Below are 144,179 nucleotides of genomic sequence, written 5' to 3'. Positions count from 1 at the left end.
GATGTAAAGGCACCCCTAAAACTTTTTAATGATCTAATTTCAAACGATTTCAACGCTTCACCTAATAAAACATTGTTTGAAAAAAATTTCAAATAAAAAAAAATGAAAATTATTATTATTAAACGAATATGATAAAATGAGATGCACGAATATCATAACATTATTTTGCTTTTAATTTTTTACATATACATATTGCATTGTTATTGTTATAACTTCTATTAAAATTGTGCTACTTACCAGAATGCATTTGGCCATAACTCGCTTTAGACACGTGAGGAAAATATAATCGGAATCAATTATACCGATTGGTTGAGTCATATATGAAAATCGATTTTTTTGATCAAATAAGTGATTGACCTTCTTTCAATACTGGTATAATATTACTTTATAATAGTAGACTTCAGTAATGACTCAACCCTGTTACGTATCATCTATTTTCAACCACAAACATTACCCTTTTTTTACGCACTACTTTTAGACATGTGTGACTTCCGTTTTTTTCCTCTTTCTGCGTTTGGAAAAAATCGCCAACAAACCGTGGCATGAGTATAAAGATGCTGAATTGAAAAGTACCGATGCGAATCAAGTCTATATATATATATAATATATTGAACTCGAAGGGAAAAAAATCGTCCGGGACGTTGAACTACACTATATAGCATGAATAATGTACAAGTATCTGAGACAAAGACATTGATTTTGATGAAACCACGCGTGGTTGTTTTTCGATTTAGGATTACGAAATGACCGACCGGAATGCCGTACCATACACGTGATTACTGATTACCGAGTGTTCTTTTCCTCTCTTCCATACTAGTCTTTTATTCTCGGTACATCTCGTGTACGTGACTGCCGTTTATGTACGCAGAACGGGGTTGCTGAAGGTCAATAACACGGGACAAAGATTTCTTATTATTATTACTTGGTGGTATACAATGTGATATGTTCGAGTAACCCACTATATGCTTATGATTTGAGCTGCGGGAGAAAAAAAATTAAGACCCGTAGCCTATCCCAGTTGGGAATATTTAAAGTTCTTTTTATCGGACAATTTTTTTTCTTTATTTAAAACTTTTACAATATGCAATGCTTTACAATAAATAAAATATTGTAGTAATCATTAATAGATAGCTTGAAAACGCGTAGTTGTGGGGGGGGGGGAGGAGAATTACTTTTCGGTAATATCATATGACATGGATTTATATCGATCTAGATTTTATTCATGTGGTATTTTTGAAATCTCATCGCCGTCTTAATCATATTTGGGGCTCACCAGGTAAACTATCAAGAGTATCAGCTACTAGCCCTTTAACTAGTGGATTTGAGTGGATACACACTATATAGGCGATTTAGCAAGTTTTGATTGCAAGCGTCTGTATTATAGTACATAATAACTGTCACAACGGTGACGATAAATATTTTGAGGTCATTGTGTAAGGTTCAATTGGATACAAAGTAGGGTGATTAGTGTGAGGATTTTAGATAGGAATTTTTGGAGCTTTATAATATTTGATGGATTTGCTGAGTTTTATTGCATAGGTCTATAGTGATTAAAGAAGGAGCTATCGAATGTTTTAAATAGTTTATTATTTAAGTGTCAGGAAATTGAATTACTTTATTTCTTTTTGGATGATTTTAAGAACGAATTAGAAATTGAAATCAACTACTCAGTGGTTGGTATATTTTATTATGAATATAAATGAAAAAAGACAGGTTAGTAGGTAACAAGATGACCACTTTAATGTACAATAAGTTTTGAGAACAACTCAAACTAAGTAAGTCACAATAATGGACGTGTCAAATTTAAATTCAATGATAAGCTATTGAATTTACCAATTCGATTCTGAGCAAGGACGATCTGTCAGTTTATATTACTAAATAATATATTTTATGATATATTTATTTATATTACTATTATAATAATTTATTTTATTAGTAATAATGAGGTAGGCTTAATTAATTTTAACCAAATACATTACATTAAACATTTATTATGTTGTAAATATTTAATAATTAGAATAGTATATATTTATATCATTATTATGTAATACTGATTTACCGTTAAACGGTATGAATAGCTTCGTGGTATAATAGAAAATAGTTTAAAACTACTATAAATATTTTGAATATTTTTCATCAATTATAGAAAATAATAATTAAAGTAACAGTGGAATGATCCCAGTTTACAATCAACGCTTTAATTTATAACTAAAAAACTAAAATTGTTTGATGATAAATTGTTAATTTATGCATAAATATACAATTTCGTTAACATTTAAATCTCAGACGCTAAAAAAAATATTTGCGAAATTGCGTTACACTTTTTTTTTTTATAAGTTTTGCAAAAAAAAATTATATGGAATCTTGTATTAATTTTTAAACTTCAGGTAAAGTAATACAAATTTGTGATGCATTTCATAGAATAAAATAATTTTGAAATTGTTGTGATTTAGAATAAATTGTGACTATATGTATTTTAGATAATTTTTAATTGGAATATGAATAACCTTATATTAAATTTTTAAGAGTAACCTTAAAACAAAAATTATACCATATAAATTGAAAAAAATCTATCTTTAGTACAAAATATTTTAGTCTAGATTTATTCATTTTTGTTATAAAATAAAATAAAAATATGGTTTATTTGCGTAAAAATTTCCGTTTTTTCTTAGTTTGTGTTGTAATTTTTTTTATATGGGACATTTTTTACATCCCTCTTATCCACAACCTAAGTATCAACTCGATCTTATTTTCTAAGAAATCTTGTTAAACATTTTAGCGTTTTTACTGCTCCAAAAGACGATGATAGACAGAAAAATAATAATAAAAAAGCACACATCACTGTAAAATCAATACATTCATCACCATTCTGAATCGAAAAATTGTATTAAACGAATTTCTTTATGTTAAAATTTAAAATGGTTCTGAAAAGATTATGTATGGGTATTGGGTTTTTTTGTGGGTGTGATAATATTTGTTGGAATTGCTTGTATATATAAAATATAATTCTAGTATTATTCGTACTTTATATCATAAATAAATAATAATTTTATATATAAATAAGAAGTAGAATAAAGTATTATTGCTTCAAGTATAGAAAAGTTTATATTTTGACAACTCGTTATAGTCAAAATATAAAAACTTTTAAAAGAAATCTTTGTTTGTAACAATAATAATTGAATAAAGTGTTTAAGTATATTCTACAAATAGATAATCTCAAAACGTTAACTAGATTTTTTTGTTGAATATTTTTCATATGAAATTTAACATTTCTTTATTATGTTTTAAACTTTACGTATCCAATGGCATTAAAAACAATTGTATGACACATATTATTATACTATATTGCGTTAGGTAAATTTAATAGTTATTTCAAATATTAAAGTTGACTTAATAAATATATAATTTAATCGTTAATATTATGTGTCATATATCATAATACACTGAAACTTGTTCTGCGCCGAACGCTTGCATGTACATAATAATGTCCTGTACATTTATGTATAACCGACATTGCGCGTGATATGTAAATTTGATGTTTCCCTATAAATACTTATTCTTTGTTCCAATTGTATATTACTTGTTAGTATAAGTGAAATTTGATAATGCGTTTGATAGGCACGTATAGTAGACCACTTTTCCATCGAATATGCCATTAAAACATCATTAAGACATGCGTCTGAAATTCGTCAATTAAAAATCGTGTTTACGTGTAATAAACAAACGGATTCCGATCTGAACTCGAAATTCCAGGCGGTGTTTTCTATCCATATCGAGGTAATCGAAATCCATCAAGCGTGTGTGGGGAGGCGGTACACACGGTCGAACGGCTGGCACACACAAACACACGTGGAAATGGATGTGCGTCGTTCGAGCGGACGTCGTCGTCCCGTGCGGTATTTCGCCGTAAATAAAATTAATGGGTTTCGTTCGAGTTCCGATATCCGCGGACGACGGTTTTTCTATACGTAAAAAAGCGATTGTCGCAGGACCAAAATAAAAAAAAACAAACTACACATACCTCTATAGGTACCTTTAGTATCATTGCAAATATAACGGGAGCACATGAATCACGCGGATATGATAGATATACGATTATATGCGTGCGAATGGACCTAAAAAGACCACGCGGGAACCGTGACGACAAAAAACGATCAGCTGATACTCATAATATTATTATAATAATACTTGGCGTCCTCCGAGAACGCTGAATAATAATTAATTCGTTCTAGTATATCGAGTGTTGAATAAAATGTTGTACTTTCGCGCGCAAAAGAACGACCTCACCTCCTGAAACGATTGGGTCTTCGTCAAATAACGCAATGACGTCTCGGCGGTGGCGGCGAAGAGGAATGCCTTTGCCTCTTAAGTTTTTTTTTATGTACAACTCCGTCGCCGGAAAAGTTTATGTCGTCATCGAAGGCGATTTCGATCGGGGCCCGCACATAACTGAAAATCATTGTGACATCGACACTATGACGGCAGCGTCTCGTTTCTGTACAGTATTATGGTAGTATATGCATATACATGTATGACGATATGCGCAATGCAGACGGCAGCTGCAGCCTGTGCATGAATGGTTTCGTTGTGTTTTTCTTAATAACAACGTACTTTATTTATATATATATATATTTATTTTCATAATTTACCGTCGTCGTAGTCTTAGCGGTTAGTAAAGTGTATATTATGTATATAGTATGGACGTATAGTATAACATTATAATGTTCGGCGTGCATTAGTACCTATATAGTAGTATATCGAAAGCGGTGGACGATTCAAGGTCATTCCACATTCCCCGGAGCCGGAGGACGTATATAATACATAAACGCCCGGGCACCACCATCGCACGTGTAATATGTGCGTGTGTGTGTAATATTATGTATAATATTATCGTTGTAACAACCACGACTGAGTCGCCGACACTCTCCCGACCGAGAGACCGAGTCGTCGTCATCGCCGGTGTGGGATATAATAATATATATTATACCGTCGGTGCAGGACAAGCGCGTGTGCATCGATGGCGTCGTTGCACCGAAAAAACTAGAAAGAGACGACGAGTGAGTTAAAGGGAGAGAGAGATATGCGCAGCCCGTTTTATAATATGCTGCCTACCGGCTATTATTTAAGGTTAACTACGACTCCTACATAATATTATTATTATTTTAATCCACGCGTGCTGGGTCATCCACAAAATATTTTTGTTTGTAGTAAAATCCTACAACGTGTGTTTAAACCGATAGAAGGTCAGTGTACCGTTCTCCAGTGACAGTTTTCGAGAAAAAGCCCGGCAGGATAACTTTACAATAAGGATTGATTTTTCAATACGGTTTTCGTGGACCTTTAACGATAAAAGATCGTAAACATTTTCCCGCTTTTCATATATTATCTTATAATTTATAATAACTAGTATTTAATATGTTACAATATATCCTATGTTTTCAGTGTAACGATTGCCATCTATCGACATCGTACATAGTTACATCAGTAACATTAGTTTTTTTGCTCAAATTTATCTACTATTTACTATATTATTTAATATTTACACAACAATTTTATCAAATGATGCGTTTCGACAAGCACATCGGGTATATTATGTTAAGTATGTTAAGACTATAGTCGTATTATAAGCACAAAATTCGTGATGATATATTTACAAATGTACCATTCGCATTAAACGATTCAAATAGTCGTATAATAATTTTGTTTTTAAATAATAATTATTTTATTGTACATTTGAAAATCCATCCTAAGTTTTCTGTTTGGACGAAGTTTCAGTTGGTGACAGCCAACCCTTTCATCATACTTTTTATATTATCAGTCGTGTAATTCCTTCTTTGTATATTTCACAGACGCAGGCATGCAATACTCTAATCAGCATAATAATAATAATAATAATAATAATAATAATAATAATAATAATAATAATAATAATAATACCACAATATAACTAATCGAATCCACCGGGTGCTCGTGTAATACCGTCGGTATCAAGTGCACACGTGCAACGGTGTGCGTTTACTAATATTCATGTCGAAATTAATAACATGCCGTTATAGCATTGCCGCCGCCAAGTGCCAGAGGAATAGTCTTCCTACTCCCGAGTAAGAAGGTACATAATAAATAATAATAATAATATAGTTGTTTTGTTTCCTCCTTCATGGAACGATAACTATTTAATATTACAGACTATTAAACCGTGTTAAACGAAAACGGTAATAATACATCGAACGCTCCATAGAAAAGGCACTATAATAATATTGTACGATATTATTATTAGGTAACTACCTATCTACGTATTTAAATTACTACGTAATTTAATAAAATAAATCCAAGTGTATTTTTTTAATATTATTCTTCGAATAATTTTAATATTTTCGATTAGTTATGAGTTTATGACGTACAAACACAATTACTTAAAAAATATATTTATTGAAAAGTATAGTTTGAATGTTTTAAAACTCGTCCGTTCAAATTACTCTGCATGTTCTTCATTCTATGCCATCGTTTGATCAGGTATGCAGATTGCAATTACCACATTTTGGGGCTATAATTGGGGGAGTAACCAAATTGGTTCCCGTTTGGCCGAATTGGTTCCCGTTTGCGATAATTTGTGTTCGTTTTGAAAGCGGTAAGTAGAGTCCCGGTTATAAAAAGGTAGTAGTCAATAGGTAAATTGGGTTCCAACTATAAACCATTGGTGCAACTATGTATAAAATATTAAAACTTTAATATTTTGTATTTATAAAATTTACTTTTGAATAATTCTGTTTTGTGGACGAACTATTACAAATACAGTTTGAGACACATAAAGTACAATACATAAAAAGAAAATTACGTTCGGTAAAGAAAAACACTTAAGGGAACAAATGAAGAATAACTCGTATGCTAATAACGGGATAGTCGACTTATTACCTTCAAAGAAATGGTCGAACTGCACTCGGGTAAAAATCAGGTAGTTGTTGAACGGCACTCGTTCAAAAAAAGAGTTAAAATGGAAAAAATGTGGAAACTTGTTACAAGTCGAACGTGTATAGTGAAAACCTGTTAAAAATATTATAAATCTTTTGTTTACGAACACTACGGGCTACCTATTTAATAGCATTAAATATTAGTTCGTTAATGTAATTTAGATAACGCAGACAATTATATTGTCGCCAAAAATTGACAAAAGAATCTAACCTAATTGGATAATAAATAGTTATCAATAAAAATATAAAATTAATACTTATATTTTATACCGTGTACAATTTAGACCTATGTAAACTACAATTAGTACATACTTTTATGTCGTTAAGTAAATATGAACAATTTAAAAATTATTAAAAGTGAATGAGGCCGTGAATTAATTGTGTACCAAAGTTATGCATTTTACAAAGAAAAACGTGTAAATGATGTTGTAGGTACCCATCGTGGTTGTTTTTCAAAACTATATCTAGATGAATTTTCTACAGTTATTTTTCGGTGTGAGTTAATACATAACCATGAAGAACCACTTAATTTACCTCGGAAAATGATTACCCCTTCAAATGCATCAGCATTTTATTAAAATACTTCTTTGAGTCTAAGTGTAGTTCGACCATTATCTTTTTTAAACCCAAGTGCAATTCGACTAAAATAAGTACAATTCGACCATATTAAATTTACCAATCTCCCAAATTTGAATATATATTTTTAGATTCGAAGGCATTCCATTATAATAAGTCCTTAGGCCAGAATATTTTCAACTATTTATTATTAGGACTTTTATGGAGATGATGTGGAAAGAACCGGTCGTCTTAAGATTATTTTATTCGTTTAAAACTTATATTACTGTATATGCCTAAGTAGGTAGTAAGTATTAAATTCTAATAAATTATACAATATTATAGAAATTATTTAAAAAATAATATGTATTATATACATTTATATTATTGTATAGTTAAGTATAATAGTTTAAGCTATTCAGATACTTTTTTGAATACAAAATAATTTTTTTTTTATAAAACTTCCCCTTTTAATGAACGTATAGAAAGTTAATTTACGTTTTATAATTACAAATGTTGATAATTAATACAATAAAAAATTTAGAATTTAATTTTTAGTTATGTTTATGATAATCACATAAATAATTTATTCTATATTTGTCAAATTAACTTCATAATTAGTATTCACAATTAAAATAAAGATTGCCGGAAAATTGTGCGAGTTTAATGAACTACCTTTGTTCTATAAAATAAAAACAAAAATTATCAAAAATCCTTTAGAAAAATAATGATGGCAGTTTTTTAAAAATAAATATATAATAAGAGCTTATATAATATATATAAGCTCAAAAAGCCAAAATAATATCAATATATTATAAGAAAACGTTTGTAGGTATAAGTAGTTTTACTGTTGATTATTTTGGAATTCTGAATAAATAATAAAAGCCATTCGAGAATATAGATAATGGCAAGTCGTTTTGTAGCATTATGACGATTCAAAAAAAAAATAATAATAATAGCGGAGTTCGATGTTTAAAGGTCGATTTATCCTTTTAACTTCCGGAGACGTTAAGTAACCAATGGGTATACGGGGGAAAACTTTGTAAGGTGATATAATCAGGTTATTGGAAACAATTTATCCATTTATAATGATTAAATAAAATAGGTTTCTGTAATTAAAAAACTTTTTAGCAAAGTCTAGTTTGGCAATATTAGGATTTATAGATTTCGATAAATTATTTAATAATCTTACTTTTTCCCGTCGTAAAATCAAATATATATTATCCTATTATAAATTAACAATATTAAATTATATAAGATTTGTAAATTTGATATAAAAGAAAATAAGTTTTTCTAGGAAACATTAACATAATAAATACCTATAGAACAAATAAATAAGAAAAATTACCCAAACTAAATGCTGACGTAGAATTTTATTTCCCAGGAAAGTATATTTAACATTTATAAGTTTCACGAATCATGGTGATTACTGATTAGTAATTAAATTTAGTAAATAAGAATTATTTTACATTTCTTTTTATCATTAGATATATTATCATAGAGTATAGACGGTATAAGTTTTGTTTTAACAATGTTATTCTCTTCACCCCTTCTGTTTTTACTTTTTTCACACATTTACTGATACTTTATGATTTTTATAATATGGCACAACACATAATATATGTGAAATATATTACATGTTATATCAAAGCAATAAAAGTGTTGATTAGTTGGTATCTGCGCAATAATTTAAAACGATTTGTGTATGTTAGTCGATAATGAATAAAGTACTAACCAATTTTGTAAGAAGAAGTGAGTGTTTAAAAAGTTTCTTAGACGAAGTCCATAAATTGAATTTGAGTATATAATATGGTAGTATAATTTATAGATATGAAAATTTTCAGTTATCTTTAAAAAAAACCATTTTAATGACTTAAATTAGTGGTCTATAATTATAAAAAGTTTAACTATTATTATAATAAACATATAATTATATTACATATTTTGATGTTTTTAAGTATATACTAAAATTAAATACAAGCTTATTCAATGATAAATATTTTAATATGTTAAACATCTTATTTTGTAGGGTTATTATGCTATCCGGTTCTTCAAATTTTTAAATTTTATTTTATGGACAAGTCTTCTCCCTGATTATAAATCTTTAGTTCAGTTTTTAAATAATATTAATACGATTAAAAAAAATAATTTGTAAAAATACTTAAATAAATTAAATAATGATGTAGAACAATAACTAAGTAGGTACTATGGTTAGGTACATGGTTAGACCTATGATACTTGTTACATGCGTTTTCGTTTATTTATTTTTACTTATTTCATACAGATTTGACGGAGGTTAAGAATCAGGAGGCGTGCGTGGGAAGGGGAGTAGTTAACCAGTAGCGGCACCCCAGTTATACCTATTTATAACTAAATATATATTCTTAATTAATATAGATACTAATTTTAACATGACTTTAATTTAAATAATAAAACTTATAGGTTTATTTAAAATGAATTAAGTTGAGTTAGGGTAACTAGATAGTATATCATGTGCTGCAGATTTTATTTTATCATTCAAATTTATCTAGTATGCAAATATGTTAGTAAGATTCTTTAAATTATATAAGGTTAGGTAATTATATTATCTTAGAAATGATTATAATTCAAATAATATATCTCATTTATCAAAAATAAATATAAACGTGTTTTTATGTATCGTGTACCGTGTATACTGTATAATATATCATTTGTTTTCTGTCATAATTTTCATGGTATTGTAGAGTTCACAATGTAGACATTTCAATAAATTGATGTAAATATTGTATGCAGTTATTACATATGTAACACTGATTACATAGACATAAAGTTTGACATTAGAACATGAAGGTTAGAAAATAAATCTATAGACAATTTGATATATTATCCATGACTATTTTTATTTGGCAATTCGTTCCAATAATTTGATCAAAATAAGGTTAAAAATATAAAATTACGCTAGACTACTCTGTAGTAAACAGTTAACTTATATATAGTCAAAATAACCAAAAATATAAAAAAAAATATAGTTCAAAGTGAATTCAAACTTCATGGTTAAACAAATCACATCGAAGTAACTTAAGTTAAACATTTTAGTTGCGTAATTCCAGCGTGTTATAAGTTTTAATAAATTATTGTTTTAATATTGATATTTGTAAAAAAAAACAGTAGTTATCATTAGTTGGTAACTTTATATGAATGCTCAATAGGTAATATTGTTTCTAATATTTTTTCAAATTATTGAATTTTTTTTTTTCACAAAATATGCATATTATGGAATTAGTTTTTGATTTATTTATTTATTACTATTGTTCACTTTTATCAATATTGTGATTTTATATCTTATGTATGTTTAAATTCTATACATTAAAATAACGAAAATATTTAAGCTTAAGAAGTAGATTATATTATTATTATTATTGACATTTTTTTTTAAAAGTGGTCAACATAAATTTAATACGACGTTAGGTATTTTAGTATGCGAATATAAATTGATAATAGTTAATATTTTCTAAAATTTAAGTTAAAAAAATATTATACATCAGTTCAGGTTTTATCTTTTACAACTAAATTTAAATAAAATCTACCCATAAATTAAGTAAATGAAAAATCATTTTTACCGGTTTTAATTATTTTTTTTTAATTTAACAAAATGGAGGAAAATAATATAAAATCTCATTATACAGGATATGTTCGAGGATTCGTATGTTTTTCAATCTCCCTAATACTGGTAAATCGACCTTATTGAATGTCGTTTGATATACTTTCAAATGCTTTACCGGATGAAAGGAAGGTATTATCATGTACGCGTATAATAAACTCGAGAGCGTAACGTATACCCAACATGCACCTTATTTTATTTTTTTGTCAACTTTTAGTCAAATAAGATATTGTAATATTATTTTCTATACCTTCTATTTATGCATCTACATTTTCACCACAATATTTTTCTACCTACTTGAACGCCATCGTCCCATGTACAATTCTTCCATTGTTCACCGGGCGTTTTTCATAACATCAGAACGGTTCATTGTACACAATCATTATACCCAGGATAGCGGGGTGAAGGACTATAAATAATAATAGTAAATCCAAAAAACGCATTACCCTCGGCTAGGTAAGGTAAAAAAAAAAAAAAATCATTATTCGTATACGTATAATATGATGTCGGTATAATATATAGCATGGATATCAAGCAGTATATACATTATATACGTGATATAGGTATAATTTGATATTTGGTATTGGTAGATATATTATGTAAAAATACTTGTGCACACGTGTCGATCTCAGTAAAACGTTCACAGTCATAGGTACTTGACAAAATACGAAATAAAAGAAAATCTAGCTAATTGACAATAAATCGAAAATATTACTAACAAAGACTTTTAATTAATTACTGTGTTGAAGGATTCGACAACAGCGAATCCTTACGGGGCCGAATCACCTGCGTGTGTGTAACTTTAAACTACTGTTGTGGCAATAATAATGATGATAATAATGATAATAATAATAAAAAAAAACCACAATATAGGTACACAACTACACAATAGGTAGGTACGTGTTTATTTGCGAAATTCAACTTAAAATTTCCTGTTTGTATTTATAATACAATGTAAAATCATTTCTAAATTACATATCTTACGATTGATAATATGATGCATAAGTTTAATTTTTATATAATGAATATAATACATTCATTTTATAAATTGTTCTACCATCATGAACCTTTATTCGAGTATTGTAAAGCTCAGAAATATTATTGAATCCAATTAATTGTGCATAAATAATAAATTAAAATCAATAGTATTTTATAGTATTTATTTATATTGAAGTTGAGAACAAATCCGTGTATTTTTTGAAATTTTTAAAGTGAATTCGTTTTATTTCTTTTTTAATCTATGTTGTAAATCTTTTGATAATTTCAACGGTTCTATATTAAAAATGGTTTCCTTTTTATTTTTGTAGCTATTTGTCGTGTATAAAGAACCAACAGAACACATATTATGTGCGTTTTATTAGTTTTTTGAAGAATAGACAGAGACTGAGAAAAATAATATGTTGGCGATTCGTTCTCTTAAAAATAAATTGTTGGTTTGATATTATATGTTAATATTTTCATTTCCGTTATACTATGTTATTATATATGATTATATAAATTTGAGTAATAAAACTTAATTAAACATTTGACGGAAAAACTTTGAAGTTGATACTTTAAGCGAAAAAAAAATATTTTGAATAATTCATCAGAAAAGTCATTACAATTTAATTGTTTTATCCAGTTGGTCTCCTTTGAATCTATTGGTATACTCATTAAAAATAAGAATTAATGATTTTAATTTATTAAATATTATTTATTTCTCTATGCATTTTATGTAAATTTGGTTGTGATTCGTTTGTTACATCAACTTGGGATATTTAATATTTATAATATTATAATCGTTTCAACATTTTTTTGGTAGATAATATGTGTGAAATTGTGTATACAATATATCTAATTTGTGATATTTGTAGACATTAAAAGCTTAAGATACTTGTATTTAAATAATTAAGATCCTGTATTAGATAGTTTATAATCATTAAGACTGCAATTTGGAAGTATGTAGAACAGATTATTGTGTAGAGATCGATTAATTAAGTAAGTTGGTTTTATTGAATAATCTTTACTGAATGTTATTTTATCATTTATTAATCTTATGTCTGTGAATAATTATTATAAGGCTATGTATATTATATATTTCTAACTGAACTGCCTTTCAACTTAACGGTTCTTGTTGGTTAACAGATGAGTTTGTTAAAGACAATTTGACTAATGATCAAAGTGTTGGAGAAAATTATTCAAGTGTTTGGTACTCCCCAACTTCCCAATTCTCAGCGAAATTGTCCGAAGTTTTGCTGGTTGAAATTATACGCCCCATAGTGAGGTGTAGAACAGCGAAGTTTGATGACGTGAGGACCTCTAAAATATCAATATTCCTACCAGTTTCCGCATGAACGGTTCTTTACCACCACAGTTGTTGACAGCACCAATGGGCCCTTTCTAGACAGATAAAATAAAATATGTAGTTATTATACCTATCCTATAAAAAAAAATACTTTGATTAATGTCTCCAAGTTGTATACATTTTAATAAAATTAAATGTTTCATCTTCCATGAAATGTGGACGTTTCGTGTGTTATGTTTTCGGATCAATGGCATGGATGTAATTTCAAATGAAAAACAACCCAAAACTTTTTTCCCGCACGAGGTCATTCTAAAAAAACGATAGCTAAATACATTTTTGATGGTATGAAATATTTTACAAATATTTGTACATTTTTAATTGTTATATATAATTTTAGGACATTAGTAAGTTTGCTAAAACAAGTAAAAGTTTTTGGTAACCAAATAGATTTAAATAAAAAACGATTTAAACTTGCAATTTAAAATTCACAAAAAAAAAACTAACAACATTTTTTTTAATAATTAATAATTTAATGTATAGACGGTTAAAAAAAATTAAATTATGTTTTCAATAATATTAATAATACGTTTATTTTATTAAATTAAACATAAGGTATAATTAATAATTATATCCTGTTTAAATATATTTTAAAGTCTTCATACATATAATAACGACGTGGAAATCATTAACAAATAAATCGTATCCTGTATGATAACTAAATATAATAATATAGATTATCAATTATCATAATCTATGTATGAATATAGGGATTAATTTGTTACTTGTTTTGAAGTTCATATTGTTTTCACTTTTCAGTAACAAAACAAACGGGATTATAACGCCATTGTTTCTATTTCATAGTGAAAAATGTTTTACATTGTATTGTGCTTTAATAAAGAACGGAACTAAATGCAATCTTTTAAAATATTGCAGGTTAGGCTCACTTCATGTATGTTTTTAATACATCTTAAATTATATTTTACGAATTGTACTTGTATATATTGTTATTATATAGTGCGTATTACTAGATAATATCTTATTAGGTTTTAAACTGTACAAAGGATTTATTGATTTTAAATGATGCGTGGTTTTATTTTTAATATTGTTTGTTTGAATAATATAAATATTATGTCTTTTAAGTGATTTTAGTTTGAAAACTAATAAAACTAATAATACTTTAATTAAAAATTAAAAAGTAAACATTGCTATTTGCTTCATTCTGACTAGGTTAATTACAATTTAAAAATCATAGCAACTTTTTTTTATGAGTAACACTGTTAAGTTTCAATTTGAAGATTATTAGTAAACTAAGTTATACGTGAATTTTGAAACCCTATCAATCAATTTTTGTGTTCAGTTGATTATAAATCGTAATTAACGGTTACAAAAAAAAAAAAAAAATCGTACAATCAAAATCATTACATTATACTTTATAAACTTGTATGTATAATATTTTTAAATGTTTTGTGAGTTTAACATTTAATACATTTTTTGCAATCCCAAAAATTAAATGTTCAATGTTATGTACTCATTTCTACAATAATATAATCAATTATTATTTATTACTATTTATTATTTTCACGACGATGGTTAATTAGTATTTAAATTATGGTACATCAATATTTGATGTTAAAATGTGTATAACTGTTTACATTTTAAAGATACTGAGGTTTTCTAAATCATTGTTTTTCAAATTTAGTATTAAACATCAGTTTATTTTGAATACTACAGTTTGATGTAAATTTATTCATAAAACAACCAAATACTGTTACCTACTATTTATTGCTGTTATTACTTTTGATTAATTCGTCGCATTTGATACGTTATAGATAGAGTTTTTTATGTGTCGTATTTTGATATTAAACTAGAAAACAAGCTCTAAATCACTTAGTTTGGTAGTTCCGACAGCGTGATTATAAATTTAATTAATTTGACGAATTACTCAAATTGTACTTAGAATTATTATTAATTGATTTAGAAGTTAGTACATTTAACGAATAAAAATGTATACTAACAATAACAAGGGGTACCTATCATAAATGAATGGAATTAATATAAGACATATACATGAATTTACAAGCAAATTATAAAGGTAGTAAATTGTAATACATAAGTTCGATTGACTATTGTATACAAAATATTTAACACTAATAAGAGAAAAAGTAGAGTATGATATTTAATAATAATTTTATATAATATGTATATCTATACTTAGTAAACGTATATAGTATAATATATACGAATATAACGAAGGTTCAGTAGTAAAGTTTTTTTTTTATAACTGATATGAAAACTCTTGGAAACAAGTGTTACAATAATTGCACTAATATCCAAAAGAAGTATTCCGGTTTGAATAGAAAAAAATATTAGTATTTGAAGTGAGTATTATACATATTTGTAGGAGCTTGTTTATTATTATTGATTTTTTATTCTCGACAATATTCCGTTTCATTAAATAATTTTTATTGTTGTATATTTCCACTTTATATTTCTGGAATATAGAAAATTATATTTAGTTATTGTTTGCCCAATTACTTCCGACGTAATTTAAAAAAAGAATGTTCTTAGCATTTAAAATATCGAACAGTTTTTGTAGCGTAAAATTAATATTTCAGTCTGCTGCTTTATGGTTAAGTGTGTAATATTATATACATATTATATATACATGTTTTACAAAAATTGTTATATAAACAACGCGTTAACCTGGTACGTCGATGCCAATTTTTCTCATGCCCCAATTCAGACATACGCCATTATAGAATGATAAGAAAAAATAAGAAAAAAAAGAAAATCGTAATTTTTTTCACAACCAATACATCCATTATGCGGCACCACATGGATCTCGATGCATGTAAACACGTATTCCATTTATGACAGAAGCCCTCCGAAGATCAGGTAAAACGGGTAGGGACTGTTGACCGGAAATTCGTTTAGTGCAATGTCCGGGGCCTTCCCTCGCATAATACCGCATTATGCCCTTCCCATAATAATCAGTTAATAGCCATCGCATGGAAATGTATTATTCATGGGCGTTTTTAATTTTTTATTATAGCCACTGCTTTACCTATATAAATATATATTATAATATGTGCTATTGTTGTCGTAAAACACATTTTTTCGTGCTCTGCATTTAAGATGGTTCGAAAGAGAGTTTAATAAAACCGAAATTTGACTATATATTGATAGTTTATCAAGAATAAAACAAACCGGAGTGTTGTGCAGGTGCGAATTCGACACTCGGTCCGTTTTTTTCAGTTCGATTTTCCGGTCTGTGCACCGCACCCACACGCAATCCGGTGTCAGATACGCTTTGATTATTGAACATTCATTTCTCGCCTTAAACGCTGAATTTTCATTATTCAGACGGCTGCAGGCTATAGCTATAATGTTTAATGCTTCCAATACATAAATATTCGTTTTAGTGCGTGTTAGAAAACGCGCGGTTAGTTAAAACAATAGGTTCAATCATTTTTTATTTTTATTTTTATCATTATTATTATTATTATTGTGTATTTGTTAGGTACCTAATTTATCTTTATAATGTTCTAAATCTATAAAATTTAATTTTTTTTTCAAATATAATTTTTCAATCAAAACATTTTTATACAAAAATTATATGATAATTATCTATAATGAAATGATAAAACAATATAACAATCTGTTTTATTATATTGATTGATAAAACATTTTTAAAAAATGACTTTTGCTGTGTTTGTTTTAGTGACACTCAATTGTACTCTGTCGCAGTTTCGATATAAATGTTTTAATGAGTAAAACATATAATTTATTTAAAATCAAATATTTATGAGTGGGATGCAAAGTTTTAGCATAACTGGAGCTAAATAATATTCAGAATAAAAAATTGAATCGGTTTTATCTCATTATATTTTTAATTATTTGTTCGAAAAATATTTATGATTTTAATTAATATTTTTAATTTTAATTATTAAAATAATGAATAAAAGATCAAATGGATTTCAAAAATTTAAATAACATTAGTTGTATCTTGTATTATTATGTGCATGATGCTATTATAAACAGTGTATAATAATGTTTATATATGTTAAAAAAATTGTTTATGAGATTATATTAGTTATTTATGATAAAACGTTACACTGCAATATGTATATTATAGTGGTGATTTTTCTTGTAGAAATGTTACAATTTCCCGTGTTATTTTAAATGTTCAACGACATTGATTTAATTAATTTTTAAGCATTACTTTTTATACAGTTAATTACATTTCATTATAGTTATTAAAAAACTGACATTTTATATAATAAAGACTGACAAATATTGAATTGTTTGATGCATAAATTTGATGATGACATATTTTATCATTAAACTGAAAAAGATATTTTCGCGTATTAAAATATGTCATCCTTCAATTATTATATAGTTTAATTTAAATATATGTGATAATTTCTTTAGAATTTTTTAGCGAAGCAATTCACAATTAAAAGTAGCTTAATTTAAAAATATTAAAAGTAAATGTATGAATTAAAATTTTTTTTTTATTTATGAAAATATAAATAAGACTTACTAAATATTAGTTATCTATTAAATTAATCAATATGATAACTCATTTAATATAATAAAGTATGCATATAATCGTATATAATGTATTATATGTTATAATTTTTCATTACCTATATACAAATATTTATTTTAATAATATTGCTAATTATAATATTATAATTTATTAGTTATTTAATATTATTTAAGATAAGCATTTAGAAATATTATTGTAAAAATGTTTATGTTTAATGCAAATAATAAAATATACATGATCGAAGAGCAAGAATTGGGTTAAGTAAACTTTGTTTAATGATGTTATTAATTTTTACTAAAAATACTTCAGATTGATCAGTTTGATTATAATGATAAATTGACCGAGTTTTGGCAATATATCAATTTTATTGTTCAAATCCTTTTCAAAATCTAAAATATTTTGAATGGAATTTTATCACATCTTTTGGAAATAAGATTAAATGTTTCACTAAGTCATAATTTTATTTAGTGTTTATGTACGTTTTTGTTGTGAAAAAAAACAACAAAGTGATTGCATTTTAAATTTGATTGTCTAAAAGATAACCTTGTCTCTATTAACAAGATGTCAACTTTTTGAAATTTTATCAGATTTAAAAATAATAAGAGTACAATTACACATGAAAATTACTCTGCAATCATAATACTATATAACATAATAACACTTTTATAAAAAAAATTTGTTATAAGTTATTCGTTTTTCATTATATGTATTTGGTTGGAGGTAATTTATTTTATGAATTCATCATTATACATATTTTTCAAGTATAATCGTATTTTTATAATATAAAAAATCATAACGCTTTATACTTAGTTTTTACGATAAATATTTATAACTACGTTGAGAATACCTCCGTTACATTATGTATTATACAATGGCTATCCGACGTGCAGTCTTGGAAAATAAAAATAAAATACACTTGTAAGTCTCCGTTACACAATGTTATTGTTTGATAATTTTTTATTTTCTAACAATTGGGTATTATTCATATTTCAGACTGAGTTGTTATAACACTGATCTATCAGCTAGATATTATCGTTTTTAAATCATATTTCATGGTGTTTAATTTTGTTATACCAAAATATGTAAAAAATATTTGAACTTCAGAAAGTAAGTTATTGGAATCATGAGAATTTTATAAAATTTATTCTACTAACATTTTATATTTGTTTCACCGACCTTGAGTGCATCCTTAAAAAGGATTAACATAACTATGTATATACGTATAAAATAAACGATCAGTACACGTTACGATTTGATTATTATTATTATTATTATTACCTTATCTCTTGATAGTCGCTGCGGTCGTAGGCAGGTATATAATTTTAGTTTTAATACGACATGTATGTATATAAAGGTAAAAAGTAATTCACATTATGTCCCGTTGTGACTTTAAATTTTCATGATTCAGCATTTACCGGAAGTCAAAAACATTTTTTTTTTTTTTTTTTATAAAATAAAAACAATATTATTTAATAACATTTTTTAATCTATACATTCTTTACTCATTCATATTTTATTGGCATCCAATTTTAAATTCGACTATTATTTCATTCACTATTTACTATTATATAGTATTAAACAATTATACAATTTATGAAGTAGACACTATTATGTATGTGTTGTTTCTGTTATAGTAATGTGAATCTTAAAATATTAGATTTGATTAAGAAAATATAACATATTGTTGAATTTTGGTCATTATCCGTTTTACAGATTCATAATAATAATAATTATAAATCCATTTAGCCACGTTTTGAAATTAGATATTTAGCGTACAATGGTAAATTGTGCTTCTTCTTTACTATTTATGTTCTAAATTTCCAATATCATGGTTACTCTGTCATACAAATATTGTACTCGGAAAAGATTTCAATTAATGTACACATACAATTATATACAAGTTTTGAATTTTGTAAATGCATTGTATATATTGTTTAATTAGAGATTTAAAGATAACTTTAGTTGAACAAGTTTTCAACTTCTTGTTTTTTTGCATCTTTAATACTCAATTATTTTATATAACTCAATATGTAAAATGTCGAATTAGGGTATTATATAATTAATTCACGACATCATGTATCATTGTTCTGAACAATCTTTTGGTAGCATATGTGCGCATACGTCCATGAAAATTGTACACGATTGTAGAACTTTAATAACTAAACTTATAACTTTAACTTTGTTAAAAGTTTTAAGCTTACATGCAATTAATACGTAATAGTTATCACGGTGCAGTTTGAAATGTTAATTTTTCGTAAAATTGTGTTTAAAATATGGATTGGATCAGCTGTAATTATGCACTCGATATGTGAGTCTCTAAAATATCCATCACTATATACGTTATTCTTTGAAAATTAATACTACAACTTATTTTATTTTTTTGAGTGAAGTATCAAAAGAACCACAAAAATATTGTATGTTTTCTAAAAATACTCATTTTTTCTTTAGGGTAAAATCAAAATCATGTGGTTATGTAGGTATTAAAATTCAAATTAAGAAACTAATGACCTTTAATATACTTTAAGTAACAATATTATTGCTATATTACTTCAATATAATGACTAATGAGTAATACATTTTTTGAGCCAATTTTAGTTATAAACCAAATCATTATATAAAAATCAATTATTGGTTGAAAATTATATCAGTAATCAAATTCGCATACAATCGGCCACGTTGTATTTCAGTTTTTCTCGTATCTTCTGAAATTATGACACCGAACTAAAATTTAATAGTAAAAAAACAATCATTGAAAAAAATTTGAAATTATCAAACATTTTGTGAAAAAAAAAATCGAACCATTGTCGAAAGTTCTACTGATACATTTGGAGTACTATGTTGTGAAACGTATTCACAAACTACCAAATAAAACAGTGATGTATAAATAATATAAATAGAAAAAACTTCATGGTTCATTTAATTTCTTTTTTAAATTAATTAGATATTTGTATAGAAATAATGTATAATTGTGGTTTATATTAATGTTTATTTTCTTGATATAATATATATTTTGAGTTATGAACTTAAAAAATATTTACATCATTGTTACACTATTTTTCATTTTGTAAAATAATATATTGTTACTGCATACTATAATAATAGTGTGTTGAAATATTAAAATTAAAAAATAGCCATTTTCTTTTATTGTGAATTAGAACTTGAAAAAAACACTTGTATTCAATTAGCCTGGAAGAATAAATATCATTAATTTTTTTTTGCGAGTTGAAGTCTAAGTAATTGTACAAGATGGGGAATATAAATTTAAACTTATATACGAGAAATTGTTTTTCCGTAACGCATAGAATGAAGGGCTAAAAGCTGCTGAGCAATAATTTATGATTCACGATTTATCCAAAACAAACAATGTTATTTGCAGAAATATAAATAGTCATTAATTTCAACGAGTTTTAAAGTTATTCAACGAGTTATTTTTAATAAATTTAATATTATTAAGCAGGTTATGTTATGTTTTCGTGGAATATTTAAAATAACATCATCTTAAAACACTTGAACATTTAAGTATAAGCATTTTTGCTTTGATAAGTTTAAAAGCTGTTATAGTAAACAGATAACAAATTTGCTTATTTATAAGTTATTCAGAATTTACCTATTTTAAGTGTAAAATATAAAACCTATTTATAACTTAATTTTACATACATTACTGACATGTCATATTTGTATAATATGCGTAAGGGTTTCACTATAAAGTTAATTTTGAAAAAAATTATTTTTTTAAGAAATTTACAATAATTATAATGTTTAGTATTTTTTGGTTTACCTAAAATTAAAATAAAAACTTTTTGATTTTGTGTTTCATAAAAACCTATAGTAGCTATTTTTCAAAGGATTATTAGTGTAAAGATTTTGAAAGGTTGATTATTAATTTCTTTGAAGTATTAAATATTTAAATAGTAAGTTTTAAAGTTTAAATAAGAGATGCGCAGAGAAGAATGTATTATGTAATATAGGTGAGCGGGTATTCACTAAGACAAACATGGCGATGCAACTTTTGTATGTTTGTATATAGGTCGGGATTATTCCTAGGATCTCGATTTTATTCTACAAATACAAAGTTTATTAATGCACAAGTATTAAAGATTACCTCAACAGCAAAATGTTGATTAGTTTGAAATAACTTCCAGTTTTCTCAACTTATAACAGCCTGTGGCTACTTACTTACCTATCATGTACATTTATATAGATTTTTCTTAAAGTTTAAAATTAATTTTACCAGAGTATAATAGTATATTTTTATGTAGGCGAATAGAAACTTTGATGTGTACTTAAAATATTATCTATTGTAATATATATATATAGGTAAACGTACATTAAAAAAAAATTAACTTAAAAATACACTCGACTAAAACAATGCATGTATTGTATACACTGTGGTTAATAATAATTTTAAAGTATATTTTGTTGTTAGAGGACGAAGATAACAATACCGAATAACTGTTGAAAATGCATTCATTGACATTTTAGACTATATAATAAATAGCAAACTATTTTTAAAAATTGTCCTAGACGAAGTAAAAAAAAAGCATTGGCTACAGAATTTGCAGTGCCAAGTATTTTTGGAAAGTATGAATCAGTTCCATACTTGTCTCTATGCAAAAACAAACATATTTGCAGTATTTGCACACAATCAGTCATTACCTATTAGTGTGTGAAACAGGAACGGATCCATGGTAGAAGCTCCACTCGAGCTCTTCTCTTTATTTCCTTAGATTAGTAAAATTATGGCAATATAGTTTTATTTATTTATTTTTGTTTTTATTATATAGTATATACATACCATATCTAAATATATTTTAAAATGTACGAGATAAATCTTTGCGTGTTGTATATTTAAATGAAAGCACCCTTCCCCCCAGATCATCATTCCGAATCTGTCATTGGTACGAAAAGTGTTTTGTTTTTCACAACATTTTTATGTTATTATTACTTATACAGTTGGAACTCATTATAATATCACCACTGGTTGTAACATCGACATAATATAAATTTATTGTTTATACTAACTTCTAACTGATTTTTAACATAAAGATATAAATGAATCAAAATTTAATTAATTAATTTTAATTTTACATGTAGTTGATTTTATGAGTATATTAACGTTTGAAAAAATATTTATGATTGCATGATGCTTATAATTAGATTTATTAAAATTGTATAATTAGGTACCCTTAGGTAAATAAATTCCATTAGTATAAAAAAATTATATTTCTATATTTTACTTTATTAAATAAATTACAGCGATTGTATCTATACTCGTATTTAAAATATTATATTAAATTCAAATACAAATAAATTATATTACACATTTAATTATGAATTTGTCTAATATAGTAATATTAACATACAAGATAAATATTCATAATATATTTTATTAAATAATTTAAATTAATATGTTTATTATTATGATATTACGATTGGGTCGAGGTTGTGTGTTAAAGAAAATCGTCGTCAAATCTTTATGATTTTAATCTTATAAAAAAGCTTTCTTTGGATTTTATTTAACATTAACAATCAATAATTAAAATCTTCAATAAATATATTAAAATTTTTTTTTTTTGAAAAAATGTGGTGTAAAAAAGAAAGAGTATTATATGTTTTTATTTATAATTAAAAATTATTAAGAAAAGATAAAAGTATAAGGTGATAGTAAAGCAGCCATGAATACCCTTCAAGGGAAAGTTTATATCTTCTACTGATGGGACTTCCACTCTTTTGGCAGACTTAATGGAATATAATAATATGATAATATATAACTATACAACAATAGCGTTCCTATAGTAACGAGGTTGGTTCCTTATCCGAGGATCGAATCAAGAAAATCTTGATGCTCTTATAGGCTTTGTACGTTTCATCTGTTTAACCCCTAACTGTACATATCGGTTTTCATTTCACTGTTTCCATGTATAGCTTGTGACTTTCTAAATATATCATTATACTATATTACTACAATAATCCAGATAATTTGATTAGCAGTGGATACAAGATTTCATAGAAATTGTAATATTTTAGTAAAAAGTATTGTTAAATAAAACTGTAAGGACATAATTTAAGTGTTCAGATCGTTGGATCCCTTCTTTAAGTCTGAAAACAAAACGTTTTATTTTAGTCAAATTTGTATTCACTAATCGGTTTTGTCCTAGGCGAAACAACATGAAACGTTTTAGAGCAAAAACGATGAAGTTATCATTAGACTTATTGGGTTAGGTTAATAAATATATTATAATATAATAATATTATATAATCATAGAAAAAAAGGAAAGAAATTATATTTAGCGTGAACATTAGTTAGTATACGATATAAATATAATATAATTCAACGGTTTTCAAGTTTATTTAAGGATTATGGATAAATAGTTATTTTAATTAAATTGTAAACTCGTAATAACATTCGACGTTATGAAGAAATTGTGAGCATTTTGATGGATTTAGTATAGGTACATTATATTGTACTTGGTTGCGAGTACACGTAGTGTGAAATATTTTAATATTTTGAAAGTATTTGCTTTTTTTTTAAATACGCTTTATTATTACATACACTTGTCATTTATTATTTATTTTTTTTTTTAATACTATTAAGTACCTATTTAAAATTTTGGACAAGACGTATTTAAGATATTCGCATGCTATTTACGTACTTGTAGGATTAAAATAATTATTTAATATATAAATTACAAAAGTAAATTTATAAAATAACCTAAATATTTCTTCAGATGTTCGTGTTACATTTATATTAATGAAAATTATTTAAGGTTAAAAAATAAAAAATAAAAAATTAGCAGATATAATATCTTATAATTTGTTTAAATTAATGCATTACTACAATTTATAATTTAAGAACTGAAATAAATGTGTAAAAAAACTTCAAAATAAAATTTATAAATTCAAATAAAAATTCTAACAAAATATTGATGTATCTAGTAACGTGGAAATGGAGTTAATATTCCAGATAAGGCCTTAGTTTCAGGTTCGAAAAAAAATAACGCGAGATGTGTGCCAGTCTGCTATTAATTGTGGTTTCTCAAGAACCCATGTTTGACAATGCTTGGCATAAAGACACACGCTGGTCAACGAAACCAGTAGTTTTACTAAAACAGAATGACGGGAAATTCAACAGAAATTTCAGAGCACCGTCGTAACGGACTTATGCTGAAATGCCAAAAAAAGGAAGAACAGATCCAATTAGAACACACAATAGTCATGCTGGTTTTGAAAAAAAAACCCAAAACCATTTAGCAAAGATGTTTTGTTTGCTTCGTTTTTGTGGCTGCGCTGCTTGACGTGTTAATTAAGTTGACCAAGTCGAAAGTACTCGATACTCAACCGCTACAAATATTATAATTGCAATATAATAATTAAAACAAGTAAATTTTTGTATAATATAGATATTTAAGAAAAAAAAAGGTGGGCAATTGCACACAATAGGTGTCGTAAAGAATTATTGTTAATGGATGAATTGTATTTAAATTCAATGATATAGTAACTAAATATTATCTAGATAGTAAATACTAAAAACTTTTCTTGTTATTATATGAACATAAAATATTTTAAGATCATTTGAAAATATATATTAAGGCATAAATAATAATCGATAAAAAATATTGTTCATAATATTGATATCAATAATAATTTATTAATTAGTGTATTATTCTACATTTGATATTAACATTAGCATAAAACAAAATATCTTAGATAAAGGAGTAAGTCAACTTGATCTTATTGCGTATATCAAAACTATTTCAAAAAAAAAGGTGGGCAAGTGGGTACCACTATACTGTAAATTAGGCGTAAAGTTAGTCACTGTTTATTGAATGTATAAATGTGTTCAATTTGAATTAAATATGTATCATTGTATACGAAAAACGATCCTGAGCGGAGATGGTCTGTTAGCCTATATCACTAAGTATACTTAATGATCAGTTTTTTGATATTGCTATAAAAGTACTTAATTTATTTTACTATTAGAATTATCAGATAATTTAGTAATTATTTAAAATATTTTATCATATGTATAAAATGTTGATATAAACAAATTTTGGTGAAAATTTCAAGCACTTATACGCTTATTTGTTTTTGATTTACACAAAAAAAATAACAAATTCGATTTTGTCGAAAACTGGCTTTTCGTGAAAATTTCCATTTTCCTTAATTTTATTTTTTTTTGACTATTTTGAAAAATAGTATTAATTTTTAATTCTAATCTCTTAAAAGTATAACCTAGATCCAATTCGTTATCAGAAACCACCCTCAAAGTCGAAGATCAAAATATTTTTTAATTAATTATCATGTTTATAAAAAAAAGAAACACATCATTGTAAAATCATTTATCAATACATTAATCGCTCCGCTCATAATCTAATGATTCTATTATATAAAATTAAATAGATTGAAGATAACGGATTGTCTATCGGTTTTTAAATCCTTATTATGACCTATTATTTTAGGCAGGGCTATTAATTCCTCTAATCGGTTCTTCGGCAAGTGATTTGCCTGCTTTAAGCTGTGTAAATAACCTTGGACGGATATAAAATACCACGCAGAGGCTTGAGGCGATAATGCACAATTATGTCAATGGGATGTGATCTTCTGTGGGAGTTAGTGGAGGATAAATAAGTGTTTGGAGGAGCGACGTGCGAGATAAGAGAATATTCGGATTTTGCAGTTTACGAGGATAACGAAAAATAAAATAATAGCGAAAAAAAACTACAAATACAAATCATTGACATTAGCGCCGCCCATATACATGTCAAACACACCATCGCGATGATGTAATATAAAAATATCCGAAACGGAATCTTATAACGTTTTTATTTTTTTTCTTTGTATTCAATACACTGAATATTTGCAGCTTCTACTCTTGGCCGAAGACAGCTGTTCGCGGCGTTTCATCGGAAATCATCGTTATACAGGCGTGAAACGGGTTATATTATAGCGTTAAATATACTTACTAACTGCAGCAAATAGCAGTACATTTGGCCATGTTATTGCCTTTTTCTCTCGTCATCGGCAGTTTATTTCCCGGAATGGAAGAGCATAATTTTCTACCCCAAAAGGTGTGTGGGGCACTGGCGTATTTGAAGCTTGACCAAGTGGAGGAGGATATAAAAAAATGTTTTAATTTAACTCTTTACATGTTAAGGTTCTCCTAACATTAATCAACCTTTTAAATATAATTTTTTAATTTATTTAAAGTTTCATAATTTTACTATTATAGATACGATTATAAATATATATATAGGTTACATAATATATAAAATCAAGGTTCAAAGCTATGGTGACCAGATTAATAATAATAAAACTGGGACTTATAATAAACGTACATATACGAATAAAAACAAAAAGTATTTATTATGATTGTTAGTTATAACTTATGTTAATACATCACATATATATTTAGATTAATTCAAGACATAAACATTTTTAAATTGATTATTAATTGTACATTGAATTTTATTTTACTAGTTTTTACATTTAATTTTGTTCTTAGATTGAATTAAAAAACTTAGAAGCTATAAATTTGTATTATGAACTGGAATAGCAAAAAAAAAAGTTGACAAAGGTTAAGTAATTCAGAATACTGTACATAGTTGTCACAATTCAGTCCATTTTTTTTATAACAAAGGCCGTAATTTTTTTTGTGAAAAATAGAAGCCGATTAAAAAACAAATTAAAGACTATCACCTATAATTATCGACAGTACATTTGAAGAAAACTGGTGATACCAGAAAAGTAATAAAAATGATCAAATTTGAAATTATAGGTAGGTATGTAATACAAATATTATACATGCTAACGAATTAATCTCGCGGGATACATCGAAGTTCCTATGATGATTTTCGAGACACCGGGACGTCGTCTGTATACTCTACCTATGAAACCTAAAAGGGGGAGGCGGGGGTTGATCCAACTTTCGGCCACTGAGGTGGATTGTGGGGTAGGTAACGAATCTTTTCCTTCCGGAAAACGTCTACGAGATTGCGTGCGCGCTGAACGACGACGTGCTCGGATTGCTTTACGTCTTGGCCGTCTTGCTATAATACGGTTGGACAGGATATTAAATTATAGAGAGGAGACGCCGAGACGGCGACCGACGGCCGTCGTGTACCACCGGAGAAGCAGCTGTGCACCGACCCATAAATAGCCTATCGGGCCTCATCAGCGCTAGATTAATTATAGCGGCGGCGGCAGCGTCGGTTACCTCCGGCCCGCGTGTTCACAGCCGGCGGGGAAAACGGCCGCGACCCCGCACCCGCGCACTGTTTTTTTTGTACATCGTCACATAAAGGTTAACGATATTATTGTCGAGTACGTTTCGTCATAATAATATACGATTATATTCAGTGGCGCAATTTCAGTGAAAAGTTGGGAGTGTTTATGCCCATAATTTTAGACAGTTGATCCATATATATGTATGCCATAAATTACGAGGGCGCTAATCACCCCTAAATCTTTCCTCTAAATTGCATCTACGATTTTATTATAATATAATTATAGTGCATCCGAGACTCACGGCATCGATGTATGCGTTCCCTCGACGTCGTGCGATTACGGCCGCTGCATCGGTTTTCGTACTTTTGTATGAACATTTTTGTGCTATCTATAAGCTTCTTTGATCATATTATTATAAACTATACAATATTATTGTAACGCATAAAAGTCAAAATGTTCGTAATTGTTTGCCAATAGAATTCATCTAAAAATCGTTTTTTGTGCGATTTAAGTCTAATCGACCCACATTATATAGTGTACGATGCGACCGAGCTATGAATTACCAAAACGTTAAGATATAAAATAGATTATATATACGAACATTTATACGTTTTTGGTTTTAATAAATTAAATAAAGGTACCTATTTATAAATATATATACATTATACATAAGCTATTAAATCGGAAGTTCTTAAACGGTGGTGTACCCATTCACACACGTTAATTATAAAAAAAAATTCACTGTTTTATTGGGTAACAAAAGATTAACATAGTTAATGAACTATTTTCGAATAACTATTAAATTTTGTCGATTTTTCTTATAAATATATATTTTCTAGTATTGTATGTGAGATCTTTTTTAGTCGAATTCTAGAGGAAATTTTGATGTGATAATGATTTATTGGACTCTTATTAAGTACTTTAAAGTTAAAGAAAATAACATTAACCATAAATTACATAGATCAAGTTGTCCAAAATATCACATATCACGTAATACCAGGTGGTGTGTATCTCGGGGTAGAAAAAATTACTTTCAAATAACGTGCTCTGATTATTATCGTTTTCGAAGCAGCGTGTAACTATATATTGTAATTTGTTGGTGAACAATGCGTATTGCTAAGCACATATATTTTCATATTAAATAATAATCAGGTGCTTTGACAATATCAATACAATACGTTATCAATAACCGTATTCTTGTTAACTTATCGTAATTTTGTTACTTATATTTGAACGGTATAAGGAAATATTTTTTTCTTTGCCGTTACATTGTGTAAGATTACATATTTTGTATACAATTTCGACTTATTGAATAGAGTGCATCATCTGCAAGTAATATAATATTATAATCTGTGACAATATTGACAATATAATAATAATAATAATTATGATACCATTCGAAGTATACAGTATGTTTTGGATGTTATTTGAACAATAATATTGTTTTTATACCTATTCATAATTTAGTTTTCAATGTTATAAATATTTAAATTAAGTGTCTATTGGAAATATAATAATAATATAACTGAATTTTTTAGTTATCGATTATAATATGATATAAGTGTATAATAAATTATTGTACTTTTCATTGTAAATCGTCCTTATATGATTTCTACTAGGTATAATTATTAATTTTTAACATTTCGAGACAGGTAATGGAGTTGAGTGTGTTGATTCATATTATAAATAATTATTATTTATTCTGCACTATAATAATAGGGATATATATTTTCATTTATTTTTAGTTCATAACTGTTATTTATTATTGAGTCGCATATATAATGATAAAACATAAACCACGTATTTTATTTATATTATTAGATAAAAAAATTTATGTCGTTAATCTTTATAAAAAAAGTATCACATAACTTTTAAACTTTATATAGATTTAAAAATATGGTACAATGTGAATAAAAATTACCTTTCATAGTAATATTAAAGCTAAAGTTGTATTTTATTTTAAAATTGTATAGTTATGAATTATAATATGAAATGTATTAAATTCAAAACTATGATTAAATCTAGAAGTAGATAAACCAAAATAATATTTTAAGTAAATAATATTTACATACAATACTTATTTATTGTATTAAATATGATTTTTTATAATTTTGCTATATAGTTATAAAAAAATATTGTCATAACTAATACCTTTCAATGAGTTTTTTCAAACTCTTACGATGTGATTAATACGAGCTACTTAAGTATAACTTAAGTTATCAGTTTTTCATATTGATATTTATGGTATAAATTAATAAATTGAGTTTTAGATCTTAATCTAAGTGAGGTCATTGGTCTAAATTTTGATAAAAAAACAACTGTTAGATGACACTGAGATAATAAAATTGTTCTAAATGTTCTATGCAGTTCTGTCAATCAATTGAAAATTGTACATTGATTGTACTTTAATGAGGTCGTTTTTTATTTTTCCTAGTAGTTTAAATTATTGTGAGAAACGGAGGAAAAAGGTTAATATTACAGTTTTAAAAAAAAATAATCATGACGGCTCGTGTAAGCGAAGTTATTTAAAATCGTTTTTCGAATGTAAAGATTTATCATTGTTGTTATTATTATAATAATAGTCAAGATAAGCGAAGCGAGACGGGTACCTAACACACAGTTATCTTGACCATAGCTATCCGCTTTCAAACTTATTTAAGATACATTTTCTTTTATCATCAGATTTTACCTTTAATAGATTTTAATAATAAACTTTCTATGTTAACAATAAATTCACGTTTATTCATATATTTCCTTAACAAGCAATGAGTAAATTAAATATGTAATGGAGTAAATACGTTTAATATTTTATCTCCATAGTTAAAAAAATTGTATGGTAAATAATTAATCATTTTTAACGTTTAGTATAAAATAGGCGGTAATATTACGCTATTAATGCCTATTGTTATATTAGATTTTATTTTATTTATCGTGTAAGAAAATGAACTATAATAGTTAAAATTACAATAACACTTAAAATTAGAAAATAGTATACAAGTATTTACTAATAAATACAAATTGAAATTCATTTATGCATTAAAAATAGACAATAGCGCCTACATAGAGCTATACATAGTATTACGCACTACACTTATATTATTTCCTATAGTTTTCATTTAACAGAAAGCATTTTTTGTACACTTTGTAATTTTACCTCTATCTGAGTTGGATCACACTTAAATATATAAATGAAATAAAATCAATATAAACATTATGTAAATTATGTTATACTGCTTTGTATTTAGAGTGTTTTACTTAAACTATAAGAAATTGTGATTTTCGATGGATAAAATATTTATAAATGTAGCACTAGTGTAGTTTAATATAGTTTACGTTCCATTAGTTCGTTTCTACAATAAAACAATATAGGTTATGACTTATGACCTATTGTATTGTAATATGAATACTTAACTGTCAAATAATAACTAAATAAGAAAACAAAGAACTAGTTTTGTTATTTTTGTATTATTTATTATAAAATATTAACCTAACTAACCCCGGGAGATAATCCAACAGTCTACAGACTTTTTTTTTAAATTTTAAATTTCTACACTTTTGTTAATTTATGAATAATGTTTTATTTTTAATTATTCTTTTTCAAAAAACTATTGGCTAAGTATCGTATTTATATATTCTAGATAGTAGATAAAAATCATTTGTAAACAAAATATTATTTAGCACAATGATTTTTATTACCTATTTTAATATTTGGAGTTATTAGTATAACGATTTAAATAATTGATTTTCCGTAAGTAACTACTGTAATTTATTAGTTCATTAAAAAATACGTTGGTATTTATCGTTTACCAATGAATGAGTTACGGATTATTCATAATAACCTGTTTAAAACTTGTTGATAAGTCAAATGTTAAGTATCAATAATAAAAATGATGATATTTTTATTTTATGTAATGCTATTAGCCTATTGTTTAATTTTTTAATAATTAATATAACATTTATTCCAATTCTAAATGTTATAGTTAATTATTATTATTACAATTTATACAATATATATTTTATACTATTATTTATTTATTACATATTATTATATTAAACTAGTTATTTTTCTTGGTTATAGTTACTGTTAAATGTTAAATGATAATCATCAAATATTTTTTAATTCAGTAGGAGTATAATGTATTCTCTTAACAAGTAATTAATTTTAGTTTAAACATTTAATTTTTTATATGTGTTACGAAACTATGTGTTTCTAATTTTCAATTAAATACAGAAATTTATAAATTTATAATTTTTTTAATCATAATAAATTTGTATTTGTATATGTTACAGTTCATTGGATCTCTGGATGTTCCCAGGCCAGTGAACCGGGTCGAAATAGTGGCAGCCATGAGGCGGATTAGAGTAAGTGTTTTCTAGATGTTTCTTTCTAAAGACTTAGCCACTTTCAGGAATTCACAATTTTCATTAAAGTATGCCTATCAGATATTGTATTTTATGTTGAAACTCTTTATTTGTTTTCTATAGTATAAGTCAATTCCATTTTATTTTATATTTTTACCATTGATTTGTCATTAAAGTCCATTAATATAATAATTGATTGATTGACCTAATTTAATATATTATTTTGTATTTATAGTATGAGTTTAAAGCTAAGGGAATAAAGAAGAAAAAAGTATCCATAGAAGTTTCCGTCGAAGGGGTCCGTATTACTTTAAGAAAGAAAAAAAAGGTGAGTGAAATGTTTTTTTTTCTATTATTCATTTTTTATTTATAATATGAATTATTCAGAAGTATTTTAAATTGTGTGTATATTTAAAACACCACTTTTCCTGTTCATAAATTTTTACTTGATAATTATTTAAAAACAATCGAATAACATTTTAATTTTCGTTTAGTTGTCTGTTATTGAATCAGAAGATGCATAATTTTGATTTAAAGTGTTGAAAAATGTCAATGAACAATATTTTTTTAGAACGAATTACAATTATAATTTGTCATATAACCGAGTGTTTCAAATTTATTTTTATGAAATACGTTGTGTTTACTGATTAATTCGTTTATAAATTGAATTACTACATTAGTAAAGAAATGTAGAATTAATGTAAATTATGGTGTATTATGTTGAAAAATACTTATTACTATTACTATGATTTTTTGAACTATAAATAATTCAACTTAAAAAGAGAATAATTTTACATTATATTATTTAATATGATTTGTAGAAAATTATTATTTTTTTGGATGTACCAGCATCTTTATTATTACATATATTTATTTCAACTAAAACGTTTTAACCTTTTAACTTCAAAGTGTTTTATACATTTTTTTAAGAACTTGTCACTTTTATACTATGTATGGTATTGTGTAAAACTTGATAGTATATTTTGTAATATATTGTTTTTGGTTACGATTTAAATTTATTTTATATAATTCCTTTTGTACCTACTATTAAAGTTAATTTATAATTTAAAAATATCATGGTAAAATTTATGTTTTTTCAAATTAATTAAATTAATTAGTGAACTGCAATAATTATGATAGTTAATATTTTATACTTTACGTATAGGTATATAATAAAATTTAACTTCACATATAAATATTCAGATTATATAATAATATTTTACTAATATTACAGCTTTAAACGTAACGCAGTAGATAACACTGCAGATATTTGCTTTTATTCTTTAGATTTAGGGGTTGATATTGTTAGTAGAAAGCAAGTAATTTAAATTGTTTTATGCCGTCAATTAAATTATAAACTAAATCAATTAATATTCAAACACGTTCGAATAAAGTCCTGAATATTAATTATTATTGAGTTAATAACAAAAACTCAAATTAAATGGTCCATAATTGATTTAATTTAATTATGCTATACACATTTAAAACATTTTGTTTGTATTAAAATGTTTAGAAGAAAATACAAATAGATGAGAATAAAATAAGATGTTTTTGAAAATCTTGCAATTATTATATTATCATATAAATTATATTTATTTTTTTTTTGTTTTATAAAATTCCAATAGTCAAATAATATTTTTGTGGTGTTGTTATAGAAAAAACAATGGACGGACGAGAATAACCTGCTTCTAATGCAACATCCTATTTATAGGTAAGCTGTTAAGTCTGTCATACATCAAAGTACGCGGTGGGTTTAAAAGTCTCAGATGAAAACTGTTTGTTCGCTTTTAAACAGCTAATTTAAATTTATTTAAAAAATTTTTTTTTACCAAACTGTGTATATTTATTAGTGATTTTGTTCAATTGTGTTTATATAAATTTGTTGTTTTGAATTTTAGAATATTTTACGTTTCTCACGATTCTCAAGACATGAAAATATTCAGTTACATAGCTAGAGATGGTTCCACCAACGTGTTCAAGTGTAATGTGTTCAAGGCAAATAAAAAGGTACGTACCTACTATTGATTTTTATACAGAACAAATTTAAATAAATATCAGACCAAAAATATTCGTATAAACAAGATTGAATGACGTTAATATGGATCTGTTTTTCGCGAGAGTTGTAATGAAAATGAATAACGAAAGAAAATATGATATATGATATGCATCATATCATATATTCATATCATTATGCAGTTTATTCCGAAAACCATCCATTTCATCCGTCCTCGTACTACGAAAATCCGATGAAGTCTACTTAGTGCACGTGTTAAAGTATGCTATTTTTTCGTGACGTTTTTCTATTATTCGTAGGCGTGGATATTATCTTCAAGTAAAAATGTGACAGTTTTTGTGATGCGCAATCGCAATGTGATAAAATATGGGAAAAAATAATTTGACGTTAGTACGTTTTTGATTTTTATACATAATATTCGAGAAAACAACTTTTCTCTGCTGTTATGTAATCGAAGTATTTCAGAATTTATTAATACACGTGGTAGAATTAAAATTTATTTTCGTTAAAATATTTTGAAAATACATTTTTTTAAATTAATTATTATGATGCAGCGTTATCATTACGCGTACTTATACTATACGTTGCCAAATGTTGTGTATTTTACGTGAATGATTGACGATCAAAGAGATTTATAGTATTAATCCTTTCATAATTACTATTGAACTATGGCATAATCGTTAATTTTTGTTTACATACTCTTATACACGCACAACACTTGTGTATAATATGAATAAATATAATATACTTATAACGTATCTACCACTTGTGTCTTCGTGATTGACGACAAAATTCGTCGTCTCTTAACAATAGATAAGTTCGTGGGTTAGCAAACAATCAAGAGTTCAATTACACTACTGTAAAAAAAAGTAACATAAAGTTTAAATTAATATTTTGCTGGTTTGAGGTTTTTTAATTATTGTCATTTGTAATAGAAAAATATTATAAATAGACAGTTAAAATTTTCATTTTGAATCAAAAATAGAACTATAGTATTAAGATTTAATATATTCGTTTTTTATTATATTGTCATATTGAGTACAGTTTATGCATAGATCTTAAACATAAAAAACTTTATATCCAGATTTTCTTTAGTATATTTATAATATTTAAACATTGTTCATGCATTTTATTAAATTAAAAATCAAAAATATTTAAAAAGAGTTCCATCTCTTAATAAAAATAAAATCTATTTTCACAATTTTTTTTAGAGCGAAGGGTTCAAGTTTAAATTTGTAACACAAGGACATAAACTGTTAAAAAATGTTCAAAATCAAAACACAGATGGTTAAAAATAGTTTGGTAATATATGTATTTTTCCCTAAGGAAATAAAACCTTCATGACATTTGCTGATTGATGCATCGTTGTGCACTTTTCCCCTTTGTCATACTAACTACACCACGTGTGTCAAAAATCACTTAACAGTGTAAGCGTTTTTTTGATAAATTGACTAAAAATCAAAACTTGTTGTTTTGGTTATATTGTAAAGATGATACAGTTGAATAGGTACAATAAGAATTTTTTTAACTATACTTATAATATAAAGTTTTTATTTTGAAAAATAACGTCAAAAATATTATTTTGTAATATTTATTTGACATAAATATGTTTTTGATATCCAAATCAAATTTTATAAGTAATTTAATATTAAGTACTATTAACACTTATTGTTATAAAGATGGGACAATTTATTTTTCAAATCATAATTAATGTAAAAATACAAAATTTTGTAAATTAGTAAAGTTATGAATCGAAATAGATGATACATATTATTAACATTTATAAATAAATATATATATATAAATACAACTTGACGTACCTATATCTTGTGTTATTGTAATAAATTATTCATCTTATAGTTTCTTGTCTAGTCTCGTCTTTGAGACCAAACGAACCCACGTAAATTATGAATAGACTAAAAACCTTTCTTAAATTATCTTAAGCAAAATCGTTGGAAAGTAAATAACTATGCAATGTAAAATCTTCTCATATATCAATGTAAAAATCATCTAAATAATATAATTGTATTATAAATGAAATATGTTTAATTATGGGTACATACTATAAACTAGTAATATTTATTTATTTTAATATTTATGAATGTATTTAATTTCTAAAATTCTGATTTCAATTTATCCGTCAATAATATTTCATTGAAAATAGAATCCATATAAAATAATATAGGTGCCATAGAGCAAACATAAATCAAACTAATTAGTGGAAAAAAGTCTTATAATATGAAAATTGATATTTTTTGTCAAATAATATGAATTATAATAATTTTATAATATTATGTGTTTTTATTATATAAATATAATATAATATTAAATCAAGGTATAAATAAAAACAATAATAGGACAGTGGACAAAAATGTATTATTTAATATAATTTTTCACCGTTATCTTTAGTTCTGTTCAGATATAATTGTTGATCTACAGTAGTAATATAATACGCTATATAAAGTTTCGAGGACAATAAATTGAGCTATTCATCATATACTCATATTAATATTAAACAGTAGGTATATGTACTATATACGTTCAAACTACGCGGGCGTAGTGTGGGGTGACCATATTTATATTTAAAAAAGCGGGACAAACAATTTTGGCTCAATTCTAAAAAAACTCCAAAATATAATAATTTATATTTTTAATAATATTTTAGAGATAATGTTTGTCTATTTTATACGGTAAAGATCATTCTTGTTATGGGTGTTCATAATATTACACTGTGCAATATGATACATGTTTCACGATAATCGCTGACGTCTGTTTGTTGTCATTCCACGCTCGTTACACAAAAACTCTTACTTATAAGTTAAATATTTTAACTTTAGTTTTAATAACAACTGAATACAAAACAGTGAATTCTTATATAGGTGGTTTATTTTGCACTCATATCTATAAGTATTATAATATAGATTAAAACGGGACAAAAAGCTTACTGTTCGAAGTTTGTCGGAATAAAAGGACATTATGCTTAAAAATCATTTTTATGGTCACTTCAGGGTAGTGAACAGAGAGTGAAGTAAATTCATAAATTTTGATAAATTTGGTATATTGCCTCATTATTTCTTCGTGTTTTACGTGCAAAATACCTTTTAGTTGAAAATTGCTAGAAACGATACATAAAATAAAAAATTTTCCTCAGTGCATCAATGCTTGTAATTGTTTTCAGTGGAATATAATTAAATCAATGTTATCTGTCGCGACTTCACACTCCGTATAATAACTAATTTATTTATTAATAGTATACACACATATATATATATATTTATAAACACTCACACACTTCACTACTCCAGTCTTGTAAAGTATACTTGACAAATTATTTGTACTTAATTTTGGGACATCTTGTTTGATGTAGTCAAATTTTTCTTCTTATATTTTATACAAACAAAACGAATTAATTATAAACTTATTAAAAAATAACATATTGTGAGACAGCTTGATATTCTCTATGTTATATACTAAAAACAAATATGTAGAATTATTATAGATATTATTTTGGTACTTGTTGGTTATGAGTATGAATATAATCTGTGATAATATTAAACTAGCTTATATCAGCTCGTTTAAATTGATGTTTTGTGTAATATTTAATTTCTAGAATGTAATTATATTGATCTGAAGTACTATTGGTACTACTCAAAGAATCACTTCATAGGTAAAATTCAGTTAGTTTCATTTATATTTATGTAAAGTCAAATAATAACACAAATAAGAGTGATACATTATAATATTAAAAACTGTCTATTAATTTAAATGACTTTTTTTGTAGATCATATAAATAAATCTATTTATTAAATCAATTATAGGCACTGGTATGTAGGCATTGCAAGTATATTGATAAAAATAAGTTATACTAGTATGTTATATCATTTGTACTTGTAACAGTTGTAACGTTCCTCTTTCTCTAGGTATACAGAATACAAACTCTCATAAAAATAATAAGTATGGGAAAGTTGGCATTTATAGTACCTAGATAATGTAGTAGGGGGAGAAGAATTATATTCGTGATTCATGGGCCGGTTTGATTCGTATTTCCCGAGCGAAAAAGTTCACAAATTCGGCCCTATACATACACAAACACACATTATGTTGCTCGTCTTTAGTCAACATAATATAAAATATTCGTAATATTTAACATGTGATCAGTGTCGGATTAAATTCTCGTAATTGTATTCTTACAAATGTACAATGTACATATATCTGTTAGCGATAATGTATGTAATATGTTATTTTATTAAATAATAACTAGTTATTCTATACAATTCCTAAATATGCTCATTAATCTATAAATTCACGGTTTTACTAGTTAGTATATAGAATATCAGTTTTCGCTAATGTATCAAATTTATAGTCATCGTAAGATAGATAACCGGGACTTGAGTAGATAACATCAGTGACGTCCCAGATGAAGATATTTGTCTTCGAAAGTTATCCGAATCCCAATCATTAGGTAATGGTCAAGGTTATTCAAATGCACATATCAACAAAAGTGCACCACCAAATGGCACATCTAAATGCCATTCAAAAAGTTCGTGTACTAATAAAAAATTGCAATTCGTAAAAATAATAACAATTTAATAATTCTAATAAATTTGAGTTGTACAAATCAGATTTGGCTTTTTCAAAATAAATATTTATATTTTATAAATAGATTCAAAAATAATTTTAAATATATTAATTAAACCGTTATTGTTAGTTTATAAAATACCTAGTTAGTATATGTAGAATAACTAGTTGAAGTATGTATTTATGGATTCATTCACTACATTAACTGAAAATACCCGTAATTATTTATTTTATAGGACTACAGGATTTTATACATTAACGCTAACATATCCACGTTGATTGTATAATATGCATTGATCATTGATTATAGGTGTATCATTTTTGAGCTTATTAATAATGAAATCATTTCATTTAGGTACCACCTTATGACTAATACGTTCTTTTAAATCGAGTCACGATTAATATATAGGGTTACACTGAGTCCATGTAATTAAGTCTTGAGATGTAAGTTATTTTTTTTAATTGTTATTTTTTTCACAACTATTCCTCAGTATTGGTTATAATTTATTTCCTCATAAAATTAGTAAACCTAGGACATCGACCCGAGTCGTCTAAAAACAACCTCAACCTTGAGCCCCCGGTGCATCGGTATCCGCCACCCCCTCCCCCACATCATCGCACTTTCGCTAAATCCGAAACCGCGCGTGATCCGTTTATGGGAAAATGTGCTTATAATTTTATAATATTATTATTGTAGTAATGTGGACATTGATAAATAGGCACGCCGGACAGGGGACGTAATTAGGCACAGTGCCAGGGATCTGACGCGCGGGACTGCTGTTCGCGCGGGGGCGAGGGATGGTGGGGAGGAGTCCGTCTGGGGCCCCCGATGTCGTCAGATAGCGTCGGGACGCGACGGCCGACCAACGTACACGTTCGCACGCGTAATAAGACGCACACGCGCGCCGTGTCACGCACCACCCTATAACAGTATACGCGGGCACGAGCGTGCGCGCGCTCGCCATCGGACGGACGCCGCGGCGAGAAATAATAAAAAAAAAAAGTTATAACGTTATAATCATTCGCACGATTAAGTTTTTTTCTCGTCGTCCTCGCCGCGCGCGCACCGCGACAACACCTACCGTAACCGTATTAAACGTGTGGCGCGGAAAAAATCTCGCCCGTTGCGTGTCGTACATGGTTATCATGAGGAAGACCGCAAACGCGCCGTCGCCGCCGAAACCGGAACACCCGCGGCAAGCGCCCAGGAAGAAACTGTCGTTTCGGGAACCCGAAGTGGTGCCCCGGGGCAAGCCTCGGGTGGTGCTGAACAAGGCAGACGAATTCGAACTGGACGAAGAACTGCAGGTAACGATGACGGTGTCGATTATACGACGACCTCTCGTCCGATTCCTTTACTATACCGTCGTTACAATTATTGGTTTCGTTACATTCTGGTTTTTTTTTTTTGGTGGGGTTTTTGTTTTTCTCGTCGTTTTTAGAAAATGCGTTATACGCCGTGCTTGTGCGTGTTTCAGAGCCAAGCGATGCGAGTGGTGCGGACGGTGGGCCAAGCGTTCGAAGTGTGCCACAGAGTCAACCCGTCCGAAGACGGCGGCGACAGGGACGACGAGGACGGGTCGACGTCGTTCAGACGTCGCGACGACGACGATGACGACGACGACGACTGCGACGACGACGACGACGACGATCGCCGAGGAGACGATTCGGGCGACGAAGACGACGAGGCGGACGACGGTTCCGTGTCGAAACGAGGTAAGAAGCGATCATTGCAAATAATAATATTATACGTCTTAGTCGCGTACCTATTACGATATAAAAATAAAAATAAATAATAAAATAACGTAAAAGCACAAATCGTTACGAGACGGTGGAAAAACAGTACGGAGACGGGTTTGTCGGCGTTTTGCAAGAAAACTGTCATTGTCACCACGTTAAATTTAGACGTCCGGATCTCCGCTTCTGGGACCACATCCAAAAATGTTTTACCGGGTCTGTTTCTGCTTTTTTTTCCACTCCGTCCGTTCGTTATTCGTTTTTAAACGAACGGCTTTACAACGCGCGCGCACACACAAAAGCGCGACTAGAACCGTTTTTAACGATATTGTTCAAAATAATAATGATAATTGTAAATCGAGCGACTTATCCGCACCTAGCCGCGAGCACGTATATACAATGTACGCGTATATACCGAATGTATGCGTGTTGCTGTGCGCCGCGAACACGTCTTGGCAATGCGTATTGGTTACCCTTTAACATATTTTTAACGTGACCTATGCGCTTGAAATACGTTAATTTATCGCCTAAACAATTCCAGCATAGGTTCTCTTTATCAAACATCTTTGTTTCGTTCCCTCCTTTCCCCTCCCGCGTATTTATTCTACGCCGTCTGTGCTGCGGTGCGTACATATTTTATTTATATACACAATGATCGGAACACCCGATTTTTAAACTATGTACGATACTCGTATACATGTATAATATACAGTTTTGAATATTATTATGGATTCCGCTCGAATGGGTTAAAAAAATGTCTATAAATACTACATTCTTCTGTTTATTTCTGATCACAATATTCATTAAAGCAGATGGTAGCTATTAATGGTACTACCTATACCTTTTTCCGGTTGATAAACGATAATATATTAGTAAATTATAATATACGTACAAGAGCGCATGTAATCGTATTAAGAAGTAAAAGTTATGTGCGTAGAACGATTCTGTTTTAGTATATACCTACGTTTTTTTTTTTTTTACGAGTACTTTATATAAGTGAGTATAATAAAATTATACTGATGACTTGAGTAGTTTTATGCTTTTGATTTTTGTCTGAGTTATAATTTATCAAACATGAATTATTTACATCATAAACATAGACATAATATATTTGTATTTAGCTTAACGAGTTCATAACGTTTAATGTTTAACAACTAGACAATTCATAAATATCGCAGAATGATATCAAACGACAGTGGGTATATGGAGAAATTAACGGTTTTACAAGAGATTACATAATATAGTTGGGAATAGACTAATTCGCCTTCATGCATGAGTACTTTTCTAATCAAATTTTTAAGACTAAATCGTCCTTATCCATTTCGAATAATTCGCTGACAAGTTTAAAGTTCGAATTGTAACACCATTTTGCAAATTATTAATAAAGCAATGTTGATAGGTATAATAATAATAATTTAAATATGTATAATTTTAGAAGGGCTACTAATGAGTAGTATCCTCTTATATTAGTTTTCTTTTATTTTTTTAACATTATTATATAATTCAATATGATTATTAGTTATAATTATTATACTACTATACAGTGGCGTATTTTAGACAATTGTTTGTAGTATAATAGCATTTCCAACATCCAACTATGTTACTAATGGTACTACGAAATAGTTTTTTATAAGGCGTTTATTGGATTACCTCTCCAATAAACCCGTTGAAAAATAAATTTTATATAATTATTATACACTGACTTATACAATTAAAAAATGAATATTAAAGGAAAATCTGAATGATATTAATGAATAGTTGTTTTAATTACAAACAATTTATTCTGGCGAATAGTTTAGAAATATAAAAATAATTTTAATTTTTAAATAGACAAAAATTCGTTTCGGTATCCTTCCTAAAAATCATAAAATAAATAATAGATGTACTACTTTAAATATAGTACAATAAAGAAAATTTTACTAAATTAATATCCAAAACTTAAATTTGAAATAACAAAAATAATATTGTTTAATGATTTTTATTTGTTTTAAGTTGGGGCATCCATATATGCTTAAAAATACCCTACTAGCTCTAAGTAGACAATACAATATAGTTAAGTATATACTGTAAATATTTATTTTAACTAAGTAATAAAATAAAATAAATACTAACTAATTAATTAAAAATTGCTAATGTTATCAATCGTTCTTCTATCAACAAAATACAGTGAAACCTTTTCTGATGGAAAATTCCTAATAGTGATAACTTCTTGATAACAGACGGATTTTTCGCAAATAGGGACATTTTTACTACTTTTCAATGGGGAAACCTCCTAATAGCGGACCCTCCGAGTAGTGGAAATGTATATAAATCTTAATTTAAAAATAATGACAAAACGGTATCAGTAAAATGTGCTCACAGTAGATATAATGATAATAAACTGGTTGCTGATGCGCACGATACCCGTATAATAAAACACAAATCATTCATTAATGAAACTAAACTGGCTCGAGGAAATAGAAACTTCGAAATTTTAGATTATAAGTACGGGATCCATTAGCTACTGTACTGAACATTTTATAGGTTATATTTCGTTAGTAGAGGTAGTTACTAGTTCTATTTTTTCTTATAATGTAACCTTGGTAAATTAACTTATTCACAATATTGTACAGTCAGTAAAATCATAAACAGATCAAGCTGACTTATTTTTTCTCACGAAATTGAATATGTGTCAGGTTGTGTATGTATCAGGTACATTTTTTGATTTTAATGACCATCAATATTAAATCTAGATAATTTGTAATTAAATTAAAAAATAAAATTATGTATAATTTAATTTAACTTAATGCGTATGTTCTCATCTTACACTTTAATTATTTATGAATTTCAAATATTTATTCCATCTAAATAGCAAACACCTCCAAACTGTGAATGCAATTTTTCGATCACCGAGAGTGTCTGGTATTCGAGGGTTTCACTGTAGTCATACGTATTTTCTTTTTTTTCTTATTGTATCCATCTATACAGATGGTAATTATCATTATAAAGAAAACATAATTAAAAACGAATGTAGATAAAATATTATATATCTCTATTATATTCCTCCTGCCTCTGGAATTTAATTAATTATCAAATGTGTAAGTCTTCATAAATTACAATTTAATTTTAAGATGTGCAAGCCATTAAATTGTATAATATATTTTAAATCTCATATTTCATCACTCTTAATCTTTATAGACGAGTTTCTGTCGGATGAATTGCTTTTATTTTAACATTAGGGTAGTATGATAAGTGATAACTGTAATATATATAATATAATGGGAGTTGTAACAAAATATATTTTATGATATAGTTTAATGGTATAATATTTAATGTTATTAACACAATTCAACCAACTACAAAGTATATCATTGAAAATTCTCAAGTAACATTATATTTGTACTAATGCTATTTTATGAATTCAGTAATATAAATTGTAATTTATTTCTTAATTTTTAGAAAAAACTTCATTTACAAGGAATAATAATTAGAGATACTGTGTGTGATATGTTATCGATCGTGAAGTAGAATAAATTATTAATATAAAATTGTCTTGTTTGTATAGTTTCAAATATTTGGACAAACAGGCAACGCAATTATATTATTAAAATTGAATAACATTATAGAATTATACAATAAAATATATTTTAGAATATTCTTGGAAACAATTCCTTTTTACATATTGGCTGTGTTTGTATACAAATATTTGGAGTATAAGTAGAATGATGTTTAAGTATAATACTGAAAATATTTTTATTTTCTCTCAACAGACGGTTTGTCGGTACTTGGTTTGTATTGAAACTATTTATAAATAAAAGTATTACGAGAAAAATCAATTTGAAAGTTCTTACGTCACGACGTTTATCGAGAAATTTTATCTTTTTGCATTTTTTCGTAGAAAACTAATGTCATTTCTTGAAAAATCAAAATATACGCGTCATTCTTATGGTTTTAACGAGCAAATATTTCTTTAACAATTTCAGGTTCAAATTAAACATACGACTTGATGCCAAGAATCGTTTTTGATAACAATTATTTCAATAATTACTCGACAATGTTGTTTAGAAATTATTACCGTAGGCTATTGCAACGAGAAGGAAAGAATAGCCATTATCGTTAACTCGTGGACCGTTGACTCGTAATCATGACGAGGATGAGACATTAATAATCTCGCGTATAGTAGGTACTGGGCCGCAATGGAACACAGCAATCGACCGCGATAGAATGACCGACTATTTTTGAGTGTAAATCGGTGAAATGTCGATCGCCACTGAGCTCCGAATTTGGAAAAAAAAATACCAAAAATACGGTGCGCGTTATCAATGTATATGTACTATATAGCCTTCACTTGGAATTGGATGTATTTTGGCTTAGCACCAGCCGACCTGCCGGACTTTAACACACACGCAAATCCTTCATAAAAGTTGACGTCTGTCACCGGCCGACGAGGTATAAAAGAATCACATTCTCGTGACGGTTGCCAAACGCGCGTGTTTCCTCGGCGGGCCTTCACTTTTCCGCGCCGCTATATTCGGTGGTCTCGGGCCACGACCCGATGGCACACGGACGATTTGTCGTCGACGTTTTTCTTCTCTCGCCCCGCTCAACGATAATAATATTAAAATGATAATGATAAATCGTGCGATCGCGGTACACTCGGCCTCGGCGGCGGTGGCGGGTTCGCGCGGCTACACCAACGACCGCGTATAAAATAATAGTAATAATAATAAGTGCCGCCGCAAAACCGGCCTGGGTATCACGGGCGATCCGACGACGACTATGCCACACAATGGTGACTTTTGTGCACGACGGATCCGTCTAATTTATTACAACGTGCCGACCGGTGGCTCTTTGTTCCCCGGTCGGCGAAAACAATCGGCTCAGGTAAAACACGAGTATGGTACAACAGAGGCCGTTATTGTACATTTTATTATTATTATCTATATAAAATACGCAACAATGATGATAATTATTATAAACGTAACGTGGTCTGCGGCGTGTGGAGGATTTTTCACACACACTTTTCATGTACGCGGTGGCGGTCCGGATGAAATGATATATTCCTATTATTATTATTGTGCGCATTCACTAACTATACGCTTACCAGGTCATATATTTTCCTTGATACAATCATATTATGTTAAAGTAACTCAAAAACAGAATTTTACCTACTGGTCGTCCGAATTTCGATTTAAAAACCTCAATAATTTCAATATAATTAAGTAGTAAGTACATGTATGAGAATAGAATTTGAAGCCTTTGACGTGAGATAAAGAATAAGTTTGGCTGTATATACAGTGTGTGCGATCGTGGTTTATAAAACTATTGTTGTATGTGGCTTTTGTGCGCGATTTAGCGGGAAAAGAGCACAGCACAATATTATATAATACAACCTCAATATTATGAAACATATACAATATGTCTATTGATGAATAATAACGTAATTTATTAGATGACGTTAATGAGTTAATAAGTCAAAATCATTTTTTTAAATCGAGACAAAAATGTTTAATTTCTATATTGGTTGTTATTCGAAAAAAAAATACAACAATTAAATATAACAAATATTACACATTACACTTTTACTACAAAGCAGCCTAATCATCGAAAACTGGTCGAATAGACTTTTTCCTTTTTAATCGTATAATTTTGTCCCAAATCCACCATTTATATTCAACGCTCTATATATTGTATAATATTATACAATCACATAGCATCGTATAATCGAGTTTTTTGGCGTGCTACGTCCAAGACGCTATTGATAACACGAGTTACTTTCTGATATTGAATACATTTCAACTTGAACGACATGATGAAGTGTGAATAAGCACTCAGTTTATGATCCCTCAAACCCACCTCCACAAGCCTCAATCGCTGCCGTTTTGTAACTACGTTTATGTTGTCGTGCAGCGGCAGCAGCGTAGTAGTGTTCATTCCGGTCTGGAACCGGTAGAGATACCGAGTCATATAATTATATGATTTTATCATGAGTTTTGTGCGCATCAAATCAGTCGTAGATGATCGTCCATACGCGAAAACACCGTTAAGAGAAAGGAGGTATCGTCGACTAACAACCGCGTCGTCTGGGGAAATTAAAAATTAGAAAAATAACTAGTTGACGCACCCGGCCAGATTGACGATGACTTGTGCAGTCGTTATGTCACGTAAAACGATATATATAGACGTATAATATAATATATACTATATAGTTCACTCTTTCCACCCTTTCTAGATGTACGCGTACATCTCATTGGCAAGGACTTGAAATAATAATCTTGGGTCGTTCGTTTTTTACTTTTGCGCCTGTGACGTTCACAACATTTTATAATATATTACTTGTACCGATATCAATATTAAATGTATAATAATATAATTATAATAGATAATAATGTCGTCTATATAGTTTTATACTTAGAAATACTTAAACAATAGTTCAGAATAAACACTAGTGAGCGGCTATTCATTTACAGCGTATAACAATAATATTTATCAATAAATCACAATAATATTTTTTTCGTATGTTTTTAATTATTATTAAGTATCACATAATATTATTCTATTTTTGATCTTATTATAGTAGATTATTTATTAATTAAAATTTTCGTTAAAAACGCGGATTCAATAATCAAATCAATATAAGTTTTTAGAAAAAATAGAGGTCTGTGTTTGTGTGTTTGTGTAAGGGAAGAGGATGGATTAATACCTCCCATCAGTTTATATCTTTTCTAACTGTGCATTATGGCGTACGGCATTAGACGGTTTACTATAATCAAGACTTACGTGTAGATTTGTTTTCGAATTGATCTTACAGTAACATATTGAAACAACTACTTTTACTAAGCGGATCGAGTAACGAAGTCGATAAGCTCAACTACAACGTTGATAAGTTGTTATCGTAAAGTTGTTTACGTCGTCAAAAACGCACACGCACTCTCAAAACTAGATTGAATCGCATACCTACCTATATTAATTGTATCAACACTCGAGTAAACACGCGCTATCAGAAAAAGTTTCCCTCCCTTCCTCACTCCAAACCCATAATTTATTGTCGCGATAATACTCTTTTACAATGTTACATAATGTTGTGTTCATTGTCATAACTATCGATAAGCCGTTATTTGAACAATGATATATTTCTAATTTGTCATTTCGAGCCAACCGTGAACCGGAAAAGACGGGAAGAAACAAACCTCTGTCGCGCCGGTTAACGAGCGGATAACAGCGAAATGGTAGCGCGCACACTGCAGTGATGTAAAAAATTTCAGTACACAAACGTATACAACATTATACTTTTTAGTTTTTACTATTCTTTATTTTTCTTTAGCCCCGTGCCAGTTGTATGGGATCTGATTTTTTCCTTTCCCCTCTCCATCCGAATGGCACGTGGGCAGCAAACTGTTCTATTCTAGTCCCTGACTATTTGACGTCAAACTAATTGGCTCTTTGCCCCGCACATATGACTCGACGTCACCGTTGTGACATAAAACCTACTTCAGTTGTGCAATGTTTTAAATTTACGCCGTGCAGACCGAATGTACAGCTTATACAACTATACCTCGTTGGACCAGCCGTGGGATATACTGGGTTATTATTATTAAAATCATTTTTTCTTTTTGGAACAAATTTTACTGCCATTGTGAAAAAATATATTATTATTATATTGGCACTTGGCAATATTATATTTTAATTTTTATAACTAGTTACTATTTTATAAGATTGTTTGGTTGTTTCCAGTCATTGAGGCTTAAATTGATAAATAATTATTAACTTTTGAACACATAATTTTATAATATTCAAAATAGAAGTAAAATATATACAAATAAATTTACTGGATATAGTAATAAGTCTTAATATTATGGAAATAATATTAACCTATATGAATAGTTTTATGTAAACTGAATTTTATTGTTAGGAATTTGTATTATATGTATAATTATATCATACTGTATTTATAATTTTAGACACATTCGAAAACCAAGGTAGACTGGAAACATCTGTCGGAAACGATTCTGTTTCATCATTGGACGGAGCTAGAAGGGACGGAGGCCCCAATGACACACAACGTCCTTTACGACTAGATATCATTCCACCGCCATCGGCTTCGTCAGTCAACCACAGACGTTCCTCGCCAATGGTATTCTATAGATATTAATTTTGTACATGATTCGGTTATCAATTTATCTTTTTTTTTATTCCGCACAGAACGGCAGTGAAGTATTTAGCTCCCCAATGACTGAATCATCAAAAGGCGACGGTGTCCCGTTGTCCTCTTTGAGCGTACAACATGAAATGCAATTATTACGCCAGCAACTAGACCAGCAAACGCATCAGACACAAGCTGCAGTGGCTCAAGTGCACATGCTCAGGGACCAGTTGGCGGCCGAAACCACCGCCAGGATGGAAGCTCAGGTAAATTACATCAGTCACTATATAAAAATGGACCTGCTACCATACAACATAATAAAATCAAATGATTTGATACCATATATAGTTGTTAAATGCACGGTTGATATTTTGGCACTTGTTTCAAACGATCGCAATAAATTTCGCAAAATTTCTCAATTTCTGATCACATGCCAAATTCAAAACACATTCTGCTTTATATTATAAACAACAATACTGCATTTGACGATATAAACTAATATTATTGTAATGCTAAGTAAAACTCATTAGGGAAAAAATAATGTGTCGTCTTTTCAGTGATGGTACTTTGAATGTTTATATTATTTAATAGCTGATCTTGATTGTTATTTCCTTAATGGTAATAATCATATTTTATTATCTACTTGGTACACTTTTTCAAGGTTCACGTGGAGATCAAATACTATTTATAAAACCACTAGGTAAATGTCGTGTGTGTAGTGTGTGTATATATATAATATTCAAATATTAATCTCATACCGCGTGTATAGTGTATAGTGTATACTGTATAGTCTGTAGTTTTGAGAAAATTCATTAATTTGTAGTTCCGTACGGCGGTCTCGTCTTGGCTATAATAATAATAATGCATTATTAGCGTGAACCAACTGTGCTATAATTAACGCGACTAGACGTCGGCCAACGTGGTCGACCGTACGTAGTTTCAACGATGATACAACTACTACTACTTAATCATTATTTTTTTTTATCGTGAAATCGCCGACCAGTGGGAGAACTTTACTTTGCTTTCCCGCTGGGCCGTCATCTTTTATTAACATAAATTTCATAAATTTACGATTTTTTACCATTCACCAAATTTACAATACTACAAGTTTACCCTTAGGTAGCCTTAATGTGTTTGTGCATAAAAGCGTATTGTTTTGCTTCTTTCTATTCCTCCTAGCTATTTAGCTATTTTACACAACTGCAACTCCACGCATTTATTTTCCAATCGGCTGCTTCCAAAGAAAGACATATGTTCTGCACCTTCTATCGCCATTCCGTATTACACACGATCTGAATTCGCCACCCACGCAAATCTGTGGATATAAACTCACCCATGCCCCATCATATAGTAGTAAGTTTGTTTGGTTGACCCAGAAATGCACGTCAGGTATTAGTCGCTTTGTTCACTCATCGTTGATGATTTTTCTATGTCCCGTTTCCACTGCCATCAGACCCAATCGCTGTTGTTTACGATTTGTTTAGCGTTTTCAGCTCTGTGCAGCCACCATTACTATTAAACTACTACTAATAATAAAAATAAAACACATTCTATAACTTGATTTGCGTTTTTTTGCAGGCGAGAACACACCAACTTTTGGTGCACAACAAGGAACTGCTGGATCATATCGCCTCGTTGGTGTCATTGCTGCACGACCAGGAAAGGATCAGAAGTGAAATGCAACATCATTCGCTTCCCCCGGTAAGTGTGCCTACGCGATTTTGATTATAATATGTTTGACCGTGTTCCCGCCATGGTTAACCAATATACCTAGCCGTGTTATCGGCGCTATTATAATTATTCATTTTTGCAGTTGGAAGCTACTAACATGTTTGGACGCGCGTGCGTATGATTTGTGTGGGTGTGTATAACGTAACATAACGCGTGCAGTCACGCGGCGCGTCTTTCGACTAACAGTATATTAATATTATTATAGAGAATCGTGTTTTAGTTTACCTACCTTATATGATATAATACGCTCCAACTCTTTGTAACGCGTTGCAGATGTTTTATTGTTTGTTGTTTGTTGCTGTTGCTGTTGTTTTTTGACACGGTTCAATGTTTTTTTTCTAACGCAGCTGATTGATCACACCATTTGATGTACTTAACCGTTTTCCGATAAATTGACATATATAATAAATATCTGCCCAGGATATCCTGGACGTCCGGTACGTTGAGTTTTGTATTTTAACGCATTCTATTAATATATTTTATAATAATAATTTAGTGTTTTGTTATTGTTTTTGTTGTTGTAAATTAAGTAGATTATAATATATTATTATTAAATTATTGTTATTATTATTATTATTATTATTTATATTATTAGTTTTACACAGACGTCCGTCACAAGTCGTAATTTTTGTTTTTGTTGTTTGGTGCGTACCCACAGCATCCCATGATGTGCGACTTGCCGACGCCATCGTCCGCACCGGCGTCTTACCTGCCGGAATTGCCGCCGCCATCGCCTCGGCACAGGGCCCCGGCGTACCACATGCCTATGAACTTCGACTTCAACTTCAGTCAGCCCGCGCCGACGGTCGACCAACAGTTTCAAGCGCAGCTGTTGCAGCGGCTCCAGTCGCTGACCGGCACGATAGCGGCGAACAATGCGTCCGCCGCGGGCCCGTACCAACAACAGCGACCCGCGGCGTACCAGCCACACCTGTACGCGCCGTCCGCGCACCAGCAACAGCCGTCCACGTCGCCAACGCACATCAACTGCAGGCCGTTGTCGCAGTCGTCATACTCGGCGTCACCAGTGGCCGGCCGGTCCACGTCTGGCGTCGACTGTTGCGGCACCACGAACGACGGCATCATCAAGCCACTGTCGGACGACCGGCAGGTGACTGTGGTGGTGGTCGACGACCGTACCGCCAGCGAACCGTCACCGCCGTCGCCGCACCACCCCGAACCGCCGGAACCGTCAACGGTGCTATCGCCGCCGCCGCCCGGCAAGCAGCAAAAATCGTTGCTAAAAGTGTCGTCGTCGTCGTCGTCGTCGCCGGGCAGTGGTGCCAGCCGAGCGGCCGCTAAAAAGACCGCGTCCGTGGTGGGCAACGGCCCGATAACGAGGTCGACCAGCGAAAAGGTGCCCAACAAAAGCAATCTGATGAGCCAAGTTCACAGGACCACCTGGGCCCGGCACACCACGAAATAGATCGGTCCGGGAAATCCGCGCACGTTGTAACTGTGTTTTTTTCACCGGCCGAGTGCAATATTATATATATATATATAATGTGTGTATGCATATTCACGTCTACTCTTACGCGTACAAAAATGCAATAAACCACATTGAGTTTAGGTCAGATATTATCGTTTATCACGTAAGCAGTTGGTTATGTATATATGTATACACCCGTTGATTTTTTTTTATAGCAAACCACTCATAATTTCAAAAACAATTAACGTTTATGAAAATATTTTTTTTACACAACTGTGAGTAATAAAAAGACTAAAATGTTATGAAAAATGATTTTTTTACTAGTTTTTATGGTTATAATTTAATTTTATATTCCTAAGCAAAATATTATCCGGAGTATTTCGGTGTAAAAATCAAATTTTTGACGAATAATAATTTATGGGTTATTATAAGTATTTAGACAAGCGGAGTAATGGAACAACATTTTAATCTCTAGATATAAAAATACAGCGAGTAATATTCTGCTTTAGAATATGAAATTAAAAATGTATGTTATCATACAAGAAGTAAAAACTTAAAAAAAATGACATTGATAAAAAATGGTAAAAATATAATTTTTTTTTGAAAATTTTTGTTTTTGAAACAATGAATGATCAATAATCAAAAAAAATCACTCTGTATGTGTGTATATATATATTTATATGCGTATGTATATGTTAAATGTTTACATAATATGTGTATGTGAACGGGATGTCGGCAACGTCGATTTTCACGGGACTGTATAATAATATATTAATATTATTATTATTATTATTACGGTCATAAGACTTCAAACGTGACATTATAGTAATTATTATAATATTTATTCGGTCGCGAAAACGTTTTGTAACGTCGTCGTCGACGATATTATATTATTATTACTCCGACGAAACCGATATTGCGTTTTTGTTATGTATCATAATATATTATTATTACTATTTCCCGCTATGCCAATTCGTGACTGTTGAATTTTTATAATATAACATAAAATAAAAAAATATTTTGATACAAAAATGAATTATCAATTGTTTGTTTTAGTTTTGTTATGTTGAAATTATATTATTTGATTTTACTATACCTACTATATTATAATATTATACTATTTTCGGGACGTCTGGGTTCTGATCACTGTCTATTTTCATATATTTTTTTATGCCGTTTACGAATGCCCATCGACAGAGTCGAGTCGATCAATATTTAATGGCATAGCATTATAATATTATACTATTAAAAACGTATGGCATATTTACTTACTTCTTATATATAGTACGAAATCGAAAATGTCTGGAATATGGTAAACCAAGATTAGTACCTAGTTATAATGTATGAGATATTTTACGAAATACACTTCAACAAATGGTTTGTTCATCAGTTGACGGTATTCGAGGCTTTATAATAATATTATTGGTATAATATAACGTGTCGTCAATGTTTGTACGAACTACTATCAAATAAAGTCATAATATGTACTCTACGACAGACTGACTATTTTATTAATGTTTTAATCTTATTGGAATTGTATTGTTGTTATTACCTATGTTAAGCCATGTATATGATTATGAATATGAAATGAAGAGTACATTATTTTTTAAATAAATTTAATATTTGTATTGTTGTATTTTTTTTATTCAAATCCACAAAATATGATGTATTCATATTATATTCCTATTTTTTTTTTTTAATTTGAATTGTACTTTATACAAACATTTTTGAATGAAAACACATAGGTAAGTACAATATAGGTATTTGTTTGACTGCGGACAGCTTTCCAGTTACCTTTTTAATTTTTTGATGTTTATTTAGCTTGAGGTAAGCTCATAAATATAAATAGAGTTATGTGTGTGTGAGAGTGTTTTATTATAGAAAAAAAATAAATTCCGAATTTCTAAACTTAGCATTTTCGGTTTTTAAAAAAGCTAAAATTGCATTTTAATTAAATGCCGCTCATCCCATAAATGTGTATAAACACATATAATTGTATTTTCCCATTATCGTTATCTCATTAAAATAGGCATATCGTAAAATATTGATTTTGAAGCCGTTCATTGAAATTTTATGGTTTCTATACGTTCTTGTCGAGTGAAATCAAATGACTCGGCTATTTCGAAGTATTCTTATTCCTGTTTTTATTTTACGCATATACATATCTAGTATAATGTATAATATTCCTCCTACTGCAGAGACGCAGAGTGTGCATTTTTTATTTAATAAATACCTTGCATTGCGTAGAATTATAAAACGATTTTTGTATAACATGTGAATATAGCCCACAAGTATAGGTCCCCTAATACACAAATCATACGTATCGCGCTTTCAATTGAAACTGCAGGGTTGTTTCCTTATATAATCGTATACTTTAACATATAGTTTTTAGTGAAATATATTTATTTATTTGGTTTATTTTTGTTTTTCCCCTACAGCTGAGTCCAGGTTCCAAGTTGTCTCGATGGTTTGAGTTGCAACCCGACTCAGATGCGTTACCGTTGTTCAGACCCGAGAGTGGGTTTGTGGACTACCCGTTGGATGACTATCAATCCACTGACAGCCTTTTACAAAAAAACAAGCCCAAAAGAAGGTCCAACCTCAGCTTAAAGCTCCGGAGGGTTACCACATTTTGACAGTTGAGCTCTCGATTTGATTTAGATGTTTAACGATCGTTCATCTAAATAGCGAGACAGCAAATTATCGTACAACGGCGCTGAAGTGCAGACCATCTATGTTCAGAATCTGTAACCTGTAGATGTCAAATTAGTGTTCAAAACAAGGCGATTTCCTTGATTCTTTTTTATGTAAATTTAACATTCTTTTCTCAAAAGAAAACCGTTCATGACATTCACTAGTCTTACTTAATTTTTCGATAAAAGGTTTTTTAATTCCTATCATTCCACTAAGGAATATTAAATTTCAAACGATAATTTTAAAAATCTATCAAAGATTACTACTATATTATAATATTATGTAGTTGACTACTTGTGGTTATCTGAGCTAATCGTATACAAATATGACGATTAATACTATATATTTTTTTTACCCTATTTAACGTATTATTATTATTTTTTTATCTTTTATGTTTTATATTGTTTTTACTCTTAATTATTTAATTTTTAACATTATATTATTCTATTATAATCAAGACGCGATCGAACAATTAATATTAATTAATAAACGTTAATTAATATGTAGTTGGAATTAGTGTCGCGGAGAGTAGGTTGCTTTACTGTTGTTTTCACATTAATGGAAAACAAACATTTGTAGAGCACCAAGCTTTAAAGTTAAAATCGAACGTCATGTTGATATACTCATGTATAAAAAAAATAAGTGTATTATAATTGTGTTAAATTAAATAACGAATAAATGACAAAAGTTATTATATTTGAAAACGTTGATTATGTTTCGTTATTATTATTTATTGATGTGTAAATGAAGATTTTTCGGTTATGTTTATACTTTTGTGAAAAATTCATTTTTTTCCTCGATATTACTTATTAGTTTTAATCTAAATGATGATGTAATTATTATCATTCTGTTTTTTCTCTGTGTGCTAGAATTATTTTAATGCCATTATCTTGTTTATACATTTAAAATTTAAGTATATGCGTACAAATACAAAAAAAAAAAAATTATTATTATTATAATTAACTACTATCAAATAATCATTAGGTCAAGGATTCCATTTACTTTATCTATACTCTTGTACTCTGAGTTTATAAAGGAATTTCAACCACTTTTGCCATAACTAACGTCCCTATATTATGATATACATGTATACGCCCAAAAATACCTACCTAATTTACTATCACTGAACCTCTTATCAAATACGGCAAACGCATTTTTCAACCAATTTCCATTAAAGTTTTCCTATTAAAAATAATATTTTGCTAATGTACCATGTAAATCATTAAACATTTTCCAAAGCAATTGGACTAAGTTGAGACGGATAATAACATAAGTGTTTACCGTCGGGTATCCACTGCTGTTATAAAGTATAAGAAAATGTAAGCTTTATTTTTACGAAAGTAAAATAACAACATACGGGACATTTTTTATTTGTTCAGATGAATAACATTTCGGTTTTCTTTGTTCAGACAAAACAATTCGTAGCAATCCTTCAGTATACAGTACATATATATGTGTTCATGTTACGCTCCAAAGCACAGTATCAATATTTTCAGAAAAGTTATTTTTCCTCCGTGCAACTTATCGACAGTTGTCTTGCAAATGTTTACGTTCTCAAGCTATTTTTTTTATTGGCTGCGAAGACATTTAGGAAAGATATACTACGAACACACGAGAAATAAAAACACTCAATGTAAATTTAAATCTATCTGAAAATACTAGTGATAGCTTAAGATTTTTTATTTTATGAAAAATGTACTTGTTTTTACTATAAACATCAGTTTATTATTATGTTTAAACATACATTACATACTGACTTATGTTATCTGTGTAAAATAAAATAAACGTATATTATAATAATCATCTGTTTAATACTGTTAACATTTATCTCTATTATAATTTTCTTCTTGTTAATTGTTTCATAATCGGATTTAAGAATTTTCGCGAAAAAGAAAAAAACATAAGTATATTATAATTTGGCTTCTAAGTATTAAGTGATGTATGTAATTTAACATTTTATTATACATGATTTGAGTCAAGGAAATTCAGTAACAACATTTTCATCAAATGTATTTTTGAAGCCAATTTGTGTTTTAAATCGATAGAAGAAGTCAATTGATCATTTTTAGCCCAGATTTTATTGTTGCCGTGTTTTTATTGTGAATATACTCCAACTTAAAATTTAAAATTACTAAAAGACCTTTTAGCTTCTCCTACAGTCATTGTCACTTATTGATATAATACAACACAATCTAATATATTATACTCATTTTCAAAAAATATTTCCAAATTTTCTTGAATAAATTGAGTTTAATATAGTTTAAGAAATTATGTTACAAATTACAATACCTTTTCAAACACAAATTATAAAATATAGTTTTTTTATATAGTTTTTAAATGTTCTGATTCATCTACCTACAATCATAATATATGTTTAGATAAATCTTATTTGTATTTATTTTTATATATATGTTTAATTGTAATTTTGTTTTTAGTTTTAGTTTTTCATTGGTCGTTGATACAAATTTTTAAATATTTTTGACAGTTCGAAAACGATAGTTATACCGTACTAGGAATCGCTTCACACAGTAAGTATACACTTTCATTAGTTATAAAATTCGAATCTTTAAGAACACTAACCTACCTAATTGGTTATATTATATTGATAGTGTTGACACTATTTTCTACTGTTGAATTTTAAAAACTAAGCTGTTATCCCAACCACATTTTTGTGAGTCTAAAATAATTTGTTCCGATTTTGGCTACTTACTTAATCAAACAGGTATACATTTTGATAAAAAAAAAAACCATAAATTCTATGCTAGGTTTTTTTCTTATATTTATTTTTTGAAGCACTACTATGAAAATATCAAGGAAAACAAGGAGGTAATGACAATGAGTTTGTTTCAAGTTCTCAATAGCAAACGTTTTAAAGAAATTGTAATTTTTGAGAAGAAAAGCAGAATTGTCTACAAAATGCACTAAATATATTTATTACTGGTGAATATTATTTATTTATTTATTTATTTATTTATGAACGGGCTAGGAGTCCAATAGTACAAACAACACAATTTATAGTAATGAATATGGATAATATAAAATAATAACTAAAGTGACCAAACGGCAAACAATACAATTGATAAAATAAACAAATGGCAATTATATAAAAAATAATAATGAAAAAAAAAAAAATAAAAGGTAAAAATAGCAATAAGAGATTGCAGTACTATACTAAAAAAACGTTTTAAGAGAAGCCTACTCATTACAAATGCACATAATAATAATATTTTAAATTGAAATTATAAATTTTGTCTTTTGATAAAGACTACTTGTACGTCTATCTATCAGGATTAACCTAACCTAACCTTAAAATCATAGGGTAAGTATAATAAGGGCGATTGTAAACTCCACTAGAATACTGGTTAGATAAAAAGGTAATGATAAGATTTAATGTAAACTATTTTCTTAAATAGTCACTCAAAAGATACAAATATTACCCGTATTTATTATAGTTAAACAAAGGATTTTTTTTATTGAAATACGATAAAAGATCAAATGAATATAAAATATTGTTAGTAAAAACAAAAATTATAATATTTTTGAAATTAAACAGTTTTTGTTATGTAAAATATTTGGGTATGTACAGAGATTTATTCTCCCTGCTCTCCTATCACGTATCTATAAAATCATTGTTTCTGTTTAAAACAATATTTGGTTTTGCTTATATAATATATATGAATTATGGAAATTGTGGTTAGTTTACGTCGTCGTTTTTTTTATACACTTTGTAGCATCGTATGGCATGGAATGTAGATATTCTGAGTCTAATTTGCATTAGAAATTGCTTTACTGTGATAGTGTACATTTATATTGTTTTTTACGACATAAATTAATTGACGTTACGAATTTTGATAAATATTAAAATACAACTTTACTATTTTGTATATAAATTACAACGCAACAAATTTAATATTTATTTTGTTTTGTCAAAACAATGGAAATTTAAGTCTATAATTTTAATTACATTTTGTACATACGAGGATGATTATTATTTATTTATCATCCACATAAACGGTTTAAAATGTTAATATTGATTATAATTTCCCGTTTTAACCTACCTATTAAAACCAAACTCTGACGTAATCCGTAGGGACATTATACTCTTTAAATAAGACGGTTCTCTCATAAAAGGACTACAATTACAAACCATTAATTGTCATCAACAAACAGACTCTGTCAAATATCGGTATTCCATGCTAGTCGAGGGCGTGGGTTATTTTTTCGTAAGTTAATATTGTCTTAACGTTTGCCCGTGTATACAAACAATAGAATCGTACAACCAATATTGGAAAAACAAAGTACACCTAATAAATGTGGTAAATACTCAGAGTTATAAAACCACGATGCGTCATAAAATCATTTACTCGTAAAATTCGTAATAAAATAGTGACGTTTAAAAAGTGATATATATAAATTTTATCATACGGTATAATAATATTATATTGTATGAATGAATACGGTACAACGGGGAAAGATATTATACAGATAAAGCCATATAATTTTTCGCATTAAACCAATAATGTAATGAACATGATAATGTTATGACATCGGTAGATACTCATATTGCATATATATATAAAGGCGGAATCGTTATGGTCTGTGCGAATTATTGAGGTGTGAACGAAAGCGTTTTACACGCGAACATCATGTTTTCTTCAGTAGTAGTCACAATCGTTCGTTTATTTATACAGCGTGATTCATTCAAGCATGCTCATCCCTTTTGTCTTCTCTTAGATAATGCTGAAATTATTCAAAATCTTAATTTTGGACTTTTAAAATATATTTATATTTTCAATTCCTTGAGATTTTTTCTACTGTAAATTATTTAGCGGACATTTTTATGTATTAAAATCAAAATTCAGAGAAATAGTTTTCGAGTTATTTAACACAGTCAATTAGACTTACCCCATTAACGGATAATGAGGAATACTATTTTTAGGTTTTACCGATAAATTCGTATAATATTATTAATGATACGATGGATAAGAATTATTATCGACAGAAATAATGTCATTTAAAATAATTGGAAATAAAATATCTATTTATAACATAATTATTTTAGTAAGATTATAATATCTGATTTATTTTTTCAGTGCCCTATGTTACTTTACGCTGTGCGGTAGGTACGTGAAATTCAAAGTTACTAGAGGACCAATTTTTTTACTTTAAAATCTAGCTGACCATAGAGCATAGAACTATAGAAGGCAAAGGTCAATACAATTTAAAACTTCTGTATTTATACTATTATATTATTTATATTTATATCTAATTGTTAATTTGTTAATTTAAAAATGTAGCACAAGCCAGATAAAAAAGTTACGCGGATCGCCAGTCACCCAGCCCCGCTGTATGACACAGTAAAACTCGGCCTTTCACACATCATAATAGAAAATACTACTACAACTATCGCAGTACTTTTTGTTTTCGGTTGGTTCCAAATTTAGAGCAACTTGTTTGAATTTTGAATTAGATAGTTACATCAAATTTTTCAAAATAAATTATCAACTAAATAATTTACAGTAAAAAGGGAGTAGAGAGATTCTCATTTAAAAAACAGAGATTTGTATCGTCACAGGATACTCCTAAATAGTAGTATATATTGTATTATTCTCGCACGGGTTTGAAAACATGGTCTTAAAATAGCTTATATTTAAAAATTTGAATAAATTAATTTTGTATCAAATGAAAAATGGGGGTAAACATGTTTGGTGAATCACACTGTATATAATATACCCAAACATACACATTATGCGCTTATATAAACACACACACAAACGTTTTATCGTAATTAAACATCGGGGGCAGTTCCGACACCCTGGGTGAAATATTCCAGTTTTTTGTCCAACCCCGTGCGGTTGACGTATTATTTCTATGTAGTTATTTTATTTTTTTTTAATAATTTTAATTAACTTAAGTACCCCATATAAACAGAGCGGGGTTAATGTGTTTGCGCGACGGTGACGATAATCTATACATATAGCTGTTAAATATCATAACCAGGTGGCTTAATCAAAATCGTGTAACAAGCACACTCGCGGAGAGACTCGTACACGTCCCGCACGTCGTTACACATATTATAAAAACCATCATCATAACGTAATACTGTCATACAAAAATACATCGTTATGGACTTTCACCAAGTACCGGAGAAACAGACGCGTAGACGCAGCCGGACCGTCAGCTGGGACCATTCGGTCAGAGCGGACGGAGAGCCGTTGACTTGCAAGACGACAACGGACAGGGGTGTTCTATCACCGCAGGTACGTCATTTTTGTCGGAAGTGACATACGACAAATTTCGAACTATCACTATAATATTTACAGTAATATATTGTTATAGTAATATAATAGACTGCTGCGTACGTAAATATCAATATCGTTTTAAGTTACAGTATCTTACAACATATTGTGTCCGTTTTATACGTATTTTAGGTGGGTGATCAATGGTTAGTGTCTACGATGTCTATACGATATAATATAATATTTTGTGGGGCATAGGTTATAGATAGAGTAAAATATGTTGATTATTTAAGTCCAGATTATTATTTCGATAAGACAAATTTCATAAAATTTATTTTAAAGTTTCTACATTAAATTGCTTTGAAAATGCACGAGGATGCAATATTACATATATCAATACATATATTATTATATTATATGCCATTAATGTGGCACCCTACATATTATAAAATATTAAACTACTAGGTAATTAAAATATTTTGTTTAAAGTGAAAAATATCTTAAGGTGATTCACTCGTATTTATAAAGGTTAAATCTATTGTAATGTTAATAATAATATGTATGATGAAATAAATAAACACAATTTAAAGTAATTATTATACAGAAGGAACATTATACTTTTCATGAATAACTTGTTCATTTTTAATCCAATTATTAGTTTTTTTATTTTGTTAAGGTTAAGTTAGATTTTAGAAAAAATCGTTAATGCTAAGCAATTAATAATTTTATTAATATTCTTTATTTAAACCATTTGCAGAGTGATTTTAATTAGGAAAAAGGTTTTATAGAATTCATTTTCAATAAAAAGGCTTGAATTAACTGGAAATTAATTATTATTGTTTATTTAAACGACTAGTAATCATGATCGTACGACCTTTAATGCTATAAAAAACCAACTAAAAAAAGTTTTTTTAAAAGTTGAGTTTCGAATATTCAATGTGCCAAATTTGGTTAGTTCGGTACACTGAGAAAAACCAAAAGTAGAAAACGATTATTTTAAATTCTGAGCGATGAACGATGGACGTATTAATTTTACAGTGATCACACATCGATATGTGTTAATTTTTTTGTAAAAGTATGATAGGATATCGATAAAATGCTTAAATTTTCAACTTTGAGGATAGTTTTGGATAGAAAATTGGATTTAGTTTTTAGTTTAAATAGGACAATATTAAAAATTCACAGTTATTTTTTTTTATTATCTGGAAAACAAACAAAAAATTTTTATACACTAAAATAGATTTTGGCTTAATTAATTTGTTTATTTTGTTTTAATTCAAAAACAATTAACCATAGAAATTTATCATTTTTACCAAGTATTTTATTATAATTTTATCCTTATAATACATAGTATAATTTTAAAATATGCTTTTCAATCAATTAATTAGTTGACATTTTCTTTTTTTTAGTTTTTTTTTATAAATTTCAATAACAAATTGAATACAAAGTCCATAATAAGTAGTTTATTTCACGATTAAAAAATATCAAAGATTTATAGTCACAATATATTTTTATAAGTATTTAAATTTAGAACTTTGACAACATTACGAATATTTTATAGTTATAGAAATACATAAAAAAAAGTGTGTGTGTGTATACTTAGATTTTAAAATTGAATACAAGGTTCTTTATAAGTTTTTTAAACTACATGAAAAATAATTCTACCGGAAAATCAAATTGATTTTTTATGAGCATTATAAGTTAAATTTTTTACAACATTGGGGATATTCAACCGTATAATATTCTATTTTTTTATTCTTTTTAATCTTTTTTTCTATTGTTGTCTACAAATAACTGTAGATACTTGAAATTTTCTTGAATTGATTATATTATCGTTTTCATTATATGATAAAATTTTCAAAAATGTTTAACTAATTTATAGCCAATGCCAAATTTTTAATTTTTTAGGTTTTTAATGCCGATAAAAAATTATTCGCTGCGTCAAAAATATTGAAAATTTAATGTAAAATTCCATAAAGTTGTTCTTATATCTGTATAAAAATTTTAAGATATAAAGGTGCAAATTTTTAATATGGATTTGAAGTTAGAACTTAGAATTTTGACGAAATTATTCATTTAAATAATAAATAACGGTATTAATTATTTTGCTTAAAAACATTATTTGTGAAAACTTAAAACTTTTACGCATATTAAATTATTATGGATTTTACTATACGCAATGACATTTTTGATTTATTTTAAGATTATTTATATTAATTATATATAATGAATCTATTTTTAATGTTTTACGGTATTTACAGAAAGATAAGATTAAATTTCGAATTCAAGTTTAACACACCCATAATAGTGACCTCCTCTCTACCTAATATACAGCAGAGCATAACCGCTTACTACTTACATACCTTTTTTTTAAACATTATTTTTTTTTTTAAAGTGATAAATACATAGTAATAATAATAATATGCTAAATGGCACATTTTTTTATTCATTTATAAAAACTTCTCAGACCATCGTGCTCGGTAGTCTTAACTCGTGCCTATCAATCAAGCAGTATATAAACGCATTAGCGACACATTACACGCATTTTATATTATTATTATTATAAAATAACATTTTTTTTTATAAATAATTAAGAAAAATATTCATTATGGTGTAATAAATGAAGAAAAAATAGTTTATAAGTGACTATCTTCGGAAATACAATTATCTCAGTAAGAGTCTGCATTCTGTATTGTTCTTTAACAATAAAATTGTATTATTTAAAAAGTAATTATAGGAATATAAAATGATAATTAAAATAAGTATTGGTTAATTCAAAAACCATACGAAAATATTGCGTATTACCATTGATAATAAATACTAGTATTTATAATCAATGGTATTACGTATTTGATAGTTTATGCTGTGTGCCTGTGTGTTGTCAGTTTAATTTATCTGTAATGTATAAGTATTGCGTAGAAAATTTGTTTTTCTTTTTCCGTATAGATATTTCTCATATTATTATGCATTTATTAATGATTTACAAAAATTATACTTTATTTATTTATTATATTTTACAATAAAAATTGGTATTACTGGAACTATTATACTAAGATTAAAGTGAAAACAAATTAAAAATAATTTGATTGAAAGAATATGTTTGAATACAATACAGTTTTGATATTATTCTGAAAATATTGCAATCTTCGAAGAAATAAGAGGTAAGTGATTGGATATATTGTTTTTGTTGGTTTTCCCATTTAAAATTGTATGCCGACGATAATAATACGTAATAAAATTGATACTGAGTATAGTTATAGCAAAACGGACTTTAAAAAAAGCTATAAATTCGACAAATAATAATTGACTGTTCTAAATAGTTTTTAAAAAATAGGTTAACATGTACATTAAAGGTAACAAAATGCACTAAATAAAGTAGATTACTCACAATGACTTATTAGTAAAATAATAAACTCACGGTCTTTTAGACAGTGATGCGACTCATGGCGGGTTAAAATATGTGGTTCCATTTATATATATTTTGATAAGTGTCTCCGACACGAATTTAGACTTGAAGGAGTAGTGAATATATTATATTATTTATTAGACTACGTTACGCACGTATATGTAAATTAATTAATGAAAAAAATACACCCACAAACACGCGTATATATAGATATCGATCATCATCGTTGTAATAACACGAGACGGTGGCCCGGCGGAGCAGTGATGCCGCCGCTGACCGGTGCCGGCACGATCGACGTCCGGTGACCGGAGTCGTGTTTGAACTTTCCGATGGCTCGGCGCACCATTTCTCCGATGCCGCCGGACGATCTGCTAATTTTCATACACACTGGTCGCTGAGATGTCACCGCCGCCCCGGCCACGTTCGCCGCGTGTCGGCGTCCTTCGTCCGAGTCGTTAGCGACATTTTGCTCCGACAACGGTCCGGCGAACGGTCGTTTCGTCGCCACCGCCGACCGTACGAGCGATTCGAACTGGTTGACAGCCGTCAGAACGTCGCCATAGTCGTTGGACCCGTCGTGATGGCCGGCCGGTAACACGGGAGTCGCGCGCGTTCCGTCGACGACGGCGATGAGCGCGGCGAACGCGAACGCCGCCGAAAGTCGCATCACGTGGCTCGCGTGTGCGTCGCGCGGATCGCACAGGTGTTGCCGTCCGTGCGCATTGCACATCGCGAACAGACACAACAAACGATCGTGACGGTATATAATTATTGTACGTCGCTGTACCGATGGCGTTGTCACGTATCTCTCTGTAAATACGCCTCTGCGGCGACGATGTCTGACGTGTCGAGAATTGAATATTGGAAAATAACAGTTGCTAGGCGATAGAAATCGAATACGAACGTCGTCCGAGAAATGTTTGTTAGTTACGTTATGTAGGTAGTGTGTGGTTTTTTTCAAAAACCGTTTACAGCGACTGAAACGCTAAATATAATATATACTCCGAGACGTTTTTCCGTCTTTGAGGCTGTTGTCTGCTGTAGATCGACAGACCACAGACGTACATAATAATATATATCAGTCGTATCGTAGTCACTTGACAATAAAACGATGTTAAGACTTACATCCATGGCTGTGTGCAATATTATTAAAAATAATAGTCGAGTGGGATATTTAAAATGAAAGCTATTAAATAGACCATAACACACGCACTACCCGTATCTATACGGCTATACGCATGTAATTGGAAATAACAGTATGTAAATACACGGTATTAGTAATCAATCGCTTCCCCCTTAATTAAGGGTATTAGAGTATTACGAATTATACATTAATGATTAAGCAGACATGATTTGGTTGGCCCGAATCGGTCAGGTGTTGGTCAGAAGCCGCTGTCACTTGCAGTTGAACCCCCGACAAGACTATGATAATATATGAACCATCTACACACGACCTGATATTTCATCCGATTTTCTGACTATCCTAGACCTAGGCATTTAACATTTGTTTAAATATCTTTTCCGAAATAGTTTATTTAAGAAAATGAAACACGTTTTTTCCATGAATATATAACTCCGTAAAAACTCCAATATTCTCGTGATCTTAAAAACCTAATTATTAATTTAACTATACGTAACGACACATTCAAAAAAATATTATGTAGATTCACTTTAAGATATTACTTTATAGCCTATTTATACCACAAAAACCTTTTCACATTGTTTTTTTGATTAGATATTGACTCAAAAGTCAAAAGTTAATTACAACTCAGTGTTTATTGTAGATTTTCTAAAAATTTAAGAAGTACAACAAGTACAAGATCAATTTTATAAATTCGTGAATAATAAAAAAATTGATACAGACAATAATATTTAAGATACTGTCTTAACATCCTTAAAAAAAATTGAAGAAAAATAAGTGATTTATTATTTTCTACAAAGTTTTCAATCATTTGATTGATGCCTTTAACTTTATTAAAAAGTTTAAGTTTTGTACAAGACTTCAACATTTCTTACATATCTCTTTTTTGAAATCTGGTAGAATACAATGATATATTGTAAACCGAATTTTAAATGAAGTAAATTACCACAGAAACCAGATCGATTTCAACTTATATTTAATCAATTTAAAAGTATATAATAATATCATTATAATTAATTACATTAGTCTAACCTAAATACCCACGTTTATTTATTTAGTTTTTCGACTTGATTATATTCCATATTTACTTATACAAAATGTTTAATTTGTAATCATTATTATGTGTTATATTTCATTTTATTTACTTAAGGGATTATAACATGTCTATAAATAAATATGACATGGTATAAATACATATAATTAAATATTAATATTATAATAAATTTTATGTTTTTGGCAAAAATTAAATTAACTTACCGCAAAACTAATAGTAAATAAATATATATATGCAATATAAAAAAACTCATCATAATAAAATTTACTTAGTGATATAGGCTAACAAATATATGATTGTAATAGATTTCTATTACATTTTTTAATTTAAATTAAAGTTTTTTCGTTTTTAATACATTATAGTATACTTAATACCTACATACATAAAATATAGGCTATGTTAAGTAGTTTAGTGAATTTTATAATATATATATTATGTATATGGTTGGAAGGTTATAGTTTTCGATTTAGTGATGCGTTCTGGAATTTATGATGGGTCTGATGGGATTTGACATATAAAAGCTACTACTATTAAGGAAGCGCAAAACCTCCATCTGGTCCATCCGGATCTCCACACATTAATACACACTGTCTGAACGACAATACTGACTTGCACATTATATATTATTATTATATTATACACACCGGTTGTCATATTATAGTAAAATGTCCATTTAACGGGTATTCACTAACAAGAACTCTACTATGGAGTCGTTTTAGTTAGGTATATCCGTTATGTCGAGGATTTTAGTAATTTAAATGTTTCAGTAATAATATTGTTTGATAAAAATATATATTAATTAAAAAAAATCAAGTACTTTAAAATCATTAAACATTTCTCATAACTTTATGAAATTTAAATTAATAATACATGACGTGTTAACATTAACAATAATTTGCTCAATAGAAATAATATGCAAGTTTCCATTAACCGTAAAAACAAATATTTAGAGTCAAAATAAATAAATAAAACATAATAAAATATGTAAAACAATCATTTATTGAATAATAAATAAGACAGCATTGTAATAATACAAACTATAGAAACTGAATAACAAAATAAAATACAAGTACAAATACGTGCATGAAAAGTTATTATTCATGTAAGTAATATGATTATACTTTGTGCAGGTGTCGCCCTTTGGCGTTTTTTTATTTCGTTACTACATTCGATTTTGATTTATCATATAATTTTTCTCAAATGTCGATTTATATTTGTGATCAAGTTATTATTGACATATATGTACCCAGTTACAATTTTCTTGTACATTTTCTTCTTACTCACTTGCCAATTTCACGTCACGTCTTATATTGACAGGGATTGATAATTTTTTATAGACATTTTTATTATTTTCACGTTTTCTCTTTTAACTTGTCATATTGTGTCATAAATATTTTGTGTATTTCTATTATTATTATATGTTTATTTTAGTTAATATAATGTATATGGCTTTGAAAATTTAACAGACTAATATTTATATTATTTTTTTAGTAAAATATTTAAAATCGAGTAAAACAATGGTCTTCTGACTATACACGGTTTATACAGCCAAAACTGTATATTTTTTTATATGATACCTGTGTCGTATCCTTATGTCACATCTTAAATATTTATTTCAAGTTCCAAACTTCACCATCCACTATGGTTAAAGTTTTTTTATGTACATACCTCCAGGAAATAACTTTAATGAGATGAAAAACATGCTAAGCTCTACAGATAATTATTTTATAATATTCAATAAATACCTTGCCTCATCAGTTGAAAATTTTATTACTAACTTGTTAAAATTAAATATTTGTTATAAATAATATTATATTAATATATTATTGTATAAGATTAGGAGCATTCCTCGTCAAACTATTATAATATTATTGCGAGCATGTATGCTATTAAAATGCCTATACAATACGCCCGCTTAGTGTTATGGTTTGTTTTTAGCTAATCGTTTTATTTTTTATGGTTTATGTATAAAAAGTAATTATTTATTAAGAATCTAAATTCTAGATTAAGAATCTTAGATTTGATATTATTACTTTCGTAATAAAAATACAAATGCTGTCGCATTACCTATATTTAATGATACTATCTAAGCATGTTTTGTATAAAATAGTAAACAACTTATAATTTTTTGTAACTATTACCATTGTTTTCAATAAATGTAAGGATTGTTACTTATTTGATATTTCTCATCTTATAGTTCTAATATAGTACATCATTTTACTACGAGATTGCAACACAATATTTCTATTTGTTGCTTTTTAATGTTTATAATAAATGTTACAAATTGTATTTAACCAAATCCTATTTCTATAATGGTATAATTTATTCATATATAATTTACTTATAAACATGCAATTTATATTTATTGAAAGTATTCATATTAATATTATTGCACCATTTATTAATAAATACATTATATATTAATATTATTTTACATGTATATATGAATGTACGTATTATAAAAATACATGAAATTCTATATGTATTTGTAATAATATAATTTAATATGCAACAGCTAAATTTTGAAAGGTATTTCATTTTAAATTTAAATTTCATTTAATTAAAATTGATTTTAGAACTACAATAAAAGATTTGAATATTTAACTAAAAATATTTTACAACATTGATCATTAATAAGTAATATTTATCAGGTTATGTTATATTGATTTTAAAGTAATGGTAGGTATTTAAAACTAAACTATTGTTGGTTTATAATAAATTGTTATATCTTTATTCTTTATGTAGTACTTTTATTTAATTGTATAACCTTGACAAGACTAAACATAATTCTATTTTTATATTATTTTCAAAGTTAGATGGCGCTACTATATACATTTAGGTATTTATAAGCTTATAGGTACGTATATATAAGCAATATGTTACAATATTACAATATGTTAAAGCAATTAGAAAACTAAATAATTTTTGTGAATATTAAAACAATAGTTTTAGCAACATAAAATTAAGTACACTATTTACATAAATCATCTATTTAATACGTTGTTTATACAGTGAGAGTTTAATTAAAAAGAAACCATTCTATACTATTATATAAGCATACAAAATATACTTGTGTATTTTAACTTCGTCTTAAAATTTTTTTTTCTATTTATGAAATAGTAGGATGGTACATATCATATACCTAATATGTATAATATAAATTTAAGTCATCAATAACAACATTTTTATTAAAAAAAAATATACTATTTTACTATTTTTATATTATCTTTATTTTTATTTTTTTAATTTTTTAATGGAAATATGCATTTTTAATATTTAATACAAAAACAGAAAATTTGAATAATAATTCAATACACAAAAATTACATTTTGTCAAGTAGATTATGAATTGTAAATATTTATTTTTAAATAGTTTTTGAAAAAGTATTTTAAATGTAAATGAGTGGGGTCGAGTGGCACAAATAAGGTACTTTGCAAAATGTTGGACCAATTATATTACACACATCTATACTATAAATGTTTTTAACTTTAGAGCTTATTAACTATTTATCCAAAATTTGATTTTTTGTATCAAAATATTAGGGGTAATAATCTGCTTTGGAGATGAAATTAAAATGTATATTATCGTACAAAAAAGCCAAAAAATAAACTTATAAAAACGTTAGAATAAATTGTTAAATAATGAGTGCCTTATGTTAAATAAATCACCACATGTAATTGTTATGATTTTTGTATTTTACAGTTTACAATATTTTAGTAAAAAATATGCTAACTGTACTTCAATTTTCTAAAATATTGGGTAGAGGTTTAGAGTATATTATGAATATATTTTTTATTTTGAAGGTGAGGTTCATGAATTATAATGCTATTATATATATACTTCACATTTTGATTAAATGTATTTGTTTTTAATAAATAAAATAGTAACAATACTTGTATGTAGGATTTTTATAAATAAACAATAATATTGTGTTTATGTTATAGGTGGTAGCTTTATTATACCTATAGTATTATATGTATTACTTTTTTACACTATAATCAATGTTTTAATTAAAATTATTTTTCTTATTTATTTAAGTTTAATTATTCATGAAGTATAACGCAATCGAAATATAGTTACTGTAACGCTATCTAACATCATACTTGTTTTTACGAATATTACGATAGCCCAGAATTTAGTTTATGGTTTTATAATAAAATAATTGCGTTCTTAGCATTTTATTGAGAGGTATATTATTTAAATGGATTAATAAACAATGCCGATTTAAAAATATTTTACATCTAAATTCTGTAGAATTTGTTTTATTTACGTTGATGAAATTGTGATGACTTTACGTATCTATAGTCATACGTAATATATTTTATCATTGTACAAGTTTGATTCTGGATTCACATAATAGATCACGCAATACTATACATAGTACGTATAATAATATATTTTATTATATTTAAAGAGTAGGTATACAGTTACCATTTAATACTAATATGCACGACGTCATCAAATGTATGTAATAATATAATAATAGGAGCATGTTAATTTTTGTTATTTTTGTTAGAAAATAAAATAAATGATAAACTATTATATGAAAAGCAATGTTTACCAAAACTAAGAAATAGTAAAGATTTTGTAAAAAAAAAAGTTATACTTATATAACTTCATATTTTATTTTAATAGTTCAAAATAATCTTATTTTATTATTCATACGTATATACATCATATAATTTATAAGATAAACAAATTGCATGTTTAAGAATAGTATTTTAATTTTAACTGACTGTTAGAGTTCGATGAACAATATTTGGTATACAAAAAAAATGGTTTTTTGAAGAAAATAAAAATACTTTTTGCAGCTTATAATCATCATATCGATAGTTTCTTAATTTTATATTAAATTGTAAAATATTATTCTACTTTATTTACAAGAAATTTACAAAAAAAAAAATAATAATAACTTTAAGATAATATAAAAGCCAAATTTTAAAGCTTTTTACACGTTACATATGCATATTATATAATTTAATTAAATGTTTTGATGAATTTTGACATTTTAAAAACATTTTGTATTTTAATTTGAATTTAGAGTAAAAATACAAATATAATAATATATATAATTTATAAATATGTATTCAAATGTAGGTATTCTGGTAGTCCCCAGAAATATATTATTGTGACTTTGAATTTTTTAAATTTTATTATATTTAAAATTTGAATAACTATATTAATATTTAATAATTATTATTTTTCATGAAATAAATTATTTTGAAAATAGTATTTTATTTATAAATATAAAGTTTTAAACAAATTTATAATTTATTTTTACTCATACTTTTAATTATTATAATATTCATTTTTAGTTTTAATATTGTTAATTTGACAGTTAACGCGATCATTAATTAATATTTGCATCTAAAGTTTATCGATTTCATTAGTTGACCTTATGCTAAAAATACTTTAAAACTAATAAAGTAAAGAAATAAAAATAATCAAGTAAAGAAATACACGGTTCAAAATATAGTACTGCGTCGTGTCGCCGTGATCTATATATAAATAAATTTGAAAAATTGATGGCGGTGATGGAAACGATTATAATTATGTCGATTAAGAGATTTAAATTTTCTGGTGAAATTCATTTTTTTATTACGGTTATAAACGATATGACTTGAGGAACGGTGCCTTGAGAAATTCTTAGCTCAAAAACGGTGCCGTGAGCCAAAAAAGTTTGGGTACCGCTGTGACATAGAACATATTGTAATAAAAGGTTGTTTATATTACTATGTCAGTTTACACCCACTTATAAAAAGAATAATAATTGGGATTTTTTTGGATTATATAAACCGGACAATATTGTAAAGAAAACAATTTTGAATGAAAACGCACATGCATATTTGGTTTCCCATAAAAACTGTAGAATATGGAATGCAAGTTCAAAATTACCTGAATATTGTATTACAAGATCGCTTCAATACAAACTTTTGAAGTTCATTCGATCATACGAGTATATGATCATACAGAAAGATTGAAATTTACAAAAATATTTTGCAATGTAAAAAAACATTGGGTAATTTTATTTTTACCGATAAAAAAATAGCATTGTATTATTTTGCAAATACTTCTTGTTACTAAAGACCAGTTAGTCATTACATGGGTAATAAATAATGATAAAACGTACATATTACGTTATTGACTATCGACGCAGTGAAGAACTCTGTACCTGTAGTTACTACGTCCAACCTGTAATAACATATTATTGTCAATTGTCATACCTGTCTAATTTAGTTAATAAACGGGAATATTCCAATAGTTTTGATAAAGAATGTAATAAGTACCTAGTATTTTTCGTTTGTTAAGACCGCGGTATAGGTGAAAGCAGTGACTACGCGTATAGAGTGATAATGAATGTCAAAGACGGTAGAGATAGTGCCACATTTTTTTGAAATTATTTATAAATATAATGTCTAATGGTTGGTTGCACATAAAACATCCAATATTTATTTTATTGATTCGATAATTTACTGGCTCCATAAGGCTTATCGGTTTTTTAAAATATTTTATCGATGCGGGTAAATAATAAAAATCATTGCACAAATCATTTTTTATATATTATTATATTATATTATATATTTATTATATTTGTGAATATAAAATTATATGCAAATTTAAATTTAATTCAAAAATAATAAAAAACAAAGATCTCATTATTATGTTGATAAACTTTCATTAATTTTATTTTATTGAACCGATAAAACTTATTGGACCAAAATCGGGACTATAAATTAATGAATCAATAGTGATCAACGGTCGATAACTTATTGATTCAATAAGGTATTACGGCTTTGTGCAACGTATTTTAATTTTTATCGATTCAATAACTCAATTTATTGAACCAATTTAGTTTTGAAAATTACCCTGAATAATTAATAAAATCTTAATTCGTGGTATCACTGGTAACCACTAGTAGTTAAATTTACAACCGTGGTCTATGCTTATTTAGTTTTGAATATTTTCATTTTGTATTTCTTTAGTGATATTAATTTATAAAATAACAATCATAATCCTGCGATATAGAGTAATAGCTACATGATATGTCATTATGTTATGTGATTATATTACAAAAATAAGTCCTCGAATATCGCGTCTCAAATTACACACTCTAATAAATTGAAGCTTATATTTCAAATATTTTCTATAATACAGTAGTGAGATTTACGATAAAAATAACTGAGTGCGTTTCATTTATAGAGAACACTGCATTTAATTAGTGACTACAAGTGGTAAATTAGGTAACCATATTATAAATTATTATACAATTCGATACCGCCTTAATTGGAAATATGTCTATAACGCTGAATTATTAATTAAATATATGTATTAGAATACTAAATTTATGTAAATGATAAATATTATGTTAAACACTTCAAAACAAAATGTGGAGTAAAATTGTATTTGTAATACAAATTTGTAATAAATAACTAATAATTCAAAATCCAATTTTATTACTACCCGTATGGGCAGTTTGGTATTATTATAATATTTTTATTATTATTATTATTTAATATATTTACTATGTTATATTATTTAGAGTGTATATTTTTGGAGATTTAGATTATTATTCATTGTAATTGTGCTCCATAAAATTCAATACAAGGTTGTCGTTAATTAATTTATCATTTTAGTACAAGTGTCACACGTTACTAATAACTAGTTTATCTAACTGTGTATATATGTGGGGGAAAATCGATCAATAATTTTTACTCATAAAAGGTTATGTGAGTTATTATAAGTACAACATGTACACTAAAAAAAAAAAAACAAAATCGTCAACATGAAAAATATTGATAATACAAGTTTGATTAAAAAAAAGAACAAAATAAAAAAAAACAAATCATAGTAGGGTTAAAAAATTTGCATATAAAGCTTAAAATTGTGATCGATAATTTTGTTATATAAAATTTAATTAAAAATTCAGAGAACTCGTTTAACTGTAAAGTAGATTTCAAATGTAGGCACCTCGTAATTAATAAATCATTCTAGAAAGTAAAAACAATTTTAACAATTTTGAGCTGATTCTGTGTCAGATTCTATCACCAAGAAAATTTAAAAATATATTTGTATTCATATGAGTAATTAATTTTTTTATTAGTAATACGAATGATTGAACTAATTTTTGCCAAAACTATCCCAAATATTACATATTATTATTATTGTTTATATGTCAATAATCGATAGTGAAGTACCATAGAATAGTGCTAATAGGTTCATGAAATAAATAGCTTAAAATTAGTTTAAATACCTTGAATATTTCATTTTTCATAAAAAGCAAAAACTATAACTAATGAAAAATGTTGTGTATTTGTGATAAATATTTTATAAATTACAGAAATCTTATTAAAATTGTTAAAGAAATAATCATTTAAATAGCCATATTTATCAAAACTTTGATCTTAAAAATATTGAGTATAAATAAATATTATTTGTATATTTGATATTTAAAATTGGTTTAATTCTAATCTTGTTGACTAATTGTGAGGAACATTTTATTATATTTTAAATCCCAGCAATTATACATTTAAAATATAAATATAAATAGTTGAAAAAGCCAAATATTTTCAAAATTATATCATACATAGAAAACGCAGATAAAAAATTTAGATTTTAGTTTCAATTATTACATGTTTTGTTCGCTGTTTAACATAGTTAATATATATAGGTACTGAAATTGTGAATATTTAAAATAATCGATCTTTTTAGTTTATTAGTTAGTAATATTTGATTTTATTCTTTTTATTCGACAAAAATATAATGCCAGAATGCATACATCGATTGTTATATTATGATAAGACATCAAATAAAATATAGAGTTGATTATATACGGCGTTTTGTATATGTACTATTATATAGGTAATATAATACACTATTAATGAAATAAACCTAACCTAACTTGTAAATATAATATATTAATATTGTATTCTCACGATTCTAATAGTATGAAGTACAATTCATGGGTTCTAACACTTTACATGTTTCGTACACATTAGTATTTCATTGAGTTTTATATCACTTTGAATAATACAAAATATAATTTTAACGTATAGTAAAGCAATAAACGCAATTATTTAAATTATTATCGATACGATAAGATGAAATGCCATCATTCAGTTAGGGGAACAGAGGGTAAAACCGACTGAAAAAATGAAAACCTTCATAATTATTCGGATTTTAAGATATACTTAATCTATTTGTACAGTTGTATCAAGTAACTTCTTGTTTACAATATTTAGTTGTAATACACTGAATATCGATTTTATTTATTTTTTAATAAGCCATTAACATTTTTTATCATTTTATCGATTTTGCCCTGATAGCGGTATCATTTTCTAATTTACTTCATATATTTCAACAGCTCTCGAATAACTAACATTATTATGAAGAACATCTTGAACAGCACTTCTTAAATTATCCACACACCAATTTTGCCGAGTAGTTTTTCTAATATAATTTCGAACCATTATTAAAAGTTATATTAATTAAAGTATTAGGTAATTAAAATACGAAAGTAATATTTTCAAGCTGTATTTATTTATAATTAATTAAATAGGTTCATCTATAAGACTATAACCAAACATAAACTAAATTGATATTAATAAGTAGAAATAAAGTAATACTAATAAACAATCGATTTTGCCCCATCGGTTTTTTCCCAAAGCGTTTTATTTATAAAATTGTTGTTTACTGATACAATCTTGTAGATAAAAATAGATTATTGAGTGCAAAACAATCTTTACAAGTTGTAGATTCATACTAAATGTGTACGATACTTGTAGTACAGCTGTATCATAGTTAAATCTTAAATTCAAAATATATAAATATAGTAATAATTACCTTCAAAATGATCATCTTTTAAATAATAATTAAAATAACAACGTTGCTGTAGATGTTAACAGTGATACCAACATTTTTCAGGATAAGGAATAATATAAATTTAAAACTGATAATTTTCATCCATACAATAATGCGTAATAAGCTATATCGGTTTTACCCCAGTATTCGTTTTGCCCCGTGTTCCCCTACTTTTCTTGGTGAAAAACTCAAGTTATATGTATATAATCTCTTCAGTCGATAAGTAACTTTTAATGCACTACAAACGATCAATACCAAATTATTATTATTACAATTTACAGTACTCAAAAAAATTAATTTAATTTATTTTTTTAAGGATAAAAATGTCGAGTGTATATTGTACTATATATTGTAGTTTGTTGCATAATGAAATAATGTATGAATAGATTGTGGTAGCAATCTGTTCATACCAGAATAATGTCAATTTTGTAAATATATGTACGTTTAGGTCATTGTGTCAAGTTTTGTTTGTGACATATCAAGAATAAATAACAATTAATCTTAATCATACTGATTTAGACGAAGAGCAAATTGGACATTTTCAGTAGGTATGATAATATTTTATAAAACTGTTGGTTGAATTAGAAATCGTTTTTTTTCGTTATTACTTGTCTTATGATTGATTTTTATTTAATTCTATCAATACGATTGCGTATCCATTATATTTTACGGTCTATTAAACAAAATCATTACCACATCCCAAAAATAATCGTTATTATTAATATTAGATATAGATACCTATATAGCTCCCAAGCCTATAATATATCTTAGTTGTCAAATACCTATAATTACTTTATTTCATTTGTATTTTTAACAATATTATATTAGCTATACCAAATTATAATAAATTTGATAATTTTTACTTTAATAATTGAATCTCAATTAAAAAAATTAAAAATGTCTTGAATATTGAACAAAAAGATATTTATAAATAGCCAATTGTGTTATACTCTAAATTTAATATAAATTATAATATTAATAACAATAATGTATAAGTCAGAAAAATTTATTTTTATGAAAATCCGTTGTTATTTTTACAAAACAATCCACTTTCATGTTTATATTACAATATACCACGTAATTTATAGGTATATGTTTTATGCAGAGTCATGTTGTACCTACGTCCTAAATTATTAAACTAAAAATGAAAGAATAAAATATATTAAATTACATATTGAAATTCATTTTTTTTAAACATTTATTACGATTTTAATGCATGCATTGTTGATTTCTAATTTTTTTTTACGCTATATAGTACCTATAATTTGTATATTTTAATAATATTGGATTAAATTAAATTTTAATACCAATATCAAAGGAAGTAGTGTTCCACACACAACATGTTTCGTCTACCACTATGACATTAATTTGCTCATATGACACACCCATGACCTACAATACTGCATATTATTATGTTTTAAAATTATGTTATAGTATTATACTTGGTTCCTCTTAATTGGAAGTTATAGCTCCACGTGACCACGTGCCATGTATGTATTGTCATGTTATTTACTGAAGCGTTTAACACTATCTATATTGTCATCATGATATATATTGTTAATCAAAAAATTTATGTATAATAATGAATATGATATAAATTATAAATTTTAATAATATATAATATGTTACAAAATAGCTGAAATAAAAATGATTTTGTTTTTTTTACAACTTGAACTTTAATGGATTATGTTTTTTAGACTACATCAAGCTCATACATGTTTATTATATACAATGGTTTAAATATCATATGGAGTTTAAAGTATTTGGACCGTCTTTATCTTCAGACCAGTATTATATTATATTATGAGTAGAGCGATAGATGTACGTATTGGTATCCAATGAGGTATTTATGGTTTTTGATGTACGTTACATCTAGTTTCAGAACTTCAATTTATAATAACAACAGATGTTTCTGGAAAAAACTATTATTTAGTTAATAATTTAAGAGTATTAAAATTAAAAAATTTACAATAATTTTAAAAACAATCTAGAAAATATAATAAAAAATGATTGAAAAACATAAATATTTACACAACGACGTTACGACTAAATTAATATATTATTTTTTTAAATTTTTTGTTTTGTTTAAATTCAATCTTAGATATTAGAGTATTGACTATTTAATATATTTTTGTAACAAAAATGTATTCATATTAATATACTCTATACTCATAAGCGTGTACAGATCTTCTAAGCAGGGGAGGCAAGACTCCAAGCCCCTCCTCCCGATTTTGATGTGAAGCAATTATAATTTAAATAAATTCTCACACAAAATCAAGTATATGGTTTTATTAAACCATGGTATTGTTCTATTGGGTTAAGAGTTAGGTTAAACATAAAATTACCAAAAGATTTTTCAATAATTCATTTTTAACACGTTATAATAATAATATCTTTAACGATCAAGAAGACATAATAAAAAATAATTGGGAATATATAATGAAATCAATTAATAAATAAGAATATGTAATTTGAACAACTTTTAAAATAGGTAATATATTTTATTAAAGTTCAATATACGTCGTTTAGCGTTAGGGTATAATGTTTTAAAAATATCTATTACTTCTTCATAAATTTAAAATGTGTATTTTGTTTTGTTTTAATATTGTTTAATATTTAATATTTTCAAATAGCATAGGTACCAGTATACCAATATTGAATATTTGAACATATTATTATTTAAATATTATCATAAATTGGTAGGTATTATTGTATAATATAAGATCCTGGGGAAGCGGAAAATCCCGCAGGGGAGGCAGCTTCCTCCTCTGCCTCCCCTGTGCGCAGGCGCTTATGTCTATACTATGTAATTTTGACAAAAATCTATTCAACCTACCAAATTGAGAAAATTATAATAATAATATGAATGTAACACAGTATAAACTATCCATAGAAATCTGATAATTATTATTTTTAATATATAATGATTTTAAATTGAATTCAAATTAAATCTATACGTTACACTATATTACAGTGACTTATTATTCATAAGTGAAATAAAATGATGAATCATAACCATGAGTTTACAAAATTGGTAGCATGCTCGTATAGATTATATATTTATTCACGTTTAAACTTAAAATCTGTTCCAATAACTTACTATTTGCAATGGTGTAAGGGAAGGTCGGTGAAAGGGTAATGTTATTTTAAACACTATTTACTTACCATACATTTAGCAAAATAAATACCTAAAAACCACATATTATTATAAATCATACATGCAATACCTATATTATTATTAAAAAAATATATATATTTAGGTTATAACCTTACAAATATAAATTATAAGTCACATTTCCACACTTAAGATATACAAAACTATTTATAACTGGTAAACTGAAATACAAATATTAATGGCTAATTCAATAAAATACGTGTATTGTGTAACACTTGTACGTATTAATTAATTAATTAATTTTTTATTTGCCTAAATTATAGTTGTGTACACTTGGAAAAAAAGTTCACAGACAGCTTATTATCCTACCTCGCGTGCACGATATAAATAACCTACTCAAAGATGAGGTACACTCAAAACGCTCTATATAATGAAGAATAAGTTCTCGGTTGTTTTGAATCACTTATGATTCCTACACTAGTTAAATTATGTTTTTTATTGTTATTAATTTTTAATTACATTTATAAGAAAAATTACTGGTTTCGTAGTATAATCTAAAGCCACGATATTGATTATGGGCTATTGAAAAAAGGCAAAACTGTTGCTTTCACCCTATCACTCGATTTGTAAAGGATCGCGTGAGAAGTCGGCTGTACAAATTAATGTATGTCGTCGTTGTCACTATTCCCATAATATAGCCCTTTGTTGTTATTATCGTGGGTGTGGCATGACCATCGTACTATACGAGTATGACTACTTTTTTATTTCTACTGTGATTGTAGTCGACGCTAGACTTATCCCTATAATGTCTAGATCTATCTGTTAACAAAGTTTTATGGAATTCAAAAAAGAAGAAAAAAAGGACATGCCATAAAACGTAAGTATACTTGCAAATTTAGTTATGCTGTTGCACAATGTTATGATAATATAAGGATACCTATTCAAATGGAGTATTATGATCAGAATAATTTGGGATAAAGTTTTTAAATAGATGTACGGGCTTTGCCTTAAACTTTATAATTGTATATTTGTTTTTGTTATTGTTAAAATCAGTTAGTGTGGTGTTACGATGGTAATATATCACTGAGGATTAATATTAACGGGAAGAGAAGACGTTTTCTGTATTGGACCCATATTATTAATAATAGTAACTGAACACGTATATTGGTTGGTACTGCCATCATATTTGAACAATAATTTTAACGTAATAATATGTCATACCCTATATTAAAAGTCCCATAAAATAAAGAAGCAACATAAAATAAATCATAACTGTAATACCCATTTGAAAAATTCACATTATATATTTTTAAGTTTAGTTTTTCTTAATAGCTATTAATTTTACATGTCTATGTTTTTTTTAAATATTTATATTTTGTTATATTATGATAATATTATATGCAATAAATATTTTATGGTTGATTTGTAATAAGTTTAATTTGAATTAAAAATATTAATTTTCACAGTTTCGGCATTAAATTGTTGACCAACAATAATTTTAAATTATTGAAATCAAAAATAATATGAACTTGAAATTACTTTAATATTGCATTTTAATTTTCGTATACGACATTTATTTTTTTGTGAATCGTAGACTGTAGTTAATCTTTTGGCAGCGCGATTGTTAGTTATTAGAATACGATTTACCTACGGGAATTATATGGCATAATATTACATATGAAATATAAAAAAGACGTTTAGTATATTACTTATTAATTCATTATATTCATATAATTTTTACATATTATAAAATGCTCAAAATTTCTTCATAGCCCCCTATTATATTAGCCCCCTATTATATTCAAACATTTTATCTTTGTATCTATAATGTTAATAAATTATAAACTATAATACTTTTTCGAATTTATATATCGTTTTATATTCAACATTTTTGAGAAAATCTTGCCCTTAACAATTTACAGTAAAAAGAAAAGGGTCCTCATTTTAAAAATAAAGTAGTTTGTATCGCCACAGGACTTTACCCGCAGTGATATAGACATTGAGAATTCAAACAGGACGACCCAAAAATATAATATATTTTAAGAACATCGGCCGACGTTTACGACGGATTTCTTTTCGTTCAGTCGACAATCAGATATTATATTGATAGCCATATAATATAGCCAGACGGGCACGTCCTCTGTTCGGTGTTAATTTTTTCAGTCGACCAGCAGTGTGTACACATAATATTTTACGCACATATAATACAGCATGTACATATTCCGGAAATCCGTAATGCTATACCGACACAGCATTCACATCCGCGGTGTTGTTCGAACGTCACGGAGTCGATTGTCGTTTTTATATACGCACACGTGCAAAATGATAAATTACTACACCGCGTCCTTACTACGGCTCACGGAATTCCATCAGGACGAGCCGCTGATTGTGTTGGCGAAATCTAAAAACGACACAAATTCCAGGTGGCGGTGGTTGCGTAATAATAATAATTTTACTGTTGCGCCATGTAACGTTTAATTAACCCTGGCGGGAGGCATAGTGGGGGATGATGGACGGTAAGGGTTCTCCAGGTCGAAGGTGACAGGGTTCGTCGGGATGGTGTCACGGGGAGGTGGTGTTTAATCTGCTTAATGGTGGCACAACAACCGTCAATTATTATACTGTGTCGGCGAGACGTTGCACGCGATTTCGCCCGAAACGAACTCGCGCGGTATCCCTTGGCCGAACGACGTTTCACGCACGTCGTTTTGTATATTATTACATAACTTATAAGCATTGTACATTTAATAATAATAATAATAATAATTATTATTATTATATGTATATTGTACAAGTTATAAACACATACATACACACACACTTATACATACTGTGTGACAGTAAATATTATAATACCATGTCATCATTTAAACATTTTGAGATTTAGTTCGCTTTGAAGTAATATGAACTATGCACGACTACATATATATTATGACTGTAATGATTGAAAATTACAGGGGATAACGTCACCGGGTCCACGTGATTCGTCGACAGCAGAATTGTTTTTTGACGACGACATGAGTATTAGCAGAGGACATTCGGTAGAAAAGGTTCGGTTTTCAGCCAGCCGGGCGCATTCGGACGGTACGTAGCATTAGTACTCGTATATAACGATTTATACAAATGTTACGGGCAATGTGAATTATTGGGCAACCATACATTGGGAAATTTTACCCGTTCGGTGTACTGTGACCCATATAAATTCTGAAGTAGGATGTAGACTGTATAATTAAAAATATAAATAAATGAACAAAACCCTTTAATCAAATATTTATCTTTGTCCGCAATTTGTATTACATTTTTAAAAGTACATAATATTATTTTAACTATAATGCTATGATTAAATAAAACAATTTAATAATTAAATAAATATTAAATATGAACATAGTAAAACATTTTCACCAGTATATCTGTAGTAAGACAATGCGATTATTAAGACTAACATAATAATAAAGACTCAGAATCTATAACAACTAGGTTATTGGCTGTTTATAATTTATATTGTATAGCTAATGAGGTAAGTAAAATATATTATTAATAATAATACATCAAAACATAAGATTATTTCATGTAACGTGCAATAATTAGGTAGAGTGTAATAAATATGTTTTTCATTAAAAAATGTAATATCCAGAATTTTAAAACATGTACTTAATTTAAAATTACACAATGAACGAACTTATTTGGGTGTTATAGTTACTTGAACGATAATGACGCACATAAATTAGAGTATACATTACCTGGTCAATATTAGGATAACGAAAATAGTACACACTACTCCAACGAAAGTAGTACATTGCCCGTAATTGATGTAAACTTCAGTTAATATCGTCTTAATATTTTAAGCACCATGTTCAATTTGATAAATATTATTGATATAGACTTTGTAGTATTATTAATTAATCAGCTATTTAAGACGTATTGTTAAAATTGTATTGAAATGTAATATTGTAGACATACACTTTGTATTAATAATAATATATATTTTCATTAATTGGCTTTTCTTTAGAAAACGATGAGGATTATTCAGCTAGTGTAAATGCGATACTCCATAAGCGGCTTAGTGTTAGGAAAGGCAAACACCTAAAGCAACGAAGATCGTCTTCTCCCGTGTCTTCGATGCTACCCGATGACGCTAGTTTAATATCGGATCGAAGAAGATCGTCGGCTTTTACAACCAGCTCTGGAGAGTGAGTTGCATAGCGTTAATATAAACTACAAAAATATAACGAATGATTATAAGATTATAAATTATAATTCATTAAATCAAATTCGTAAGATAAATCTTTAAATTCATAGATTGAATCATTAAATGAATTGTCCTAGGTATTCTCATAATAATTAAATGTTAGGACTGACTCAATTAATAAAACTGAGTGACTTTGTTTCTAGTAATATAAAAGTTTCTTCCGGGGTTCCTCAAGGGAGCCATTTGTTTCCACTTATATTTTTATTTTTTAATATTCATTAATAATAATGACTCTGCAAAGTGTTTTAAATCGTGTAAATATGGAACTTTCTTGAAAATTGTTGCTCATTTTGATACAGAAAACGATACTATTTCTCTATAACAGCAGCTAAATAGATTTCTCTGAGTGGAGTGTTTAAGAAGGTCTATCTAATAATGTCTCTAAAATGCGTATTTCATTTCATTAATTCAGGAGTTGATAAAGGAGATCAATTAGTTCGAATTAAAACATAGGTGGCACTTTATTGAAATAAGTAACTACTACTCATAATCATCATGTCTGTAGATATTTCTTTTGATGCTCATATTGAAGTAACCTATAACAAATGATTACGTGTAACGAGCTTATTAAACAAAATTGCAAAAAATGTAATAAGCCAATTTGATTAAACGTGTTCTATAGTTCCTTAGTTAGATCTATTTTAAAATTTGACACAATTATTTGAAATCCCAAAAAACAAGGTTCAATCGCTAAATTATAAAAAACTAAAAGAATGTTTCTTGAATAAGTCTTGTATTTGTTGAACCACATCTCTTTAGTAATAACTATTATCCGAATAGTCTGATTTATCGGCTTATCGCTATTTTATAATCGAGTAATAAAATTAAGGATTTTGAGTTTTTATTTATCAATTATATTTAATTTTAAAACCACTAATGTATGAATTATGTACCTTTTTATAGCTTTATTATTTAATTTGTTACTATATGTATGTCGTATGTGTATTAATTGTATACCCTTAATCTTACTCTTTAGGGTGTAATTTTTTATATAAAAAAAAAATTTTATAATTTAAATAATTTTTATAAGTTTTAATTAATTTATAAATCAAATTTAATGCATTTGAAATACAATGTCTATGATTATTTGGCTGTTATAATATTGAGAAATAAGAGTAGAAGTAAAAACAATCTAAAAAAAACATTAACGCTTAATACTGATAACTGCAATATAATATATTAATTACCTACCTGTATTATCTGAGAGCAGATGATCGTTATTTGATAAAATATTTAATTTCCTCAGCAAGATAAAACTGTTTAAACAATTTAATGTTTGTATTTTCTATGACATAAAAAATTAAGATATATCTATTGACGTGTAAAAAATACGATAACAACTTTTGTTTGAATTTTGTGTTAAATATATTCAACAGAAAATTAAAATGAGATTTGATAGTTTAGCGTTTTATATATTGTGGATATTGTAAAGAAATCAGAGAAGAAACTTTTTGCAGTACTTGGAATGTTTTACTTATTTATCATTTTCACGAGACGAAAATATAAAATCTGTTAAAATATTTACCTCAGTTATATGTTTCAATCAAAATTCTTGAAAATCAGAGTTAGTATTCTTTGTATGGGTTTGAAAAAGTCATCGGGTCCTTATTTAGCCAACTATCAAAATATATTTACTGCAGTATTTCTTTATTAATCATAATTAGACAGTCAAAATACGGTTTAAATGATGATATATTTTAAATTTAAAACTATGTATACTATTACTCAATATAATTAGTTTAATAAGTTAATTTTAAAATATAGTGTCTCAAATTATTTTTAAGTATTTTAAGTATTTATTAAAAGTCAAAAATAATTATTAAATGATTTATCAACTAAATATTTCTGATTTACAAAATGTATAATACCTAAGTGCATTTTACGATGACAAATATTTTTATCTAGAATCTTGACATTTATATTTTAATTATTTTTATAAATGTATAGAAATATTTGTATATAGCAGTAGTTAAAACTATAAAAATGCGTATTGTGGGAATATTAATAACAGTGAATAAATTACTTTTGAAAAATTACCTAGATAATTTTGCTCTAACGGATAACATAATTATTTTATGACATATTTAATAAATCTTTACTATTGTAAAAATTAACATATTTAATTTATATGTTTTTGAGAATAAAACATGGAAAATAACTCACGACCTTACTTATGATAATACACAGTTTCGCGGAGAAGAAAATTTAATTGGGAACTACAGGAACAGTTTGGATTGGCACCAATCATATAGCTTTATAACTTTATAAGTGGTTAGCGAATAAAATCTATTTATGTTTTGTTTACATAATTTTGTATCTCATTAATTAAATTGGATAGAGAACTGCGTTTTTCATTTTTACAAATTATATAATTTCTACTTTAACACCTAGTTATATTGTCACTAGTAATTTTAGTCAAATAAATAAAAGCCCACTAAACCTCAGTAAATTATAAAATAATAAAGTAAACTATTATTAATATTTTGAAAAAAAATAAATATTATTTATGTATTAGATATTCTTTCTAATTTCATATATAACGTCTTTTGACAAGTACAGTTTGCATAGTTACCTTCAATGTTACTTTTCAGATTCAATTGTCGTTACGTTTTGGTTTATCAGGCCCCGGGGAATACTCTATCCCCTTTCGTATTTTAACTTTTTTATAATGTCAGAATCAGTTATAAGTAATACAATTTAATGTTATTTTTATACTTTCTAAGACTGTATGTTACATTATAAGTGTGTAGATATTATATAACATATGTTCTGAACATTTTAATATAATTGAATTATAAATATAATTAATATATAAATAGTATATATGTAAATGAATTAATATATATCGTATAACATATACTCGTATAATATTGTATTACATTTTTAAATAAATTTAAACTTTTTTTATCACGTACTTCTAAAAATAAAATAATAATTTATAATAGTTTATACATACTTTATGTCTATTAATATTTCAAAGAGAAAAATCTTCTTAGTTTTTTTTTAAAGTATATCCTACATATTATTTTAGTGTTATCTATTATTCTATTTAAATATAATGTATAAAATTAATAATAATAATAATTAAAAAAATATGTTAAATTTAAGTTATGATATTTTTGACATAATATATATATAAATAAGTATATTAAAGATTCAAACTATTCGTATATCTTAAAAATGATATATTATTTATTCACAATGCAGTATATTATATATTATAATGCAATGTATATTATTCTATTCCTAAATATATTGTGTATTGTACAATAATTATACAATTATTAAATAACCATCTTATTTTTACAGTACAGCGATAAACATCGAAGAGGCTGGTATCTCTCAAGAGCAGATATTTGAAAACATCCGTTTACACAAAGAGGTATTAGGCAGTGTCCGTCAACAACCGTGGTCCATACGGAGGAAGATGAAATTGGTTCAGCAAGCCAAAGAGTATGTAAAGAAACATGAAGGTCAGCTACAAGAACGTTTGGCAATGAGTAAAAGCACGAGAGATATCATGGCGCGGTTTCACATAGTCTTAGTCAAAGTAATACGATAAGATAACGAGATTAATTTTAATGCTTCGGTGTTAATATAATACGATAACGGTTCGCTGTGAAAATATAGCAATGGCAACACAGTAAACGGGAGATGGCCAATTTTATAAGTCAAATAATTCCATGGGAACTAACGATCAAAGAAATTGAATCTCAATTCGGCACGGTAGTCGCTTCGTACTTCACGTTCCTCCGCTGGTTGTTCTGGGTGAACTTTGTCATATCCGTGTTGTTGGCAGCCTTTGTCGTCATGCCTGAAGTACTCGTAACAGTTTTTAACAACCATATTATGAACATCAAACCCGACAATTTGTACCTGAAATTAAAAAGTCTACCAGTTAATAAAAAACCTTTATGGTTTTACAGATTTTGACGACCAATAAGGCGGACACCGGAGAGCGCAAGACACTGTTGCCCGAGGAGCAGGCCACTTCTATGGAATTAATGACTTTGTTAAATTTTGAGGGAGTCCTACAGCATTCACCTATGTTTTATGGCTACTATTCAAATCGACAAAGTTCGGACACCGGATACCGGCTACCCACGGCCTACTTTATCACGGGACTCGTTGTTTACATCTACAGTTTCGTTGCTACGCTCAGAAAGTATATATATATATATATATATGTATATATAAATGTACTACCCGGAAATCCGATCTACCATAATAGTTGTTTTAATGTGCACTTGTATGTTTGTTGTATCAATTGTTGTATAGAATGGCCGCAAACTCTCGTCTGAGCAAACTGTCCGAAAAAGACGATGAGTGCATTTTTACGTGGAAACTGTTCACTGGGTGGGATTACATGATCGGAAACGAAGAAACCGCTCACAATCGTATATCGTCCATTATACTTGGTTTTAAAGAAGCGTTGCTTGAAGAAGCTGAAAGAATGAAAGACAAACAAAAGTAATAAAATGTCCACTAGAAAATCTCTTTTTAACACATACGTAATCAAATGGTTTGAAATAAATTAAAATTACGATTTAAGGGAAGGGAGATTATATTTAATTTTTAAAGTGATTAAAGTTTTCGACCTCTTTATTAGTTGTACTTACGCTTTTCGATACCTAGTGTAATATAGAAATATTATTTTATTATGCTCACCTGTTTTGTAGTTGGAAAGTGGTGGCTCTGAGAATATTTGCAAATCTGAATATGGTATGGATGCTGGGAAGTTCGGTTTATGCCGTCATTCTTGTAGTAGCCAGATCCACAGAACCAGAGGCTGAAGCTACAATGTGGAGAAAATACGAAATCACAGTTGTCATGACGCTCATTGGCACGTTCTTTCCGATCGCGTTTGAAGTGTTGGGCGTGTTGGAGAGTTACCATCCGAGGACAACTCTCCGTGTACAATTAGCTAGGTAAGTGTATCAAAACCGAATTCTTTTCATATACCTCTGCACATACGTAATTTACATTTCATAAAAACTCTAGTTTTTGATAAAAGATAGAATATACTTGCTTGTATATTTGATAAGCATACCGCCATTAGCCTTTTTCCGATGTATCCGGAAGTCATAAATTATTTTTTTTTTTAATTTAAATTAAACCTTAAATATGTAGCTTTATTTATTATTATTTGAAGATTAAACTACTTTTATTTTAGCTGTAGGTTAAAATATCTCATTATACATTTTAAGCACAGTATTGATGTTACTGTAATAAAATGGTTTCTATACATTATTTTTAATTAAAAAACTTTTTAATAACCATATTTTTAAGCTATTTAAATCATAATATAGTATTAGATTTTATTAATTGCATCGATGAATTTGTTAGTCACAAAATGTATGCAAAGCTTTGACTTTGTATATTTAAATCAATCGTTAATATTTAAGTTATTTCATAATTGATATTGATCTTTTGAAATATTTAATTTTCAGTTTATATTTTTATAATTTGGAAATAAATTATTTTTGTTAAAAGTGAAATAGAATATTATATTTTGTTTATATCATACACACAAAAGGCTTAGATTGTTTCTTTTTTTAAATTGTCTAAATATTAAATTTTTATGATTAATTAATAAAAAATAATAAAAATTATAGACTCTTAGGTTCACTGTAAAACAAGATTTGAGTATGTCGAAATGAAAAAAAAATTCTTTAAATGCGCTGGAATTTCTCTTCAAATAATATTTTATTAAATTATGTATTGTGGTTCCGTTTGTACGTGACTTCTTGTGTTAACGAAAAAGTGGCGTGATTCAATACAGAAAAATCAATTGAAAGTAAGTTACTCCAAAGTACCCGAACATTATTCAATATTTTCGCAACGAAAGTACATAAAAAAAAAAATAAAAAAATATCTACTACAAGGTTAAGGAAATATTATATGCGTCACTGCTCACACAAATACAAGTATAGAATTTGTTACACGTTTTATACGGATGATTAGAGATTTATAAATTTGTTTGAACCTGTTTATTAGTTATTTTTTTTTACTATAGTATAATATAGGTACTCATTCGATATTGTAGATTATATCATAATATATTTTTGAAGCACTCCACAAAAACATAAAATTATCATATAAAACTTCAAATTTGAATGCGTTACTAATTATTACTATTTATAATTATTATGTATTAGTCATTTTTGTTTTTATAGTTTTTAAAAAAAATACACACTTAAAGTTCAAAAAATGTTATTAAATTATAATCAACATAAGTTATGTTGACTAAAAATAAACAAAAAAATCAATAAAATATGTAAAACTAACTACGTTCAGAATCAAATACAAATATTACAGTTCAGGAAATTGAAAAATAATAACTCAGATACTCAAACATAGTATTGTTTACGTATAGTTAACTATATAAACACATAATAATATTTTACATATACTGTAAATAAAAACCGCTGAAGTTGTCACACTATAATATGTTAGATTTTAATTGTACCTCAGTACCTCTTTATAGAGTAGGTCATTATTTGTTATTATAGTTTAAATGTATAAAATTTAAATTCAACGAAAAATCATTGCGTGCAAAAAATAATTCTGAGCGAAAACGGTGTGTTAATCTTTACTTTTAAGGATATTTTATAAAAAAGTTTTTATTATTATACATTTATACTATGAGTAATTTTTTTTTTATTAATATTATGGTAGGTTGAACTAATTTTTTCCAAAAATACCACGTGTGGTATTATTATTGTTAATAACTTATAAGCCAATACTAATGTATTATGTGGTGTGAAATGTGAATAGCTTAAAATGAATCTAAATATTTTTTAAATTGTATTGTGTATAGTAAAGTTAAGTTTAACTGTATAGGTAATACGTTTAGTTGATATACAGTATTGTTAATTTTTGGGATTTATAAGAGCTCGTAAAAAATTAATTTGACTTTAAGTAAAATTTGATCGTGAATTTAAATTTAAATTGTATGGCTTACACCAGGGGTCCCCAATTAATATTTTTGAAGGGCCACATTAAGGATCTGAAATTTTTTCACGGGCCATCAAAATTCTAAGTACATATTTACATTATTTAAAAACCAATAATATTTAATAAAAATAATAATTTACAATAATAACACATATAATGTTGTCGTAATAATGTGTTATTTATTATTTGTCTGTGGGCCAGATAAAATGTGTTCGGGGGCCGTATGCGGCCCGCGGACCGCCATTTGGTGACCCATGGCTTACACCATTAATGGTACCATATTATGTAATACGAGTATAATAATTTCATGCATTTTTACATACTCATTAAAATATTATGTACATACTAGTTATTAGTCAAATTGTTTTAAATAAATAACAAAGAATAACTATTATTTAAGAATAGAATTATACACTATATAACTTAAAAATAACACGTTATAGAAATATATAGTATGTATTATAGTATATATTATTGTTGTTGTTAGTATAATAATAACAGTTATTGCATCTACTCGTACACTTAAATGTTCTTGTTTTGTATTCAGAATGAAAATGAAAATGTGAAAATGGTTTTAAATGCTGATTGATTTTCGATTTCTCACGGCGGTGATCATATAATATATTTATTATTCGGCTTATATTTATATCTATAATTATTAATAATGTGTGTAGTTTCATAAGAAATACTTGCTTGATAATAAGTCGATTTCGTGGAAACAGTTTTTGTTTCAAAATATAATTTAAAATCGGATTACATTAAAAATAGTTAAACATTATATTTGAATTTATTATACTGGTCATCATTGTGTATCGATTATTGTGTTTTTATGTCGGTATGAAGTTAATTTTGGTAAATACTAAGCATGTAATATAATACATTGCGTATAAAATATAGATATTCTAGACATTATATAGTTTTTTTGTTATGTATTCAATAAAACTACGAAATTTATAATAATATACACCTTAAAGGTTAAATTTTAATTTAAAAAAGTTTTTTTTTATAAACGAATTCATTCATCAATGGTATTTAATTCACATTTCATCATTCTAAATTTAGAATAGATTACAATTAAATGGAATTAATTTTATAATATTATCATCAATTAAATTTAAAACGATAAACATTATATCATTTATTTAGATTTAGTATTCAATAATTTTGTTCAAACACTATACATTTTATATAGTTGAAAAAAATTTAAATTAAAAGAATCATATTATTATACGTCATGGTTATTTAAATAATTTTAAAATTATGTTAAACATTTAAAAAAGTTTTTAGTTGAGATTAAATATAATACTATTTTAAACATGAAAAGAAAATCTTTAATCAGATAATTATATTTAACCAAATAAAGAGCGAAAGTTGAAAGATTTTTGAATATTTTTAGTACTAAAACAGATCATATTATATGCACGCACGATCTTGTAATTTCATGCGTAATAACAGTACCTATATAGTTTATTGTATGGATACGTGTATATGGATATGTACATTGTGTACAGTGTACACCTATTAGAAATGTAAATTTTGATAATTACACTGGAGCCATTTCAACGACTAACCTAGTTAACGAGTGTTAAATGTTTTTTGTATCTTTTTGTTATTCACACTAATCATATGATATTTGTTAAAAGTATTTTCATATGACGATTTATTTTCAAGTTAAAAGATGCCCTATTTTATTTTCTAAAAATATCATAGTTAATACAATTTTAAAATTAAAATGTATACAATAATTTTCCTTTGTTTAAAATTTTCATTTACAAATGAATTATCTCTGTAGTCTGTTGAACGTTCTAATAATCATTCAAATAATTTGATAGGATATGACAGATGAACTATTCAGTAAACTATAATACAAATATGAGATTATCCTAATACTTGAATTTAAATTACTATGTAGAAATTACAGTAAGTTCTTTATATTATTATTGGTATAATTAGTATGATTATTTTATTTTTTATTTAATCTTTGAAAATGTTCATGTGGGGGGGGGGGGGGTTCATTAACGCTGTAAAAATGTATATAACTATATTTTGTCCTTATGGTAACCAATATTGGTTAGGTTTTTTCTTTATTTTTAAATGTCTATGCATTTAAGAATTTATTTGTGGTTAAATTAATATTTAGAATCGTTCAATATTGATTACCAATCGTAGCTTTTTAATAATAATGATAATTTAGTATGATCAACTTGTTTTAAGATGTTTGCCTTTTGGATTTGTTGGGTTGTTTCTATTCAAAAATATGTTGCTTATATTAATAACTATTGAAAAACGCTTAAAGAAAAAAACAAACAAACACATTTTAATTTTAATTGTGATGCATTTGGAGGTGGCATATAATTTATATATTGTGGTGTATATTCACGGGCTATACTCAATAGGTAACTATTTTTACTTAATAAATATTAAACTAAAATAATTAATTAAATCATTCTCATTTGTTTAAATATACGTTTTGCTGTTTGAGATGATATAGTTATAATTATAATTTTATATTAAAGATGAATAATTTCGATTTATTATTATTATTTTTTTTTTTTAGTTGATTAAATTTGCAAATTCATAATTTTAAGTTATCAAAAGTCGATTACACGTAGTATGCGGAAATCAGAGTGTTAGTATTGAGTATTGTACGTATATATTATTTCAAAGATTGTCGGCTGGCGGCTGTAAATGTCAGTCGCTTAGTATTTTTATAAGAAGGCGCATTTTCGCAGAAATGCGTATTGACTTAAATACAAACTAATGTTTTGTGAAATCGGAATTTATTTATGGTTAATTTAAATGTAAATACTTACATTTGAAAAGTTTTTTTATTTTAACTAAAATTAAAAATTAATTTTTGCAACAATTTGTTAACTTATAATAAATTGATGAAATTGAAAGTCATAACAAAGAAAAAAACAGAAACAGTCTGTCATCCTAAATTAAAAATGTCTAATTTTTACCATTTCTATACCTATCAATCAATAATCAATTTGTAATAATAATGTGCCATCAGAAAATTTAAATTCGTTACTTAAGTGACTTAATTAAAGTACATAAATACTTAAATATGATATATAGACTGGAGGAACACTTAACTAAATTGTATTATTATTACACTGGAGTCTAGAATACTGTATTAACAATATTATTTATTATTTATTTAATTTATTATTTTATGTTTGTTTAACCTAAACGGTGTATCATAAGTTTTAATTCAATTTTACATTAATAATAATGTTAAACCCATAATAAAAATAAATATTTTTGGCACTTTTTAACTGACAATGGATGGTGAATAGTATTATGTATTATAAAATGATATTAAAATTTTTGTTTCGTCCGAATAAACCCAAATTGATATTAATGTACATTTTTTGTTACAATAATATGTTCTCGATCGATATACCTAATTCTTATAACTTAATTCATTATGCCAAACACAAATAATTGTAAGACTTGTATTAATATAATTTGTTAGCTTTGATTTTCTTGAAATAAAGTTTAATAAATAAACTGAATGAGACCTAGACATAATGTGTGCATATAATGAGCATTATAATATGTGTACTAAGTGAACTACTAGTTTGGAGTGGCAAATAATCGTTCGATTCAGAATTTATGTTCTTATAAACTGATGATTCGTTTATTGTATGTTTTAGGATTATGGCGCTGAACTTGTTAAATCTTTACACGCTGACGTTTGCGTTGTTTGTGAAAATCAATGACATGGTAAGTATATGTGTATTAATCCCTTTAATGTGTTAATTATTCGTAGTGACGTGAATTTATACGTATTATGTATATTATGTATTATATAGTCACTATTGAATACCATTTGCATACGTCTAATTATGTGAATAGTATAGGGTTAATATATTCAAATTGTTATTATATTTTGTCTCTGTGAAATCGTCTATAGGCATAAAAAAAATAAATAAAAAACTGGGCTCGCACTAGTAAAAATTTACGTTGTGTGCCATTTCGAAATAAATTTTTTGTAGTGTTGAAAATGTGTGCGTTCGTGGACGTGATCGCTGTATTACAGTATATTCAAACATTTTTGGCGTATTCGCATATCTAATCCGTCGGCTATAGATTTCCGTATCATAAAATACGTAGATTTTTGGCGTAAATATTTGTGGCGAAAAATTTGACGTACATATTTTTACTAACGTTTACGTTTTTACCAAAGAAAATAAAATTTTTTATTTAGTGAATTTTCCCTTACCTTCAAAGAAATATTCGGCATTAAAGGTCGACCTTTATTGTAACGTATTTCCCATGAAATTTAATTACGAATAAAATAGTACGATGTAATAGTTTTCATTAAAATTATGCTTAAGGTCTACCATATGCAATTAAAATGTTAATAACTTCGTTGTTATATTGTATGATATATTTGTCGTATGTATTTTTTTATATTTAAAATATCTTGCTATCTAATATTAAGTACATAAATATTAAATATTTTAGATTTCGGGCGCAAGGATACCTATGTGTTTTATTTACATATCTGTGTACACGATAAATTAAAGTTTGTCACTTGGAGGGTGGTTTTGACTTTTGGATAGTATATTAGATCCAGTTTGTACTTTAAAGATGTCTAAATTAAAAACTTCAAGTCTTTCTTTTTTATATTTGAGAAAATAAAAGATAAATTAAGGAAAAACTGGAATTTTACACGAATCTAATTTTGATAAAATTGTTTTTTATTTTTTTAGTGTAACTGGAAAGAGAATAACCGTAGTTACTTGGAAATTTCACTAAATATTTATATTATTGTTTTTTTGTTTATAATCAAATTTTCAAATCATTCAAGCTATTTATAGATATGAGAAATTTCCGAATTTTTAATTTTTTTTTCTATAAATGTTGATTAAAAATATTATTTGCTGGGTAGAAATGCTTAAAAATGAAATACAGTTTGTTAATTTCTCATCTAAAAAATACCAAAAATCTAAAGTTATAATTTTTTTTCCAAGCGTTTAATATTAAATTAAATGTAGACATTTTAGCTTAAAGTTGGATGTAATTATTTATTTAAACAATAAATAGCAATGTTAATTATTTTGTTGTAATTTAAAATCCGTGAGAAGTTCTCACGAGAACTTAAAACTTCTGTATAAAATATTATTATGAAATTTAATGTATGAGATAAATTTTCTGATTTATTCAATTTATTATAAGTTATTAATGTTATTATCTATCTATACTATGAACCTATTTTTACTCTTTTATGGTATTTACAGAAATATTATGTAATTGAATTTTAAGTTATCAGAGTTGATATATCTTTCTTCTATATATATAAAAATGGAGCCAAAAATGTATAACAATTCATCAATAATTGAGAACGGCTGGGTCGATTTGGCTAAAATTTTATTTTAATTGTTCGTAATTGCCAGGAGAAGGTTATTACAAAAATAAATTTTGGAAAAACCCTTTTTTTAAATTTTTTTTTAAACCTTTTTATTGATGATTGATTTTTTGAGTTCTGGAATGTTTTTTCGAATTAAAAAAGTATTTATTATAATACTAGAAGTAAAATAAATTACTTTAATAGTTATATCGAAAAAACTATCACTTATAGTGATAGAGGCTGACAGACCGTCTCCGCTTAAAATCATTTTTCGTAAACAATATTATATTATTGAATTCAAATTTAACACCCAAGCAGTGACCCCCACTGACACGTAATGTACAGTGTAATGTTATACCCATTTGCTAACCTTCTTTTTTTAACTCGCGAGAAATTTCATTGTTCCAATTTTTGATAACGGGTGATGTCACGACGTCACCTTATACTCATCTACCTTTGATTTGACAATAAATGTTCACAAAATGGATTTTTACGGTATATGGGGCAAGTCAGAAATATCAAAATCTATTTTAAATTTAGTTATAAAATGACTACATGCAATATAATGTTGCGAAAACTTTAAGAAAAAAAATAATTTTTATGGGTACTAGTCCTAAAACTTGGATGCTAGCCTTTTACGTGATTTAAATTATAAGTCAAGAATCTCGAATATTTGGTATCTTTTGGTTATAAAATATAACAGAAACTTGAGAGATTTTCAGTTCCAACGTAATGTTGCAAAAATTATACTGTTAGTTTTTCTAATTAAAAGAAATATTGTGTATCATCATATTGATTTTTATTACTACTCTTTGTTCACAAACAGGAAGTTATAACAAATTAAGATTTTAAATAAATGAATAATGAATATGATTTATGATTATATAATATATTATATTGATGATAATCACTTCTATTTTATTGACATTACTCTAAATATTTATCATATTTTGTTGTTTGCTATAGTCCTCTGTTATACAATGTAATATTAAATAATTTAGTTTATCTTATAAGCATATTAATATTAATATTAATATTTTTATTGTTAATAATAAAGTGTTACTCATTAAAAAAAAATATGGGACCAAATCAAATTAAGGGCTATTTTAAGAAATTCAATTAAGGTAATTTCTAAACATAACATAATTATGTTATTAAATTTCAATATGGTATAAATACATATTTTTAAGTAATAATTAAATATTAATAATATAATAAATGTAATATTTCGGTAAAAATTATTTCAACCTACCGTAATACTAAAAGTAAAATAAATTACTTAAATACATCATAAAATATATTTAGTAATAAGGCTGATACTCAAATAGACCATCTTCGCTGACAACCGTTTTCGTATACAGTTATATATCATTGAATTTAAACTTAACACATTCATAATAGTGACCCACTCGACATCTAATGTACAACAGAGCGTTATCCACTTGGTCTTGTACTCGTGTTCCGTTTCGCCGCTGTGTTATTTCACGCCAAATTTATCCCATTTTGCCGCCGACTCATTTCGTAGCATAATTCTCAAATTATTTTTTTTATTAAAATATGGTTATGAATTTTGTGATAAATAGACACACTGAAAAATGTATCATTAGAAACGATCTTAATACTATACTATTTAAATTCTGATAATTGAGGATAACATGATACTTCCCCAATATGAAAAATAAGTTAAAAACAATTTACAGCAAATACACTAAGTTCGAACAAAAAATTTGCTGTTTTGAAGAAAAAGTGATAAGCGACCCTTCACATGAAATGGATTGATTATTTGGACAACGTTTAGTTAATTAATTAAACACAATGAATTTTAACTAGTTCAAAAATATTTTTATTTTATATGATTATTTTTATTACGCAATTATCGATTTTTTTATTTAGGATTATAAAAGGTACCTAATAATGGCGTATGTAATTGTACATAAATAAATAATACATTAATATAATTAATTAGTATGTAATTTGTAACTTATAAGTTATATATTAAATTATTCGAAAACTAAATTCAGTGAAATAGAATGACGAAAAAATAAATTCGGTGAAATGGTACCGCGGCGAAATGGTAGCGGTGACTATCCACTTGCCTTCCTTTATATTTTTCTTGAACTTTTGAATTGTAAATTAATTAATGAATTTATTTATTTAAGATAAATGCCATAAATGCTTGAGTACAGTTGTATTACAGATATATGAAATTAATAAATTTAAAATAACATGTCTTAATTTATAAATCTCATGTATAATAAATACTAAATAATGAATACATAAACTTGAAATTAAATAATACATTGAAAAACTGGTATATTGGATGAAATTTATTAATACATAATAGAAAAATTCTAAATCAGACTCATATCCTTACTTCAAAATTCTCTTAAAAGGGTTATTCTGGTTATAATTGGTTTGATGGGTTATGATATGATTTGATATATTAGGTATAGATTCATGAATGCAACTACTTATAATAAAAATACTTTAAAATAATAATTATAAATAATAGAATATTGGAATTTGGCTAAGGTATAAGAGTAGTGAGATTGTATTCCTAGCAACACTTATGGTTTATTGCGTATCTATATTTTATTTTATAATGTACACATATATAGGTACATGCTCGTACAACTTTTTCACTCACGAAAATTTATACTTTACGTCTTTTATGGTTGAGATAGTAATGTATTTTTTTAAAGAGAATTATTCATAGAATATATTTGAGATAATAACACAGTTTTATAAAGTGCATGTGTCAAACAACAAAGTACTTTTTAGTGTACACCATGATTAAATTGAATAATTCCTTTAACATATTAAACCCGCTAAGGTGTTGTAATACATATACGCATAACAGAATAATATAACAAATATATAAAAAGATTATCTATAGTAGAGTGAACATATTTATAAATAAAAATAATAGGATGAAGAATTTTGACTTAGCTTAAAAACAAAAATTTTAAAATTAATAATGATTTTTATATTTATGGAGATAACGTTTGACTAGGTATATAATAATATATATAATACATCAATAATTGAGGATGTCTCATGCTTATTTTTGACTACTGTTCGTTGTTACTCCATGTTCATTATTTAAAAAAATTTTATTTATAAATTATTATTATAGGTATTTACATTGGTTTTAATAACTATTAACTCAATACAAAATAATAAAAATATTGTTTTATTTTTTATACAGGTGAAATTTTATGCACATATCTATAAGTATAATATAAATATAGAGATAACGGGATTAAAATGGGACTATGTACTAAAAATGAAACAAAAAGTGTCCCGTTCGGAGATTGTCTGGACAAAGGGACACAACGCTCAAATAAGGGAAATTCCGTTTGTATAGTTCCCCTACTCTATAGAAACAAGTTGAATACAGAAATATCTTAGAATTCTCGAAATATTAATGTTTGTACTTAGGTACCTAATTGTATAATTTAAAATTCAAACCAACCCATTTTCAGGAAATTCAAATGGTTTAATAATATGTAATCAGATGTCAATATCCTGATAAGTATTATTAATTAGGTTATAATACCCAACAGGATTAAATTATTTCAAATTCTGTATAATATTTCTGTTTGGAAAATAATATATTATGAAATAATTATTTTATATTTTAGTTAAAAATATTTAACGCGATACAGTAATTAATAATTATCATATTATAAATTTATTTTATTACAAATTTTTGTAATATTTATACTTAAGCCATAAAAAACGAAAAAAAAATTGATGAAAATTATGATAAATGATAATTAAAAATATACAATATAAGGATCAGGTAGATACTAATAATAATTACTATTTTTAAATTATAATACTAAAAAGTAAAAACTTTTTTTGAAAAATAAAATAATAAATCATTAAATATGTCTTTTTGTGAAGTATTAATTTTAAATTTACATATGTAGCGATAGGCTTATAATTAATACTTACATTTCTACATTTATTTAAAAGAAGATCGATTGTTCTAAGTATTTAAAGAAGCTTATCACTTGAAAAAGTTGTTAAGACAAAAGTAATTTATTATAATATTAGGCACGCGTACTAAAAATATCAAGATTTAGATGGAATTACAAATACAACATATTTCGCATAGAGGGATGGTAACCTAAATATTTAATAGGTCTACTATAAGAGCATACTACAAAACAATAATAAACTCATATTTGCAGTATAATATCTAAAAGAAAAAATTGTATTTTATTCGTTTTTGGTGTATATTACTTGTATAATGTTAAAGTTATATAATTGCCATTATTATTTTCTTTCTTTTCTTTTTTTTTAAGTCTAAAAATCAAAAATTTCACTTCAAAATATTGGAACATTAAGTTTTATTAATTTTAGACTAATATACACATTTCACAACGTAATACACCAAATAAATTCCTAAATTACTTGAAATATCTACCTTTTATATTTTTTTATGCGAGGATATACTTAAATAATTATATATAAATATATTATATATTATATAAGTCAAACTTAATACTTAAATACTTTTTTTATAATAGTTATCTATACAAATTCAAATTTAACGAAATAAACTACAAAGAAAAATCCAGATAAAAAAAATAAATTGAAATAAATAAGAATTAACCAAGTATTTGAAAGTTATTTAGTGTAGGTTAAGTTTTAGATTTTTGAAATAATAATAGTTGTATTAGTAAAAACCTAATGTGTGAACAAATCATCAGCTTATAGAATCTTATAATAAAATAAATTTATTTTTGGATCTATTTTTACAAATTTTGATGTTAAGACCCACATAAATATTACAATTGAAATTTGTTTATAAAAATTATTTTTACAAAAATCAATAACTTAATTTGCTCTTAATTGGACAATTTTCATCCAAGTTAATTTTTTTTTTGATGAGATAAAAAAGCTATACCGAAAATTAAATTGTACAAATAATTTTTTTAATTTTAAAATTTGTTTTTAATTCGAATTTTTCTAATACAATTATTGTAAAAAAAATAGTATATTTAATTATATAAGTTATTCACAGAGGTACTAATAGCTACTTTCGGTTCATACGATATGAGAAACTTGAAATAAACTGAATAAATTTATAATATTATATGTATTGTGCTATATTTGTACTGATTCTTGTTTAAATTTTAAGACGATCAATCCTTATTTCGACTATATTTTTACCGATGTTTACGTGTTGCAGACCAAGGAGCTGTTGACGTTGAAATCCAATGTATCCAATATCACAGCCAATGCGGCTACCAGGGCTACCGCAGCTACCGCGGCCACAATAGCCACTGCGGCCACCATGGCAACCACGACTTCTATGTTGAAGACGACTTCGACTACTTCAGTATTGGTAGCATTAGCATTCATGAATTCTACTATGTCGAACATGACAAAACTTCAATTGCCAGTCACCCATACTATCGATACACAACCGAATTGCTATCGACAGCAGATAGAATGTCCGTTCTCGTGGCCGGGTGTCCAATACGTTACAGCTGATATACATTCACCGAAAATGAAGGATTACATTTCCTCATCGATTGCGCCACTGGAATTCAGTACGACTGGAGCCGACTTTTCATCGGTAGTAGGTTTAGTTTCTGGCGCGGACTTCGGTCAAACTACAGGTGTTTTCGGTGCGAATCGGAATGGTGGCACCGGATGGACTGAAAGTACTGCTGAAACGACTTTCAAGACCATCGACGATCTACGAATAACCGCCGAAGTCATATACGACGACACGTTATCATCGTCTGAAGATAACGCCACCACTTCCGAGTTCGACGTCAGCTCTACACATAGTTATGATGAGACGACAGAGAAATCGACTGTAGGTTTGGTTACAGCTGAGTCGATGTCGGATAATTCAACCGTGGATACGGTCGATGATTGGTCAACAACTACATATCCGATGAACGTTTCATTAGACTTAAGTTCGATCGCCTCTCAATCGATATCGAGTTCGACACAGAGTGCAATCAGTGAAACGATACCGGGTGAGTACGTGGAGTCAACGTCGAGTGTCATTCCCGAATCGACGGCAAGTCTGGACGCAGAAATATTGATGTTGAACACGACGATTGATCAATCGATAATCACTATGGATAACGACGATGAGCAATATAGTACGATTGTTTCCGACGATCTTCAATTGTTGAGGACCGACGAGATAATTGCGTCATCTGAAAAGAGAAGAATCGTAAAACGGATGTCGGAAGTAATTTTCAATGGGACTCATTGCTTTCAAGTAGTTTGTTCGTCTCCATCACCAGTTACAAATGTAACAGAGGTGCCAAACAGTTCTCAAGGATTTAGCGAGGAATCGAGTAAATACCAAAGCGTATACTCGTATATGTGTACTGTTTATATACTAGATAGCTCAACGTATATGTAGTTGTGGTCGATGTTAATTTGGGCACTGGAATTCTCTAGAGACTATTACATTTCTGCTGAGGACAGTAATTTAATCAAATATCTAACATATAGTTACACGTTGGTGTATATTAATATATATATATATATAGGACGCAATATGCATTATATAATGGTTTTAAATAAACCATATGAGTTCGAAATGATGATTTGTATCCACAAAAGATATAATAGTCACTATAGTGAAATAAATTAAACAATTAATACGAGTTTTACCATTAAAAAAAGTTAATTGTAGATAAATTAATAATTGTCTAAAAATTAAACTTATTACCTTATTATGATGCCTATGTATAGAATTGAACAATTTAAAGCGCCTTTCTCTATATATATTTATGTTAAATCTTATCTTAAATGTTTTTAAGCTGTTTTTTGAGATGTAATATTTTTAGAGGTAGCTATGAATTTAGATGTCAAGAGATAGTATGAAAAGGTGGAGCCTTTTCTAAAAAATTGATAATGATTACATTATTTCGTCGTATTATATTTATTATTTTTATTTGCAACTTATGATAGTATATTTTAATCATAATATACGCCATCATTTTAAATTTAGGATTTATACTAATATTGATTTAACGTTATTAATTAAATATTATTAGGTATTATATTATGCATTATTTTTTTTTCTTTTAGGGATTTATTAGATAATATTAGAGGGATTTATTTTTAGTGTTTAATTGTACTTTCATCGTAAATGAGTTAACAACATGTAATAGTTTAATTGTAATTAAAAATATATAAAATTAACGCGCAATGGGTTTTTGTACAGCCGAAGAGTACGTGGCAACGACGGAACATGAAGATGCGCCTAGAGAAGACTTATCTCTTCGTGCAACTTGTTTGAACCTCCAAATCAGACGACGATTGCGGAAGTTATGTTGGGAGACAATGTTTGGACAAGAATTGGTAAAACTTACAGTCATGGATTTGGTGAGCATACGTATAATATTATCATATCATAAATTGACGTTTGTTAATCTCTTGGAAAATAATTTTAGTATGCCTGGTTGGTAGTTTTTAAATTAGTTGACGAAATATGTGTGATTTTAGATTATTAGATATTTAAACAGAATATATTTTTTAATTTCGTCGATGATCTGATGATGAGTTTATTGTATTAGGACTTAGTAATAATAAGTTTGTTTTCTACCTACATACGAATTGTGCATGAAATCACGAATGGAACAAGTTTAAAAAATTAATAATTATAAAATGTAATTATTTATTTAACAATAATCATAAAACATTAAATTTTAAATTATTTTAAATCTTAAAAAAAATTAAATAAGTTTATAACTTCAGATTTAATTTCAATTAAATAATATATCGTAATAACCTTGAAATATTGTACAATGCATATATTATAATATTTTAATTGAAAGCTTGCAAATATTCATAGGCTAGTGGTAAGTACATATAATTAAACAAAATGTTACTTTTATTTTCAATAATACATTCTTAGTTTACACTATCTATATCTTATGATGATTGAAAGTTGATTATATTGTCTTAATAACTGCGATAAAAGAAAAAAATACATAATACAAATATAGTTAAATACATTAAAAAAAAATCACCTTAGATTCTGTAAGATTGGTCTGTTAATTCAAGTTTAAGAAAAATTAGTTTTTACGGGAAACATCTTTCACGGAAATTAGATTTGACTTTTTGCATTTCAAATTAGTTTTTATTTGTTTCGCCTGTCTTGTCACAAGCATATTGTGGTTTACGTTTATTTCTTAAGTTATTTTCTTGTTATAGGTACAGTTGGTTGCACAATTCCATTAATATTTTATTTATACACAGTTTTTGTTTCTAATGTTTCTATTCTTAATTTTTTTACGTTTTTTAAGCCAATAGTCAAGAGTTTGTGTTGACCTTAATTTTTTTGACGTTTTATAATAAATTAATATTTTTTAAATCTCAGTATTATAGGTTTATACTCATTTTAATTATCTAATCTTAACAAAAATAATTAACTAAAAAAACTCTGATATCATAATTATTAATAATTATTATTTATCAAAATTACTTAATTTAAATGTAAAAGTAATAAAGCGTATTATTAATATTTATTATTCGTGCTAAGATAGCCTCATTTATTAATCCCTTTTTGTTTAAAATGTGATAAATCACCATTCTAGTACTTTTTTAGTAATTAAATTTCTTTTGATCTGAGATATTTTGAGCTGTCACCATATTATGTTACATACGAATGTAATCTATAATAACAATAATAATATTACATTACAAATTTCGATTTATATTAAACAATTTTACTGGATGGGGTGTATTTATCATAGTTTATAGACTTACAGTAGTCGCGTTTATTTGATTTCGGAATGTGAATAAAGACTAATGTCCGTCAATGTGTTTACGCTGAGTAAATACATATGACTATTTACAAGTTATTATAGTCTATGTACCTAGATATTTCATCGTGTTGTAATTTATTTTACGTTGCATGTTGTGTTATGCCACGAAGAACAATAACAATTTATTTTTAACAATATATTACACGGTAGTAAAACTTTTAGTACTCAATAATCGTCTATTGATGTTGAATTGGCGATCGTTTTTTATATATATTTGTTGTTTTTTATTTCGACGAAGTGAAAAAAATTAATGCAATTATATAGTAAAATTATTAATAAAGATAAAAATAAAATAATGATCCAATTTATTATTAACAAAATAAATGAAAACAGAAGGTTGTATACATTTTTTATATACCTATATCGATACCTATTATTTATAAAATGTAGTATCTGTTATAAAACATAAGTATTAATAATAATAATAACGAGACAGCTGTAGAACACAAATTTAGATTTATAATAGTGAATTTTAATAAGATTAACTATTAACTTTACTGTCATTAAAGAAGCCATTAACAATATGATCTTCATAATATTAATTGCTCTGAAAGTTATTTGAATAATTATTGTAGTTGAAGTTATAATAATGTTTGGTATGGATATGGGACACTTAACGTATAGTTTATTTAACTACAACTAAATCGTAAAATTGGATATCTATAAAGTTTAAACGAAGTATTAAATAGCTATATTTACGTCAAATCGATATGACGATATTGTGTACTTGTATTCAGAACTGCTATTTGATAATACATATTAAAAGGATGATTTTCAAAATATAAAAGTACCTAGTAAGTGAAGTGTATTGTATTTTAAAAATATAATATATATATTATATATTATATTATATAATAGTTTGGATATGTCATATTATGTGCTATTCGTATACTTTCAAAAAAATTTTTCTAAGTTAAATAAAATTATTATGTATAATTTTTATTAGAAAAATAAAATATGCCAGTATAAATCTAATTTTATAAAATTGAAATGATTCTGATTTAAAATATAAAAAAATTCCTAAATATATAGAATAATTTAATTCTTAAAATTTTGTGTTTCTATAAAATAAGCAACAGGAAACCACTTTTACTAAATTTAATTATTTTAATTCCAATTTTCAAGTATGAATGTTTCATTGCTATTTTATTTATAAGTTGAGTGTACAACTAAAAATTGTTAATACTAAGTATGTTGTACGAATAATCCTAAAATAACTTAAGATTAATAATAACATAATATTATGTGAAATTATAAAAAATATTATGATTATGTACTGATTAAAATAAATTGGATAAATAACATTGAGAAACGAAGAGATACCATATCACAGAAGAATTAATAGATTTTTTAAACTTAAAATCACGGGTAAATTTACGAGGTCGGTTAAAATAAAGTTTCAGATAAGCTATACGCTTACCGCTCATATAACACGTGACCTGGGTGGGACAAAACGACACCAGATAGTGAAATGACGAAACCTTAACGTTTGGACATATATCCGCAGGATTTATAGTTTCTAAACAAAATATCGTGCATTCCAATGGTTTATATTTTTGAAACGAGTGAAATACATACTGAGATAAAAATAATAATAATACTAAATTCCGCTACCGAGTGATATATCATATTATAAATAATGTAGGTACATATTATCATATATAATATATTAGATAAACTGATTATAATAATTGTATATATTATGTGTGCGTAATTTAAATCTTTAATGTGTATCATTTTTCGAGTTTACGTGCAATATAATAAACATTTTTTTTTTCTTTATATAAAAACCACATTTATTATTGTAATAATTGTATTAATTTATCGTTAAGTACATATAAAAATTACAAATATACGCTTATTAAATAAAAACAGATTATTGTATACTTTCATTGAATACATTGAATACCACATAATCACCATAATCAACTGAGCTTTTTGTTATACTCAATACACAATAGAATCCATATAGGTCACAAGTTGAGTGATAAGATAGATCATAAATGGAAAATAAAATATAACTTGGCCGCCTATTATTATGTCACTGGACATATAACAAGCGACTGTCCCTAATCCATGCTTTCAAAGAAACAATAAAATAAACCTACGATATCATAGACAAAGTAAGATTAATTAGATCAAAGAAATAGTTTTAAAACTTTGAAATTAACAACCAAGCTTTACTTAAACACTCCACTACTCGAGTTACCACTTATTAAGCTGTTGACCATTGACCATTATTTCAATTGTGTTACAATAATACGTTGTTACATTTAAATTGTATACGCGGATACTGATTGCGTTTACGATTATAATGATATCGTACTCAGTGCCGGTCAAACGGGGATTGAGGGAGATAGATCCTCCCATGACTTTTTTTCTTTAATATTTATAAAAATTAAATTTAAGTATATTGTACTATAATGTTAATGTATTAAATTTTGTTTTATTTTTTTCTCGAAACAACGCCTATGAGCGCATATTATTATTATCTAAATTCTAGACTCACTCTAGGAACGAGGCTGTTATTATTACTAATATTTAGTTGCTTATATAAAATTACAGGAATTACCACGCTTGATGTTCGTGTATATTCAGTAATAATTAAAACATTAACAACAATATTAACAACTCCTCACTTGTTATGTAAATAAAGTACTAATTTACCTTAATTTAAAAAAAAATGATGCATAAGTGCATAACCAAAAATTATATTTTAATGATTAAGTAGTGTATATTAATATATCAGCCACATCCCCCTAGACAAAATCATTTGACCGCCACTGATTGTATTCCATTTTAATCTAAAAATGTATGATCACCAGTTTAATTTTAAATATATTTTTATTTTCACGTGGTTTTATTTAACAAACTATACATACTTAATTAAAATTAAAATGTATTTCAAAATTCAGGGGTTGGAGGAACTATACCGGGATAGTGTTATAACTTTATAAGTTAAAATATTTTCTTTATTACAAATTACATTTTTTCGAAACCTTACGGGGAATTCGACAAATGATTTCTAGGTTTTTAGTATACACTACCTCTATTCAATATTTATTCCAAAAGGTTTTACACGATGGGCCTTTCTATTACCTAAAAAAGTGTCACCAAAGAATAAAACACATCAGATTTTGATCCAAATAGATTTCTAGTTCCACTCAGAATCTTAAATGTTCAATGTGTATTTTCTCCGTATCAGTCGATTTTCAATAAGACAACTTTTATTGGGTTGACTTGGGCACAAATTCAGTATAAATATTTAACATGCACATGCTTTGGGTCGGTATCAAACATATATGTTTCTTTTTTATTTAAACATCGGTTGAAGGTAGTAGAGTATTTCAATTTTAATAAACACGAATTGCATAAGCATGATAAAAACCATATACGTAAAGTGTTACGTCACAAAACCAATTGTCACACGAAAACCTATAAAAAAAAGTAGCAATTGAAAACCTTTTTAATAATTTATCTTAATAAAAACATTGTTATATTGAAAGAAATCTATTTTCATCAACAGTTGTTCAAGGATAGATGGAAATTCCGTGGACTATTAAATAGTTAATAATATATAATTTATATACACTACATATAATGTCATGTAAATTAACTTTTATAGATCTAACTTTTAAAAATGATGATATTTTAGTGTAAACAGACCTGAAATTATGAACATCTGAATAAATAGAGTATTTAATTGAATTCGTCCACCATAAATCAAATAAACGCTCACCGAAGTTTCGACATTCATTCTCTTTAATTGTTTTCTTGTTGGTCGTTCATTGACTTAGGTATATTGACATACTGTTGATTTCGATTCGACATATTCCAAATACATGAATGCATTTTTATACATATACGTTTTCTTCAGTTCAACGATATATTATAGTTTTCAGAGACATTTTATAAGTGTATACACTAGGTATATAATAAATAATAAATATATTTATTTGCGTACAATCATAATTTTATATTAATTTTGTGTCATTTTATAGAGAAATATAACCATTACGGAATGGCTGGTTGTATAAATATATATAAATACTCTTATGCTCGCAATATTTTTTTAAATTTTTTTTCATGTACGTCGTTTATAAAGGTTATATTCGATGAGAACATTTTTTTTTATATAACGTACGAGTGTCCATACACGTGTCAAGTATGTGCGTGTGTAAAAAGCAAAAAACAAAAGCGTGTTCGTTATGCATTATATCAATATATAATATGTATAAAGGATGAAACATAACAAAAAGTATGAACGTATACGAATTTATATAAATATTATTTATTACGTGATAAAAAGTGACGCGGGTATACATAATTATTATTGTGCTTATAAAAAAATAATCCGTTCTGATATCCGATGTGATAAACTAATTTTATTTCTCAAAAGTATTTAATGTGAAAACTTAAATTCTCTGTACACATTATTATAGTAATGTAGAAAGATTATTAAAAATTCAATAATTTTATATTTAATAACTCAGGTTTTATTTGAGTTTAATCATAGCTATAACTATAACCAAATATATTTTATACACTTAAAAAACAACTTTTTTTAATATATTTGAATAATTTTGTTTAAATATTTGTATTTAACAAGTATATCCTCAAGTGTCAAATTATAATCTAAAATCCACGATGTTGATGTAGAAAATAATGCGCATATTTTTATTTCACTGTGGGTCGAGCAACCTGGAAAGGATTATTTGAGCACCCGGGTCAAAAGAAAGTAATAAAAGTAATAATTTGACTATATCCGACTTTTATTTACAACACCATGATGTGAATCTTAAAATAACTATAGGTATAATAATATTTATTCAGCTCAAATTGATACCTTTGCTTTTTTTGGTTTGGATTACTAACACCAGTCATCATAGTTAATGGTTTTAATTTAATATTTTTGGTTTATTTTCTATTTATCAATATTAATTTATATAATATATTTAGGTAACGATTTCAATATTGAACATAGAATATAGATTTTAATTTTAATCACATAATCACATGCCAGTTTTTTAACTGTTTTAGTTTGTGTTTAAACTGGTTCAAGTCCTGTAGGAGTGATTTAAACCAACAAATGCCAAGGATTTTAAAATAGCTGTTTGCAATTGTTTGTGTAAGGTGTCGACAATCATTTCAACGATATTCGTGGACTTTGCACGTGCAGTGTTTGTGCGGTACATGAACCGGTGCTGGTGCTGGAACTTAGAGAAGAGGTTCCCACAATACGGTGATTTCAAGATCGCCGAGAACATATTGCATCTGGTCAACAACCAGGGAATGGTGTGGATGGGCATGTTCTTTTCTCCCGGGTTGCCCATCATAAACGTGGTAAAATTGATGATCATGATGTACGTGCGGTCGTGGGCGGTGCTCACGTGCAACGTACCTCACGACGTCGTGTTTCGGGCCAGCCGGAGCAACAATTTCTACCTGGGACTGCTACTCACCATGTTGTTTTTGTGCGTGTTACCGGTCGGTTACGCCATCGTGTGGATTGAACCATCGTGGCACTGTGGACCATTCTCGCAGTACAAAAAAATATATCACATCTTCACTAACTCCATCAAGAAAACTGTACCTAACCCACTAGTGCATCGGATACTTGACTATATAGCATCACCCGCCATCGTAATACCATTGCTGTTGCTCCTCATCCTCATAATTTATTACTTGGCATCGCTCACATCATCACTCCGAGAAGCCAATAACGACTTGAAAGTAAGTGAACGTTCTCGGCCTGTGTCCTATATGGTGGTCTTGAATTTAAGCTAAAATAATATTTCAAAAACAATATTATAAAAACACTAATATGTTATATCACAAAAATAACTGTAATGTAATGTGGCGTAAACAGGAATATTAAAATTAAAACTTTTAACAACAAAGTGATCAAGTTAAGTTATTAAGTAAAGTAATTAGTCTTAAAATTGATATTGGAGTATTCAATATTGTGCCAAAAGTCCAAAACATAAAATGATATTATTTTCCATACTATTTTTCAACCAAGTTCGAAAAAATATTATGCAGCTCAAAAATGTTTTTAGCAATAATGTAGGTCAATTACGGATCCAGAAGTGATTTATTATTATTTTTAGAGGATGGGCCTATTTTTTTCAATTTGTAAAGCTACTAACATTTTAAATGTAATATTGTGGAAATGCTATGTTTTCCCACAAAATAAATTCCATTTAAAGTTTAATTGATCAATATCCATAATTTTAACAATACCACATTATACATACTAATATTGATTGTATTGGTAATTATTATTATTTATTAATTACTGCTACTTTCAAAAACTCTTGAATTTTTAATAAAATATATATTTATTTTATAAACTTTCCATAAAAAATACTACATATTATTTTGTTTTGAAACTCGGTCCAAGTGGATAATTTCTCCCTCATATTATATATTATATTTACGTATGCATAGTATATTTATTTACAATAAATTTTAAATAACGTTATTATAATTTATAATTAACATTAAACTGCAGAAATTATAATGTTTAAATGACGAATTATTCTTACATAGGGGCATAGGGCTACAAGGTTATATACGATAGGTACCTAACAATATTATATGCATCTTACCTGTATGTGGGTGCCACACGATATACCCTGCTTTTACCTATCTAATTCCGTACATTTTCATAATACAAATAAATAAATGGTAGATGGTATTTTGCGCCAATTTTATTACCTGTAATTTGCGCCACGAATAGGTATATTTAAGTACGTATGTATAATTTGCGCCTAAATATAAAAATATAACATGTATTTTGTGCCACATATACAAATTAATTTTGGTATTTTGCGCCACGACAGAAAACCAAATGGAATATTTAATTTGCGCCACACTTCAACTTTAATTGCAGTTGGAATTTACCAGCAGATAATTTATAATTATAATATGACTGATTTTTATATGTTTTATTACTAAACGAAAATTTACTTATTTTAATATACATGGAATTTGTTTTACTTATATACATTTTTATTATAATATTAGTGGCGCTAATTACAATTTTAATAAGGTGTACAATGGCGCAAATTACAATTTTACTAGGTACACGATGGCCCAGATTACATAATACCTTTTTATTTAGTTTTATTTGGCACAAATTACAAACTTAAAAAGTCGCGCAAATTACCAAAATAAATTTTTAGGCGTAGCGTAAATGGCTTATATATATATATTTTATTTTATTTTTTGGCGCAAATTACATACGCCCAAATAAATTAATACAAAAAGTATGCCAATAATAATACACTAATACATAAAAGACTCGTCCCGTTAGAATACGTACTCGTGGATAACGATGCGAAAATAGTTTGATTGATAATTGAATGATACGATGAACTAGGAAAAAAACTGTCGATGACTATGTTTTTCTAGAATTTTTTCAGATTTTTCTAAGTTTTCAAGTCATTTGTGCTAGATAACACTTAACACACATGTGCAATTTATGTTAATTCTATATAATCAATGATAGAATCATTGAAAATTGGAAAAAATATCGAACGAAAAGAAAACGATTAACGGCTATCGTTTAAATTTCATTAAAACTGACCTACAACGAAAAATATTACGTTCGTGAGTATATATTATCACATAACAATATGAACCGTGGTTGACGAATTGAAGCGCTCCCGTCTTCGATGTGGCCGACTTTATATTGTGACCACCGTTCATATTCTTTTACCTGATTTTAAAGTAGGTAACAGTGATACTTTTCATTGAATAGTCTTATTGGGAATTTGTAGCTATCAACTGTGTTTTCCGTGTTTTCCACATTATCAGATTCTCAACAATTCTCGATAAACACCGTTTTTGAGTGAGTAATTTTAAGAGTACTGTGCAGTGAGACAGTATTAGCAAAACTAGTCTTGCGAGTAAACATATGTTTTATTTGTGAGCTTCGTAACTTTGAGTTCAACCAAACGTACAATCCGTTATTCGAAAATAACAAGGACGGTGCATAAAGTAGAAGCACATTATCATCTAGGTATTTATTTATTTATTACAGGTCGTTCTGGGTGGGATGTATCTATGACTGCTATTGATAAAATTGGTTGTATTTACATAGAAATAGATATCTTAAAGTTCTGAATAAGATAACCTTTTTAACAAATAGGTCATTAAATATCGTAAAAAATATATTAAATATATACGTATTTAATTTTCTAAACTTCAATGTTTAAATTTATTAAAAAAATTCAAAATGGAATTATTTGAATAAATGTATAATTAATGTGTAAAAAATGGTTTTCTACTCTGTAGTATTTGTTTTAAACACAAAGAACAGCGACGTAAGAGAAATACTGACATGGGAAGGCATCTATTTGGGTGGTTCTATTCTATTATATAATTTAAGTAAAATTCATTTAAAAATTGACATTTCTCGAAAATAATAAGTAAAAACAGCACTTTGGATCAAAATTTTCGATATGCTATTATATGCTAGAATGATATTTGGATGGAAAATTAAGTTTTTATTGAAACTTAATAGTTTTGAATATCCATGTAAGAATTATTTTAATATGCAATCAAGATTCAAAAGAATGTTATCACTTGTGTTTTGAAGCACAAAATTAATTCTAAGCTAATTGCTTAGACTTGATTAGACATGTATAATAATAAGTTTGTCTTGCGGAAAGTTTACTGTATTATTGTACGACACAGTTGTTATTAATTAAAACAGAAATCTATACAGACGATCAAAATGTATTGTTAAATTTATACAATTGTATACACACAACTACTGTGCATTTAAACGACCGTGAATAATAAAGGATACAGAATGAAAAAAATAAATCGATTTTATCCTTACTATTCTCAAATCACACCATGATAGTAATATATAGTATGAATAGGATTAAAGTGGGAACATTTTGAATGAATAAACATTACAAACTTAATAAAAATGAATGGTTATTACAATATAAATTTGATCATTTAAACTATATTATTCTAAATAATGAATATAAATATTTAGGTAATAGGTATAACTGAATCATTGACGTTAAAACTTAAACCATCCGAAATTTACATTTCTATTTTGCTCTAATTTAATATGTGTTTAAATGATGCTCAAATGTTAAAATTTAAAATCATTTAGTGATAATATTACTTTATAACATATTGAATTTATTATCGTTCGTATTCGTATTCCAATTTTTTACTAAAATTGGCCTTTTTGTTTATCATCAATATAACAATAATATAATAAGTTTCTATTTTATACCACAATGAAGTTTAGATTTTTTACTTTGATAACACCATATAAAACATAATAACATAGTATAGAGAATGCATTGGTTATCTTTATATTATTTTATCAAAAAAAAAAATTGCATCTAAAATACTAAAGCTGTAATTTTAGTACAGTTTAAATCGATTTTATTAGGTGGGTAAAAGTAATAATGTATAAGTCAAAAAACATAAGTTAATCAAAAGCCAAAAGGTTAGGTAATACCAATTCTTAACAATACATATTATATTATACATTACTATGTAAGACGCAAGAACGTTATGACTTTTCGAATACAAAGAATTATTCATTTTAACAATGTTGCAATAATTATAAGACAGATATAAATGAATACAATTAATATATATATAAACTCTAACTAAAAATTTCCATGGCGAAAACATTTGTATTGTTTTTGTGTAAAGAATAAATTTAAATTTAAAATGAAAAACAAAACTGTTCCAAGTAATGAAAAACAAGATAAATTGTATAACGTAAATATATAATATAGAAAGCAAATAGATTAATTTATTTTTGATTAAAAACATTTTTATAAAATTTAAAAATGTTATCTGCTTATATTTATTAAATCTATTATATATTTATAAACAATAATAAAATGTATAGGAAAAAATTTTAAAAAGGGGGATAGTAGGTAGGTAATTAATCTGCTATACAGTATACATTATCATAATGTGTACTACGTCGTCATTGATGAGAAAAGTCACTGTAATAATATATGTTTTAAATTAGATAAATAATTGTATACAAATAACAATTCTGAGTGAATATTGGTCAATCAGTCTTTATCACTAAATATTGGTACCTATAAAATGATTTAATTTTATTTAAAGTAATACAGCAGGGTAAATTAATTTTTGCTGAAAAGATTGTATTTGAAAATGTCATTGTGTATAAAATTTAACGATACACGTCAAAAGTTTTAAATAATCGTGAATTATATTTTTAAATTACAAAAAAATATACTGAAATCGTTATTCTATGTTTGAAAATGTAATGAAGTTTTAATTTGAATTTAAAATATCTATAAAAGAAAAATTGTAAATATTTTTTCTAAAATTGTTTGGTTATAGTTTGAACTAATTATTAAAAACCTTTTATTAATTTTTCAATCTTTTAATAAAAAAAATTGATATATTTTATATTAGTATTTAATATAATACATACATTTTTTTAAGAATTTTTTTATTGTAATAAAGTTTTACCAAAATCTAAAAACTGAAATTTCTTATGATATAAATTGTAAGTATATAAATATTACTATTATATTTTCAGAAAGGTTGATTTTGGCAGAAAACGGAAACGCCCCGTTTTCCAGTCATTATTCATTACCGGTATAACGTACGACAAACCGTTTTCGCTTACATATTTTATGACCTCTTGTAATTACCTATATTCTTGATAAAGAAATCTAAATATTATCTTGTAATATACTAATATAGGTGAGATTGATTTGAAATTTAAGTCATCGCTTTTAACGAATATTCTAAATGTAAATTGCTTATCAATACATTTGGAAAACAACACATAGTAAAGCTCTATAAATAATAATAATAAAATTAAAAATAAATTTAAACAAGGCTTCTACTATCTAAATGAACAAACAAAGTCACATAATTCCATAAATTCCCTATCAGTATTTTAAATTATATCATCATACATAAATATTACCTTCATTTTTGGAATAAAAAATATTATGTATAATATAATTAAACATTTAAATCACAGTTAATAATAATCAAAAACATATAAGGTAATTTATTATACATATTAATTTAATTAAAAAATATATCATAAAATACAATACCAATTTATACAATGTATATTATTATAATCATCAAAATGAATTATTATAAATGGCTATTCTCGTTAGCCTTAGTTGCAACTTTATTGCAAGTATAACTGTAAGACTAACATTTAAACGTCAAACATGTTACAGGAACGCTCGGAATCTTATTTAAGCACCAAAATAAGCGAATCTGTGAAATCGTATATTATGTTACCACCCAACACGTAGCTAGGATTTATTATTTTTTTTAGGAGGGGGGTGATTAATTTTGATTTTGATTTGTTTACATGATTGATATACAAAACTTTTTAATTTTTAAAAATTTCGGTAGGTGGGGGGTCTAAGCCCCGTGAACCCCTGGATACGTACCTGGCTTACCATCACCCATAATGATAATAATAGTAATTATTATAATTATTGTTTCTATGATTTTTGCAGACGCAACTAAGACGTGAGCGAACCGAAGAACGACGAAAAATGTTTCAGTTAGTAAACAGGAAGAAACACGGTAGTGGCGTTGATGACGATGACGAAGATGATTACACGTGCATGGATACGACGTTGGCCAAGTGGAGACATATAATGCCAGACAGCAAAACGCAGACAGACGTTCCGAGCTCCGTGTTTGAAATAGCCGAGAAAAAGCTCACAGGTTAGATCACAGAAAATAAAATTAAATAATACTTACATCTAGGAAATATAATATAGGGATGCTAATTTTATAAGCTATACCAAGTTGGCCATTTTTATTAATCAAACTGTTTAAAAAATATATTTTAAAACATTTCTTTTTACTGTTCCAGTGTCACTATAGTTATATTTACTTATCTAGACATAATATATGGCAGTTTACCAATGCTCTTTTTAACATTTTTGTTGGGTTCTCTTTATTTTTACTTAAACTGATTACATAATAAATAATTAAAAAACAAATATTACAAAAATTACTTAATTTGGAATACGACGAGTTTTGAAAAAATCAACTTTTTCCGGTTTTCGAGTATAACTTCCAATTTAAGAAAGGGAGTGATAATTTTTTTAAAGATTTTCAAATGCAATGAGCATGGTATTAAACTGTATTTGCTCGATATCTACATAGGTATAAAAAATGTGAACAAAGATCAAAGTACGGTAATAACTTATCATAATAATACTTACACTATCTATTCTGGTATCAATCAAACTAAATGGTTTTCAAGAACAATATAATAACTGTTATTATAAAAATTATTATAATTATACAAATATGTAAATGTATTACTTACATGGATACATAAGGGTTATGATCATTGATATTGCGCACTTTTGTTACTATAAATATGATTTATACATAATAATAAAATGGGTTGAATATAAATTTGACCGTTCCGGTCGTCACGATAGCGTATGCTGTGGTCATATTACAACGAATACTGATTGTAAACATTTATCACAATTTCAAGTCATAAGCAAAGGCAGCGGTTCTAGTTTAATGTTGGTATCTAATATATATGTATAGAATACACTATAATATATACACGATGTATTGGCGTTCAGTGATAAAAATTAAAAACACGCTTTGTTAAGTGACGTTTTCGTTTATAGAATTTAACATTGAGATTAAATATAGACCCCGGGGATCACCTGTGGACAAAATTTATCTGGTTCGCTGAAAAGAAATTAATTTTTTTTTACATAGGTTTTCGTTAATTTAATTTAATTTTTTGATTTTGCCTTGCTTTATTTGATATGAACATTATGTTTTTATGGTTCCAGAAAACTTACATAATTCCTAAAATAGCTCACTAAAAAAATCAATTGATAATTATGTATGTAGACTGTATATTATATAGTGCCATAATGGTATATAATCGTAGTTAAAGGCGTATAAAGTATACATCTGTGTAGCTAGCCACTACACATAATGTATAAACACATCACACGTAACAACAATTACAATACATACAACAGACGCGTAGACGCGTGTAAGCAGCTATAGTAGTAGTATAGTAGTAGTCTACTAATACGTACAGATCAGCGATAAACATAAAATGATAATCGACGGTTCCTCCGCCCATCCAATGTTTGCAATGGACGTAAATAAAACCATTATTCCAATCCGGGTGCATTTAATAATTCAAAAGAGTGAATAAATAACGCATTCGCTTGCAAGCGGGATTTAGTGAACTGCGCATACCGGGATAACTACTTAATGGAGACGGTGTGTCTGTGAGTATTGCATGATGGTTGTTAATGACAAACTCTCGCGTTCGAATGGACATGGCCGCCGATAGTATAATAATAGTTTATTGATCACAATAAGGAAATTTCCTGAGAATGTAATTTTATTTATCATTAAATATTATAGATACGGGTTCAAAAACTAAAAATTGAATGAAATATATTATCAGTTCTAGTTGTAATACATAGTAAGGCATCTACATCAACTCGTAATAAATTCTGATACCTATTTTCTATTTGCCGACTAAATAATAATTCTATTATACTAAATTATTATTTTTTATATAATCGCAATGACTATAATTTTGGTTGGACCTTCTAAATAATTTAGAACTATTTTGTATTTTTATATCATAATAATTAATAACACGATTATTAATATTTAGTAAATAATTAATAAATAAAAGTTTAAACTTTTAGTTTGATTTTATTGCTATTACGCGGTCAAGTGCAAATTTTAATAAAAACCACTTGTGTATGTAGACATTTATTAAATTCAGTTTCAGAAATGTTATCGAATAGCTATTATCAAGCTTAGAATCTATGGTCTAAGTTTTTCCGGTAAAACTATTAAACCTGCAAACTCCTTTATTGTTTATTATTATTAGGTTAGATATTATTTGCATATAAAGTACTAATTATTAATATATTAAATCTTAATGATATATATATATATTTATATAAAATATACCTATAATATATATTAATTAAAATATTTTTTTTTCAAAACGATGAATTGTATTATTTAATGATTAAACCATAATAGCAGTAGGTATCTAATTTAAATATTTAAACATTTGATCATTAGCGTTTTTCATTATTCGTATTATATAAAACATGCACTCTCCCATAAACTATCGCACTGATGATTTTTATGTACCAAAACTAAATCTAAATTGTAATAATTAAAGTAATCCTTAAAGTATTTTTAAAATAATGTAATAGTTCTATATATTAGTATACTACTGAAACATTCACAAAAATATTTAGCATAAACATTCTAACATTATAAAAATATTTCTAACTAGTACAGGTCGAATGGTTTATTGTGTTTTATAGAAAATACGTTTTTCCGTTTATTTGCATTAGATGTGTCATGAGTTAATAAATATTTAATTACAGCCTTTCTTTCAGGAAATTTTTATTGAAGAGTGAAGACTAAAATTTTCATATCGAAATTGTCCATAATAATTTTATTCTTTTCAAACTAAGGGTGGTTTAGGTGTTGTTGAATGATAAAAAACGTAAACATAATAATATTATCCTGATTATTGTTAGTGTACATGTTATACTACAACTACGTGTACAAGTGGTTTTGATATCATTACTTTGAAATTTTTGTAGTCATTTTTGAAGATTTATAGAATAATTATTTTCAACTTATTATAATTCAGACAGCGAGGTGCTGGACAGAGTCCGTGAGAAACTCGTGCACATAGAAGCGGAGGATCAGCAGCCTGAAAACAAACACCATCCAAGTCGAGATGATCAACAGCAACAACAGCAGACGCAACCGCCGCACATAAAGCTCCAACGCAATCTTCACCACCATCAGCCACCTTTACTGCAACACCACCATCACCATCATCACCATCACCAGCAGCATCTCTATCACCACCTACGCCGGCCGTCGAAAAGCGAAGAGCCGCGGGATACAGCGGCAACGCTGCGTAAGTGGAAAAAGTCCAAAGTGGTACGGCATCTGTCATCAGAGTCGGAGTCGTCGGATCAGTCGGAAGCGGTACCAGAAACCCGTGAACCGGTTCAACCTCAGATCACCACTGCCGCCTCACACGGTTCTGGGTTACATCACAGGACCACAGCCACCGAACTTCTGGTCAGCGGTGCCGTCGTTGAAGAAGGCGGTTCTACGACCGCCGTAGATCAACCCGTTAAGCAGAAGGCCAGGCTTAAGTTGGCGCAGATATTGTACAAGGAAGCGCGGAGGAGAAGACAGAAATACGTAGAGGAACTACAAAACCAACAGGAATAAATTTAATACAATATAGATTCACATTGTAAGTAATTTGGGAGTCACTTTTGTTCGTTTCGACCTTTTTTTTTTATACAAAATTAATTTATCGTTTTGTTTTTGGATCACATGTATTATTGCTTGAGCATACGCGTTTTTATTAAAAGTATATTTATTTCTTTTTGACTAATATAAAAACCTATAGGCTATATTGCTATAATAAAGTAAATTTGCTTAAAATACTATAAAAATATATTAAAAAACAGTATAATATTATACATTTAAATAAAATTATTTTTATTGTAATGATAATATAACTCTGTACCAGTGTCAAAGTCATGAGTTTTCTGAGTTTACATATCTATCATCATAATATTTATATATAATATAAAATAACGTTGTAAAGTATTAATAAAGTATCAATATAATACAAATACAATAAAAAAAAAAAAGATTAACCAATAATTGTAAAATTACGTACATAATATTTAATTTAATTTTTATTTACATTAAAAATATGTCATGTTTTTTTATTTATTTTTCTGTATTATTTTTATTAAACCAACTCATAACTTCGGTACCCATATAAAGTTGGTATTATCGCTTAATATTTATTTTTAAAATAGGTACAAACATTATTTTATTAAAATAAAATAAAACACTGTTATTATACACTGTTTCGATATTATATAGTCTTTTTAATAAACTTACTATATTACAGATTTTATAGAACAAATATTTTGTTAATGAAAAAGTGGTTAATATTTCATTTGGAGTAAATTGGTACTGCCTCATTGTATAACATAATTTACCGGTCTTAAAAAAAAACTATAATACGCTGTTCAGTTAACAACCAACTCTACTTATTTTGGAAATTTGATCTGATAATATTCATATTCAATAAAAAGGTATATATATATAAATATAGATTAACTGATTATTTTTCATCGTTTTATATTTTATAGATTATGACGATTGACGATTATTAATAATAAACAAAACAAAATTACAAATGAATGAAAATTTAAAATTTTACATAAAAATTTAAAATAATGTATTAATTTAAATGTAAAACACATTTTTATTAATATTATTTTTCTAATAGATATTATGAGAACGGCTTTTTACATTTCAAAATTTGTAACACGATATTTGTGTGCAAAATATTTAAGGTAGACATTTTTTAAATGTGTGCAAACTTTTTATGACTTTTAAAAATATATGCCCAATTTACAAGAAAAATATTATATGAAATGTATGTAAAATTGTAAATGGTTAAGCTCTTAATTTAATCATTGCTATGTTAAACAATATAATGAAAATGAGAGTTGAAAAATGAGGTTCATGGAAATGTGGTATATTTTAAGGAATGCATTTTTATTTTTGCTAAATTGTTACGTATCGTTTTATTTATTGAATTTTTTTTATATTCTTGTCTTACATTAATTAGAAAAAAATCGATTAATCAAGCTTTCCAAATTTATGCAATTAATCCAACCATGGATATCAAAAGTTCAAAAAATTAATATCAAAATGCCTAAATATACGTCTAATGTATGATTTTAGGTCATTAACATCCATTCTTGTACTTTATAACCTATAATAAGTGTGATGTAAATAAAGTTTGAATCAGCATAGGTAAACATTTAAGTAACTATGTACCTACTCAGTTTAAATTTGACTGTTATTTTTCTAATATAAGATGCTGATGATTATTTTAGCAATAGTTAACACATATACCTATTGTCTATTGGTATATCTTTGTTATAATAATATATTTTGGAATACGACTATTGAAATATTAATTTGATATTTGACATATTCATTTGTATTTAATTTTGGGGATTGAAATTAAAACTTATACTTTTACTTATTTTAATACATGAAATAATTTTTTCAAATAGATAAACGTAAAATACGGTAAACGATAACCGTTTTGACATATAAATGACTGAAATGGTTTTTTATATACTTAACAATCTCCGCACGATCTGTAATTTCATTAATATTTTGTTATACGGTTTCAGAGAGTATTCTTTTTAGAAGCGACAACATCTGGATTCAAAATTCAGCTTGTAACCTAAAAAAAGTCTTATTCATTTATATTATATATTATGTCAATATACAATACATATCTATTATATTATTGTATTATAAATTTATATTAAAAGAATCAGTGTTAATGTCGAATGATTAGTTTCTTAGTTCGCCATTTTTTATAAATTTTATAGTATAGTTCAAAATGATATATAATTAAATATATGCACATCAGTGATAAAACACGATTTTTGTAATCGTGTAGTTTGTTGGTTTCATATTTTATTATTTTTTTTTAGTCATAATCGTTTAACTGTGAACAATTTTTTTTTTTTTAATACATTATTCATCGTTACTCTGATTTAACTCTTTCTTTTTCTCGAGTCACTCCACTCATTTGTAATATATATTATTATAATATATTATATATGTGTGTGTATGCATTTTATAACTGTTGTAGCTGAGTATCTCTATTCAATATTCAATATTTATATATATGTATTGTATTTAAAAGAGGTGCAACGTGGATGGTCTCCAAAGTCCAGCTGCACTCTAAGATATAAATATAACACAATGATATACCAAATTTGTTCTTTGAATGTTTTATTTTGTGGTACCGATATACTATATAGTTGAAGACTTAGAGTAACATGTTTTTTTAAGTTTAATAATAATAAATCACATATTATATTATCATAATTATCTTATTCTATAAGTAGATAATTTTTTTTTAATTTTTTCATCGTATATTAAAATCAATTTTATAAATAATGTTAAGTAGTACTCATGTAAATTACAAAATATAATATGTATTGTGCTCAGAATAAGAATTTTTTTTATTTTTATTAGCCATTAGCACAAAACTATACGGTTCGACAATTAATGTACATAAACAAGATAAGAAGAATAAGAATTGTATTATGACTATAGTTGGACATAATATATTAAGTTTAGACTCCAATCTCGTCAATAATTTAAAAATCCTTAAATCTAATTTGATTTCTTTAAAATTATCATTTCTGTCACACACTTGCATCTTGAGTTCAAAATATTTTTACAAAACGTTTCAAGAAGATTTTGTAACGAAATATAACCGCGATAACCTTTTTTTCAACTCACAGGGAATTTCATTGTTCCAAATTTTAAATACTGGGTCGAGGTGTGACGTCATCTTATTCCCTTATTCCTTATTCCCCGCTACCTTTCAAAATTATTTATTTGTTAAGAAATGTATACAACATTTATTTTTACGATATTTGGGGTAAGTTAGGTATTTCAAAGTCTTTTAAATTTAGTTACAAAATGACCACAAACTACTTTCTTAATTAATTTTTGTTCACAATCGCGTTTTTATATATAACAATAAATTATATAAAATGTATAGGTCAGTCCATTTTTTTCTACCTGAAATAGTACAAACTGACCACCGTATATTCAATGCTGTTACTACCTAAAATAGTACAAACTATTTACGGCTTTCATTTTTACAATGTACCACTATAACATTCTTAATCTTAATATTTCGATTCAAACGCTGTTTGTTCACCATAGCACATATTCTTTTGTCAACCACCAGTCCGATGTGTACGTCACAAACTATCTGTTTTATCTATTGGGGTAGATAGACTTGTCGAAATGTTAATAAATAGTCTTTACACTGTGACAATACCATCAATTTGCAAAAAAAAAAATAAACAACAACACTGGATTCATTTACCCTTGTTATTCGTGCGCCACTCTCAATTGAGAGATGCCATATGGGATTTACCTGACCATATAGTCCAGCCCGCTGGTACCGAGCATATTTTGATGCCATACATCCCTCCGAATTGTCGTAATGTGTGTTGCGTCGCGCAGCAAGGCATTCCTCAATATTACATTGAATTTTAGTATAGTAATTTTAGTATAGAAGTAGTATAGCTAGGGGTTGTTTTGTTATATGAAAAAATATTTCTGTCTATATTGGTGTGTTATAGATTTATATGTCAACTTATAGGGAAAAATAAATCACTTCATAAAACTGGTATATTATTATTTATTACTAATATTATAAAATAATAAATATGTATTAGTATTTTATTCATCATGGATTACCTGAACGTTTGCACGAATCCATTAATATTGTACAAATGTATGTTGCAATATATATATATAAGTATTTTAAAGAGATTACTGATTACTGAATAGTGATCGAAACCAATTTTGCTTATAATTGGTGTAATTACTAATTTTAATTTATAAGCATGTACGTATAGATATACAATTTAAGCCATGTGATTTAAAAAATTAACATTTGTTTATCTTTCATTTTTATTATACCTATCAATTTAATTATCTAAAATACAATAAAAAATTTTTACCAATGGCTTTGGATAAAAATATTACTTGAATAAAAGTCTTTTATAATTGTCTTATTTTTTATGTTCATTGTAATCGTATTCTTTGACTTCCTTAACTTCATAAATATAATTTTTATCATATTCTAGAAATTATAGAATATTAATTTAAATAATTTATTCTATATTTTGATCAATTTTTAATTGAAAGGCATGCATGTAAAACTGTATAATTTTTCATACATTTATTTTATTGAAATTATTTCAGTTGTTTCTGATTAATAAATATAGTGTAATGAAAAATGTGGATTAAAACCGTACGTGAGGCTAACCTAAAATACAATATAAACTTTAAAATTTAAGTCAATTACTTAGGTATCTAATTATTATTGTATGGAAGATATAAACGCAATCGAAAGTAGTATATATTTTAGAAAAAAATATTATCTTTTTACATATTTTATATTTTATTATAAAGAATAAATAAACTCTTTGTGTTATAAAGTGAAAAAACCTTTGTATATTATAAAAAAAGGTCTTTTAGAATCACTTTTCGGGTAAACAGGAATTTATGTGGTGACAAGAGGATCGGTCGTCGGCAGGGTTGCCGTAAACTAGTATCCGCTGTATCGATGGTACATGGCGGTGGTCGTTTCGAATCCAGATAATATTTTATTCAAAAAATTTTTGGTACAGAGCCGGACTATCACATCAAAACTATAGGTGAATCAATAGCATTATTTTTCTATTAGATATTTAAAATTTAGAAAGTAATGGGGTAAATAATGAGCAATTATAGGTAGTTAATTTACCTGATATGATAATGTAATTATTAAAGAAATAAATGTATAGTACATAATATGATACTTTTATAAGTACCAGCCTTTTAAATATATATATATGCTCATAAGGCCATAACTATATAATAATAATTATTATAAATGAAAATAATAAATGTCAACTAGAACAGCATTCGTCTAACTAAAAATTAACAAATGTACTTCGGTATTATAATATTATAATATTATATAATATTTAGTATACTAATGTATAAACTATTACAGAATATAATAAGTAAATAGTAATCACTAACCAAACTATTATATCAAGTCAAACATATTACTTTAATCTGTTTTCACTGCGAAAAGTTATTGAATTATTCTTTTTGAATCTTGTACTATCGTTGAAATTATAACATGATCAGATATTCAACTAATTAAACGACATGGTCACCACTTGAAGAAACATTATTTGTCATATATTTGTATACAGTGGCGTAGCAAGGGTATGGCGAACTGTGCCTACGCCTGCAGGGGAGTAAATTGTGAAGGAGCGCAAATTTGTGATTCAAAATTGGTACTTAATTTTATTCTACCTACAAAACGACTGTAAGACTTATATCAAGACTACGAATAAGATGTCAACAATTGGGGTGCTTTTCAAAAAACACACGACTTTCGAAATCCGAAATAAAAGATTTTCGCAAGTGTAGCTGTTAGTATACCATACTATCAAGATGCATAGGTAAAGGTAAGATTATGGAAGCTCACAATAAAAAATAATAATAATAATAATTAGTGTACGCCGCGAATGCATGATTAACAAATTTATAACCCATATTTTATTTGATTTGGAATCTATGTTACCTGCTTATAATTACAGTAGATTCTTATTATGCCAAACGTCGTTATTTCGAACTACACTGTAGTCCCCTTGAAACTACCATTACACTTAATAGCGTTTTGCTATTAATAACTCGAAATAAAATTAATCGTAGTTCGTTATCTCGATTACACAAATAATATTTTTATTACGGTAAGAACAAAAAATTAAGCAGTGCATTCAGGATAGTGATTGTGATTTCATACGTTTGTAGTCATTCATATACCATATAATTAAATGGAAAATAAACATAAACTAAATGTCCTTACAATTAATTTTTACATTCTTACAAAAACAAAAGTAATATTAAACAAACTTTAATGACATATTTTAAAAGAAAAATTTATTTACTCATTTATTGTAGTTTATTGATATATATGTATATATATTATTAGTACTGAAAGTATTAAAATTATGCAGCATTTTAAGCATTCAAATTTTTTACCAATTTTTTCAAATTTTTTCAAGCATTTTCATAAAATTTAATATTTCGAAATTTTCGATATCTTGATCTTTTTCCTGTACCCCTTGAGATTCGACATAACGAGAATCTAGTGTACTATAGTGCATCATGTGACAATCTTTGAGTTTAAAAATTATTTTCAAAGCGTCTTCTCGCCGTGAAAGATAAATGTATTGTATACAAATATTTTTCAATTTGTTAATTCAGCTAAATTAAACAAAACAAAATAAACCACAAGCAAAAAACAAATTCTACATTACAAACATAAAAAAATCACTAATCAATATAATATTCTACAATAATTTAAGAAGTTGTGAAAATTATATTATTTATATATTATAAACATTTTTATGTTTATCATAATCAGCCATGTTTTGCGTACGTTGATTAATAGAACATACCTAACATCATTTATACGTAACATCACACAAGTACATATAGTGTATTTGAAGGATTTAACAATTTTATACTACAATTAAATTTTAGTATGGAAATGTCATATCTTCCAGTTACATAACATCTTACATATTTTATATTTATATATAATATTACGTTAGTCTACCATCATAATATTATTCGCACACGATATAAGTTCACAGGTCGGCCCCAGTCCAATTATCGAGTTCCATGGAGTTTGACGTGAGTTTAAGTTATTCAACTCACGGTGTCGAAGGATGTGCATATTGTATTGGAAATAAAGTAATGTGGCTGATTCACATATCTAGGAAACGGATAATGGATATCTTCTATGAGTTCTATGTATATAACGATTAATGTAATAATGTTGTTATCTTTCTAAGACGGCGAAACTGACACTAAACGGTCAAACGCTTCCTTCACTGCTACAAATGTATATAATATACAATATAACCATTATAATTCAACTGGACTTGACCACAATGTATGCTTGCTTACTTTATGTACCTATTCATCAATAATTATACTACACGTATGATATGTATATGATATATATATATATATATATTATCTTATTAAATTCGTGTTTTTTTTTTATGTAATAAATATTAAATGCAATATTATAAATTGTAATATTGTAATTAAATTACTATAGTAGGGCCAGTAGGGGCAGCAATATAAATATATCGTAAAATATTTAGTAATATAAGCTGATAGACAGTAATTTATTTAGCATCATTATTCGTATGCAATAATTTATTATTAAATTCTAATTTAACAAATATATAAATTAAAGTGAAAAACTCAAAGACAAGGTAGATAATAGATATATATTAAAAACTTACAACTTTACAGCAGAAATCTATATAAATAAAATAATAATTACTGCATACACACAAAAAAATGTTTCAAAAAATATCTTAAAATAATAGTTTAATCAATTTTCTGGTCAATGAAAAAGAATAAAAATTGTTTATAAATGAATCAGTAAAGATATTATAATGTTCACAATATATACGTATAACAATATAACAATATAACAAAGTATAGTAAGTTATCCATTCTTTATTGTACTTTAATTTGAAAATAATTTATCCAGATACAGAGACTATTGTAGATAATTACTTAGTAATATATTATACTTATCCAAAAAAAAAAAAAATATTGCAAAATAAAATATAATGGTTATTATTATATTTAAATAATCTAATTTATTTGCAGAAATAATTTTCAATTTAAAATGAAATTGCTATTGTAAAAACAATATTTATGTAAAATACTACTAGATACCTTTTAAATTTAGTACCTATTACTAATAAATAACAACAACCAACAAGTTAGGTTATAGCAATATTTGAAAGCTTTAAAACCCCTGATTAGTTAATAAAAATATTATACAAATGTATTAATAAAGTAAATTTAGTTGTATTTTTATTAGTTTTAAAATAAAATATGTTAGATTAAATAAGGTATTTAAATAAATGGGGTGTCTTTGAGGGATATCAAACTCAAAGATTTTATGGTGTAAAGGTTTTAAACTGAATAACGTATTATAATGGCTTTATGGGTTAAACATACAGGTATAATGACATTTAAAAAATACAAAAATATAGTATGAATGTTATTATTATTTTAATAATTTTAATTATGACATTTAACTATATAAAGCAATAAAATTTTGTAATTTGATTCTTAACATTTTTTTAAAAATTTAATATCAAATTTAAACTTTTTGGTTGAAAATTTCAATAATTTTTCTTGTACGGGTTTTTTCAAAAAATTCAAAAACTCTTGACAATTCCTATTATTATTTGACAAAAAGTTCTGACTGGAAATTTTCACCGACAGTTAATTTATTTTATCGGACAACGAATTCTTTGTTAAAGAAAAGATGCGTTCAACAAAAGTGAATTTCTGTTATAGGAATAAAAAATATTTTACCAGTCCTTTCGAAAAGTTTGGTGAATTATGGTTTTTTGAATAACTCAACCCACAGTATAATTAAAGGTTTTGAAAGCTTTGAACACATTTTCTGATTTTACGACGACTCAAATAATAATTAACTAGACCCGTGGCCAGTAGACTTACCTTTTTACTGGAAGACTTCAGGGTAAAACTCTGAATGGCTGCAGCCCTAAATATATTATATTAATATGAAGTTTCACTTTTAACTCAAAGCTTGTGGTTTAACATACAATTTTATATTTTAAAAAACAAAAAAATGATGAGCTATCGTCTTGAAGTAAAATAAAATGTTACAGAATAAAATTTTAAAATAAGTACAATTATTTGACTGTTTATATTATTGTGTATAAATCAGCCAAATAGTGAAGACGAAAATTATGAAACAAATTTAAATCAAATAAATTATTATGTTATTTTGTTAAAAAAATATTTTCAAACAAGGTCATTTATATTTATTAATATTTAATTAATTTTTAATTATCAATTTATGAATATTTAATGATGCAATTAAATATATGAATACATATTGAATAATATGTAAATCAAAATGTATGATTACGATAATAAGTATATATTTTTAAGAAAATAAATATGAATTAGTTTTATTATTTTATATAATTTATTATTATAGAAAATAATATTTTGAACACAAGCTTTTAAGAAACTTATGTTAAACAGTTAGCTTATAATTATATTATCTTAAAATTTAAAACTAAATTAATAATATTGTATTACGTTTTCAGATGTTAGGATATTAGTTAGTCATATAATTATTAGTTCATATAACAATAAAACAAAATATATTTATATATTCATACATTTTTTAACTTAGTCAACATTTACCTCAACATTACATCTAGCCCATCTAGGTAATAAAACAATTATAATAAAGTTTGATAATCGTTTAAAATGATATAAAATATAATATAATACATATCATATAAAAAATTGTATTAAATTATTAATAAAATGTAGGAATACACTGTTTAAATACATATATTTACACATCTTATCTTTGTAAATTGTATTTGCTTAAAAAAATATCTTGAACATGGATAATGACATTATAATTTGTGTAACCTTTTTAATTTATCAAAATATAGGTTTTTTTAAACTCAAATTTTTAATCTATGTGGTTTTTTTACTAAAAATAAAAGAGTGACGACAAGAAATAAAGAAAACACGTTTTGGGTAAAAGCCAAGGCACGTAAGTATAATACTTATATATATATATATACATACATACACATTTTAAATACTGTGCCAAAATCTTTTGTCCTTTTCTGCTGTACACTTAATGAACAAAAGTAGAAAAACTACAAACAACGTGGTAAAGAAAAATCAAACATGTCAATATCAATATTTATACATGTATTTATGTATATGATATGTATATATTTTATTTTATTACAGTAGTGAATTTATTAAATTATAAAATTAATATAAAACTTTCATAAATATGAAAATATTTAATGTTATATCTTACATTCCACCTAATTTGTTCTGGTTTTACACGGAGATGATAACATCATAATATCAAACTTTAATTTTACTTTAATATTATATAGTATATTTTAAATGAGAAAAGACAAAAAAAGAAAATACATATTGTTAAAACAATTTTAGTTTATGATTATAATATCAGTAAAAAACTGATTGAAGTTTACATACATTTTTACATTTGTTTTAAAATATTTAACTACTGGCAACTTCCATTCGTCAAACAAACACACACATACAAATTTAAAACGATTATAATACTATTAAAATTCCTGCAATCAAAAAAACGCTAAGGAACGTATATTCCTGGCGTGATTTACGCTTTAAAAGATATACTTAGCCCAGTATTATAGTCACATTGACCACTATAAATCGTATCCTCTAGATTACAAAGATTTATGCCGATCAATTCATTGTTGATACGTGCTAAACACTACATTTATTTTTTAATGCAAGTAATATACGTACATATGTCTATATAAGTAGAATGATTGTTTTAAAAAATAAAATCATTGAATATTTCCCGACAGAGACTTTCGGTACAACTAAGAAATCCAAAGTTCAAGCCAATAAGCGGATAAATTGATATCCATTGATTTTGGAGAAAAAAATGTTTGTCTACAATATCATAATGTTGGCTATTAATGACAAGCGTGTTGATATAACTCGCGACGAAATCATATTTAAACACTTAAAAATTATTTCACGTCCATAGTTAATTTTGTTATTTAAATAAACTGTCAAAATCTTGAAGGAGATGAGTGTCAGAACTTTGTCTTTTGTTCACTGTTAATAATTTGTTCAAGTTAATTTCCATATATAATACATATAATGTATGATACAGTACAAGTAGTTTCAGATAAAGTTCGAATTGTTCTTGTAAATTAATATCAAGTAAATGAGTAATAAAAAGCATCACTCTAAGTGAATACATTTAAAAAATAATATTTAATTTAAATATATATCAAAAAAAATCATAAATCATCTTGTAATAATAACAAGTGAATAATATTTACAATTAATTATTTATCAAATAATTCAGATATTACGTTTATGTAACTTACACAGTCGAATAACGTGTAGTCCAAGAAAAATAATAATAATATAAATTCATTGCCTTCAAATAATCTATTTTTTATTTGAATCTTGTGAATTTTCTTTTTAAAACGAATATTGTGAAATAAAACGTATTGCATGTTTATAAATACAATGTTTTTAAATTCGTTAATCCAATTATACTAATTTTTTTTTTTTTTTAATGTTTTGACCATAATATTATTTATTAGGTATATATAATAAAAGCATGTCATTATAATAGTTGTATTATAAAGATAGGTTGAAAAGTATTTTTTTTCGTTAGATGGTTTGAACCCTTTTATTGTATTTGTTTTTTTATGAAAATCTTTAAAACATTTTTATACGTCAAAATATTATATTTTAAAAAGTCTCTCTATTTCATACATTTTCCCGGAATATAAGAATAAACATAAATGTTTGAATTCCCAACATTCTTGTTTGAACTGACTGATTTACAAGTCGAGAATATATTATATTGTTATATCTACAGTACATACGATGTCATATTATATATATTATTATCAGATCTCAAACACATCGGTAAACTCTCTTCTCAATCATGATTTTCCTAACTTAATCTATATATTTATAATGTCAATCGTATTATACAGTGTTTTTACTTTTATTTTATTGTTTATACTTTTAATGTTTTTAACTATATATTATATATTTATTAAATTTCTGTAATTTAATCTTTAATTATAATATTAACAAAGAGTAAAAATTTAACACGTAAAGTACATATTATTCATAATAAGCTATATATACTTATGAAAATTAATGCTTAAGTACTGAGTTCTAAGTTAATCAATACAAGATAACATTTTTTATTTAAATATGGAAATTTTAGAATACAGCGACATGAGAAGTGGTCGCATCGGATATAAATTACACGAAAAAAAAATAAGCCCACGTATCTAAGAATATTTTATTATATTAAGTTTATATTGATATTAGATAGTAATTTATTTTTCTATCAAAAATTGCGGTAAATTGAACTAGTTTTTTTCTAAAGCAAATCATGTGTATTATATTATAATGTATTAATTATTATAATATTATAATATTACAATAAGCCATTATTAACTTATAGGGTAAAGGTCGGTGTGAATAAGCATATGGTATAAATGGCTAAACATTAGACTAAATGTATTAAAATCTTCATTGTGTAAAGTGAATATAATAATATACAATAGGTAAGGTATACATAGAGGTGAAAAGTTGCAAGTTTCTACAGATAGTATTTTTGGAGTTAACAAAATAACATTTAAACAATATTTATCTAAAATTTGTGCTTAAAATATCTATAAAAAAAGTTTAGCATTTGTATTTTTGACACTTTAAAATTTCTTTAAGAATAAATTACAAGAAACCTTGCATAAAATTAAATTTATACGCTGTTCAACACAAAATAATTATCAACATTTAACAAATTTAACGAATTTTAAACGCAAAAAAAAAAATATGCAAGGTATTTTAAAATGTTTTTGAATTGTTATATAGTTAAAATTACTATGAAGGTCAAAGCATATTTACTGTTCCAAAAAGTAAGAATTTTTATAGTTTATAATAATATGTTGACTCATTCTAAATCCGGTTACTATAATATATTATTATTGTTTCCGTGATAAACAGATAATCGATACTATTGTTAAATTATTTTGTCGCTTAATTGTTTAGCATGTACATTTATTTATCCTAAATTATACGACATTATATAGATAATTAATTTTAATTGTATAACTTATCATATTCAATAATAAAAACAAAATACATATACTCGTATTATATATTATCAATAAAAAATAATTAATTTTAAAATGTAAACGCCGTTATGATAATAAATGGTATCTATATTAAAACATATAAATACTATTACAGTAATAAATACATATTAGTAACATTTAATTAATTATAAGCTTTCATAAAACGAAACTTAAATTAAAATATTTTATTTATAAATAACAAATATTTCACGAAGAATGTTCACTTAATACGTTTTCTCCCGTATTTCACCAAGTGACCATTTCATGGAATGACTAACTTTTTATAAGATGGATAATATTTCACTAAGTATGTGTCATATAATATAATATTATGTTCTATGCAGTATTATAATATAACCTTGAGATTTATGTATGATAAAGTCAGTAATAGGTAAAGTGGTAGCAAAATTCGCGTTCTGACAAAATGGTGACAGCTGCTTTTCTGTACCGTTCAGTCGTAGGTATACAGTTATAGAAAAATATGTGGGTGTTGCAGTGAACCATCCTGGTTAATTTTTGTCAATGTTTATACACCTATTATTATTAAAATTTTATTCAAGTAATACAATATGTCATATGACCCAAGTGTTAACACTACCAAAAGATGATTGTATTATATAATATTATATATATTATATTGTATTATTAAATTGGTGGTTTTTATTTGATGCAATAAACATTGCTAATTGTATTATTATATTTCAACTTTCCAATGATTTATTTTTATTTTTAATGTAACTCAGAATCCGTATGATACATTTTATAAAGATATTTAATATTTATTGTTTTATACACTTATATTAGATTACGCTATAGTTGTATTGTTTATTATATCAATCCAATAAATTGCGTATATACAAATTTAAGTAAAAAAAAAAACAGGTAAATTCATTTGTTGTATAGTAAGATTCAATTATATATGTAATGGATGTGTGTAATTTGGATTAAATGATAAACATTGCATACGAAATACAATTTTGGAACGGAAACTGTTTATTGTTTTTAATATAATCCTAAAGATATTTTATAATAAATATATTGATTATTGTAAGTTATTTTTTTTTATACTAATAATATAATATTTTAAACTTGTTGAAATTTATATGTTTCATATATTATTGTTATTCACTTTAAATCAGTACTATCGTGCTCAGGAATCGATAAAACAATCAAATTTTTTTTTGAAAATTTCGAAGTGTATAGAAAACAAAAATATAAGTAATGGCGAAAAGTTTCAAGTCCTTTACTAAACATTTTATTTTCTTAAAGTTCAGTAAAAACAACTTAATATGTAGAAATAGGTATACAATTTACCTACATATTTTAAGTTTTTTGACTTATAAATAAAAACCATATCACCATAAATCAAAAACAGTTGAACATTTCTAAAATATATGATCAAAATTATCTGAATACATAAATAATTATATCATATTATTATTTATAAAAGGTTAATCTAAATATTTTTTAAGCATTTTAAATTTACGTGTATTAATTTATAAATTACAACAAAAAATAAATTAACACATGTCATTGTCACACCAATACATTCAACGCTTCGTTGAGCATCAAAACTTTAGGAGAATATAATTGTAATATATTATATATAGTATATAATGTTGTTTAACTGACATTAAAACACAACGATAATTACTTATTAAAGTCATCAAATAAAAAAAGCAAATGTTTTGGCATGTTACATACTTATAAATAATATTAATATTGTAACATACATATTATCATTTGTAAAATAGGTAAATTTTGTATTGTAAGAAAAGCAACATGCAAAAGATTGAAAAATGATATAACATGTATTGGACATGGCACTGTCTTAATATATAATATTTTATATAATAAGTAAAAATTAAATTCCTATATTACCTAAATTCAAACACATAAATAAAAATTACTTATGATTGTTATGTGGTTATACAATATGTATTAAGTTAAAAAAAACTACTTAAATTGAAATTTTGTGTTTTGAAAATTTGATACACAAATCTACATATAGTTAATAAATTAAACTTTTATTGTAAAATACCGTTTAAAATTTATGTTTATATAATAAATAGATACTTATATTTTGGAGATGATTATAAAAGTGATGGTAAATTTATTTAACAGTTAATAATATGGATTATTATTTTTTATTAGATTTTATTGAATTATTCTACTTGTAATACGTATTCAAATTTAAATACTACCTAAAAGTAGTTCTCACTAATAATATTCACTATTTTTGTATATTAGTTTATTATTTTAGGTATATTTACCTCTTTTTTAACACAACACTTTAAAAAATAATATCGTATTTCTATTTGAAGCGTAAATAAATTATAACCAGCGATAAACTTTTATACCGAATCGCTTGAAAAATGCTTAACGTCTCAAAACAACATATTATGAACACATAGCACGCACGATAGTCTATTGTAAAACACTCTCGAATAGAAATAAATGTATGAAAAATAAATAAGCCGTCATACGTAGTACATAAAGAAATTCTAAAAAATAAATAAGATGAATTGGTTAACCACCACACAGGATCTACGAAGTATCATTCATCTTATCATTGGGTTCGTCACAAATAAATAACAAGTCGATTTCTAATAATTTCGACTATTGTTTCTCTAGAATACGTTTTTTTATCAGAACTCTACATTTCTTATGATATTCATTTGACTTAACTCAGAACACTGTGTAATACCTAATTTGAATAAATAGAAAAAAAAATGAGATCTTAATCAACTATATTATTTTGCATGTAACCCATTTAGAGGGGTTTAAATACGTTTATTTATAAATTTACTAACAATATTTTAATTATCATAACATGTTCATATTTTTCTTATTTTTAGAGTTAAAAAATGATGGTTAAAAAATATCCAATATGACCTTTAATAAAGTATGTCACAAAATATACCTAAATCATAAAGACTCGAACCAAAATCATTCTACATATTCAAAACATCATTGTTTGTAAATCTTCCTATCCGTGTTTAAGACAAAAATCATTGTATTTTGAACACCTTAACAAAATACAACAGGTAAGACGCAAATTTTATAATTTAATTTAATTATAAATGTTTAAAATATTATGACTGAAAAATTACAATTTAAATACTTCGTGGAAACTTCAAGTCACTATAGTTATTTATTTTTTAATTATTTGTTCAACGAAAAGCTTGGCATCGATCGACGTATCCCAGACAAAAGTACCAACTAGCTATAAGTCCGCCTGCTTCCGATTGACGTATTAAAGTTATATTAAAGTGAATTATTTTCTTATCTATACGTAGCCAACACATAGAGTAGACCTTATATTTTTGTCCAGGTCACTGGTGCAGGGAAATTATTGTTGAGTTGTGATTGTGCGATGAGAAATTTGATATTGTCATTGAGCGACGACGAACAACTTTTGACTGGGGGGGTAAAAAGTATTGTTCGATAAAGAGAATGAAAGACTTTTGTGAAAGACATAAAGAGTGAGAAAAATAGAGAGAGAAAATCCCAACGTTGTCGACCGAAAGTAGTTCGCTACCGTGCGATGGCGTGCTGTGCAGGTAAACAATACCACGCGTGGTGAATCTTCATTATAGCGCTCACGAAATCCGTCCTACCATGTTATAGAAACTAACTGTGTGAATCCAACTTCCGAGATGCATTTCACGCGTTATCGTCATATATTGTTTGCCCTCTTTTATACCTACTCCCACGTCATTGACAATCTTATCGGTGTATGTATGTTCTATACCTATATTATATTCCTACCAGAGATGGTTTTTATTTTTACAAGATATCACCGATTGACACGTTTCAATTTGTTTCCGATGAAATTTTCCATACTTTGTTTATGCAGAAAATCAAAATGATTTATGTTTAAAGTAGATGAAATTCTTTATCAAAAAAATACCAATTTGATGTTAAAACAATATTTATACTGAAACTACAAAAATATGTGTTATATTATATTATATTATATATATATTATTAATTGTATTTATTTTTTACAAAATATTTCTGTGCGGGCAGTATACTATATTATTCAAAAGTTTAATTTTTAAATAATACTTATTTTTTCTTATATTTTAATCATAGAAAGTAAAATGTATTTAATTTTTTTCGTCCCATAAAAATGTTTATAAATTGTTGTCAACTATTTATTAAAAAAAAAAAAGATGCTTAGATTAATAATGGCAAAGTTCCAAAGTCAAATCATCACATATTAGTTTTTTTGATGAATACTGATAAATATTAAAATTTCTTTTGAAAAAAAATAATCATTATATTTATGTTTGATATATATAATAATGAAATACGACATATTTTTAGTAAAAATATTTAGAATTTTATTATTAAAATATAATATTGAAAATTTTTTGATTGTAACTCATAAAACAATATATAATCTACATAAACGTAAAAATAACAATTCATAAAATAAATTTACAATTATGTCATTATCATGCTATTTTGTTAAAGATAGTTATATGAGTTCACCGGGTACTTTTAGAATTATAATATTAAGTACAAAACATTTGTATATTTAATAATATCTGTGATTGCATAACATTTGAAAAAAAAATACAAGCCGACATACAAGTTGGATGGATCACTGGTGTATTAATGAAAAGAGGGTGTCTGGGGGTGTCACATTTGTGTTACGATATTAAATCTGGAAGCAAAGATTAATCATCACATTTAAAAAATGATTCTGAGTAAGTTCAGTTAAAACCAAGTTTGCCGACATTTCTTTAAAAATTTTTGACGATTGCGAGGAAAACGGATCTAAAATAACTAGAAATGTGAAAATAATTTATAGCCAAATCTAATCTAATAATTAAAAATTATTTTATCATCGTAGTTAAACTAAACACTTATCAGTTTATCACTTTCCTTGAAGTATTTCTGTTGGGATAATATCGAGGTTAAATAAAAATGTTTCACTTCCATATTAAAATGCGTTGTATAATCTAAATATTATTGGTATTTTGTATTATGTACACATGTAATTTATATACTTTTCATATCTGTATTAATCATTTACTTAAATGTATTCTTAAATCCTATTTTGATGATTAATATATTTTTATTAAAATGCATAAATAGCCATTAAATATAATTACCAACGATAAATGTGTAAACATCATATTATTTTTTATTAAATCAAAAACTAAGTTATTTTAGTCCCGTTAATTATATTTTTAAACATTTTATTATGAATAATGATTTTGTTATAAATATATATAAATTTACTGTATCTACCTATATTATTCAACTAATGCGTCGACGCTAACGTTAATAATAATTTTTAAGTAAGTTTTTATGTTTCTATTTTAGAGAAAAATATATTCTTATTTATTGTAAAATAAATAAAACAGTCTCAGCTATAATAATACCTTCTAACTTTTAATTATTTAAACTAGAAATCTTTAATTTTATACTTAGTTATAACTTATAAATGCTAATTACATTAAATATAAACAAAAATATCATTATTAAACATTAATCTTGTGATATAATATGTTTTGTACTATTTTAAGTATACTAAATGTACGCTATAACAGATAGATACATATTAAAAATGTTTTATTTAAAATTCTGAATTGACTGGAAAGTACATATTTTAAGTACATTTGTTAACTTAACTTTTTAACTGTGGACAGTATTTGTTCATAAACATGATTAAACAATAACATACGATATAATATAATTATAAAGTGCATTGTAACAGAAAATATATTTAAAACAAAGGAATGTTTACTATTATAATAATTGTCAAACAAACCAACGTTGAAATTATGTTCAGGAATCCAGGAGCCAAAGACCTAAACCTTATGGATAGTGCGACAGTACAAATCTACGAAACCTGTATAATAATAGTACACCTATATAGTATACCCATATTATTATTATAGTGGTATAGTGCCTTTTTTATACCTATATATTATTGCACACATGCATATTACACACGTGTATAGTATATTGTTATCCTAAAACCGTACGACTGAGACAAAAAGCTGTTGTTGTAAATGGTAGTGCACACGAGGAAAACTGATGGTTAATTTACCTTGCTACACGAGACGACGGGCGCTGACGTTTAATTTATTAACATGCACCAACCATCAGAACCGACTGGCGTACGTATTGTATAGGCATACTACCTATGTAAGCAAGAATAGTAAATTAAATGTGTATAATATTATAATATGCACCCGTTTTATTGTAATACAGATATGTCGTATGTGTGTGTGCTACGTGCTATGTATACTGTCTCCGTCTTACATTATGGAAAATTTCATTCAGCAGAATTCATTGCATGCTGTTTACTCTAATATTAGAACCAATTTACTTGTTATCAAACAGGTATGAGTATTATCTAGAGTATATCACGTAGGCTTTAGTTGTTATTTTTTTAATTTTAAATTGAATTATAACTTAAAATACTATAACTTTAAAATGTAAATATCAATAAAAATCTACGCGATGCCCTAGATAATATTCTCGCCTTTAAGCAAACAGTCTAAATGGATTCTATTGTACGCAAATTCGCTATATTGTACGTTAGTAATATGGATACAACACATGCGAGTACGACGTCCTTTGAAAGGTAAAATAACGTAATAATTTTAGTTAGCCGTGTTCTTGGATGCGGGGAGGTATAAATTCCACCAGTACAGGTAGTTGAAATAGAACTTATCGATTCCGTCGCCTACCAATTTGTATCTGTAGTTATCATATTTCCTTCTATAACTTATACATTCATTTTTAACTTAATTGTGTAATTAATATTTTTTTAAATAATAACTCAAGTATAGGTAGTAGGTAGGTACTTGTATAAAAATAAATATATTATAAACAAAATGTACATACCTATATTAACAATATATCTACAAAATAATACAACAGTAACAGATCATCTAAATATTAAAATAAAAATGTAATAATAATATTCTTATATTTAGGATGGTATTTATAAAAAAATCTTTTATAACGTATAAATTATATTATACAATATACTTATACCAATATACATACAATACTACACAATTTACTTCAAGCCGTAACGTAATTATAGTTAATAACTATAAACACTTAATTATAATTTTATTCGCGAAATCAAAATATAATTGTTGTTCAGGAAAATTAATTTTTCCTTGTTCGACTAAGTGGCAGAATCGATAGATTGTTTTTAGACTACCTATACTGTTGGAATCAATATACCTACCTTTTCCCGAAGTATATAAAAAGTCTGTCAGAATCAATGAATCTCCTTCAAATGTACCGCATAAGGAAGATACATAAAATATACAGGTACTCTATTTACAAACACTATAATTTTTATTCTAAGCTAAAAGGAAGTGAATTTTTATGCATAAAAATAATATATAAAATAATATGATTGTCTTAGTCATTGGGTTAAAACCAAATATTTAGTGTAAACAAAATATGTTTAATTAATACTTTTTTTTTTGGTCAAAAATCAAAATCTTATTCTTATTAATCATATCTTTTTTGTTAATCTTATACAACTAAATACATAATTGCAAATAAAAATGTGGGTGTATATTATGTATTATAAATTTAATTATTATATCAGCCAACGAATGAAGCAAGTTTAATGTTGTATTTTATAATAATATATACGTCAAGTCTTCAAACGCCATACCCATCATCGTAAAATAGTATAAATGCGCGTATAAATTTAATTGATCGAAATAGTTTACGTGATACTATGACTGAGACGACTAATTGTATTGTATAATATTATTATAATATTATAGACATCTGGATAAGGTACCGCATACCAGCGTAAACGTAAGCCAAAACAAACTAGAACAAATCCACAATAGTTGTTATATATATATGCAACTGTCCACCCTGTTAACGGTGATATAGTGGCGAAGAGAAGATCTGCGAAAACCATTTGAATTCTGTCTCATCCAAATTATTGTCTGCATTTGTTTCATTTCACTATCGGTGACATGTGACCGTCTTTTATATATACGATTAATCAGTTATTCACAGTTTGTTTATTTATATTACAGAAAGATTTTTTTTCATAACCAATCTGTTATCTTGAATAAACTCAGTCGTCATATAATTAAAAACGACAATTTTGACATTTAATGAATTTCAATAATAATAAATGACAAAGGTAAGCGCTTTTATACGTATGAAAGTAAAACGAAATTAAATATTGGTATGAATAATAATTCATTTTTATGCATGTATTTTATGGGATTAGGGTGTGATAAGTGGAGCATATATCAATTTCACCTAGTCTTAAATATATTATAATATATAAATATTTAAAATTATAAATCTTATAAAATGTCGGTAGCTCGTTTGTTGCATAGCACACTAACCTATGTATCATATAAATCATTATTTTGAATTATAAAATATATTTTTAAATATATAATATCAATTATATTATATAAGTTATAACGTACCTACACATCATCAAATAAATAATATATTTGTTTTTATTATTAATTATAGATATAATGTATATTATGATTTGTGTTATAAATTAATTGTTTTAATAGACAATTAAGTAATATACCAATTCAGTTTAAGATTTACAGATAGTTTCTACGATTTTTATTAATTTATGGCTATTCATTATCGATAGGAAAACGAACACAGTAGTTGGCAAAGTTGATAATATATTATATAGGTATTTTACTGTAAAACTGAATGTTTTGGTAGAAATCGATAAATATCTTGTTAGGATAGTCATAACTGAGTCATTATGGCATCAAGTTTTCCGTTTATAAAATATCAAAGTAGTTTTTGTACTTGATATTTTGTAATAATAATAATAATAACAATAATATAATACTATTGTCTACATGATAGACCGGCACGACTTTTACATTATTTCAGTACATTGCATGTAGGTGTCTTTTGTACAACATTCCGCCTAGTTTCAGTAAGTGAATTTAATATTGGAACATTAAATTGCTGCAATTTAAAATTAGATTAAAGTAGGGTAATAATAATCAAATACACAGTTATAAGAATAGCAAATTCTCAGATTTCAAATAGCGAGACTACGGAGTGAATGTTTTACTGAAGTCAATTTTTTTTCACAACGAATCCATTTTCCAGTTACAATTTGAATTATAATATAATTTGCATTATTATACACATAAGAAAATTTTATAAAATTAACGACTCGATTAGGTTTTATCAAATTCCTATTTTTTTTAAATTTTTTTTTCAATTACACGTTATAAATAAAATGTATAGTATTTTATTGTAAATTAGAAATTAGAATAAAAATTTTCATGTGTGTGTTTTTGGCGAACAAGAAAATATGCATCCTTTAAACTAATTTAAACATTTAAACACAATACGTATACATTAAATATACTTTACATGTCAATACATTAACAAATAACAATAAAAAATGTTAACTTGAATGATCATTGGCCAATATCATATTTTTTTAAATTTATACATTGATTAATCGTAGATATTGTCGATTAGTTAAATATATAAATATTTCTATATTAATATTATAATAATGTAAATAAAAATTCTTAGTGCATTTTTGTGATGTGCAAACGTTATTGCGATGTTTCAGTTGCGAAAACTCTATTATAGGTTTATTAGATAATATACTCACTGGGTATTTTAATTTTACGTAAACTTCATGTTTTTAATTACATTTGTGTAATTTTGATATACGACGATCCTATTCCAGGTGGACCATAACCGTCATTGCCTCTCATAATTCATCAATAACACAAACTTTATACTCGGAAAATAATTTTAATAAACTTGTCTCTAAAGGGTTAGAACATTTTAGTTTGAATTTTATCCAAAAATAAAAAAAACCCGCACGAACATTGGCTCACGCGTTAATTTCGATATATTATCTTATTGCGTGTGGAATATTTTCTAAACGCAATATGATTTGCAGCTGGTTGTGAGCACTTCATAATTTGTACCCGCAGCTGGTGTAAAAGGCCTGCCTCTTGTCTGTGAACTTTTCTTTGATGTCATGCGTGCTCGTGATAGCGTATTACCGTGTTCTTGTCGTAGTCGCTGAGTCATACAAAACCATTATCCACCACAATTATTGTTTATGATTATAATTTATAAAACAATAGTAATTACTTAAAACGTTCCAGGAAGTATTATTGTATTACAGTGGGATACGCGTGTAATATTTGTTTTAGTCAATATATACAATAATCGGACTTACTCGACATTCAATAATTTCTAATTTCTTGCGTTCATTTTAAACACGTTTTCGCAATAATACTAAAATAGTACATTATCAAAAACATTATATACTAACCGTATAAGTGGAGAAGGTGACTATAATCGAATTGTGTACGTGACCTTTAAAACAACGTCATTACGAGAAAATAACATATTTTTAGAGATGAAATAATTTAATGAAGACTATGTTATAGCCATTTTTCTTGTACCGAACATTTGTAAAAATTTAAAATAACAATCAAAATCTGGCGCATTTCATCGTTTGTTATCTTCTTGATTAGTTTTTTTTTTTGTCATTTTTGGTATAAATTATTAAAATTTATTTCTTGAGGTATTACCTAGTACTATAACTTA

General features: G+C 26.7%; 2 protein-coding genes across 6 annotated transcripts in view; both read left to right on the top strand.

The window, feature by feature from the left end:
* The window catches only part of LOC132928490 (carboxyl-terminal PDZ ligand of neuronal nitric oxide synthase protein), a 57,752-nt gene extending 3,927 nt beyond the window's left edge, over positions 1 to 53,825 (top strand). Inside the window, exons 2-10 of one of the 3 annotated variants that reach the window (XM_060993190.1) lie at positions 32,514 to 32,585; positions 32,821 to 32,913; positions 34,241 to 34,296; positions 34,484 to 34,592; positions 40,656 to 40,893; positions 48,855 to 49,027; positions 49,096 to 49,302; positions 50,615 to 50,737; positions 51,426 to 53,825. In XM_060993190.1, coding sequence (XP_060849173.1) covers positions 32,514 to 32,585; positions 32,821 to 32,913; positions 34,241 to 34,296; positions 34,484 to 34,592; positions 40,656 to 40,893; positions 48,855 to 49,027; positions 49,096 to 49,302; positions 50,615 to 50,737; positions 51,426 to 52,193 — 1,839 coding nt within the window. In that variant the 3' untranslated portion in view covers positions 52,194 to 53,825. Of the gene's footprint in view, positions 1 to 32,513; positions 32,586 to 32,820; positions 32,914 to 34,238; positions 34,297 to 34,483; positions 34,593 to 39,494; positions 40,486 to 40,655; positions 40,894 to 48,854; positions 49,028 to 49,095; positions 49,303 to 50,614; positions 50,738 to 51,425 lie in introns of those variants that run through there. The other 2 variants (XM_060993192.1, XM_060993191.1) reach the window with 2 other exon arrangements.
* A 6,477-nt stretch (positions 53,826 to 60,302) lies between these two features.
* On the top strand, positions 60,303 to 123,151 carry LOC132930723 (transmembrane channel-like protein). Of its 3 annotated transcripts, XM_060996750.1 has the most exons (15): positions 60,303 to 61,150; positions 82,661 to 82,787; positions 83,713 to 83,893; positions 87,262 to 87,502; positions 87,583 to 87,771; positions 87,879 to 88,117; positions 88,231 to 88,422; positions 88,632 to 88,880; positions 94,572 to 94,641; positions 101,475 to 102,606; positions 103,485 to 103,645; positions 110,224 to 110,823; positions 116,610 to 116,823; positions 119,786 to 120,409; positions 122,391 to 123,151. In XM_060996750.1, the coding sequence occupies exons 1-14, from the start codon at positions 61,016 to 61,018 to the stop codon at positions 120,382 to 120,384; spliced, it is 4,329 nt and encodes a 1,442-aa protein (XP_060852733.1). In that variant the 5' UTR covers positions 60,303 to 61,015; the 3' UTR covers positions 120,385 to 120,409; positions 122,391 to 123,151. The 3 variants fall into 3 exon arrangements, with proteins under 3 accessions (XP_060852733.1, XP_060852732.1, XP_060852734.1); XM_060996749.1 differs by lacking the exon at positions 122,391 to 123,151 and having other exon boundaries at positions 119,786 to 120,598; XM_060996751.1 differs by lacking the exons at positions 60,303 to 61,150; positions 122,391 to 123,151 and adding an exon at positions 80,485 to 80,580 and having other exon boundaries at positions 119,786 to 120,598.
* The last annotated feature ends 21,028 nt before the right edge of the window (positions 123,152 to 144,179 follow it).

Source organism: Rhopalosiphum padi, chromosome 4, assembly GCF_020882245.1.
Source record: "Rhopalosiphum padi isolate XX-2018 chromosome 4, ASM2088224v1, whole genome shotgun sequence".
In the NCBI taxonomy this organism is placed as follows: domain Eukaryota; kingdom Metazoa; phylum Arthropoda; class Insecta; order Hemiptera; family Aphididae; genus Rhopalosiphum; species Rhopalosiphum padi.
This window is presented reverse-complemented; position numbering and strand designations above follow the sequence as displayed.

What these genes read in the sequence shown, in the direction of transcription:
- LOC132930723 (XM_060996750.1), top strand. Translation starts at nt 61,016, where the DNA reads ATGGACTTTCACCAAGTACCGGAGAAACAGACGCGTAGACGCAGCCGG. An exon ending in TTCACATAGTCTTAGTCAAA is followed by an intron (nt 87,503 to 87,582) that starts GTAATACGATAA and finishes GTGAAAATATAG; the next exon opens with CAATGGCAACACAGTAAACG. An exon ending in AAGCCAATAACGACTTGAAA is followed by an intron (nt 110,824 to 116,609) that starts GTAAGTGAACGT and finishes TGATTTTTGCAG; the next exon opens with ACGCAACTAAGACGTGAGCG.